The 121,622-nt window shown below is 25.7% G+C and overlaps 14 protein-coding genes and 1 pseudogene across 17 annotated transcripts; 6 read left to right on the plus strand and 9 right to left on the minus strand.

The window, feature by feature from the left end:
• Positions 1–8,917: 8,917 nt before the first annotated feature.
• Positions 8,918–15,333, plus strand: LOC112593679 (the record flags this gene model as incomplete). Its single annotated transcript, XM_025338186.1, has 2 exons — positions 8,918–9,615; positions 14,033–15,333. Coding segments are annotated over 2 exons (1,986 nt in total), but the record flags the coding sequence as incomplete, so codon positions are not given.
• Positions 15,334–15,369: 36 nt separating this feature from the next.
• Positions 15,370–20,350, minus strand: LOC112593717 (MICOS complex subunit Mic60-like). The gene is made up of 13 exons (XM_025338234.1): positions 20,134–20,350; positions 19,955–20,052; positions 19,693–19,884; positions 19,280–19,395; positions 19,013–19,123; positions 18,050–18,188; positions 17,782–17,986; positions 17,538–17,675; positions 17,166–17,297; positions 16,886–17,114; positions 16,131–16,286; positions 15,779–16,067; positions 15,370–15,721 (listed from the first exon to the last, which is right to left on the minus strand). The coding sequence occupies exons 1-13, from the start codon at positions 20,158–20,160 to the stop codon at positions 15,505–15,507; spliced, it is 2,049 nt and encodes a 682-aa protein (XP_025194019.1). The 5' UTR covers positions 20,161–20,350; the 3' UTR covers positions 15,370–15,504.
• Positions 20,351–20,587: 237 nt separating this feature from the next.
• Positions 20,588–25,298, plus strand: LOC112593552 (structural maintenance of chromosomes protein 3-like). Its single transcript, XM_025337998.1, has 2 exons — positions 20,588–20,730; positions 20,792–25,298. Exon 2 carries the CDS (start codon positions 20,910–20,912, stop codon positions 24,522–24,524), a length of 3,615 nt encoding a protein of 1,204 aa, XP_025193783.1. The 5' UTR covers positions 20,588–20,730; positions 20,792–20,909; the 3' UTR covers positions 24,525–25,298.
• A 996-nt stretch (positions 25,299–26,294) lies between these two features.
• On the minus strand, positions 26,295–30,469 carry LOC112593725 (serine/threonine-protein kinase RIO2). Its single transcript, XM_025338241.1, has 7 exons — positions 30,212–30,469; positions 29,985–30,126; positions 29,458–29,626; positions 29,177–29,386; positions 28,900–29,091; positions 27,000–27,092; positions 26,295–26,912 (listed from the first exon to the last, which is right to left on the minus strand). Exons 1-7 carry the CDS (start codon positions 30,275–30,277, stop codon positions 26,375–26,377), a joined length of 1,410 nt encoding a protein of 469 aa, XP_025194026.1. The 5' UTR covers positions 30,278–30,469; the 3' UTR covers positions 26,295–26,374.
• Positions 30,470–30,602: 133 nt separating this feature from the next.
• LOC112593727 (DNA-directed RNA polymerase II subunit RPB3) lies at positions 30,603–31,653 on the plus strand. The gene has a single exon (XM_025338242.1). It carries the CDS (start codon positions 30,766–30,768, stop codon positions 31,585–31,587), a length of 822 nt encoding a protein of 273 aa, XP_025194027.1. The 5' UTR covers positions 30,603–30,765; the 3' UTR covers positions 31,588–31,653.
• Positions 31,654–41,424: 9,771 nt separating this feature from the next.
• Positions 41,425–45,549, plus strand: LOC112593609 (zinc transporter ZIP3-like). Its single transcript, XM_025338092.1, has 4 exons — positions 41,425–42,011; positions 42,081–42,699; positions 44,971–45,195; positions 45,258–45,549. Exons 1-4 carry the CDS (start codon positions 41,877–41,879, stop codon positions 45,341–45,343), a joined length of 1,065 nt encoding a protein of 354 aa, XP_025193877.1. The 5' UTR covers positions 41,425–41,876; the 3' UTR covers positions 45,344–45,549.
• Positions 45,550–48,021: 2,472 nt separating this feature from the next.
• LOC112593644 lies at positions 48,022–49,889 on the minus strand. The gene is made up of 3 exons (XM_025338145.1): positions 49,360–49,889; positions 48,583–48,781; positions 48,022–48,482 (listed from the first exon to the last, which is right to left on the minus strand). Exons 1-3 carry the CDS (start codon positions 49,777–49,779, stop codon positions 48,250–48,252), a joined length of 852 nt encoding a protein of 283 aa, XP_025193930.1. The 5' UTR covers positions 49,780–49,889; the 3' UTR covers positions 48,022–48,249.
• A 134-nt stretch (positions 49,890–50,023) lies between these two features.
• LOC112593623 (trafficking protein particle complex subunit 13) lies at positions 50,024–52,978 on the plus strand. Its single transcript, XM_025338109.1, has 10 exons — positions 50,024–50,166; positions 50,337–50,518; positions 50,588–50,756; positions 50,818–51,027; positions 51,090–51,198; positions 51,296–51,392; positions 51,449–51,675; positions 51,813–51,913; positions 52,568–52,721; positions 52,781–52,978. The coding sequence occupies exons 2-10, from the start codon at positions 50,467–50,469 to the stop codon at positions 52,874–52,876; spliced, it is 1,215 nt and encodes a 404-aa protein (XP_025193894.1). The 5' UTR covers positions 50,024–50,166; positions 50,337–50,466; the 3' UTR covers positions 52,877–52,978.
• Positions 52,979–53,251: 273 nt separating this feature from the next.
• Positions 53,252–65,354, minus strand: LOC112593520 (kinesin-like protein KIF21A). Of its 2 annotated transcripts, none has more exons than XM_025337935.1 (20): positions 64,856–65,353; positions 64,066–64,288; positions 63,741–63,995; positions 63,461–63,679; positions 61,245–61,742; positions 60,694–61,165; positions 60,341–60,580; positions 59,675–60,227; positions 59,414–59,618; positions 59,188–59,343; positions 58,444–58,610; positions 57,773–57,919; positions 57,560–57,697; positions 57,261–57,414; positions 57,091–57,196; positions 56,847–57,024; positions 55,918–56,064; positions 55,570–55,858; positions 55,304–55,503; positions 53,252–53,697 (listed from the first exon to the last, which is right to left on the minus strand). In XM_025337935.1, exons 1-20 carry the CDS (start codon positions 64,897–64,899, stop codon positions 53,643–53,645), a joined length of 4,446 nt encoding a protein of 1,481 aa, XP_025193720.1. In that variant the 5' UTR covers positions 64,900–65,353; the 3' UTR covers positions 53,252–53,642. The 2 variants fall into 2 exon arrangements, with proteins under 2 accessions (XP_025193720.1, XP_025193719.1); XM_025337934.1 differs by lacking the exon at positions 53,252–53,697 and adding an exon at positions 55,034–55,206 and having other exon boundaries at positions 64,856–65,354.
• A 6,326-nt stretch (positions 65,355–71,680) lies between these two features.
• On the plus strand, positions 71,681–72,607 carry LOC112593765 (annotated as a pseudogene).
• A 1,119-nt stretch (positions 72,608–73,726) lies between these two features.
• On the minus strand, positions 73,727–79,789 carry LOC112593709 (rab3 GTPase-activating protein non-catalytic subunit). The gene is made up of 23 exons (XM_025338226.1): positions 79,570–79,789; positions 79,412–79,498; positions 79,265–79,352; positions 79,028–79,157; positions 78,753–78,957; positions 78,207–78,534; positions 78,066–78,140; positions 77,854–77,982; positions 77,618–77,797; positions 77,408–77,548; positions 77,085–77,323; positions 76,873–77,024; positions 76,613–76,811; positions 76,345–76,545; positions 76,164–76,277; positions 75,870–76,064; positions 75,390–75,776; positions 75,137–75,318; positions 74,829–75,062; positions 74,632–74,772; positions 74,222–74,374; positions 73,999–74,154; positions 73,727–73,933 (listed from the first exon to the last, which is right to left on the minus strand). The coding sequence occupies exons 1-23, from the start codon at positions 79,652–79,654 to the stop codon at positions 73,790–73,792; spliced, it is 3,945 nt and encodes a 1,314-aa protein (XP_025194011.1). The 5' UTR covers positions 79,655–79,789; the 3' UTR covers positions 73,727–73,789.
• A 2,625-nt stretch (positions 79,790–82,414) lies between these two features.
• LOC112593584 (UDP-glucuronosyltransferase 2C1-like) lies at positions 82,415–86,174 on the minus strand. Of its 3 annotated transcripts, none has more exons than XM_025338056.1 (6): positions 86,058–86,174; positions 84,375–84,685; positions 83,681–84,270; positions 83,384–83,606; positions 83,092–83,311; positions 82,415–82,995 (listed from the first exon to the last, which is right to left on the minus strand). In XM_025338056.1, the coding sequence occupies exons 2-6, from the start codon at positions 84,619–84,621 to the stop codon at positions 82,719–82,721; spliced, it is 1,557 nt and encodes a 518-aa protein (XP_025193841.1). In that variant the 5' UTR covers positions 84,622–84,685; positions 86,058–86,174; the 3' UTR covers positions 82,415–82,718. The 3 variants fall into 3 exon arrangements, with proteins under 3 accessions (XP_025193841.1, XP_025193840.1, XP_025193839.1); XM_025338055.1 differs by lacking the exon at positions 86,058–86,174 and adding an exon at positions 85,598–85,677; XM_025338054.1 differs by lacking the exon at positions 86,058–86,174 and adding an exon at positions 84,895–85,060.
• A 1,379-nt stretch (positions 86,175–87,553) lies between these two features.
• Positions 87,554–91,944, minus strand: LOC112593720 (UDP-glucuronosyltransferase 2C1-like). The gene is made up of 5 exons (XM_025338236.1): positions 91,595–91,944; positions 90,191–90,780; positions 88,382–88,604; positions 87,883–88,102; positions 87,554–87,810 (listed from the first exon to the last, which is right to left on the minus strand). Exons 1-5 carry the CDS (start codon positions 91,830–91,832, stop codon positions 87,570–87,572), a joined length of 1,512 nt encoding a protein of 503 aa, XP_025194021.1. The 5' UTR covers positions 91,833–91,944; the 3' UTR covers positions 87,554–87,569.
• A 2,928-nt stretch (positions 91,945–94,872) lies between these two features.
• Positions 94,873–103,170, minus strand: LOC112593521 (ATP-citrate synthase). Its single transcript, XM_025337936.1, has 14 exons — positions 102,991–103,170; positions 100,933–101,098; positions 100,679–100,864; positions 100,425–100,615; positions 100,103–100,361; positions 99,070–99,603; positions 98,833–99,012; positions 98,612–98,735; positions 98,434–98,549; positions 98,166–98,362; positions 97,441–97,721; positions 96,248–96,936; positions 95,910–96,183; positions 94,873–95,510 (listed from the first exon to the last, which is right to left on the minus strand). Exons 2-14 carry the CDS (start codon positions 101,086–101,088, stop codon positions 95,419–95,421), a joined length of 3,279 nt encoding a protein of 1,092 aa, XP_025193721.1. The 5' UTR covers positions 101,089–101,098; positions 102,991–103,170; the 3' UTR covers positions 94,873–95,418.
• Positions 103,171–116,765: 13,595 nt separating this feature from the next.
• Positions 116,766–121,358, minus strand: LOC112593662 (serine/threonine-protein kinase 16). Its single transcript, XM_025338165.1, has 6 exons — positions 120,971–121,358; positions 119,779–120,022; positions 119,510–119,696; positions 119,279–119,433; positions 117,021–117,149; positions 116,766–116,929 (listed from the first exon to the last, which is right to left on the minus strand). The coding sequence occupies exons 1-6, from the start codon at positions 121,045–121,047 to the stop codon at positions 116,774–116,776; spliced, it is 948 nt and encodes a 315-aa protein (XP_025193950.1). The 5' UTR covers positions 121,048–121,358; the 3' UTR covers positions 116,766–116,773.
• Positions 121,359–121,622: the final 264 nt, after the last annotated feature.

Below are 121,622 nucleotides of genomic sequence, written 5' to 3' on the forward strand. Positions count from 1 at the left end.
TGCAAAATATAAATATTTCATGGATGAAAAAATAAATTCCAAAGACTGTATAAATATTTCATGGACAAAAAATAACGCCATAAGATTTTAATATATCATGTATGAATAAATATTTGCCAGTATATAAATCTTTCATGGACGAAAAAATATATGACAAAGAGTGTAAAACTATTTCATGGATGAAAAAATATCACTCGATGTATAAATATTTCATGGACGAAAATATTAATGCCAAAGGGTTTGTAAAAATTTCATGGATGAAAAATATTTCCTGGTGTATAAATATTTCATTGATGAATAAATATTTGCAAAATATAAATATTTCACGGATGAAAAAATAAATTCCAATGACTGTATAAATATTTCATGGACAAAAAATAACGACAGAAGGTTTTAATATTTCATAGATGAATAAATATTTGCCAGTGTATAACTATTTCATTGACGAAAAAAATAAATGCCAAAGAGTTTATAAATATTTCATATTCGAAAAAAATTGCCAAAGAGTCTATAAATATTTTATGGGTGAATAAATATTTGCTAGAATATAAATATTTCATGGACGAAAAAATTTCAAAGGGTATATATATTTATCATGGATGATAAATAACACCTGATGTATAAATATTTCATAGACAAAAAATAATGCAAAAAGGTTTTAACATTTCATGGATGAATAAATAAATGCCAAAGGGTTTATAAATATTTCATGGGTGAAACAATATAAACAGAATATAAATATTTCATGGAAGAAAAATTATCACTCGATTTATAATTAATTCATGGATGAAAAAATAAATGCCAAAGGGTGTATAAATATTTCATTTACGAAAAAATATTACCAAAGAGTCTATAAATATTTTATGGGTGAATAAAAATTTGCTAGGATATAAATATTTGATGGACAAAAAAATAAATTCCAAAGGGTGTATAAATATATCATGGACGAAAAATATTTCCTGGTGTATAAATATTTTATGGACGAAAAATATTTGCCAGAATATAAATGTTTCATTATTGAAAAATTATCATTTGATGTATAAATATCTCATGGATGAATAAATAAATGCCAAAGGGTGTTAGGAACCATGATTGTTGTCAAATTAAAATGATACGAATTCATCCCATGCGTTTCATCAAAACAAATAACATCTTTTCCAAATTTGCTTAACATGAATTTTTGATAATCGTTCATTATGAGCAATAAAAAGTCATCTTCTTTTAGTTGGATATGATTAGTGTCGATTTGACCTTGTGACTTGTAGGTAATAAACGAGTCTTAATTTGTCATCAGATTTTAGTTTTTCTACCCCTGCTCCAACACTTGTATTATTATTAGAATGATGTACTGCCTTATTGTTAAGATTGTATGAAGCTTCAATATTATACAAATCTTTCTTAGTAAGTAAATGAGTTTTTTCTAAATGATTGTTGGCAATATTATCACGAATTTCGTCCAAAATTTTTTCAAACGGAATGTTTTGTGATATTTTAGATGCTATAATATCATCTCTGGTATATTTTTTAAAAGGCAAGTGTCCTATTTCTTTTTCATGACCTATATGATTGCCATTAAATTTAGCGGTACATTTTTTGGTAACATTTGACTCTATAACATTAATACTAGCTGGACAGTACCCATTTATTTTGTTAGTACCCTGTGTTTTTAAACATCGTTGACCTGTACTAATTGAATTATAGAAGCCACTCCTGTGGCAATTGTAATAACTATAAATTTGATTCAATTTCACGTTTCCAATTGTTAAAATCATCAATGCTTTCAAATTCAAAACTATCTACATTTTGTAAAATATTATGATCTTTTTCACAGTGTATATTCATATTTTTGTATGTGGCAGTAAATGAACACATGTCACACTAGACTACGATTTCAATTACTGGAGAAATTAGATGAGCAACTTTTTTGTGTTCAGTTAAATTTTTTTGATGACAATATGACTTAGTACATTGGTCACAAGTATATACATATAAATTACTATTTTTCTGTTTTTTGTTGGTGCTATTTCATCCAATTTTAAAAGAAGGTGATTTACTTTTATATGGGCTCTTAGGTTTTTTAAAAATTTAAACTTTTTTCACATTCTATGCATTTGAATTAATTTATGTCTAACATGTTCTTAAAAACCTAATTGAACAAAATAAAATACTGATGCATATTTATTGTATTTACACAAATAATATTTATAATTTTTGAATTTGTTAATAAATAGACATCTTTTTTTGTGATTTTTTATTTAATTAAATACTTATAATACCATAAACATTTTTACAATACATATTCAAATAACACAACAAATAAATATATATATTATACAAATGAGAATAATAAAGAGATATTTATTAACACATTGACAGACAGTCACAAAAAACTACTTCTATAGCAGTAAAATTAATCTAAAATGGAAATTACTATTATAGCAGATGTTTTTTCAATGGTATCATATAAAATAAATTATTGATTATTTATTTTATAAAATCATTAACTAATTTAGACGTCATGTGTTAAAATTTACATTGAAAACAAAATAGTAATAATAAAATAATTACAATACATTTATAATACAAATAAAATGAAATAGAAATGGTGACAAGGACAAGAAACCGGCCTGAGAAACTCCAGAAGGAACACAGGCATGATCTGATTGCACACCATTAATCCTCATTCATCCGCAAACCATTTTAAAAATCCATATATCCTAAGAGTGACATCCATAGGCCTTCATAACATAATTAACGAAAACCATAAAAAAAAATAAATTAACAAAATACAATTAAAACAATATTCCTGGTTAGTACATCAAGAAAAGGGATGAATAAAACATTTAAACTCAAGTAGTGGTATAAACTTGAAAAGTATTATACATTTAATTAAACAGACAAGTTTTTTAACAATTAGTAAAAATGTACTGAGTTCATTTTACCTGTCAATATTTAAAATAAAATAAATTAATTGGATACTTAACTGTCACTATAATACAATAATAAACTCGGAATTAATAAATTAGACTTAAAACACAATTCAGTTAGAATACAACTTGGGTAGAAATAATGTAAAGGAAAGAAATATATTATCATTTTGAAAATGAAGTGATAATAAAATCTTTGATAACTGATAATGATAACGAAGTCGGCCAACTTGCAGCCATTCGGATTCTCTGTTACTAGACGCTTGTGTATTATTATTTCGTGAATGAAAATATATTTACCAAAGGGTTAAAAATATTCTATGGATGAAAAAATATATGCCAAGGAGTATATATATATTTTACGGATGAAAAATATATATACGCCAGAGTATATAAATATTTCATGAATGGAAATAACTACGCCAAAGAGTTTTATATTTTCTTTGAATAAAAAAATATATGCAATAAAGTTTATATATGTTATGGTGAAATACGAAAATTGGTGAATAACGTTAATTACGCCATCTACCAAAGTTATTTGATTATGTAAGTAAATAATCTAAATAACCACATTTTAAACTCAAATATTCATCTTTCACCGTCATTAACGTCATTTACCAAAACTGGCGATAAATGATGATAATTATCTTAAATAATACACTGATTGTTTTACTTTAGGTACTAATTATAATAATGATTTATTGTAGTTGGGAGATTAATTTTTTTATTTTAGGTATACTTTTATTTAATCTAAAATATATTGTCGCCTCTCTTATTACTGTTGTTAATTTTTTCGGTTGCTGCTTGAAATAAATTCTGGTTCTCCATACCCTAGAGCCCAGATACCTAATTTTGATAAATTTTGCTTTTTTTTTTAAAGTTCTATACAGTTCCAACCAAAAACTAAATCTGTATCCTTATACAAAAATGTATAATGTGTAATTTGCATTTTTGCATTTTTTGTATTATATGCATTTAATTGCATTGTTAATATAATTTTTACAAATATTACGTTAATTTTGTGTAATTAAGCTCATTTTTTTTATTTTAAGCTTTTTTAATATTATGTTTTATATAGGTTATCCTGATTAACCTACTCCGGTCTATTGGCTTTGAAAAAGTAATATAATTAATAGTCAATTCAAATTTGAATATATATTTTTTTTTTTATTTACTTCTTGAAATACATTTTTACCTATTTTGTGTATTATAAAAAATTAATAAATAATAATTAATAATAATTATTTTAAATTCAAATTGTTTTCACTTATCCAAGTACATTTGTTGGTCATTTTCTAAAGGTTTTAGGTCATTTTTGCATTTTTTATATTGCATTAAAGTATGTTTTTAGGACATTATAATCCTAACTCTATGTCCATACCTAATGAAATAGAACTATAACACTAAAATGTAATTTAACTTTTATTATATTTAGTTCACAAATAACATAAATTACTATAAATAATTATAAAACTCGCGTTCATCATATATACAACTTGCTAGAATATGTGCGTAGATACTAGATACTAACTAATTACCTAATACTGGACTAATACTTAATAGATTATCTCGTAATTCGTATTAGTGTCACGTCAATTCATCGCAGCTAAATGCATCGTGCGTCAATTCACTGTGGTCATTTTATCGCAACGTCAATTAATCGCGTAATAACTAATAAGTTAATCGCGCGACAATTCATCGCGTGTTATTGTACTTTATAATTTCTGAACTCTAACAATGTTAGTCTCAAATCTCAATCTTATGACAATCGTTAAATCGTCATTTTAATTTTTAACCGTCATGTATTTATCGAGTAAGCTCATTTATTATTATTTGTATTTTAATAAAATTTTTCTATTATAGCTTTGCAAATGTTAAAAATTAAGAAAGAGAAAGGTATACTTTGTTACAATAGCTATATTTTTCAAAAGAAAAGGAAAATGATACAAAATCCATGTAGAAATTTTATCAATATTATAAAAATAAATGTTGTGAACAACTTCACCTAAGCGAAAGAAAAATATTAAATAATACTGACCATAATCACGTTCCGAGTTTATCAGACTTTGAGGTAAAAAAACACTTAATAATCTATCAAATATAGCCAGTAGGCAGTAATAGATAATAGGTTCAGCACTTACATAATTAAATCCCTATTGAATCGTCTGGGCAGTTACCTATTATAAATAGATTAAAATTTACCTACTATTCAACGTATACCTAAGTAAGCAAAAGTTACAGTTGCTCAATGGCCCAACCGAATTAAATTTTATAATTTGACGAAATTACAGATGGAAATGTTTTTTTTTTGCAATATGATAGTGATATTAATACTAAACAAATTTTAATTTTTTCAACAACATGTTTATTGTGTCTTATAAGCTTATAGCACAATGCGACAATTAGTTTTGTGAAGGCACATTATCTAGTTCTCCATTATTATTTTACCAATTTTATACAATTCACACTCTTTAAGTATTCTAATGTGTTGCTCATAATTTTCAATTACTATTGTAAATTTTGTAAATAATGTATGTGAACTACATAGAATATTTATTGTGATTAATAGTTTTTTGATTCTTTTGTGATTATTTAAATAAATAATTATTTAATAAATATTTGATGAAATTTTGCGATAAATTGACGTGCAATTAATTGCGACCACGATAAATTTACATGCGGTGAATTGACCGCGATCATTTAACTCGCGATGAATTTAGCCGCGGTGAATTGACGTACATCCCTGGTATTATGACTTGGTTTTTTCGATGTTATTGCTAAAGTCGGGATGCCAAAGAATGTATATATATACTTTATGAACAAAAAAATAAATGCCAAAGAGTGTAATTCTATTTAAAAAAATGTAATTTGTATAGGCATGCGTAAACCAAAAATGTAAAAAATTTGTAAATCATAAATAAATGTGTATTTAAGTTTCCCTAGGACATCTAAGATATTAACTTCAATAGAAGGTCATCCAAATGAAATAAATATTAAATAGTGCTAAATAGTGGTACCGTAAGTCGTGATCACACTGTATTATACTTATATATGCTTATTTAAAATGATATAGGTACTTAGTTTTAACATTTTAAGAAGACAATACAAAGAATCAATAGATACGTTCATGTTACACTGTTATCTGTTACGTACTTGTAAGATTGAAGATAAAAGTATAAAATGCCCCTCCAGCCTTTTTGAAAACCAAAATATTTGAATTTGTGAAACTAAAATGATAGTATATTATACTCGTATACTCAGTGGCGTATGTGGCGCGAGGGGGGGGGGGTTCTACGGTGTCTGGACACCCCCCAAACCAAAAAAAAAGAAAAAATTCAATAAATATTTAATTTAGATAAATTTTGTAAGAAATTTGGTAAACAATAATAATATTATATGATTCGTTATGAACTAATTTAATATTATATCAAGTCATTCAAGTTATAAACTAATTCGGAAAGAAAATAAATTTAGTTTTAAATAATGTACTTATTATCCTATTATATTTTTAATTATTTATAAAACTATTATTCTTATAGCACCACTGGTATTGAATATAACAAACAAAATATATAGTAATAATTAGTAAATTATTGTGACCGATTATGGTAACAAATGTGTAATAATAATTTATAATAATTTTATATTATTATTATTCTATTAGTTATTACAGTAAACATACAATTTATATTTTTATCTTGCGGCTCCGTGCCTTCATGTGCCTGTGTTACTTGTTTCTCCAGCGGAAATTTGTGTATATTTAGATATTAATTACAATGATGTTTTTTTTTTTTAATATATAAATATACATTGGATCTTAAATGTCTATATATATATATTTATTTTAAAACATATTATTATTTGCTTTTATTTTTTAATTAAAATTATGTTTACAGTAGGTATTTTATACCCGTATGATTTAAATTATATAAAAATTTCTACTTTTAATAAATAAATAAAAAATATTTCATTACAATATTTGATGAGTATATTATGAGCGGTAGTAGATTTAAACAGAGATATATTGCAACCAATTAACAAAAAGTTTATGCTTATATTATCTGGACACCCCCCCCCCTAAAAAAAAAAAAAGAAAAAAAAAGATTCAAAATACGCCACTGCGTATACTTACCAAAACAAAAATATCTCAAGTTTCTCACATAATGGTTTTGACCATGTTAATTATAAAGGTACTGCAAACAACAATAATGATATATCTTAAAAACGATATTTGAAAAATAAAATTAAAACGTTTTTATACCTCGAGATTCTATCATTATAATATTTTATAAAAGTGTGTTTATTTTGTATACAAATATATACCATATTAATTATTATACGAGATAAGACATAAGTGCTAACACGCTAAAACGCTTACTGGTTAACTATATTGTTAAGTAAATTTGTATTTTATTAAGGTTTATTATAAATAAAATATGTGATTTTATAAAATACAAAAGTGTATATTGGTAATATTTTTATTTTAAATGTTTACACTTTTTTAATACAAATAAAACTGTATAAACGTGACATTTTGTAATATATATAAGAACCTATTATAGTGGTTCATGATTTTGTATACATAATCATAAAGCGCACTATGTGTGTCTACTTTGAACCCACAAGTTTTAACAGTTATTGTACTTGTGAACACATCGCAAAATGTATAATTCCGGCTTTGTACCTATGTGGCATATTTTTATAGGTAGTGTATTATTATATCTATATAAAAATCATACATACTAATATTTACACACACAAACAAACATACAGTAGCGTTCATTTCTAACATATATTATAATTATTGTCTTCAAGTCAAATACAATTATGTATCTACCTTTATAAATAATATTTACCGTGACTGAAGCAATAATTTAAAAATGTATAATTTATAATGTATATGACGTGCAGTCTTTCCATTACGTAAATTAAGTAAATTATCATGTACGATGCCAACGAGTATAAATAATATCGACACATATTACGCGCATTTAGTATCTACGTACAAAACCGTACCCGAAATTCGTTCAAGAGGATATTAAGTTAATAACGTAATGTATAGGTACGCTGCAATACTGTATATCATATATTATATTTTGTATTTTGTTAGAATTTAAAGCTGCAGGATTATGAGTCAAACAAATTACCATATCTAAATTCAAAATAATAAATAAGTAATGTATAAATTTAATAATCGAAGTATAAAACATTTTTGAATAGGTACCTATATTAGTTCACATAAAAGGAGTTTTAGAAGATAATGCTAAGTACTCGTATAGATTTAATTCAATTATTTTTTATTTTTTTTTTAAGTAGGTTTATTAATACCATATTTCGGAGGGAAAGATTTATAGATTTGGCATTTTATATTAAAAAATGGGTATAGGCACTTATACTGCTACGTTAAAATATGATATTTTAATATAAAAAATGTATTTGTCATAAACTACGAAAAATAGTTCATCTATTATATATTTATATATACAAGCACATATCTATTGTTTATTGAAGCTCTTTAAGCCAAAATCATATCTAGAAAGGGGGAGAGATTAAGGGTTCAAACCATAACCGTTGAAATTTTTAATTAATTTCGAAATGTTAAAGTGCGTATGTCTTTATTTTTGAGCGCATAGTAGTACATGCCCAAGGTCATTCTAGTGTGTATTCAATTCGTAGTCCGCTTAATCGTAACGCAATACACATAACTCATATAAGTTATAACTGCAATTTACGCCATACATTCATAATTATTAGTCTCTTGTATCAAGGTTTTTACCTGTAACCCGCTGCATGCACTTAGAATATACGATCATGTTAAAATCAACTCTCTTAGGTCATTAGAGATATTCGTTAGGTGCAGTGTAACGTGATTATAATTACGAGTTACGACATAAAATTCGATGAACGTTTTTCAGTGATGACCGTTAACACCGTTAATTGGAGTTACGTGTAATACACCAATCGGCATGCGCGTCAAAAACAACAGCATAACAGCGAAGCGTAGCGCCGCTACGGCAATAGCTGTGGTCGCATTACTGCACGCAGCCGCTGGCGGCCTGAAGATGCGACGCGGGCTGCGGGACCTGGCGCTCGACGCCCAGGCTCACCGGGCCCGAATCGCCCGTCTGGCCACGGCCGTCAACAAGATGATCGACGAGTACCTGGGCACTAGGTCGGTAGTGATGTTCGCTGACGAGGTGAACCGCAGCGAGTTGGGCCAGCGGCTGCTGGTCGACATGGGCCACCCAAGGCTGCTGGTGCACTCGTCGGCGGCCACTGACGCGCGGCTGGCCAACGGGCTCGTCGTGTACCTGCAACGCGGCCAAGCGGTGGACCGGGACGGCCGGTCGACCGTCTACGACGCGGTGCTGAGCCGGCTGCCGTCCAGCGACCACTCGCGGCACATGGTGCTGTGGGACGAGATGCAGCGGCCGGGCGACCGCGTCGACCTGCACCGCATACAGATGCTGTTCGAGGCGTTCTGGCACTATCAACTCGTCGACGTGGCCGTCCTGGTGCCAGTGTCCACCGGCAGCGTGCGCGTGTACGCGTTCAACCCGTACACCGGGTCCCGGTGTAACGGAGCCGGTCCGCCGATCATGGTCAACGTCTGGAGCAGCTCGACGAACGCTTTCGTCAAGCCCGACAGAGTATTCGGCATGGACAACAAGCTGAAAGACTTGCACAAGTATAACGACACTAATATGTTTTGTGTAGTGTCACCCATTCATTATTGCAGTCGAGTGTCGATAACTCGAGAATTGATATCGGGGGAAACGAATACGGATTCGACTTATATGATGAGAGGGGGAGATAATGTTCTATATAGGACTATGACGTCGAAAACGACTTACACACAATTTGAGAGGCGAGAAAAAAACTTGTCCTTTTTTCATAAATTTTACGAAAACTATACCCATAATATTTCTAGATTTTTATCCCACCATATTATAACTATTGCCGATAGTCAATATTAAATTGACATCATTCGGATTTCGTTTATTTTAAACAAGTATAATAGGTACTTATACATATTCATCATACTGTATTGAAATTGTTCAAACTCCATCCTTTGGGCTGCGTCAAATTGAAGTTCGAAACAATAAAATACAATAAGAATGGCTGTACATGGCTGATAAAAATTTTAACTTACTCCCCGTTAGTTATATTTAATATATTAACTAACAGAGTACCGGTAGACGGAAGTATACCAATATCTACTATCTAGTTTTATTAAAGTAGCCGTAATTTTATTACCTATAGATTTGCTTATGACTTTTTGAGAAGAGAAAATTGTCGGTAGTACCTATCTAAGTATTATATTGTACAAAATAAATCGATGTATATGGGTTAGGTTAAGTAAATCTTAATACCTATAAAATTTCATTATTTATTGCGCACTTTTTCTTTTATGTTCTTTATCTTCTATGAGCTTTTAAATTAAATAACTGCTCTTTTAGGCAATTATTAATGATTTTTAACGATTTACTTTGATCTAAAACCTACTTTTATATTAATGTATATATTTTAAATCCTATAGTTCACTATGCAGTTTATTTTATTAATCAATATTAATATTTTTTTAAATGCTTTAAAAAGTAATTATACAGATACCTATGTTTTATGCACAACTATACCTAACCTTTTTTAGTAAGAATTTTGAAGTTAATTTTTGAAATAATGGTAGTTATAGATTGATACATCAACATCTTGTACACAACTGCAGTATAGTATATATACAGTGATGGCACTAGGGGGGGGGGGATTCTGTGCAAATGCCCGGGGCCCCATGTTTAATTATTTGTTTTTCACTATTTTATGGCACGCAGAGAAAAAAAAATTAATTTATGGCTAGTAACTTAAGAAGAATTTTTTGTAAATAAGTAATATAGCCAATGTGCATAGTTTGTAATCATACAGGAAAAATAAAACTAATATTTGTACCTACTTGAAATACCAATTATAGGCTATAAAATATAAATTATTATACCTACTAATATAAATACATTACACTTCAATCAACAATAACAACTGATAAAGTACGAACACCCTTTAATTATATTTATTTTAGTATAATTTAATTTACTCACTACACACATTAACTCATAAATATATAAATAAATATTTATTTTTTTTATGTAGCTAACTATTTTGTTTTTATTTTATAATTTTAAAAAGTTAAATAAATGTAATTTTTTGTTATATATGATTTATTTTGATAAAGCTTCATCATTTTTTAAAACTAATTGTATTCAATAACTAATTATTTTAAAATATACTTAACTGTGCATCTAATATTTAAATATATTTTATAAACTAAATTAGTGGAATCAATAAAATTTTGAACAAAAATATGTTTATTGTTCAAAATTGAACTTGTTTGCGCCGCAACGATGGCCATGTCCGCTTGACATCACGTCTACGATGACAAAGTTGGTGCCTTGACGTCGTAGTGCGTCTAATATAAACTTCGTCGGTAGATATATCTATAGTTCCCATATACTTCACGAGTCGAACAATTAACTGCTTTAGCAAGTTCTGGCGACGTAAACTGTCATAAAAATGTTTTAATTTTGATAATATAATATTTATATCTAATAAATTGTCAATTAGAAATAATAAAATAAATCTCTATTGTTAACTGATAATTGGTATCTAAAATGTGTCTAAAAACTATCACCTATTATATAAAACAAAAGATCAAGTGTAAGTATTTACCGTCTACTTCCATAATCATCAACGGCACCACCAAAAATAATTGTCTAGGGCCTCAAAATACATAGTGCCGTCACTGTATATATTATATAATAATGTGTTAGGTTTTGATATTTATTATGGCTGTAGCCCATTAGCGTAAAATATGACCCAAACGCGACCTAAAAGCGCAAAAATAAAAATCCCATAGAGCAAAAAAAAATACCTTTTTAATAACCCATAAGTGCAAATCAATTTTATAAAAAAAGTGTATTTAATTAAAATCGTAGTTATAATTAATATTTAAATAAGCATTAACTGTAATATTAAAATCAGTAAAAAATAAAAAATATAATTTTAAGTATAATTTTAAATTGGTTAAACATGTATCAAAAAATCAGTAAAAATCAAAAAATCTATAAACAAGTACCTATCATAAATAAATACATTTATTAAACTAATAGGTATAATAATGAGTAAGTACCTTAAAATTAAATTTGAAATTTGAAACCCACTATCTTCAAGTATTCCAATCTAAAAATTTTTTTTTCTGTATACGAGGTCCAAGTTTTTGTCATCGTAATGTGTTACGATAAGATACAGAAAAATGTAATGACCGTAGCGATGTGTTGGCGCGTTGCTTCAATCTGTCGTGGAAAGGCCACGCGTAAATACATGGAAAGCGTCGAGCGTCACACGTTAGGTCAGTAAAATATTGTATCTAGTAATACAATTTATTTTTGCGCTTTTATCCCACTATCAAGGTACAAAAGTGCAAATTAATTTTGCGCTTTTGGGTTATCGAAAAAAAAGGTCGATTTGCGCTTTCGAGTTTCACCGTTTATTATTATTTTATTATCTATCTTTTATTTATTAATTTATTATATCCTTGAACGGGCACCTCTAAATAACAGCATCTTCAAAGTATAAGTGATATGTTTTTAGAGACGGGATCATTTTTACTTCTTATCTATAGAAAAATCTTTAAATATAAGACATTATAAATAACGAGCACGTTTATGACTAGATTTTAATAATGTTTACCATAATTATTACCTATCTAAATTCTAAATATACTTTGTTTTAACGTTAATTTTATATGTTCACACATTATTATACTATTATTACTATTAATCGTTATGATTTATCTTATTCGTTGTTGAAAATGGGCACCTCTTTCAGTTACTTATTTTCTTTTAAATAATTATTCAGTATACTCTCGTTAATCCGGCTATGTAGTAGTCCGGCACATCTAGTAATTCAGCTATAATTTATTTTTATTTTTAATATTTTTGCTTAAACGATTACAGTTAAAAGTCTTAAAAGCATCGTTTTAAACAAAAAATTATTATTTTAGACTTTTTCCATCAAGAAATTCATTTAATACAGTAATAAATTAGTATGTGTGACGTGTGTATCATTTATATGTTTTAATAAAACAAATTAAGGTTTTTCAACAAGTAAAAATGCTTTTTATAAGAACCTAGTTACGGTAACTAGATATCTGTTGGATTATCGAGAGTCTACTATACATGTATACCTAAGTATATTCACACGTATAAATAATACAAAATATGTATCATTTTTTTTTAATATTATAATTTTTTATTTACCTTTCTAACCTCTCTAAATAGCGTACCTACAATATTTCGACGACCAAGACTAGAAGTTTAACTATTCAATATGGGTTTTTAGTTCTAATAGATACACATTGGCATGGAACTTATTTGTTTTTTTGTCCTTTGTATAAAAAAATTGATATCCCTTTAGCACCATATTTACTTATATACATTACAAATTTACAGTAATGATGATTTAATAATTATAAATTTTAAAAAATATTTATTTAAAACAATTTAAAAATAAATAAAATTTTTTTCAAGATTGTAGTTGATAAAATAATTTTATTAACATCCTAATCCATCGTTAAAGTAGGTACGTAATCGTCAAATATCTATGAAAAATATTTGTGCTTGTATATTTCTTTAGATTTCCCATTTTTCCTTAATTTTTTTTTCTCGATTATTTGTAAAGTATTGAACTCGATTAATTTATAACTCCTCTTCCTTCTAAGATACCAATTAGATATAATTTGCTACCAGAAACCAATCAAAGTTTAAAATCAAAGCATTTTTACTAGGTATCTTAAAAAGTAATGGTAGACAGAAAAAACATAATAATAAAATCAATTCACTCAGAATCTCGAAATATAGATATATACCTACTTACATTGTATACCAATTAGTTTCGAGTATTTTTTACATTAACTAATAAATACACCTTTTTATACATTCCACACTTTATTTAGGATTAGAAAAATCAATATTAAATAACCTTCTACACATAGTGAAACCTGCCTACCAACATAATATGGATACATTATAAATATTTGTCTATTATATATTATTCAGATGTCCGTTGAAATGCTTGGGCATACACAGGCCACCCGTATCAACGATAGTGCAAACAGAGAAAGGCTTTCAACTGTCGGGGTCAGGTTTGCGCATCATCAATTTCATGCAGGAGTACATGAACTTCACTGGTATCGTGACTATGGCCGTAGGCCATTCAGAGGTACATTTCGTCTCCGAAACAGCCTTATCGGACAACGATAGTTCACCAATCGGTGTGAAGGTGAAACATGGAAAGGTGGACTTGGCATTCGGTCGGTTCACGAGAATTTTCGACAGCGAATCCGACGTGGAGTTTATCAAGGAAGATCAGATGGACTGTTTCACGTGGGGCTTGCCCAGCGGCATTGGTCACGACCCGACGTTGTGGATCAACTACGTGGCGGAATTTTCTCTAGTCATCTGGATATTGATCATACTGAGCATAATATTGGCGTTTGGCGTTGTCGTTGCACTTTCGCAGCTCATGTCCACACTTCAACGGCCAGTGACGACGGTCCAGTGGAGTCCGTTATTCATTCTGTTTTACACGTATGGTACGTTCATCGGCGCTCCCATCAAAGTCACGCCCAAATCGTGCGCATTGCAAGTGTTTCTGTCTAACTGGTTACTGTACAGCCTGGTAGTGACGAGCGCGTATCAGGCGTATTTGGGTAGTTTGATAACCATACCACAAATGACGCCCGAAATTAACGACCAGCACACGTTGCTGAAGACCGATTTGAACTTAGTAGGCAGAAAAGACATGTACTATTTGATCAACTCATCAGCAGGCTCTAGCAACGATTTCAAAGAGTTGGTTGACCGCTATCAGATATTACCTCCTGAAGACTTCGGTCACTTCATCCAAAGGATATTATTAAAAAAAGACACAGCCGTCTTGGCATCCAAACGCGAACTGATATTTTATGCGCAAAGGTATAAGACTATTTTTAACGACTCGAGACACCTACACGTTTTGCCCACATGTACGATTGAATCATACTCGTCGACATTTATGCTTCGAAAGGGATCGCCGTTTCGGCATAGAATTAGTACCATTATGTCACGACTCTCAGAAACAGGTATTATGCAGCAATGGGATAGGGAAACCCTCAAAGAAGAACTGGTACATAATATTGCGTTTACCGAGGATACGACTCTTTCTATGTCACAATCTTTCGGAGCATTTGTGGTTTTATTTTTTGGTTTGTTTTTGGGCTTCTGTGTGTTTATTGGCGAAATCGTTGTGTACATTATGAATACATTTTGTATAAGGCATAAAAAACAAATCATGTTCATAAATTGACTACAAAACAAAAAACTAGATTCAACCTATATTTAATAACAATATAATGGAATTAATAATACAAAATTAGCTGTACTATAGCTGTATAATTTGTTAATTTAATTAATAAACATTTTGCATTAGATTCTGCTCACAAATAAATTGCAAACTAACAATAATCCTATGAACAAAAACAAAAATGTATTCAATTAGAAAATGTCACATTATGTTGATGATCATTAATGTCTACATGAGATCGTAAACTCTCTGATGCATAAGCTAAAAGAGTTTGAGCAGCTTGCTGTGTTGCTAAATAGTCACGAGTTTCGTTCATCCAATCATCAGCTATTTTTTTAGCACCTCCCTTTAATAAATGCATATACTGCAAAGCCTGATAATAATTGTCTCGTTCTATACAATACCTAAAAAAAATATGTGTTTTACACAATAAATTATAGTTAAATAATGCGTAAAATTACCTGGCTCGTTGGAGAATATCGATATTATTTAATTCATTAACATTTATAGGAGCATTGTTTAATTCTTCTTCAGAAATTGGTACAGGCGATTTAAAGGTGAAAATTGTAAATATAAATGATGTTACCAAATCAAATAGTTTCACATTGGTATCTGGTACTAAAGCCATATGAAAAGCTTTATCTTCAACATTAAGAAATCTGTCTTTTAATGTTTCTTCTGTATAAACACCTCGAGTTAACACTCTTTCAGGTATTGTATCCAACAATTCTTTTATTATTTTATGGTTTTCTAAATTAAAATAGTACAATTTCAACTTGGTTGTTTATTTTTTTTCAAAATATTCATACTTACCACCTCCTGATTTTTTTATATTATTTACTAAATCTTTTAAAGGTATTAATTCATGTTTTGAATCATTTTGATCAGTATCAATCGCTACAAATAATGACTGACAGGCTTTCCATAAATAAAATGATTCATTTAGTTTTTCTCGGTTTTTTGAATGTTCTGAAACAATGAAGTAAATTTTAATGACCACATAAGTTTCTTTAAAACTAATCCCTTACAAAAATAAGAATTTCATTAAAAAAAATTAAGATTGCAAAAAAATGTTTTTAAAACATGATTTAAGAGATGTAAATTTAATTTAATTACTTGATAGATAAAAATTATTGGAAATGTTATGCTTATAGATAATTCAGGTTTAGTTAAAATAATATACAATTTTATAAATTGTACCTACTAATAACTATGTTATAAAAATAATCGATTAAAATCAATATATATTTATATTTTTGTTATTGATAAAATAGTGAGTAAATTATTTCATATTATTTATGTAGGTGATATTTATTAAATTAATTTTTATATTTCTTAATCATGTTTATTCATCAATAAAAATAAACAGAAAACAGTTTAAATTAATAAATTTATTATTTAAATATTTTAAAAAAAAAATACCAATTTGCATATTTGTGTCTATTATATAAAATGTTACAGTATTTAAAAATACAAAAACTATATTTATATAGCACAATTAAGCAGCATTACCTAAAAAGCATTATTGTATTAATGAAGTTTAACAGATACAACTATGAACTTAGTACCTTTTACTGCATCATTTATGCCATTCATAACAGCAATCATGCTTAAAACTTGTTCTTTATATTTAAGCTTCTCAATTTCAGCTTTTTCAGAGTATTCTAAACGTACACGACGTTCAACTTCTTTTTCAGCTAAATTGGCAGCTTCTTTTAAGTGATCCATATGCACTTCAGTTTGAAATCTCAATTGTTCCTTGAACTTGGCTTCATTATTTGCCTTTGATCCATAGCTCTAAAGAAAAAAAAAATTTTAATTCTATCAAAATAGTAAACAATTCCTTACTTCATTGATAAAATTATTCATGTGCCTTCTACGATTTTTTTCTACTTGAAATCCTAAGACTTTATCGATGGCTTCAGAATTACCATTTTTTAATGCACGAACAACATCATTCACTTGTTCTTCACCAATTATCTAAAGAAATAAATAAATAACCTTATGAGATATGATTAATTGAAATATCGAAACATAGTATTGTAATTATTTCCATTATTTTGCTTCAAAGTGTTACTGACATATTTACCTATTCTCTAATATAATTTTTCAAGGCATAATTATTAATTTGTATAAAATCTCTAAATAAATAACATGGTGTCTAGCAAATAAATCCATAATCATTCAATGTATATAAAATAAAATAATTTAAACAATTACCTCTTGTTTGAACAATTCATTTTGATAAAACATTAATTTTTTAGTTATATAATCAACAAACACTTTAAATTCAGCATCTGTCAACTTCAAATTTTTATCGTCAAGTCTAACATGAGGAAATAATGATTGTAATTGTTCCTAAAAAATTAACGATACAATCATTAAGATCAGTACATCAGTTAGAGTAAGGAAGTCAAACATTATAATAATTAATAAACAATATTTAGAAAATAGACTAACTTACTGAGAATTGTTTTCTAATATTCATAACTTGTCCATTATATTTATTAAAAAGTAATAAGTTATCTTTGTCAGTTTCAAAATTCTTTTCCAAAGTCTTAATATCCAATTTTAATTTCAAAATATTGTTTTTAATAGTTTCTTTTTCTTCATTCGTAAAATTATTTTTAGAATCATCCAATGAATATTGTATTTGATCTAAACGCTTCCTAATTAATTACAAAACCAATTAAATATTAAAAAATATAACACAAGAATTATTAAATAATTACCTAGCTTCTTGAGCATTTACTTTAGCAGTTTGACAAAGTTCATCCTTTTCCAAACTGACATTTTGTAATTTTTTCAAAATGATAGTATTGTGTTTGTTAGAAACATTATTAACAATTCCATTTACTAGTTCATAATAATCTAAAAATAATATTTCATACAAATATAGTAGATGCCACTTATAAGACTCACTTTGTGCTGGTCCCAAAGTGAGTCTTATAACCGAATGAATCTTTAAGACGAAGTGGGAAAAAAAATTAATTACATATTTATAAATTTTATTTTACTACATATTTTGCTTTAATTTTAATACTTTAACACATATTACATATTGTATATTTATTATTGAATAAATTTAATAATCCCAATAAAAAAAACTAAAATTATAATAAGTAAATATTACATAAAAAAATATTATAAAAATTATACATTAATAAAAAAATTATTATTATTTATTTTGAAAAATTATTTTTAATTTTAGTTAGTTTTTTATTTTATTCCAATATTCCGAAAATATACTGTTCATATCCGTATAACTGCAATAACTACGCAGCCGTCAGATAATCAGATATGTACCTTAATATAATAACAATAATCGTAGCGATAAACGTGAACTTTTATCTGTGATAAAAATTATTATACATTATAAGGTACCAACAGAAACTTTACTATTTATCTTACAAAATTTAAGTCTTATAACCGATTTTTTAATATATTTGGTTACGTCCAGACCGTACTAGACGATTTTGAGTCTGATAAGCGGCGTCTACTGTATAATATTTGCATAAATTATTAATGAAATGTCACATTGTTTAGTATTTTTAAAAGTTTTTAAGTAATTATTTAAAACAGCTTTACAAAGAAAAAGTCAACAAAAGATCAAGTCTAAAAATAAAAAAGTATTTTTCATATTGTACAAATAGCCTGAAATTTTCTTAAATAATTAAAAATGCAATATAACTCACTTTTAAATGCATCTAATGCTTCAGAATAGGAATTTGAAACTTCATTAACTAATAGAGTTGCCTCACTTCTTATTTTTGTAATGTTGGATTTATCTTTTTCAGTATTAATTCCTGAAATGGTTATTTTTTCAGTTAATTTCTTTTCTAATTAAAAAATTTTTATGTAAATATAAATTGATTAGTTAAAAGTTAATACTATAATAAATAATTAATACCATAAATATCATACATTTCATTAACTTTTTAACAATTTAAATTATTAGTTACCTGATGGTTTGTCCGTTTTTGTGGAAATTGTTTGTGATTCTTTTGATTCAAGTTTTAAAGATGTTGGTTTTGTAACATTTATATCTTGTTTAATAGTTGGAAGATCTAGTCTAAAACTAATAACCATTCAAATTAATACAGAATATTATACACACATTTTTAATTTAGTCAAAATTCTATAAGAAAATTTAACATTAATTGTTAAGTAAATTATCTACTAATGAAGTTGATTCAACTTGAACTAAAATTAATTTCTAACATAAAAGTAGCATATTTAAAAAATATCTGTGTTCTCATAAGCTAGATTTTTCAAAAATATATATTTATTTTTATTTTTAATCACAAATTACCCCTACAAATAATTATGAATTGTTTTTAGTTCTATACACTAATTTAATTATTAAAATACTCACTTGGGTTTTACATTATTTGGTATATCATGTATGATTTTATCTTCAAATAATAATAGTTTTAAAATTTCCTCTGAACCATAAACATTAGATTTTAACCACTGTCTAAATTTTGAATCATATTTTGCATAAACTACAATGGAACTAAATCCAAATATTACCGTTCCCAGTGCATATTTTCCTACATTTGATTTTCTGCCAACAAAAATGATAATCTATAAAATATGAAATTAAATAAGGTGTCTATTATGTGATGTTATAATACCTAGAACTCGAAGAATCTGCATGAACAAATCTATAGCCCAATGTTTTTTTATTAGCTAAAGTAGGTTGCCCAAATTGAAGTTTAACACCAGATGAGATCTGAAAAGAAAAAAAATATAATTAAAGTTTACACACTTTTTGTGCATCTATAATACCTGATTTAATTTTTAGAATACTTACTTTTGAAAACCGTTTCAAATTTAACATGTTTAGTGATCGAAAACCTTTTCAAATTGATTATTCTAGAGATTAGCACTCTTTCATCTATCTTAACTATGTTAATGACAAATTGACAAATATTAAATAAGTAATATCAAATGGCAGTCAGCTTTTAGCGATTGCAAATTTATTCGGCCAATCGAGAATAAGTAATAAACATTAAACATACTCTTTTGAAAGTTGATAACACAATAAAATGATAGTTAATAGATAAATATAAAACTCCAAGGACATTATATTTCAAATTTTTGATTTAAGATTCTGATTGTATATTATTATTCACAATTAAAATGATAACATACAGATGATTATTTTATTAATGTTCTTAACGATAATGTTGGTAGACTTCGATTTTTCATTAAGGTAGCACTGCTTATCATTGAAAAATAGTAAACAAAACACTACTTCTTGTCTTCTTTAATACAGCTTGGCTAGTTTACCGACTTTTTAAAAGACGTATTTTATATTTTTTATGTTTAATTCTGAAATATTTATAGGTGACACGTATTTTTAATAAGTTTAAACTTAGTTTAAGATCTCTAATTATGTTAGATACAGGTAATTAGTGTGATAAATACTTAAAAATGTATTATAATAATTGGTTAATTATAATTTTTAGACAATGAAAATGAATATAAGACACTAATGACGGGCACTATGAAAACTCAAAAACACAATCTTCGTACACGGTTTTGCCAAAAAGTACTAACATCTATTGTAACCTATTAATAAACACCATGTTTATTAAACAAGTAATTATTCACGGTTTTAAGAGTTACCGTGAACAAACTGTTGTTGAGCCATTCGACAAGAGACACAATGTTGTTGTTGGCCGAAATGGCTCTGGAAAAAGTAATTTTTTTTATGCTATTCAGTTTGTGCTCAGTGATGAGTTTTCTCATCTTCGACCTGAACAACGTCAAGCATTGTTACATGAAGGTACTGGACCTAAAGTCAACTCTGCTTATGTGGAGATCATTTTTGACAATACGGATAATCGACTACCAATTGACAAAGAAGAGGTAGTTCTAAGGAGGGTTATTGGTGTTAAAAAAGACCAATATTTCTTAAATAAGAAAATGGTACCAAGAAGTGATGTTACTAATTTATTGGAATCTGCTGGATTTTCTCATTCAAATCCATATTATATAGTTAAGCAAGGTAAAATTAATCAAATGGCAACATCCCCTGATTCACATAGACTAAAGTTATTAAGAGAAGTAGCTGGTACTCGTGTTTATGATGAACGAAAAGAAGAATCAATTGAGATATTAAAAGACACTCAGACAAAGTTAGATAAAATAGTAGAATTTATAAAAACTATTGAAGATCGTTTAAGTACATTGGAGGAAGAAAAAGAAGAATTAAAAGAGTATCAAATATGGGATAAAAAAAGAAGAACTTTGGAATATTGTATTCATGATAGAGAACTTAAAGAAACTCAAAGAAAATTAGAAGAATTAGATAGTCGAATGAGTAATGTTGATGAAGAACAAAAACGACTTACTGCAAAAGTAAAAGAAGCAGCGCATGAAGCTAAAAAATCAACTAAGCACTTACGTGATGCCAAGCGCCTAGTACATAGTGTCAAAGAAGATAAAGATACTTTAAATTTAGAACAACAGGAATTGATAAAACAAAAAACCAAATTAGATTTTACAATTAAAGATCTTACCGATGAAGTACAAGGTGATAATAATTCTAGAGAAAGAGCTGTCAGAGAATTAGAAAAGTTACAAGAAACTATTAAAACAAAAGAATCAGACTTGCAAGAAATAAAACCTAAATATGAAGCTCAAAAGAAAAAGGAAGAAAGCTGTACGAGAGAACTAGGACTTAAAGAACAAAAACGTAAAGAATTATATGCTAAACAAGGACGTGGAAGTCAATTTGCATCCAAGGAAGATAGAGACCAATGGATTCAAAAAGAATTGAAATCTTTAACCAAACAAATTAAAGATAAAACTGATCATAAAGAAAAATTAACAGAAGATTTAAAAAAAGATGCCGAACGTTTGTTAGAACTTGAGAATTTGGTACATAGTAACTCAACTGAATTAGAAAAACAAAGAACTGCGATTGATGAATATAATAAACGATACTATGAATTAAAAAAAAATAAAGACCAATATCAAAGTCAAAGAAATGAATTATGGCGTAAAGAGAGTTCATTGCAACAAACTTATTCAACATTAAAAGAAGAATTAGCTAAAGCTGATCAGTTACTTCGTAGTATGGCTGGTAAAGCAATTTTAAATGGAAGAGATAGTGTGCGTAAGGTATTAGAAATTTTTAAAGAACGTGGTGGATCTCAAGCCAATCTTGCTAAACAATATTATGGCCAAGTAATTGAAAATTTTGATTGTGATGAAAGCATACAGACAGCTGTTGAAGTGACTGCTGGTGGAAGAATGTTTTTTCATATTGTTGATTCTGATAAGATTGGAACACAAATCTTAAAAGAAATAAATAATCAGAATTTACCTGGTGAAGTAACATTTATGCCGCTTAATAGATTAACTGCCAGGACAATAAAATATCCACAATCCAAAGATGCCATTCCAATGGTAAATAAATTGAATTATGAATCTCATTTAGATAAAGCTATGAGATTTATTTTTGGCAAGACTTTGATATGTCGAAATTTAGAAATAGCTACAAGTATATCTAAGCAAAGTATGTTAGATTGTATTACAATTGATGGAGACCAAGTATCATCAAGTGGTACACTTACTGGAGGTTATTTTAAAAATGTCCGATCTAAATTAGAAATCCAAAAGCAACGTAATGAATTAATGAGTCAAATAAAAGAATCTGAGGAACAGTTGACTGTACTTAGAACACAGTTAAATGATGTTGAAGGAAATGTTAATTTAGTCATGGCAGATATGCAAAAAACTGAAACTAAAAATAGTAAAGCTAAAGGAAATTTTGATAAGTTAAAAGGAGATATCAGACTTATCAAAGAAGAAATGGTTGGAATTGAAAGATATAGGGTGACAAAAGAAAGATTACTTGTAACTGCATCTTCAAATTTAGAAGCAATGCAAACTACAAGATCTGGTCTTGAATCTGAATTACACCAAGAACTTATGGCACAATTATCTGTCACTGATCAAAAAGAAATGGATAAACTTAATAATGACATTAAACAGTTGACACAAGAGAATAAAACTGCATTTTCAATGCGTATGAAATTAGAAGCAGACAAGAACAAATTAGAAAATCTATTAACTAACAATTTGATTCGTCGTAGAGATGAATTATTACAAGCATTACAAGAAATATCTGTTGAAGAACGTAAACGTACATTAGAAAGTAGTAGGTTAGAATTAAATGCTATAGAAAAAAAATTAGATACAATTAATATAGATATGAAAAATATTGATACCAAAGTACATGAAGCGGTTAAGAGACAAAAGAAATGCCAAGAAGAATTGGATAAATGGAAAATTCAAGAAAAAGAAGCTCAGGATAAACTTGAAAATGAATCTAAAGATCTTTGTAAAGTATCTTCTAAGCAAGAAATGTTACGTAAAAAATTAGAAGAGTCAGAGTCTAAAATCAATGATCTCGGAGCTTTACCTAACACAGATTTGGTTACTAAATATATGTCTTATTCTTCAAAAAATTTATTTAAAGAGTTAGAAAAGGCTAATAGTCACTTAAAACGTTTTAGTCATGTCAATAAAAAAGCGTTGGATCAGTTTATAAATTTTTCAGAACAAAAGGAAAAGCTTGTTTCGAGAAAACAAGAACTTGACCGTGGTTATGAAAAAATAGAACAGCTTATGAATGTCTTAGAACAACGGAAATGTGATGCAATACAATCAACATTTAAACAAGTATCCAAATATTTTTCTTATGTATTTTCCAAACTTGTACCTGCTGGTCATGCAAAACTAGTCATGAAAACTGTGGGGGGTGAAGAATCAACAACAATTAATATGCGAGACGAGACCAGTGTTGGTAACTATTCTGGTGTCATGATCAAAGTGTCATTTGTAGGACAAGGAGGTGAAATGCGGGAAATGAATCAACTATCAGGTGGTCAAAAATCTCTTGTTGCATTAGGTTTAATATTTGCTATTCAAAAGTGTGACCCTGCTCCATTCTACTTGTTTGATGAAATTGATCAAGCATTAGATCCCCAACACAGGAAATCTGTTGCTGATATGATACATGAAATGTCTTCAGAAGCACAGTTCATTACTACAACATTTAGGCCAGAGTTGCTGCAACATGCGCATAAGTTTTATGGTGTTAAGTTCCGTAATAAAGTAAGCCATGTGGAATGTGTTACCAGGGAGGATGCACACGACTTTGTGGAAGACGATACAACTCACGGGTAATAGATTATTATTATTTACACTCTATTTCAAAAGTTTTAATTGCGTTAAAATAAAAATTTATAATAATTATTCAAGCTGTTTAAATTAAACCACATCAAAATTAAATTTTAGTCTAGCCATTGTTGTCCATCTAGTTTGAACCATATGTAGTGTATCTACTTAAATATTAAGTGAGTATTTTTTTCCTTTAGTAATTTTAAAGATATTAATATATTTTCAGTATATTACATTGAGATACATTAAAATTCTACCAAATATTAAGGAATACATGTTAACAAATCATGTCCAATACCTATTAGATATAAGATAATAACTCGCACTTTTCATTATATATGTTTTGTTTTACGTATTTACTAGATAACTAGACTATTAGAATAATCACTATTTTGTTGAAAGGTAATGGAATTCCTTTTACTGTTTTATCCCACCATAGCACCACAAAAGTAAGCATAATTGTTAATCAGTAACCACCAATCATACTAATAAAGTAGAATCTTGGTAGTTAAAACTCGAAGAGATAAAAACAAAATTGTAATTATTGTAATTTATTTCATGTTATAATATATGAGATAATACAAGAATTTTTTTTTTAATTATCGCAATTCAACATTGATTTATAAATTGAATTTTTGTTTTTTACTTACCTCTTATTGATAAGATACCTAATAAAGATATTAATTATTACAGTGAGTAGTTTCTATAATAAGCTGTACATTTATTAAGGAATTTATTAACTTTAAACCATAGACACACAATTGTATAATATAAATATTAACCAACATTGAATTATTGTAATTTTTGTAACAATTTTGACATATATTATTAAGTTTGCAACTTTATATATTATAATTATAAATAGTTAATAATAATTCTTAAAATTTAACTGATTTATTTCCCAAATAGATAATAAGTTTAGTAATGTATTATGTCAAAACTGAAATACTTGGCTTCAAGTTGTTAAATTTTATTTTCCATATAAAATTTAAATATAAATTAAAATTTAATTTATAAATTTTATTTATATTTAATTTAAATATAAATTTACAGAAATTCAACTCGCAAAGAACCTTAATATCAAAATATTTCATTTAAATAACATTAAGTTTGCTATAAAACATTCTTTAGTTGAAATATTTTTTTAGTAAATACAGTTTCTCGTTGAATTTTTTTATTTTAAAATACCATTTTGTAAGCAGTATTCAATTTTAATATTAGAAATGGTTTCAATATTTGTATAATAAAAATGTATACTGGACTAAATATTACATATTAATTTTTTCAATTATAAATGGTTTATAGCTGTTGTCAAAGCAAAATAATTTAAAAATATGATCAATAAAATATTTTAAATTAAAATTTTTTGTTTTACCATTGTTTAATACATGATATTTTTCAATTTAAGTTTGTTTTAATTTGAAATATTTTGATGAGCTATTTGATAATACAGTTTTAAACATTTTTTGTTAATTATTGTGATTGATATTTGTCATAAAAATGATCAAAATTATAAATAATTACTGTAAGAATTACTTTTTATTTTAATATACAGTTAATTATTACAATGTTGCTACTTTTAAGTAAATTAATTTCTTGCAAAAATTAAATTTTGAATTTTGAATTTTTTATTCTTGGATGTAAACATTTATATATTAACCTATGTAAAATACTTTGAATATAGTTTTAATTAAAATTGTGTTGTTTTTCTTTTCAATAGAATATCCAATGGTAAGGATTTGAGTTTTTAAATAAAAATCACTCAACATTTTTTTCCAAAACAATATTGTTATTATACAATATACACATTATATTATACTTGATAAAATAGTTTTAGATTGTACATAACAAAATATCTAACCCCATATTCCAAAACTATCTTTAATTGTATCTTTATTATCTCTTCTTTGGCGATTTACAGCACTAGCTTCGCCTTTAGCAAGTTTTCTATGTCTTACTGTTGCTCTTTCTCTTTTTGCTAACGCTTTTTTCACTCTGTCCCTAATTACTTCTGGTGGTATAGTTGTAGCTGTTGACATACTTCTAACACTATGTATATCTGAATAACATACTTTTGATGATGCAACACTTTCAGATTCATCATTTTCACTTAATGATACATATTCCTCAGAATCTGATTTTACATTATTCGGCTTTTCTTGAACTGGAAAAACAGTAGAATTGCCAAGAACTGTTGAACATTCTTCTTTCATCAGTTCAGCTACTCGTTCTGCTAAATGTTCCACTTCATCTTTTTCATTTTCATAAAAATCACTTTCTTCTCCAGACCCTTCTTCAATACTATCAACCATACCTAGTTCATGCAATAAACATTGGTCCATATTTTTTGTAAAACCACTAGCTGATACTTCTACATCTAAAAATTCTTCTCGGCTATTAAAATGAAAATTATAAATTCAAAATAATTAGAAAATATCTAACACGTAAAATAATTTTGATTTGGTTTTAAACATTACTTACGTAATATCTTCAAATGTTGGATACAAATGGCTTTCATAGTTAAATCTTTTTTTAAAAAATTCTCTTATACATTTAACATCTCTATCAAAATACCTAAAACAAAAAATAAAGAAGTTAAATTTAATTTTCTAGATTTCATCAATGTATTGTTATTTGTTTTAATATCAACCACTTTTATGTTAAACAAAAAGATAACTACTTATAATTAAGCTGCATTTTATTGTAGACATAATGCATATGATATTTATGTTAGTGAATATGTATAATACTAAATATAGATCTACATACAGTGGAGTGTCAATTATCTGTAAATTACAAATTATTTGAAAAAAAAAATATATATATCATTAAATTTAAAATTTAAATTAATTTGTATCACATACTTTTGACAATGTATTGTATTCATAATTTCATATTAATCTACACATTATATATACAATTTAAACATTTTATTTTTAATTATATAAAACATTTAAATTTGTGTTCCATTGTAAATTTCTAAAAAAATTTTAATTACCTGTATCTCCCCTTTCCCAATTCCAATTAATAAAGATAATCTACTTTCTACATTAATAAATGTATAAGTAACATTATTACTTTCTTAATTAGGTTAAATATTTTTCTCTATAATTTTATTTATAGGACTTCTCTTGTATACCATTGACGAGTAAGTGTGTCAGTTGCATACAACCAAAGGATCTACAGTTAAATCTGTAATGTGACATATATGTCTGTGTCGAATACACAATAAGCAATGAAAGGTTAATGTGTCACTAATGTTAATTATATCAAAACACTTAAAACAAACTATGTATGTTAATCATCCAATTTCAATTTTATGTTTATTTACAATAACTATCTTAAAAATCTTTAATAAAATTTATATTTTAAGAATGACATTGAAATATGATGGTTGTAAACGTGTATGCAAAGAAGTGTATAATACGCGTTGCTGGGCTAGAATGTTAAATTTATGTTTAAATTATTTTATCTAAATTTACTTTGGATAAAAAAAATATATTATATAATTAATAAAATAGTAGTATTATAGTTTATTTTAATAAGCAGGACCTAAATATCTTGAATTTGAAAAGGACTTACAGTAGATAAACTGCTCTGGTGTAAAATAAAAATTAAGTAGGCATTAAAACAAACAGATGTGTTAAATTTGAATTCAATAATGAAAAAATTTTTGAATAACTATCTAGTTTTAGGGTAACTAATAAAACCAATTATTTTAATAATAATATTAAAATGTTATCAAACATTCTTATTTTAGATTTTGAGCGAAGCAATGATATATTGATTTTACAATGATGTATTTTTTTTTTATCAGTCATCTTTTAAGACAGTAAAAATGCTTTAATTTTAAACTTTGTGGTTTGCTCTAAGTAACCAATTCGTTCTGGTTAGTATCTAAGGGAAATTCAAAGTAAAAAATTTAATACTTTTCAAAATAACTTAGAAAAACAGAAATTTTTAAATAAAATTGAATTTTTTAGGTGAAAAATTAATAAAATTCTTCATTTGTATGGTTTAAGTTTGAAAATTTAATATAAAATAATTCATACTTGAACTAAAAAATAAACAATTTTTTTTTTTTTTATAGATACTTGAATTTCAAATTGGACAAAATTACATATTTTAACTATTAATAACAATGTTAACTGTTTTATTATAATTTAATGATGTAAATAATTGTAATTAATTTACGCTTATCAATTGTCTAAATGTTAAATATTCTTATTATTTTATCAATAAGTTTGATGACCATGTTTTTTAGGAACACTTTATAAAAAAAAATTATAACTCAAAAGAATTATTCATAGGGTCTTACAATATCTAACTCAATTATGAGTACAGTGCATAAATGAATGATGGATGAAAAACTTCTACTCACATTTCAGCATTAACATGAGTAACTGACACCATTTGTGGGAAATCAATTACAATTGGTTTTTCTTCATCATTAATCATTATATTAAATTCATTGAAATCACCATGTATAACTCCATGTTGAGCAAAACGAACAATTAAATTCATGAGGTCATCATATAAATTTTCTACATTATCAACTTCATAAAGACGACATCTAAATCATTTAAAAATTAAAACTTAGTTTTAAAAATGATTAAGATAATTTCCTAATATTGAGTATAGAAAAGAAAAATACTCACAAAGGATGTCCATTTACTAATTCCATAAGCACACAATGTCGATTGACGTCAATTGGTTTTGGAACAGGAAAATCTCTCTTTGATAGTGCTTCCATGTATGCATACTCTTTTGTAGCTGAAATTCTTGACAAATACAGCCATCCAGCCTTGTGACGATGTGCATGATAATCTCGTTTTTCTTTTAAATTACGAAAACATGTTCTTCCCAATCTTAATAGTGACAAATAAGTACATAATATGAAGTTAATTTTAAATAATGAAAGTTAAATATTTAAAAATACCTATGTAACTTTAAACATATTGGTTTATCTTCGGGATCAGCAACAACATAAATATTTGATTCTTTACCAACACCAATTTGATTACCAAATGATGAAATAAGTTGACGTGAAGTAAGTGTTTTCAATGCCAAATAGTCATAGCCAGTATTAGTTAATCTATAACCATCATCTAAATAATAGAAAATATTTATAATTTTTATTAACATTATAAATATTATTTATACATTATACTGCACTATATAAAACATTATCTTATGAATAATTAAGGTTTAATTGATAGTAGGAAAACATAATCTAATAGTACATTGGTAACTTTTAAAACAATGTAGTTTATAAGCTCATAAAAGAATAGTTTTTTAATTTCCAAAAAGGTTATCAATGGCATATTTTAGGTGCTTTTTCAAGTGTCCAAAATATTCTTAATGACCCAGTAAAATAAGAATATTTCTTGCATATTCTTGTATATAATTTTAAATTATTGTTCAGTTACTCTTGTTAACCAGCATTAATAAAACTATGATACTTACAATGCTTTCCTCTTTCATACGACAACAGTCTATGTTTACAAAGTTCTTTTAAAATTTTATGTACACCGCCATGATGTAGATTTGCAATTGAAGCAGCCAATGAAGCTGGGACAAGTTCATGGTTTTTCATTCCCATTTCAATCTGTTTATTGCATAAATAAACAAGATAAATACATATTTCCACTTAAATGTTAACTAAATATATTTTTATATTTAATCATACTTACAGCAGTCAAAACTCTAAAGTCTTCGCGTGTCAAGTAACGCAACATAGTCACGTTTAACTTCCCCATAATAATTGTAATTTGTAGACAAGTAATATACAACTAAACTAATAAAACTGTACTACTGTCTATGAATACTGAATACTATTCAGTGAATAATATGATACATGATCTTACATTACTGCTAAGAATGCTAAGATCGTAGTGTAAAACTGTAAAATATAAATATTATCAATTATTATGAATTATAAATTTATGATCTATAAAGGATATTTCAATAATCCTGTAATCTAATCACCACAAGTTATAATGTGAAATGAATACGGATTTTAAGAACATAACCTTAAAATTTAGTTTAGTGTTTATTAAGTTTACCTCAATAGTTGAGATATCAATGTTTATGTGTTATTAGTATACAAAGTACAAGCATTCAATAAGTAGTAAGAGTACCGGACTTAATAATTATTAAATTTTATTTATATTTAGAAAACAGAACTGTTCAACGGTGTTTTGTAATTAACTAATTCTTAAATTTGTAAAAAAAAAAAACAATAATAATGCCGTATGCTAATCAACCTTCCGTACATATATCTGAACTGACTACTGACTCAATTAAATTTCAAATTGAAGACACTGATCTCAGCGTTGCTAATAGCCTGCGTAGAGTTTTCATCGCTGAAACACCGACATTAGCCATTGATTGGGTACAGCTGGATTCCAATTCTACAGTGTTAAGTGACGAATTTATAGCATCTCGTATTGGTCTCATACCATTGACATCTGATGAAATAGTCGACCGCCTACAGTACTCCAGAGATTGCACATGCTCAGACTTCTGTCACGACTGTAGTGTAGAGTTCAACCTCAATGTCAAATGTTCAGAAGAGATGACAAGACATGTAACTACTGCAGATTTGATAAGCAATAATCCACGTGTAGTACCAGTTACTTCAAGAAATCAAGATAGTGATATTAATGAATATGGAGAAAAAGATGATATACTTATTGTTAAATTGCGTAAAGGACAAGAATTAAAAATTAGAGCATTTGCTAAAAAAGGATTTGGTAAGGAGCATGCTAAATGGAATCCAACTACAGGTGTAAGCTTTGAATATGACCCAGACAACACTATGCGACATACATTATTTCCTAAGCCAGATGAATGGCCTAAAAGTGAATATTCAGAACTCAATGAAGATCAGCATGAAGGACAATACAACTGGAGAGCTAAACCAAATAAGTTTTTTTTCAATGTAGAAAGTTGTGGATCATTAAAGCCTGAAAATATTGTTCTAATGGGAGTCGCTGCACTTAAAAATAAACTATCAAACCTTCAAACACAATTTACACAAGAAATGGATGCACTCGCTATAAACTAATTTTAATTAATATGTGTAGATTTAATTATTTCTAGTGTTTACTGCACTTAAAACAAAAAAATCTTGAATTGTATTACTTATATTTTTAAAATTAATATTAAAATTAAAAATAAATAATGATTTATATACCTACATAGTTTATTTTATTATTTTCTTTTGTTTCTCTCGTATATAACATATATAATTTAAGTACTATTGTAAGAACAATGATAATGTTTATTATGATATAGTCATATAAGTACTCACATTTTTGGTAATAGCAAAATCAAATTAGTAATTACTAACTACTCATTAATTGAGGTAAGGTGAAATGAGCAATTAGTATTTAAATATATGGGTACATAAAAAAATGAATAATTTAATTTAAAACTAAAAGCGTATTTTATTATATTTTCCATCTTGAAAACCCATTTTAAAAAAATTATCATAAGATCAAATATATTTGACTTGGAGGGTGGTTTTTGGTAGCAAATTTAATCTAATATATAGATATTTAGAGAAATCGAAAAGTAAAAAATTCATAGTATTTTTAAAATAATCCAGATGAACAAAAAATTAAACTTAAAAAATTTTTTACTATAAACCAGTTTTCTACCAAATCGATTTCGTTTTTCTTAAAATTAAAAATAATAAAACAGCCACATAGATAAAGTGTAAATATTTTAAGTTTTTTTTTTTGAACTATAAATGTACATTTTGTTAATAAGTAAAAAAAACTTGAAAAATTAATACAAGGTTACTTTTAAGTTGTATTTCAGTAAATAAAAAGTTTCGAAAATAAATAGGTAGGTAATAATTTTATCAATTTTCTGTATTCAAAGTTCAAATTTTTACGAAATTCATCAAAATTACGAAAATTTACAAATGTTTATATTATCTGCAGATTATCACCAAAGTTTTTGATTTTTGATACAAGATACCCCGTACTATAAATTAAAAAAGAATTTAGCTTAAGAGAACGCTATAAATATATTTAGATAAACAAGATCTCTTATTGATAGTGAGTGTGCGCCAGCAAAGTGGACTTAGTTTAAAAAGCGTAAAATTGAATACGATGACACCTGCTGCATTTGTGACAGACGATCATCAATTAACAATATTAATTATTAGCATTTGGTGGAACCTCTTGTATGGATATACATCCGACCGATTGTGCTAGATAAACTTGTAGTGTGCCGTGTGCGGTACTGAAGTCTGAAGTGGCTGAACGCGTGGCGCGTGCTTGCGCCGCGTGAAAACACCTAACAGCGCATTCTCTTGAACGTTATACGGTTTCGTTTGTCCAGGTAGCATCCTCTTATTCCTCTTAATAATTCTTTATAAATCATGAGTGATTGAAGTTGAAATTTTGATAACATTGGTTATTCCAAATTTCCAACAAATAACAAAGATTAATCTTCAATCAATATTTGTTGATATATTTTTCAAAAAACATGAATAATTTCTATTATACTTTACCTACGAGACTTAAATTAGTAGCTCATGCGTCCGCAATAAAATAAATTTGTTGAATCGCAGGCACGTGACCCTCCTGGCTTCTAGCTACTGCTGAATTAAGTAACTTTTTTGGAAGTAATTAAAAGCGTAGTTTATTTCTATATTATAGACATTTTTTACATACAGTAGGATCTCGTTAGTCAGAACACAGACTAATCCGAACGGGCTTGGAAATTGCCGCATTGCCTTTGCTAATACACATGACGTGTATCATAATTCATAATAATATGCAATATATATGAACATATTAGCTGGCTGTATATACATAATCATAATGATTTTGATTGTATTAATTATAGTGTTTTACTACAACGAATTTTATGAATTAATACTGCAGTATAGATACTTAAAGCTTATTTTCAAAATTTAAATTACAAGAAAATTGTTTTTTTTTAAGTCATAAGTAATCCGAACAAATCGTTAATCCGAATGATTCCTTTCCCCAATCTCGTTCGGATTAACGAGATCTTACTGTACTATAGTTTTTCTAGTCTTTTGGATCTATAAATCATCTTTAAATGTGTGAGACTTGAGTCTCGATAACAACCAACTGAACCTATAGGTATATCACAGAATTTCTATAACAGATTAAATTTCATCTATTCTGAGTCTATAGGGAAACATCGATGCCGATATTATTACTTGTAAAATTATAAATTTGTAATTGATAAAAATACTTGATTTGAGTGAGAAAATGAATGATTAAATCTGTAACTGCAAAATATTCTGTAAAATAAATCTGTATAAGTACAAAGTATAGTACCTAATATACTACATTGCGTACCATTGTTCATTAATATTTGACAAATATGTATTATTATATTTATATTATATTATAAATTATTATATTTTTTTTAATTAATTCAACCTACCGTACTATTATAATTCATTAATAATCCTACTAGTAAAACAAAATAACTTTATTTGCAATATAAATACATACTAAAATATATTAAGTAATATAGGCTGATAGTTCGTCTTCGTTCGGGATCATTTTTCATATGCAATAATTTATCATTGATTTAAAATTTAACACTTTGGTTGATCTTAAGTACTCAATAAGTACCTACATTATAGTGACTTACAAGTTACAATCCTTATTGACGAGATTGACTGCAGGACATCTACTCGTACAACTGTTGTACATCAGAGCGGTTATTTGCTTTTCCCTTTTTGTTTATATTGTGGGTTCGTATTTAATATATTTTTATCCATACATTTAATATTATTTCTAATAATACATTTTTTTAAGCTTTAAATTTTATTATATTGATGTGGAGTGCATTTTTAACAGACACAGGTCAGTTAAAATTACTAAGAATATGATGGAGAAAACATAGATAACTCGCATTACAAAACGAATCGAAGAACATGTAAATTAAAAATATTCTAAGAAAATCAATCTCCTTAATTATCTTTGTACTATATTATACAATTTAGTACTTATTTGGCTACTTCATATCTTATTAAGAAATTAGGTATTGTACATATGTATATTTTATTGCATAACATCCAAAATAATAATTTTTATACAAAAGATTTTAGTTTCAGAAAATGATATAATATTATTGCTTCATATTAATTGTCTGGAATGTGAAATTTCTAAAAATTAACATCATATTTTATATATTGATATGTTTTTAAAATCAAACTATTAAAGATTAAACATGTTTAACATAGCAATACAGATTATTATGTGGAATATATTACTGTAGACTATAAACTAAATCAGGGACTATCATATATAGTTAAATATTATAGGCTATAGCATTTCAGACGCCAATTTACTATATTATTAGTTGTGTAAAATGTATAAACCTAGTTAAATCAATGATAATTATTATATATAAGCCATAAGCTGTGGTCATATAAATAAATAAAATAGAACTAAAGTATAATTCAGTAGATATCTAAATTTAACTATGGATTAGTTTAAGCATAATTAACCATTAATTAATAGGTATACTATATGACGTATACAAATGTCTACCGTATATATAACCGTGGTATTAATATATATAATAATATACTTATTATTCAGTTATTTCGATCAGTTTCAAATGTTGATGAAATAATATTGTTGAAGAGAATAATATGGAATCAACACTTTAGAATTATGCATTCTTTGAACCGAGTTTTTATGCAGCCCAGTTGTGTTCGATAAGATAGGGATAAATAAATATATACACGTTCTTACACAAAATTATACTTGGGTACATGAAATTTTTTATACGTTTATCTATTACTCAAATATGTATAGGATGTACTATGTAGATAATATAATATACGACTAAAATAGAATATTTTTTAATCAAGTGATATTTTGACTAAAGCTTAAACTATATATAAACATTTAAGTATATATCATCTATGTATAAGGCGATTAGTGCCATTTGGGGCTTCCATTTTTCCTTAAATAGATATAATAAAGTTATTGTAATTCTATTTTTTGGACTTTAAGTACCTTTATTTAAATATCATATTTTCAATTATTTAAATTTACAATATAACACTTAAGAAGGACCCTGAAACGATTCAAACTTTTCAAATTTCTTTTTTTTACGAGAACGAACATTTTTACTGTAAATTGTGTAATATAATTTATTTGAAAATGTTTATATATCTAAATAAAAATTCAAGCAAGTAAAATGTGAGTTATATTAAAAGTTATATAAGATATAAAAATGTATTAGTTAGACATTATTGAAAAACCAATAAGTAAAATACATAACGCTCTACTCAAAATCTAAAAAAAATTCGTAAAATTCGTACCGGAACAATCCTTAAATGGTATAAAAATTCAAATATAAAATAGGGTCCTTTTAAGCTCGGTCAAAAAATTTGAAAATTGAATACAAGATTCTTTATAAATTATTAGTTAACCCAAGTACTTAAAGCATTAAAAAAAAAATTAAAAATGCAATTTATTATTTTCTTGGAAATAAAATATATTATGTAAAACTTGGCAAATTACAAAATAGACCTCTCTCCCTTTCAATATGGCATAATTGTACTTTGGCACAATGCTATATTCAATGATTATCTCTAACTATGATCTTTTAACGGTGATTAATACACTATATAATATATAGCCACATTTATACGGTAGTCATATTCTTACTCCTTTGCCCTTTCCTATTTTTATATACTTTCTCTTGACCCATTCATATTTTACACGTGTTTCATCATGAGGAAACTTAGTGTAACACTGTAACCTCAAGAATATTCTGTTTAAATGTTCTGTTCCTTACGTTTTTAGATTCTTTTCCTCCGGTGCCTTATTGGGTATATTATCAAATGATATAATACCAAACCATATTATTTTCTTTATAAATTCTTATACATCTATGTTATTTTCTTTTTAATTTTATACTACTGCATGAGGTTAATAAAAAAAAATATGTTTAAAATTATATTATTTACAGTAAGAAATTACATTTTTAATATGTTCTTAATGTTCTTATAGTTTTAATTTTTGAGATAACTAGAAATTAATATGTATATGTTTTTTAATGATACATTTAAATATCTATTGAGTCTTTTGCCGATAATGATGGTTTTGTATCTACTCTCCAGCCTAAATCCTGAAACAACATTTTTGTTATCTCCAAAGTCATTTTAACCAACTACAAATTTACAGGACACTTTGTTCTTAAAATGGATAATAAAAATGAATGAATTAAAATTTTCTTACATAGTCATTAAATATTACACTTTTGTGATTGGCTTCTGGTCTATAAAAAATAAGGTATATATATACCAACTAAACAGTCCATAAAATATTTTGAGATGCATCTGTCTAGATAGACAACTTACATGACAACTCAAATTAAAATTAAATTTTCAAACCATAGACTTTGTCAAATACGTTCCCTAAAAAAATCTAAAATATCACTACAAAAAATGTATTAATTTACAAACTACTAATCCTCCCTTTAGCTTTTTATGGAATCTAATTTTGGGAAGCATTCAAAAACATAGAATATTGATGCAGGTTCTCATAGTTATTTATTATTAACAAAAAACACTACCGTACACAGCAAATGATTTTAAAAAAAATTTAAATAGCATTATTGGAGAGCCGTTTTTATTTTTTGTCCACAAATATTAATTACTAAAATTAATTTAATTTAAATTAATTCTAAGACAATATGGTAATTGTAAAGGATAGACTTATTCATTATCTATCACCCACCCACAAAACCGTCACTAGAATAAACGATTCTATTTGAAATCATTTACTTTCAGATTAGAAAATTTGTCTGAAGATAAAAATACTTGTATCAATCTTGTTTTGGTATATTTTCTTTTATACTTTTATTAATATAAATAGTAAGTACCCTTCAAATACTAACGCTAATTTCAATTAATTTTGAATATACGTCTATACAACTACATATCTACCTGGTGTTAACTCATAATGTATTTCAATCTTATTTTGACTTTTGGCTGGTTAATATATATAATATACATAAATGTCTATACATTCCAAAATCTTAAATATAATATAATACATTGATACATACATATAAATATTAATTTAAGCAGTGTCATCCTAAAAAGGTTTTCGGTGAAAGACCATAACGTAAACACCTGTTGACGTAGTTATTCATAATATGTTATATAAATTATAAGTAGGTACAACATTTTGTCAATAGCTTCTACACCTACTGATTAATGATTATAAATGGAAAATTGCATTTATAAAAAATAAATAATAACAAATAAAAATATTAAATACAAATTAGTTATTAGTATAGAGATTGGTTAGCACGGATGCACATCGAAATATATTATGTAGTGGTCAATCAGCTGCATTCCTAGAATCTATAATATTTTATTTGGTTTACCTAAGTTTCTTTTTGAAACTATGATTGATCTAAAAATTAACTGAAATTTCATTTTTGATGAATTTTAAATAATATAAGCCATTTAAATAATATACGTCCATGTATCATGATATCGCCTTACAGGTAGTAGGCACCTGCAGACACACTGACACATACAAATACAATATTACCTAAATAGCAATTAGCATCACATATTTTATCTACAATAAGTAATAACAATATTATTCATTTTTAAAACTATTAGCAATAAACTTTTTTATAACTGTGGTCTATGAAATTTAGTTACTTTTTAAATAAATTATCGAATTCAAAATTGTATTATTTTTATTTTTTCCATGACGACTGACAAAACATGTATTTTTTTTTTAATTTAACAAGCCACACGTGCGTATAACTGCTATTGCGTTCTAATTTTTATGGACTATTACCCATAAACTTTCAAATAAATTTGAAATGTCTCTAAAATCAATAAAAAAAAAAAACACTCACAATCAATTATTAGAAACATCGAGTATGAGTAGATATAGCTGTAAGACTATGACTATAAGAATCCTCCCCGCCGTATATATCGAAAGAAAATATAATGCCATGATTTATAATAGTGAAAATTCATGAATAAAAATGCCACTTCAGTTATGTTTAATGAGTAATACTCTTTTTTTTCAATTATCCATGAAACAATTTGATAGTTAATAAAAATTATGTTTGTTGTATAATAAAATAATGTACAGATTTTAGATCAAGCGTACTTTCAATTAAAATTTAAAAAAATATATAGAATAAGAATAGATACATAATTTTTTTTATCATAATTTATAAATAAAAAAGACCTAGAGTTTACAAATATTCATTTTTAGGTAAGTGCTAATAATTAAAAAAGCACTTCTTTTTTTGAATAATTTAAAATATATTTTATATTTTGCATATTAAAGATGCATCTATTTTTGTGATTACCTACTAATGTATATTATTAAATAAACTGAATTTATAATTTATAACTCGATATTTAAAATTACAAGATTAAACAATCAGTATTATTCTTTTATTATTACACACACATGCATAATAAAAGATATAGCGATTAAACCATTTATATCATTAGACTATGATGAGTCTTACACTCTTATCCTGTATATATAGGTAATATGAATTACATATTATAAGTATAGAACTAAGCTATAAAATTCACTGGTATACTTTTTTTTTTCAAATTTTAAGCTTAATGGTTTTATAATGAGGGGTATTTACTTGTTTTTATTTATCGTCATGATTTGAAGCAAAAAACTTCAATCTTCAACAATTATGATGATGGTTTTTAGTAAATTCTTTAATATAAATTAAACTCTTCTTTATCATTTGAAAAATAACAAAATATACTACCAATAGAAATATTTCTATTTCTGTAACACCAGTTTTGATTAATCGATATTTTTCTAATTATTGTAAATAAGAAAAGAATAATGTAAACAACCTAAAATTTTTATATAGAATATATTTTATATTATCATTTTGCAGACATAATAACATAACTTAAAAAATATGTCAACTGTTTTTAAGCTATTTATTTGAATTTTGATACAATTTAAATAAATTAATAAAATAATGTTGTTTTTGAAATTTGGAAAATTTGTTCTTTTATATTTTTTGATTTATGTTTTTTAATATTTTTGTTTCTCCGTAAAAAAAGCTTGATTATTTGATACACTATTTACTTTTTAATATATACATGTTTTATGTTCAAATTTTCATCATTGTGAATTTATTTTTTATTCAAAATAAAATATTTAGCCTATTTTTAAGCTACTTGCCTATTTATAATATAAATTTATTCAAAGTTTTACACCAATCTAAATTTTTGTAATGTGATGTTATAGGTAAGCATTGAGTAAAAATTACTAAATAATAAGAAAATACAATAATATAGTAATAGGTACAATTTTAATACAACATAAACAAAATATTATTGAAAATAGATGCTGGTAATGGCTTACCTCAAAATAATATACATTTCAACAATTTATCATTGAATTTAAATTTAATAAAATATTATCAATTATTGTAACTTATTCAATTACGAAATTCATTCTAAATTCTCTGTAGTCAACTAGTAAAGTTATAATTTATACTCTCTTTAGGTAGTTTCGCGTTTTTATTCGTTATTTTCAGTTTTGCTATATTTTTAAATCACATGAATATAAATATATTTTTGAGTTTGAAACTTTACGATATTATAAAGAATAAATAGAACATTTACTTCATTTGAAAGTTGAGATCGGTGACAACCATTATTGTCGTTTAGGTACTTGTATAACTAAATAAGTATAATTTAATTTATTACTAGGTAGTTGATACTTTTTTTATCGTATGCGTTTACATTTAATTTAAAATATAAAATCTACGTAGAATGGAATGTAATATGTTATTTTAGATTGCATAATATAATTAGGTATTTTAATTTTATGTCGTTAAATGTATTAGTTATGTTCTACACGATTTTTACATTGTAATTGATTTTTAAATTTGTTATTATTTAAATTTTAATGCACGACAAGCGTTATTTTTTATTACAAACGTTTTAAATAACTTACCTGTTATTAAATACTATAATAATTGGCTTAATAATTAATATGTTACGTAATATGAACATAGCATACCTATATTTTTTTGGTATTTTTTTGCTGTCTGCCTACTCATTTTTCACTAGCAAAGTAGCAAATAAAGATAAGTATGACATTATTACTTATTAGCAATATTTAACAGGCATCGAGTAATAATTATTCTAATATTTATGAAATGTTGTATTTTTAGTAGAAAGATTAAATCGACCCATTTATGACTCTTAGTTGGCAAATATATACGATGTCTGCAAGTATTGCTAATAATGGTATAATATCCTACGAAATATCGAATTAAATTTTCGACGAACGTTGATTAATATTTTTTTATTTTTAAACTGTGTCTCCGTGTTTAGTAACCGTAAATAAAATATTAATGTGTTGTGTACTCTCCAGTCCTCACAATATATTTATATATTTAGCATCAATATAATTACTGTTTGTTGCGCAACGCTTAAATTAGTAATATTAAAATCTAAAATGTTTGTTTACTTTAAATCATAAAAAAAAAACCAATAGTATAAATAAGTAAGTTTGTTGAAAGTCATTACGTCATGTTAATTCAATTTTATATCATCTACTAACATGATATAATAGTTTAAATATTAAAATAGCTAAGTCTAGTACAAGCAAAAATAAAAAATGAGTTATATCCCCAATCCCTCCTAATTTTTTTACTTATGTAAGTAAAAAATGTAATCTCCGATCGACTCCATTTTGTTCTCATGTAGTCATGTAGATATCAATAAATTAGTGTACATAGCTAAATTTATTGTCTTGGGTAGAAATTGTCATTTGTTCAACCACTCCGACCTTATCTTCTTAAACCGTAATAATTGTATATTTTGTAGTAAGTTGTATCACACTCTTGTTGTCACTTATGATTAAATTGTGAATCGCGGCGGTCGAAATCTTGCTATCGTCTTTGGGAGTTCGATATAACCATTATAACCTCAATCATTGAAAATGCCATTTTTTAGAAACACTGAAATACTGAATCCCGTATCTAATATCCGTTTGTAAATTGGTTGCATACATGCACTTGGACTGCACATGTAGTTGTACATAGGTATACGTCCAGATAACTTTCCCGACACTCAGCAGAGTCGACAGTTCTGATAAATTTATTGCCACCGTTGGTCGGCAATTCGGGTGTGTGCGATTCGTTAATTTTTTTTTGTGAACAATTGATTTGAATTTAATCTAAATGTAACGCAAAATATTCTGCGATGGTGGTGGCCGTTGGAGTTGGGCCTGTTTCCAAGTGATGTCAAAGACAAACAACAAATAGAAAAATAGTTTTATGAAAATACATTAATAGATCAACATGGACCAGTACGGTGCTAAGGCACTAATTATTGCTTTGTCGATAATTTCGAGATTATTTTTTGGTTTCTCCCCATTACTTGTATCTAGAAAACTATTAACAAACAAATCTACAGATTCATTGACATCAAAAACAGTAAGTATTTTTAAAGATAACTAAAAATAACTATACATTTTAGTATATTTTTTGAACTTAATGTTTCAGCTGGAGTATTTAGTTTCATTATGTTTAAGTTTGGGTGGAGGTGTGTTACTAGCTACCTGTTTTACTCATTTGATACCAGAAGTAAGGGAGAGCCTCATTGGGCATTTGCCGGAACACTATCAACATTATCCACTAACTGAACTGGTTGTTTGTATGGGTTTTTTTCTTGTTTATTTTATTGAAGAATCTGTTAAGCATTTTATTAAAAAACATAAAAAACGTAGTAAAGCGAAAACTACACGACATTGTGATAGACTATTACAATGGACCAACAGTCAGTTAACAGCAGTCAAGTCTGCTGATGATGTTAATTCTGTTAGTGTAGATCAAGGAACAGGAACTCCAGATTGCCAAATTGAACAAAATAATAATGAAATGTCACATGTACATAATTTAAGAAGTCTATTAGTTGTACTTGCATTATCATTTCATTCAGTTATGGAAGGACTAGCTATTGGCTTAGAAGAAAATATGGAAAATATGGGTTTCCTGTTTTTAGCAGTATCTATTCATGAATGTACTATATTATTTTGTATTGGCATAAAATTAGTGACTTCGTGTTCATCTTTGACAAATATCATATTAAATATTGTTGTTCTTACCCTGGTATCGCCTTTCGGTAAGTTAGAAAAAGTTTTATTTATACTTAATTAATAATTCAATATCATCTCATTTCTTTAAATAAATTCAATTGAACCATAAAAACAAGTTCTTTTGATATGTAAAATTCAACAATTAAAACTGACATATGTAATTAACCAATTTTTTCCAAACAACAGGTATAAAAAATAAAATATTGATTTGAATTTAGTTAATTAATAACATATTTATCAATTTTTTCTATTACATTATTAATATAAATTACATAATTATGTTTATTTTATAAGTATATTATATAAATATGTAATTATAAAGTAATGGAATATAGATTAAATTATAGTATAAAACTTACTAATCATTACTAGTACTGTTAGTCCTTAAAAAATGGTTTCTCAAATACTTAAGTAAATTGTTTATTTGTGATCCTTGAATATTGAAAAATACAATGGTCTTACAAAAATTATTCTTATATCAACACTTTCAATTAAACAATCATTAAAATTTCATATACCTAACAATTTTCTATATTTTAAAGGTGATGTTTTGATTTTCTTAATACTTTATAGTTTTACTTAGCATAAATATTATTTTAAAATCAGAAAAATAAAAAATAAATAATACATACAAGTAAACTTTAATTATTAATAGAATTTCATGAGTAATAATTCATAATATTTTAGATTCTAGATGAAGTAACATATATTGAATTTTGTTAAAATACATATTGATTTAGTAAAAATCTATTTGGTATTTATTTTAAATGTATATTATTAGAATGATTAAATTATTGAGCATATTTTTGTTGTTAATTAAAATTTACAAACCCACATAAATTATTTAATGGCTATGGAATAACAACTTGATCATCTGTTCTATAAATTTATAACCCTGTTGGCTATTTTATGACAATCAAAAAAGTACTAATAATTTTAAAAAATGTTGAACATTTTCAGTTTAAGTTTAAAATTTTAAAAATAAAAGGTATATTGTTTTAAAAGTTGAAATTTTTAATATTTAAATCTAAAAAATCTCAATTTCTATAATAATTTTAAATTTGAGTAACTTAATTTAATTAATGTTTTTATTTTTTTGTTTTTACATAAACCTATCCTAAAGTTTTTGAATTATTTCATTTTTAATTTTTTTTTGTTTTTATTGTTAAAGTCATAAAGATAGCGTATTGACTTAATAGCTTACAATTAAAAATTTCCAATATTTAAGTTGTTTAATGTTTATGGTTTTAATCATTTATTACTTATGAGTTATTACTTTAAATTGTTAATTTTTTAACAATTATTTTTGGGTAATTTGGTTTTATAAAAATTATAATGTTTAATATTATGTTATGGAGTATATAGAATTTTTAACCTGTAGGGATTCCTTTCAAAACTGCATTATAAAAATTAAATTGAAATTGGGTTATGTTATATTTAAAAAAAATAATATATTTACTATATTTGTTGGCATATTATTAATTAAAAACAGTTTTTAAATGTGTTAAAGCAACAAACAACAATATTATATTTCCATTCCAACTGTACATTTAATTTTCTAAGTAAAAGTTTCATTGCAAATGAGTATTTTAAATATTGTAATTTTAGTATTTAAAAACATAATTTATAATGAATATTTATTTAGAATACCTTATTGTTGTTTATATAAAACTAAATTGATAGTAAACACCAAAGTAGTAACATTCTTTATATTTAATTTAAATATAAAATATGTTGTTTTTAATGTAGATGACCAAATTATAAAAACAAAATATTTAATGCAATGTTAAAAATACCTTTTTAATACTGATATCTGTGTTGATTATTCATAGTTAACATTTATTGCGATTTCATTTTTGCTAAATACTAACAAATTACATCATAAATTAAATTTGTATTCATTATGGTTAGTGAGTTAAATAACTTTCTAAGTATATTAGTTTTATTAATATTTTATGTAATTTATTTTGTATGACCTTGTAAACAGTATTTACAATTATTCTTGATTTCTTATCCAAGTTTTATTTTAAATTTCTTTACTTACATCTATTATAGAATTTTATTGGGTCATGACAGCCATTATATCACATTATATATATGTATACTAAATATCACAAGTTTATAAAAATTTAATGAAATTATATTCTAACTTATATAATCATATTTATTGTCTTCATTTTTTTAAATGAGTATTTGATTTTAAAACATTCTGTATCTTAACATTTTATTTCAAGCATAAATAAATTAATTATATTATATTTTTTAATTACTTTTAATAACTTTATAACATATTTTAGGTATATTATTGGGATTGTTATTAACACTGAAAACATTTGATATGGATCAGAATTATCATATAATTGGAAATGCAACTTTACAAGGCTTAGCTGCTGGTACAATTCTATATGTTACATTTTTTGAAGTGCTAGATAGAGAAAGAAAAAAGGACACAGCGCCTGGTTTGCTCAAGTTACTGTTAACCATGATTGGGTTTTTCTTTATGGTTATATTAGAACTTTTTGGTAAATAAAAGACTAATTTATACTATTAAATTAACAAATGCTAAAATGAATTCTAATTACAGGTGGACATACCCATAAAGAATTTGATCATTTGAGCCATGAACATAACAACTGCTCTACAATGGCACCTTATATTCATAGACCTTAACATGTATTTTTATTGATCATTTCAGATGTATTTGTTACCAGATGTCCAGATATTAAAATAATAATAATCTTGTACTTCTTAAACATATGCAGTTTACTTGTATAATTTTATAAAAGCCCAAAAATACTTCTGAAATGAATTTTACTCAATTACTCGCCTGGCATTAAGATTAAATTAAGTTGTAACAAGAATCATTTTTAACGATCTTCCATTATATTAATTTTATGTATAAATAATAAATATAATATATAAAATAATATTCCATTATGGATTATTATTTTTATTTTGATGATGTGAACTTCATAAGATTTATTATATATAATATGTTTATGACTTGAAATTAGTCTTAACTTTGTTTTAGTGTTCCTCATAATTAACTGAAACAACTATGAATTTAGTTTCTAATATTTTTTAGTTAGGTAGTTTAGTTTCAATATTTTTATATTATTTTGGGTCGTGTTACAACTGTATACTTTAAAACTAATTATTTATTTATATTGTAAAAATTATTTTTATTAAAAAAAAAAACTTGTCAATTGAAACTTAACAAAATTAATTCTTAAATGGATTCATATTTTGTTATAGCTCTTATACATGGAATGAACATAATACTTATTTGTTCAGTATTTTTTATTTCATAAATAAATGTTGTAAATCATAAATCTGTTAAATTTTACTTGTAACATTTTGTTATCAGAATCAAGAAAATTTTATGGTAGATAACCATACCAATAAATTTTTTTTTTTAATTCATGTTTTATTTATTAATTGTTAACTCCATATCCTCAATTAATTTAAACAATTATTCTCACATTTCTTATTAATAATTCCTTTTACATTTTAAGTTTCAGTGTAATAGATAATAACCAATTATTTTACCAATTTAAGTAGGTAGGTATTAAATATTAATAAAAAAAATACTTTATTTTCTCATTATGACACATTTGTCTTTATTCTCATAAATGGAATATTTTCTTTGAGGTTGCAATTTATTTAATACAATTATAGAATCATTTTATTAGTTTTTATTGGTTTTTAAATGCTTAAATAATATTTTTTTAAAACTCTCAATATCTAATTTATTGATTGTAAATTACTCGACACAGGCAAGATAATTTAATCTAAAGCCGAGTAACAGAAATAGTATGTTACTCAATATCACTAATTGTTATAAACGTGGTGTATTGGTAAATTAATTTATGAGTATATGCACCTAATATTAGTTCAATATAGGTACAGGTATCTTGAAAAATTGTCTTTCTTTGCTTGAAATATTATAATGCTTAAAAGTGTTTAATAAACTTTATTTTTTATTGCAAATGTTCATTATTCACATGTATCAACGTAAATAACTTTTAACTGGTATACTAGAAATTTAATTTTGGTTATTTATTTCTATAATTTATAAATTTATTTACTTTATCCAACAAATATTTGCATAATTATGAATTTTTTTTTATGTTGAACCAAAGTTGCGATTTCAGTGATAAATAGGATATAACCAGGTAGATTTGATTTGAAAATGAGTAATATTCTGACAGCACACAATTCAGTGGAACATCCGCTTTGGACATATACGTTTTAAACTTTCATAATATTGATACTAATAATAATATTTACAGTAAACAGACAATATACACGCTCAGCAGTTTCCAAATTCCAAACTTTATATGAGGTCGAGGCTATTTTAAAACAGTCTAACAGTAAACATAATAAAATAATAATTATATATTATTATTTATTTTATAATGTGATATTAATTATGACTAGTGATAAACTAGAGGCTTGTGCATACCCATAATATATGAATTTTCAATTAACGTATATCCATAATAGACACATTTTCTTTAAGGTATACACATATCTAAAAATAAAGATCTGGGTATACGTCATATACTCTCCAAAACAGCACTGGTTATGAATGTTAAAGATACACTTTAATAAGTATCAAATATAGTATACTCCATGTATCTGTAACAATAATAATAACTATTTTTTACTCAAATATACTCAATATATTGATGAAAGATCTATTACCAAACACTCCTTATAACCTGACATTGTTTTAAGAAAGTAAAGTTCAAAATAGAAATGTTATATAAAAATTATAAAATACAAAATATACATTTTAATATAATGTAATTGCAATTACAATTACTTATAGTTTGAAGATAAAAATTATTTTTGAAACGTATGTAAAGTAAAAGAATCCAATTATATTTTTTTAATATTTACTAATTTTGTAATTTGGTAGTAGTCTTGTACTTGTACGGGATTATTTTTTGGTTAAAATAATTTTTGGAATGATAGTTTTAAATTTATTAAGTACTAATAAGTAATCACAAAGTTTAATTGAATAGCGTTAGTAATTTCATTATTTTAAAAACAACAACTGATTTTATCTATCTTTGTCATTAAGTTGAATAAAACCAAATATTGGGTCCTACAAAATACAATTACAACTACCATATTACAATACTTATTCAATGTGAAATTGTAAATAAATTAATTTAAACTTGTTACTTACACAATAACTATGGTATGTTTCTCTATTTGGTAGATAAGATGTACATTTTTTTTTAAATAGATTTATTTTCATTTTTTTTTATGAACATTTTGTTAAAAATAATATCCATTGTATTTTAAAATTTAAGAACAATTACAAAAAAAAAATATGGAAAGACTGAAAATATGCTGATCTAAAGTTTGTGTTAAAATGTCACTAATGGTATTTAAAAAATAATACATTTCAATCTCAAATTCAAATGATTAACATATCAAATGCATATTGGGTATAATAAGTGAGATAGCAATATGTTAATAAACATTATTTAATTATTAAAAATTATATAGTATGAAATCTAAATTTAAAGGTATTTAGTTACTATAATATGGTATAATTCTATTTATAAAATTGTCTTATCGTGTTCTTCAGCTTTTAAATGATTGATTGCATTTATAGTCCATGCATCTTTGACTCCTTCTGTATATTCTCTAATAAATCTATAGTTCAATACAAATATATTACTCTTTAATTCTTTTTGTATGTCTACTATTTCTTCAGATCTTTTTTTGATCTCTTCTAAATTATGAATTGCGTGATAGCACATTGTAATTTCAACAAAACGCCGATCTTTAACTAGAAAATTAAAATTTGTTAATATACAAGGTTGTAGGTATAATATAATTTTATTTTAATAGACCATATAAATTAATCCAATTAAAATAGCTATACTCACACTTTGTGTCATTAATAATATCTAATTGTACTGGTAAAAATAAATACATGTCATCATTATCAAATGCCATGTCTTTTATTTCATTATCACTGAGATCTGATACAATCAATTTCACCTGTTCTAGCACATCGTTAGTGACCAGTCCCTGTAATGTGGAGAAATCACGTTTGGAAATACAATTGGACACTACTTCAACTGCCTGAAAAAGCAACAAATATTTAAATAAACACTTCTATGATTGGTTTCATAAATTGAAATTGTATAGATTTTAATAACCAATTAATGTAGGCATTAATCTTCAGTTATTTGGTCTATATTTAATAATTATTCTATTAGGTTGTCACCACACATAAAAATTAAAAGGTACTATAAATATAATTGAGTTAATACAAAACCAATTTTTTTGAATAGTTCAGTTCGTATAACTGATCAAAAATATTTGTCACATTAAATTTCAATGTTCTTAATTGTTTAATCATACAATTAACTTCTTTAAATTCAAAATATAAATAGATCGATCTCACAAATTATTATATAAATTTGTTATCTTTATTGGTTATTTTAATTTATACTTAAAAAATTAATTTAATTAAAATTTATTGATTGGATAATTAATCTAATAAACATCATTATTATATGTTAATAAAGATTATACATTAATTAATTATAGTTATATAATCTACTAGTTGTAGACTATAACTGTATTTTGGTATTGCTTGTTTAAAATATAGTAAAAAAATTAATGTAACTACAAAAATCTATAATAGTGGAACACACCTTTCGGGAGTTTTTGGCAAACTCTCCAAGACTGAAGTCTTTGTCAAATTGTGGTTTGATTATTAGATATGAATATAGCAGAGCTTTGAAGGACTTGAACACATTGGGCCAAACAATTGGTGGAAATTCTGGTACTTCTGGAAACGGACTGTATTTCTTGCTGCAATAATGTCGGTGGATGTTGATTGACGTCGTGCAACTGTTGCTGTTGGATCCTGGACGCAAAAACGACTGTTGTGACTGTCCTTTGTTAGTATGAACTCCTATGCTGTTTGTGTTGTGGCTGAAGAGTTTGGCACCGAAAGAACTATTGCTTAGCGCACTGATCGCGTCAACATTTAGCGATCTACTCAGGTCATGTAAGAGTGAACCGGACAAAATTTTTTTACATAAAATTGTAGAGTACATCGTTATACTCATTATATGTTTGTGTTTGCTTGTATATATTTTACAGTATTTAGACGATTTTTAAGTGAAACAATACACATCAAGTAGTAGGAACAATTATACATTATTATTGCTGTTGCATACTGATATGTGATAACGTAAAACACACAGATTACTAAAGTAATAAATAATGATAATAGATAATAGCTGATATCATGGCTAAATATGTATTTAGACACGAATGATATTATATTCACAGGTATGTATCATAAATAATATATATATTGTATTTATCTGTGAGATATATTGTTCTTTAATCTTCTTAAATTTTTTATTAAACTATATACAGCAAGCTTTGGACCCCATAAGAATATTCATTAATTTCATTATCGAATGACGACAAGGTTTTATCATATATCTGTGAGTTCTATTATTTGGAAGTATTTACTTGGTAGTTAGTAATTAGTACCTACTCACTACTCACCATTCTCAATTTTCCACTTCTATTGTGGAGCGCTGGAGTTTACAGCGTCGATGTTATCGTAAACAATTAAATGATTGTTTTTATGTTTCCAAACCATATTTTATAGTCGGTCTTCTGTATCCTTTTGTAATCATTGTACTGCTGCAGTCAAAACTTGAAAGTTGTCATACCGTTCTTGTGTATCAGTCTTTACCTACATTTAGTACATTCTACAGAAGTATCAGTAATATTTAAGTATGACTTCAATAGAAGTGAAGGAAATTATCGAGCATCCTATTAAATTGAGAGGTACATCAAACATTTAAGAGAACACTTTTAAACGATTATATTAATATTTGTTTTGTAATTGATCTTTAGTAATGCGTCTCGGTAAGCCGGTTATGTTTAACTCAAAAGTAGTCACATGTGATTCAAAAGATTTACCAGGATCTGTGTTGAATACACAATTAAAAAAAGATGTGACTACATTAGCTGATGCAGAAACATTAGCAGCTGGTTCATTTCTAATGGTTCCTAATGTTCTAGAGTAAATTTTGAACAGTTTGATTATTAATCAATTTATAGACGTGTGTATTATTGTTTTTTAGAAATGTGTATCTTGGTGAAACATTTCTGTGTTATATTTATTTGAAGAATGAAAGTTCCCAAACAGTTTATGATATTATTTTAAAAGCAGAAATAGATACTGCAACATCACATATACCAATTTTGGGACCAAAAGCTTTTCCTAAGTTGGACCCGTATGCTTCTATTGATGTTATTGTAAAGCATGAAGTTAAAGAACACGGTAGTGTCAAGTAAGAATTGTGCTAAAATTAATTTAGAACTACATTAGTATATAACAATGTACACTTTTTAGTAAATTGATTTGTCAAGTGGAATATGATAGAAAATATTCATTCGAAACAATATTCAGTTATAGAGTTCCAAAACCTTTAGATCTAAAAACAAAATTCTACAATACCGTCGTAAGCATCTTAACAAATTTTATATTATAATAAATAATAAATGTTTAAACTATAAAAATATACATAACTTAGATTTATATTATTATTTTCATACTAGACTGATGAAGTTTATTTAGAAGTTCAAGTTCAAAATATTATGTCGACTCCAATTTCATTAGAAAAATTTATCTTAGAATCATCAGTTGGATATAATGGTAATTTAAAAATTATTATTATTGTTTTTGATAATAAATATTTATTTTAATTATAGTTATTTCAATGAATCATTTACTTGAAAGCTCCGATAATAAATCTATTTTTGGCGATATGGACATACTGAATGTGAAAGAAACACGGCAATATATGTATAGATTAAGCTTAGATCAAACTGCTGAAAAAAATCCAACAAGAACGAATAATCTTGGCAAGTTAGATATTTTATGGCGATCTAATATGGGAACTAAAGGTCAAATACAATCCAGTCCATTAGTTAGACAGGTAATTAATTGATTTACATTAAATATACATTATTTTATGAGAAATAACTGTTAATAATAATATATATATATATTCACTGTTAATAGTATGGCACCAATTAAAAAACTAAATTAGACCTTATTAAAATGTGTTGATAGATTCCAGAATTAGATGACATAACATTTTCCATAACATATTTGCCCGATATGGTTTTTTGTGAAGAACAATTTGACTTCACATGCTCAATAAAAAATAACAGGTAAAAACAAACATAATTTAAAAAAATATATACTCAATAAAATGTGAACAATTTATGAAATACAATAATGTTAAAAAAGGAAAAATAAATGTAATCAATAATTTGTCATTATTAGGGCTCGGAAGTTGATGACCTTAAAAACAATAAAAAATGACCATAAAAATGGCAAAAAATGTCCTAAAAAATTACAAATATTAGTTTTATATTAATAAAAATGACAAAAATGTCCTTAAAATAGGAAAATTAAAAAATTAAAAATATTTGTTTTATAAATGTCTGTGGTTTAAGTTATCGGCATAATGGTCAACAAGAAACGATAAGAAATGAACTAGTGTGAAATCAGTAAAAATAACTAAAATTGTGGGAAAATGACCTAAAAATCTCAAAAAATGACTTAAAAAGTAAAAAACACCAAAAAATGCAAAATAAAAATTAGTTATTTAGATTCACATGCTTACGAAACAGATTTGTGGCTAGGAGAGCATCGTCTAAAAAGTTCCAAAAAAAAAAATGCAAAATGCATCAACTTCCGAGCCCTAGTCATTATAAAAGCAGATTGTAATAAAACCCTTTTTGTTGAATAATTTTGGGATTTTTAACTATGGAAAATAAACATCTGTATTTGTACATATTAATTTACATATTTCATTTCAGAAACCGTGACATGCAGCTAGTTGTCGAAGTCAGTGATGAAGAAGATAGTAATCTTGCTTGGACTATGATTTCTGGCACACAGTTAAGACTTTTACCACCATATGCAACAATCAAAACTGTATTCTCAATGGTAGCATTAAATCATGGATTACAAGTATAATTTTTCTTTTGAATGAAATTTAAAAATATTTATTCATATTCTTTATTTTTTAGGTTATTTCAGGTATTAAATTGAAAGAATTAATACTGAATCGTACATATTCATACAATAACTTTGGCCATGTATTTGTTGCTCAAAATGTTAGTTAATCTTTCAATGCTAGTTTTTACTAGTTTCTGTGATATTTTTTTTAAAGTATAAAATAATTAAATAATATTGACTTAATCTCCTAATAGTTCATACTTATTTTTCATATTATTTTAATATATATTTTATTCACTTCAGTAATAAGTATCTTAAAATATTATACATATTTTAAAATAATCAAATAAAAACGTGTAATACAATATTTTATTTATGTATACATATTATATTATACTTAACATTGTTTGATCAAGTCTATTTTAAAATAAACATTTTGTTTTGATTTTTAAAATGGATTAATTAACATATTATATTATATTAAAAATAAAGTATTTAATGTGTTCAAATGCACATAAAATTATTAAATAAAAAAATTGTAAGTAATAATCAGTACCAAATACCATAATAATAATACTAGATGGTTATTTGAAAAATATTGAGCATTTTCATTTCCTAAGAATAAGCATGCAATTAGTCATTCTCTATTTGTGTTCGAAATAATAAAAATAATTCCCTACCCGTAATAAATAAAATGTTACTATGAAATATGTATCTTTGGAACCAATTTGTAAGGAACACTGAAATACATAGTTCAGCAGAAAGATACTCAAAATAAATAAATATCACAGATTATAATATAGGTTTTGTTTGCTTCGGCTTATGGCAAAAGACGGCATGTACCGAAGATATTAGGTGGCTAATCAATACGATTATGGTCAATACAAGTATACCGATGTACTGGAGTATTGTTGCAATGTAAATGATTGTCCGTCAAGCCATCGCATCTAAACGATACTTAATACGCCATAACTTCACTGTTCCATCACTGTAAATATCAAATAATGACTAGTTACGACTTATAAGTTCAATACACTAAATAATGAAAACATAAAACATGCTAAGCATCATGCACAAAATAGGTGAAGTTTTCTTAATAATGAATAACATGACAATATATTAACAGTAAATATAAGAATAAATTAATTTTAATTTATTAATTATTTTAATGGATTGGTTTATCTAATTCTTTAAAATGATTGTTTAATTTTTGGTTATTATCAACTCGGGTTAGATCATGATATAATGTTAGCACGTAAGTTAGTTGTATCCGTAGATATATAAACATACACGTATATATATATATATATCTGTGGCTATCATACAAATAACAAATAAACCAACTTAAAACACTTCAACTTATTTAAAAAGACTATAATTTTTATTTCATTACTAAATATATTATTGTAAGTCATTTACCTAGAATAAGTAAAAAATGAACACACATTAATAGTTTAGTCAAGTTAGCTATTAATTATTATATACTTATTAATAATTAACATGGATAGAAAATTATCATAATTTAATGTATGTCGTAAAATATAAAAAATAGGCATAAACTTTTTTTTAGGAAGACATTATTTTAATAATAAAAAGAATAAAAAATAAATATTAATATTAAATTCTAAAGCCTAAACAAGATGATTGTATAGCAATAGTTTTAATTTAAATAGAAGTATGGCAAATATTAAATATCAAGTTATGTGTCAGACAAAATATCTAATTTTTGTCTGGAAGAAATAACTACAATAATAAAAAAAGATTAAAAAAATAAATATGTGAAAGTCAAGTGAACACAAAATATCAGGTGGTTAGGTGTAAGGTAGGTAAAATTACCTCAAATAATAACAATACTTATCAGTGGTGTGATGAGCCTTAAAATATTTTTTTATCAATAACCTATTTACTTAAATTTTTTTTAAAGTGATTGGTTATACATTTTTTTTAAGAACATATACACACTTTAAGATGATACATTTTTGATCTCCCACCATCAAAATTAGATAAAAAAAATATGAATATTGATAACAAAAAAATAAAAATAAATAAATAAACAAACATTTATAGCTAACCCTAATTAGGTTCAAAACTAAAATTTTACAACTAAAACTAATTTAACAATAAATAATTATTGAACAATGAAACAATAACAATAATAAATAAATAAATTAAACAATTAGCTTTCATGCAATATAAAAAATCATTTTCAGACAGCGCAAATACTAACTAATAAAATAAATTTTAATCTAATAAAAATTAAAATAAACAAATAAAATATTTGAGCAAATAAAATGAGAAAATAAATAATTTAAAAAAATAATAATAATTATCTATAAAATAATTTTATAACCGAGTTTATAGATGACCCATACGTCATAATGTTTTCAATAGTTAAAATATTCACATGTCCAGGTTGAACATACGCCCTGTTGACATTGTCATGGCCGTTGGAAATGAGATATTTTGAGCCACTCTCCACATCTTTACTTCTCCACGGCTGAAATCATTGCATACACACACCACATGCAAAACTGTCCCTCCACCATACCACCACTACATATGTATACACTAATATAATGAAAATTAACACATACTGAGCTGCAGTAAAGACATGAGTTGAATTTGTGGCAATAGCATTAATTGGAGAATCGTGTGCTTTCATCTCTCCAAGAAGTGAGCAAGATGACTCTGACCACATTTTCAAAGATCCACTACGACACACACTCAATAGTATTGGATGATCAGGAACAACAGCCAATCCGCAGATCCAATCTTTGTGGGCATTATTTATTGACTAAAAAAAATAGTTATTTATTAATAAATAATAATAATTACTAAAAATGGTGGTAAAAATATTTACTGTAACTAATTCTTGTTTGTCTAGGTCCCATTTTTTTATAGCATAATCTCTTGAACCAGAAAATAATATTTCATTATGTATTGCAAGTGTTTGTATTCCATCATAATGAGGGGGTTCTAGATTAACTGTAGGATTATATGTTCCAATAGCTTCCTCATCAACTTCAAACATCTTGATATAATGGTCTTTAGATCCAGTAACTATAATATCCTTGTTGTCAAATCGACCCACTGCTAAACACATAACAGCAGCTGTATGACCACTACTCAATTTTCCTCGAACTGTAAACCTTAAAATCAAAATTTATTACACTCCACTTCTCAAACAAGTTATAAAAATAACTACTACTTTCTCATATCCCAAATTTTCACTTTATCACCAGATGCCATGTACAGTGTTCGTCCATAATTGTTTAGTGCAATATCATTCAATAAAATTTCTCCAACTGGAATTTGTGATGACATTACTGATCCATTATTAACAATACCTGATGAGCTGTAACATTAAATTAATAATTATTTGATCACACCATTTTGGTATCAAGGAAACTTTTTGGTATAGTGAAATAAAAATCAATAGATATAGTTGAGGTCTAATATTTTTAAATTAAATTACTTATTTATCATTTTATTCCAGAAAAATTAAACAAAAAATATGCTTTAACTCAGAAAAAATAAATTTTAAATTTTTGTATACATCCTTAATACAATAAATTTTTATGAACAATGCGTGAAAAGTTTCTGTCAATATCATGTGAGCTTCAAAGGTTATTAGAAGTCAAAAGTTATAAACACAACCTTTTTATAAAGGTTTTATGATAAAATAATTATACAAAAATGGTAGAAAAGAAAATATGATTTTTTTTATTAAAAACAAAATGACCTTTTTAAATATTTTGCTTTATTAAACCATATTATATTTCTGAAAACACATTTTTATTATTTTAACATGTTGACTGCAGGGTCACATTTTATTTCGACGTCATTCTTTAGTTATATAAAATTTGTTTTTATTACATAGCAATAATTTGAAATTTTTTTAAGTGTATATAATATAATCTGTTTAAGCTACTAATGAATTACCACCTTCAGTGTCTATAAAAATATTTATATACAGTGCGAACGCTATCAGCCATATAGCAGTAAATGTATTAAGAGAAACATAATGTTGTATTAAATAAAACATCTACAGAGTGTAATATTAAAAACTTTTATAAAGAACATTTGATTTATAAACATATCTTGCTTATTTTTTAGTTTATTATTTACTGATATTACCTGAGTGTCTTAATGCATTTTGACAATCGCATATCCCAAACTCTCACGTAAGAAGAAGTTACACTAAAAACAAGTTGTGCATATTCATCATATTTTATTGCAACAACACTATTTGGATGACCAGCTAATGTTTGAATTTCTTTACCACTGTTAAGATCCCAAATTTTTACAGTCTTATCTAATAAAAATAAAATAAATTAAAACTAAATATTAACAATTTCCATCAATTATTTAATATATTAACCTTTTGAAGCACTAAACAGCATGTCATCAGTAGCATAAACTGCAAGAACTGCTCTAGAATGACCTTCTGTGATATGTGTACATACCAAAGGAGTTTTCAATGAAGTCTAAAATGATAAAGACAATTTTAAAATTTAACATAATATAAAATTACACTAAATTAATACTAACTTTTCCTTGGTATGGTTGTATTACACCTTTAGATCGCTGCTGTTCATTAGGTTGAGTAGTACTGGATGTAAGGCGAGAAAAAACATTTTCATCACGACTGATTGCTCGACGATATGTAGGTGGTGAATTTGGAGGGCTTTTGTTTAGTCGATCCCTGTTAGATTGAAAAATGAGCACCAACACCAATGAGTTAGTATAGTTAATTTATTTAAGAATTTATGAAGCACAAATGATTTTAGTTAAATTAAAAAAAAATAGATTAGGGTTTTAAAAAGTTAATAGTTAGTAGGAGCACTCACATTGAACCAGGTTTGCCTAGTAAATTTGTATTGGGAGAAATTATAAAGGTTCCTCGCCTAATGGGACGAGGTGATACAGATTCTTGTCTTTCAATTTGTTTTCGGCCCATTACTGGTGATGGTTTAAACTTGTCAGGTCTGAAATATATTTTTAATGTATAATCAATACAAAATCTATAAGTTAAGTAGTAGAATACTAGATATACTATATACCTTAAGAAAGAAGATGCACTTGGCACACGGACAAGAGGTATTCGTTGTTGATCTACATTTTTGGAGGCATAAAGAAGTTCTTGTGCTTGAGCAGGTCTACGTCTATGTTTACTTGCCCCAACATCATTTTTGGAATGTGTGCTACTCCTAAAATTATAATTGAACAAAACAATTTTTATTTACAAAAAATTATACATCATAGTATAATAATTATCACATAAAAACAAATACAATTTAATAAAATATTATTGATTTAATAATAATAATAAATAACTTTATCTTTTTCTTAAATTAACTTAAAATTATTGTTTAAACAAATATAACCAGTAAATATTAATTATTGAAATAAATTTATCAATTATTCTATTTTATATAAAATCTGTATTTTTTTAAATTTTAATTAACTCTACTTAGTAGATATTTTATTTTTTAACTCTATGTAAATCAATATTAAATATGTATACTGTGTCTTTTGGCAACCCACAAGGTGGACAGTCCTATGTTATTAAACATGCCTAATTACATAAATTCTTAGTAGGCACTTAAAGCATAATTTTTAATTAAAAAATAAAATAATAGACATGGATTTTTGCTTTAGAAAAAAAGAATCAGAATCTATACATTCCTAATATTAGCCTATCTCTAGTAATTAAGGTAAGTTATTTACTCACGCCATATCTGAAGGGGAGGTAGAACGTGATGAAGATGAAGAACTCATTACAGATCTTATGTCTCTATCACTACTGGTAGTCATACTTATAGGCATTTCATTAATACGATCTCGACTAGACAGCATGTGTTCTATTAACTGTCTTTGTATTTCGTTTTCTTTTTCAAGCTGAGAATAATAAAAGTTATTAAAATTTAAAATAATTGAAAATATAAGTTTAAATTAATACAAAAGAATACTTGAGTTTTAAATATTTAAAATGCATTAACTGAATTCGATAAAAATAATGTTTGTACCAATTATGTATTTTTATTAAAATAGTAAAATCTCAATATAATAATATATTTAAATAATTAGACTATAACCCATTTTAATACAAAAAATGAGTCATTATAATATTACATATTTCTATGTGATAGTACAATAATGTAACTAAAAATAAAAAAATATATCATATTATCCATTAAATATTGTTATAATTTTACCCAGGTCTCAAATTGATCCCATTAAGCAGCTTACACTATATTAAGAATTAAAGATAAAATATATTAACAATTAACAAATGTAGTTTACTTTTTAAATCAACTGTATTCAATATTGTTAATCAAATTATTTATAAAAAATAACTATTACAATATTGTTACGTAATGACTATAGTAACAGATTTAATCTGATATTTAAATTTTAAATTTTATTCAATCATAGTATTTTAAAAAACTAAAATAATAAATTTAAAAATTGTTACTTGTTGCATTTTAGTTTCTAGCTCTTTCAAATTTATATCTCTCTGGGCTGCCAAACAAGAATTATGTAAAGACATTTGAAAAAGTTTGTCTAATACATAAATAGCATCTGGTAGATTATGTACATGGCCATTTAACTCCAAACTTTCAGTAACAGTCTGTAATACATAATATTTATATAATACATTGATTAAAAATAACCATGAAAAAATAAAATAAAACAAAAACCTTAGAATCTTCAATTTGCAATATATTTTCTTGAAGTTCTTTTATACTTTCATCTACATAATCTAAATTAGCTCTGATTGCTTCAATTTCGTCTTCAAAATCACGGTGTAAATTACTATCACGAGGTTGTTGCACCTGAGCTTCAGCTAATTTTTTTAGTTTGAAATCTAAATCTGAGTGTAATTTTTTTCGCTCTTGTAATAATCTAAAATAAAAATGTAATTTTTGCATAAAATTAAATTAATAAATAAATAATAATACCTTTCCATGTTTTTCTCTAAAGAATATAATGTCTGTTTATTAAGTGTTAAAGCAGATATATTCTTTTCTAAATTAAGCCAAGTTTGTTTGGAATTTTTGCGATTAGCTGGAGCGCCGCCCACAACACCTTTCCGGTTATTGTTTATAACTCTTGCGGCACGACGAAGTGCAGTTACTTCTTCTTGTTTTCTTTTCAACACTGCATCACGAACACGAGATTTAGATTCAAGATTTCTCATTCTAATTTCTGCTCTTCTAGACTCTTTTCTCAGTTGAGCTATTTCTTTAGCTTTTTTCATTTCTGCCTCATGATGTCTAGTTGTTTCTTCTTTTATTTTATTCATTAATTTTACTTTGGTGCGTTTCATATCATTTACTTCATATTTAAGTGTTCGTACTTGATTTTCATACTGAGATTGATCTCTTAAAAGTTTTGCATGTTCTTTTTTAGCAGATTGTAATGATTTTAATTCTTTCTGCATAGTACCAAGTCTACGTTCATAATCATCCTTAACTTTTTTTACTTTTTCAGACGGATTATTATTATTATTACCTAAATGTTAAAATAAACATACAATATGAAAAAGAAATAATAGTTATAACACTAGAAATTCAAATTTAAATCAATGAAATTAATTTAGATAATAAGAGAAATTGTTTAATTACCGAGAGAAGTAAGAACTGTATCTCTTTCCTCTTGAGTTAATTTAATTTTTGTTTGTAACTGTTGAAGTTTATCTTCGTAATGTTGTCGTAAGTTGGCTAATCTACGTTGAGACAACTCTAACTCTTCAATAAGTTTTTGCTTTAAATTAATTTCAGATGTTAAATTTGCTAATTCTTGACTGTATTGGCTGTCAACACTTGCTCTCTCGTTTTCATCATCAGACGAATTTTCTTCACTATCTGAAAAATAAAAAATATTAAAATTTATAATAATAATAGTAACATTAAAATCTGTAACGCAATGAAATTATCTATTTATCACTATAATTTTTTTTCAAATAAAATAATAATACCATCAGAGATAGAAGGGTCACTTTCTGTTTCTTGAGATTTCACAGAAATTAATCGCTGTAGCGTCTGTTTTTCATTTTCCAATTCCTGCTTTGCTTTTGCAATTAATTCTTTTGAACTGTATTCCTCGTTAGGAAAACTCGCATGAGTTTTTATAGCTGAAGAAGTATTTTTACGTAGTTGACCACACATATGTTCTGATTCCAGTAATTTTGCTCGTAACTCTTCAATTTCTTTTAAATAACCTTGTATAACATCAGTCATATTAGATTCTATACCGGCATCTGTATTTAACCAGACTCCAGTTGCTTTTTCAGCTAATAATTGTGTATTTTTGGTGGTTAGAACATCAATAGTTTCTTGCATGGCTTTTATACGAGTTCTCATATTAGTTAATTCAGTCTGTAACATTGTATTCTCAAGATATGTATCATTTACACATTCTTCACCATTTTCATTTACAGTTCTTTTACCCTAGATAATTTTACATAAAATTAACAATGGAAGTAGTAAAATTTATAACAAAGGTTAAAATTGTGTAATTATAAATTACCTGCTTATATTCCATGATATCAAGTTGCAATTGTTGTATTTCTTGCCGTAAAAGTTGAATTGTTCTTGATGATTTATCTTGGTTAATAACCACCTTGTTTTGAATATTACGTGCCCGATTGGCATATTTTAAGGTATTCAGTGTTTCCATAAAATCTCTGTCACTTGGCGAAACACATGCAATCATTACAGTACGACTATTACCTCCCAGAGAGTCTTGAAGTAATCTTGTTAGTTTTGAGTCTCTATAAGGTACATGTAGAGCTTTTCTAGACCTATCTCCTAGTGCTGATATAACATTTCCCAATGCTAATAAACCACAATTAATTGATATCCCTTCTTTGGCTCTATCTCCAGTAGCACCAGTTCGTTTCAACCTTTCTGAACCAGCCAAGTCAACAAAATGAAATTTAGCAGTAAGAGTTTCAAATTCACCAGGATTTTGATTACTAGTAGAGTTTGTACCACAATCTTCTAAAGTAGATTCAGTACCTTCATCCTATATATCATTTATATTTAATCAATTTAATTAAAACCCTAACGTTTATTAACTAATTCTGGGTAATTTTTTTTATCAAACAATACTCATTATTTCAAAACCTATAAACGTTTTTGAAAATATGTTTCTTGAATAAATTATAATCAAAATAAAACAATATAATTTTATGTATTTTTTTAAGCATTTAGTTTTTTGTAATGACAGTTAATATTTTTGACAGTATTTTGATAAATAAAATTTGAAAATCTGATGCATATTTTATGAGTTATAAGTATTTAAAATTTACTTAATTAGAGTAGTAGACCAATTTTGTGCGGTACTTTTATATCGTTTCACTTAATTACCTAAACTTTAAATGCTTATAATTCATAAACTATTTGTCCCAATTTTTATTATTAAATTTTTGATTGAAATATTAAATTAAAAATGTATGTTGTCATTCAAAAAAATTAAAAACTTAAAAAAAATAAAATGAAAACAAAATATATACTTTTAAAAAGAATGGTATTTTAATTCGTTTGGAAATTAAGTAAAATTTTTTTTCAAATATATTAAAAGGATTCCACACAACTGTTGTTTGAAAAAAAAATAGATCTAAATATGTTCCAATGTACTGATTTGATTAGTATTCTAATAATATTAAAAACATATTTAAATTTATTGTGAAGTCTACTCAGCATCTAGATAGCAAACAGGATAAGTGTTACACACTCGCTGTGCATTTTGAGTGTCAGAGAATACCTAAAATCAAAATTATTTCAATTGATGTAAATAATAAATCTTAACAAATTATTTTATTATTTGTAATAAAAAAAAATTTCATTTGTTATTTAAAAAAATAAACATCGGTTTTTTAGAAATTTCAATGGAAAAATATATAATTCTAAGTTAAGAAAATTCAAAATAGACTTTTTAACAATATCAAATATGTTTTTAAAATTATAACTAGTATGTTCAATATATATATGTATGTATATATATATATATATATATGTTACATACAAAAGTCTGGAATTGTACATTTCGCAATTTGTACAGTGATTTTTGTACACATTGCGAAGTGTACTATGTTGCTGTACAAAGTAACTAGATTGTACAAGTTGCATTATACAATTCGCGATGTGTACAATAATCACTGTACAAGTTCCGAAGTGAACAATTGTTGTACAAATCATAAAATTTAAAAACATATTCTAAAAATTACAATAACTGTAATGTTTTAAAAGTATTTTCTTAATAAATATTACATATTACTTATTTTTGTGATTTGTTCAATGATTGTAGTATATTAATATGTAAAGACCTGGTATATCTATTTTATATGGTATACTAATAAGTAATAATATTTAATATTAAAAAAATACTTAAATAACATAACAGTTATTATATTGTAATTTTTAGAATATGTTTTTAAATTTTGTTATTTGTACAACAATTGTACACTTCGGAATTTGTACAGTGATTATTGTACACATCGCGAATAGTATAACGCAACTTGTACAATCTAGTTACTTTGTACAGCAATATTGTACACTTCGCAATGTGTACAAAAATCACTGTACAAATTGTGAAATGTACAATTCCGGACTTTGTATGTAACATATATATATATATAAGTCTATTATGCTCCAAGTGTGGAATTTCTTCTTTAATAGTTTTTGAAATAATGAGTGTTGTTTCATAAAATAATCACTCCGTATATAATACAACAAATATACCTCATGTTTAACAAATCGTTTTTGTTGAATGTTAATAGTGAAGACAGCATGACTTCTTGATGATTGTGAATTCATAGCAGTTGCTGCAGTCGTACGAGATAAAGCTCCTTGACGTAAATTAGATAATGCTTCAGAAGCCGAATTTATAGGTTTCCAAGATACACCAGTTACATAAATATTATGTTGCATATCTTCATGAATACGAATACTACTTTTATTCTAAATAAAATAAATTACTATTAAATAGTTATTATGATTAATTAATTACAATTAATAATACTTTAGATATAGAATAATCATTAGCGGTATCAAATAAATCAATTATTTCTTCATTATATAGTTCTAAAAATTGTGCAGTAACAGCAAAATGAGGTGAAGGATCTCCAATATCCAATGATTGTTGTTTTATTGATTGTATTCCATCAAATAGTTGATGTATAGCTCGTGGAATGATGCCTATGGTGGATGGGTCTGTGTCATCAATATTCTCCAAGTCAAAACCTGTACCCATCGTATAAGTTTTACCAGATCCAGTCTAAATAATATAACAATTTGTTTTTAGTACTTAAAATATTTCAACATATGCAGGTTAATTTATTATTTACCTGGCCGTATGCAAGGACAGTTGCATTATATCCTTGTAGAGCACCAGCAACAAGGCTAGACGCACAGTTTTCATATACAGTTTGTTGGTTTTCGTGTGTATCAAACACAAAGTCATAGGTAAATGATTTATCTGAACCTAAAGTCACTTGAGGTTCACCAGGGGTTACATTTGTACAAATACGACAGCCATCAATCACTTCACGTGCAATTTGTGGACGTATTCTATAAAATATTATCTAATCAGTACACAGGAATATAGGATGTGAAAAATGTGTCATAAAGAGAAAGTTCAAACAAAGCAAGTATAATAAAAATTATACAATGCATATAGTACCTATACATATACTCAATGTAAGCTAATTAAATGAAAACTATTGTTATTTGTTCTAGTTTTAACAAAATAATGACCTCTGTTGATGTAAAACCAAAATATAAACAAAACAGAAATTAACTATCCAGCTATCACCATATATGGAAAAACCACTTGTTCCCCCACATAAAAAATTCATTTTTTTGCCACTCCTTGTCATTCATAGAGATGGGCATTGTCGGCTTCAGTCATAAATGATGAAGGCCATATAGCCCATTACGGATTTATTATATACCATATTAATAGATATTATAGAAATCAAAGACAGTGATCGAAGGCCAATGTATAGTTAACACCTGCAATATTTAAGATATCACATTACCTTTACCCAATACAATAATTTCACATAGGTACAGTAGGACTAGTAAATAAACTTAAGTATTATTGAAAGTAAAATTTTTAAGAAATTAATTTCTCACCTGACGGCTACTTTCACAGACAACTCGTCCTCTGAAAACGACATTATAACCGAATGAATATAAAAACCACGCACCGGAACGTCAATAATGAGGAAAATAATAATAGTTATGACAATGATGTAGAAAACACATTCGGCTGACTATCAGGAAATAAGCTACGATGATATTAAATACACAACGTATGGTCGAAGTTAGACAGCAACAATTGATTTCGGTCCATTATTGAAACGCATGAGGTAATTTTTGAGTATTGACTATTGAGTAATAATAATAATAAATAAAAATTAGTTACACTGGTCAGTGGTGACGACAGCACGTCGTTGTGATAAAAATAAAAAATAAAAATAGTCCATTTACGGACGGCAGGACAGGTAAATACTACATACGACAATAGGATAGCAATGATACTATGATAGTAATATTAAATTTATCTACAAATAATAAAATAATGTTCAACGAACGAACGAAAGGTACGGTGCGCGCCTATCAGACGACTGTGGAGTGCGATCTGCCGCTACGGCGCTGCCGCCTGTCTGCCGTTGTCGGTCACGGCACGCTGATAACGGAAAAAACAATAACAAAAATAACCGTACCAAGAGGATATATAGTCGGCAATCGGCTTATATATAATACATAGTATACGTCTTGTGCTTGTCCATGTGTTACAGTTATTTATATGGTGGGAGGTTGCAGTGGGATTTCTATTCATACTTTTAGCTATTGAACGGAACAGTGAATGCATTGATTTTACAATGTTTTTTCGTGTTTAAAGGAATTTCTTGTAATGGAAAAATGTTTCAATATTTAACTTTAATACTTTTTCTCATAGGAAAATAATTTTGTATAGTTAGTACTTAGTGAGATGAAAGTTTACCATTACCGTTGTCCTTTTTTATAATCAGAAAAAAAATTGGGAAGAATGGGAATTTTTTCGAAAAATTGATTTTGATGTGTTATAATTCAAAAAGGATTCACCGTAAATACTTGAAATTTTTACCAAATTTATGGTTTATGAAAATTATGAATCCACTATAATTTTAAAAATATTTTGAATTTTTTTTTAACTTTTTATGGATAAATTAATTGTTTGAGTTTTTTCTACAAATGTTTGTCAAAAATGTTGACTCAATCAAAAAGCTTAGTGCAAGGTAACTCGTAAAGTTATTAAAACTAGAATTAAAATAAAGGGAACCAAAGTAGGTATCCACTTGCTGTAAATTGTACAATATACGTGGTAAGTTTTAATTAAATGATAAATCACTGATTACAAAAAACGATTCTGATCGAAGATATTCTTCGACCTATCTATATTATATCTACTTGGTAAGTACCTATATTTCACGTCTTCAACATATGTTTTTTGATATTGCTAATATATATATTGCATTATTAATAACTTACTTAAAATTAATGTTATGTTGGTAAGTATAGGTACTAGGCAGATAAAAGTTTTGCTAAAAACATTGCATAATAATATTTAATTATAAAATAGTATATATTTATTAAAGGTACGTCTATACATTAAGTTATTTTTTTACGCCACACATTTCTTAAAAATTAAAAAAAAATTAAAATAAATTAGAGACAAAAAGGAATTTTTAAGTAAAATCAATTTTCTTATTCGCATAAATGCTATTTTCAAACGCTCATAAAAATTATTGTGAGTAAATATTAATTTATTTTTTTTTAATTTCAGTATTAATAATTTATAAAGAATGGATAAAATATTTAAGCTTTTGAACAAGTAAACTACCTATTAAAAATATATAAAATCGAAGATTATGTAATTATTTTTAGTGACCAAAAATTTCAATTAAATTCAATTTTTTATCATAAACTTCCATAGAAATTTAAGACAAATTTGACAAAATCCGTAAAATTTTGCAAATTATTTTAAAATTAAAAATATATAAGCTTGTGTGACCTCGATTACGAGGACACGAGGTATACTTTATACCTTACTTAATTTGTGGCGTTAAACTTAACACTCCGCTGTTCTCTCGTTTCCGGCCACAATTACTTAATAAATCATAATATAAGCTATTGATATATATAGTCACTTTTTTTTTTTTTTTTTTTTTTAATTTGCTTTTTATTCGATAGTCACTTAATATTACATAATATCACCTATGTGACTGTACATTAACGTATATACACCTATAATAATGCCAATTACCACATATATACATAAAGTTATCGATGCGCTAGATTAATGGTTATGAAAATGTACTTCGTTGATCCTTAGGGCTGAGCGTGTTCTATAGTGACATTAGTGACTCTATAGGTCAAATCACACATCTAAATTTAATTTAATTTAATACTTTCAATTTTAATGCAAAAATAACAAATTTTTTTTCATTAATATTCATTTATATGTTTTAATTTTGCTACATAGCCATATCGATGCAAATTTTAAGATGTATTATGTTTGCAGTTGGTGAATGTTGACACACATCCTAATTTAGTGAATGTTTACTAATTAAAAGAATGGTAGGCAAGTGGGTACCGCTCCGTTGTACATTAGGTGTCGAGTGGGTTACTATTATAGACGTATTACATTTTAATTCAATACAACATATTGACCATTGTACATGAAAAATAATTCTGTGCGTAAATAGTCTATCGGCTAATACTAATAAGTATACTTCATAACATGTTTTTTGGTATAATTATTAAAATTAAAGTAATTTATTTTACTTTTAGAAAAACATAGTAGATTGATATAATTTTTTTCGAATATATTGCATATTTATTATGTTATTAGTATTAAATTATTATTATCATATATATTTGGAGTATTTATACCATACTATATCAACTATACAACTCAAGATTTAACATTATCTTCCTGTAAATACCGTAAAACAGTAAAAATAGATTTATAAAAAGATATATAAAATTATGTACATTAAAGGGCGGATTGACTTCTGATAAAGATGAATTAGAATTTGTGTAACTAAAAATTCGTTTGCGTAATTTTGGTTGCTGTTGTTATTCTGGAAAAAAATAAGTGAATATTTCCAAAACGTTGGCCGAAGATTTTTTAAGTAGTACATGGTCCGTTAGATTTCTTATTTCTTTGAAACGATTAAGAGATTTTTTTATAGCATTGCTGCAATTATAATTTCACTAGAATGTCGTTTTATGTTTATTTTTTCTTTACTTTTGTCCAGTTACTATGTTTGTTGTTTTATAAATATCATGTTAGAAAAATCGTTATCTATAATCTGTATTATATTTTTGGGTAATATTTGAATTCTGATCTATCTGATTAGGATCTGATTAGGTTATGTTCGATTAGTTCGGCAAATAGTTTACAGTTTGGTTTAAAGAGATTTCATTTTATCTGATAAGTTCTTCATTATTTGATAATATAAATTTCATTTATATTGTTCGTGGATTGTTATATGGATTGTTCGTTTTCGATTACTTGTTCAATTATTTTAACATGGGTGTCAGTGAGGTTGTATTCCCAAGAGGCAAGATGTATTTCGGCTATTAAAGTCACTCATAAATCATAATTATATAAGGTTTAGAAGATTAATCAATTATATTTTTTAAATCTGAGATCGTAAACAGTGTATTATTTGGGACGTAAATTTTGCAAAAATACATTTTTGTTTTTTAAGTTGAACTATCGTCTTCATTGCTTCTAGATGAGTTTGAATGTTAATTTCTTTATTTTTGATATTATTTTTTATGAATGTCACCACTCTTCCACTTGTTCTATTTACTATTGTTCGATTTTTAATATATCCTGTGAAGTTTGTAAGGGTTGGATGTTGAGAATTTTATAGATTAGTTTCTTGGGAATAAAGTATAATATATGGATTGAGTTCGTAGAGGACTTGATTTATATCTATAGCCTATAGATCTTTTGAAAAAATCCTTTTACATTTCATCGTATAATGCGTAATAATGAATTTTTATTTTTATTTTTAATTTTTGGCGGAAACTATAGCAGTGAAAGAAGAACCTGGAGCAGGGCTTGCATTTGAAAAAAAAAATGTTGTTTTACGTAATTTACAATTAAAGCGTTATTCAACTTTTGTATTTATCGCTATTCAGATCGAGTTAAAATTTTTAATATATTTTATAAATTATAACTATTAAATAATTGGAAATTAATTATTTCATTTAATGATATACTGTATTTAACATTTTGCGTTATGTTTTGTTTTATGATATATCATATATTTTGTTAATTGTTATGTTTTGTTTTGTGTTATTTAACTACCTATATATATGTTTGTCATTTTCCGTAACAATTACGTTACAAATCTCAATCATTTTTGGTCAAATATAACGTAATAATCATAACGTTATTATAACGTTTGCAAGCCCTGACCTAAGAGATTTGCAAATTTGGTGAGGCGGGTCTTTCTCAAACAATCATTGATAATAGGTTGGATTTCCTCGCAATTAGATTTATTAAGGTATAAATTGACTTTTTCAATCAACACGTGAATATTTATTGACTTGTTGTCGAAATTTTTGAGTTTGTATTTCAATAGGAAATAATTGATTGGTATGCTTTCGGTGTTAAAAAAAATTTTCGATATTGGTAGGTTTGTATGTGCGGATCATTTCTCTGACTGCGTGAAAGAGTCAGACGTAGTGTGTATTTTTATTATTATTTATTTTTTTTTGCAACGAGTTCGATTTTTTTTCCACGGTTGATGAATGTGTAAAGACTGTAAAGTAGGAGAGGTAGATGATTTTTAAGATAACGTTTTTAATATTAGATGTTTTTTTTGTTGAATTAAAATTCAAAATTGGAGGATTATTTATTTTGAGAGTAAAAGGAAGTTACAAATCTACTACGTATTAGTGTTGTTTTCTATGAGTTCTATTTCGCTAGTTTCTTCTAAATGTTCTATAGTACTACGAAATTGAGTTCTTTTTCAAAGAAAGGTGAGTGTAGTATAGTTTTATTAGTTATATAACCTGAAAAATATTGTTGTCCGATTAAGTTGGTTGTGACTTAAAGTTTATATTTTGTTCAATTACGAGTATGAGGGATTGGATTTTGCACAAATATATTATTGTAGCAATGGACTGAAATGTGATCCGTTCGTTTTCAAAGATAACGTGTAAGTATATCGTCCGTCATGAATATTCTGTAATCGGTGTTTTTGAAATAGATTAGTAGTGAACTTCGTAGTCTATATATGTCCACATTTCTTATGTGAGTTTGACTTTTAAAATGGATGTGTACCAAGTTATCAAATGTAAAGCCGGCTTCAAAAAACGTAATCAGAGAGATGATATTAATGCCAATATTATTGAGCATATTTAATAAGAGTTAATATAGGATAATAGTTATGATAATTATCCATTTAGTTAGGTTTACAAGTTTATGAATGCTGTTAATATGGTTGTTTAACGTTAATTGAAAGGTTATGAATTATGATTAATAATATCATTGACTATAGTTTTGTTAGCAAAGTACACATAGAAACGATTATTCGATATTTTTTAATCAAATTCAATACTTAAAGAACTTGTTAATTTTCTAAATATTTTCATGTATTTTATTCAGAGAATCCCGTCTACTGTGTTAATGTGTTATATATAATTTTTACGCATATGTCACGCCAATCCCCCCCCCCCCATTTACAAAATATGGAAATTTTATTATTCTATCATTTAGTACGTCATTTGTACGTATTTGTACGCAGTGGCTCAGAATTTGTATGACCAAAGAGGCTGAGTTGATCTTTTGGTTGATGGCAGAGAGTGGCATAGTGGATACAGATAACTTACGTGTACTTTTTGAAACGGTTGTCGAAAGTTTTGGTTGTTGAGAGGCTTTTGATGTGTTTTGTGAGTGTTTATTCTTAATTGGTTTAAGGTTGCCGGAGACTACGATGAGATTAGAAATTGCCTAAATATTACTCCTTAAATAAAAACTAGAGCGAGGCCCACCCTCATGTGTTATCTCCGTCTTGCATACATATAACATGGCAAATTTTCGTTTAACAGAATCCATTTTATGTTAGTTTTATTTAATATCAAAGTAAATTTATCTGTTTAGCATTATTATGTTATATTTTACATACCTATAATTCACTTTAAAATCAAAATATTAATAAAAACCAATGTAATAACCTATAATATGTTTACCCTTTAAGTTTAATAATAGGTAAATTTACTCTATATAGAAGCTAACAACAAACATATTGAATGGATTCTGCTGAAAGCAAATTTATTATAATATATGTATGTAAAATGGAGACATCATATACAGATATGGTATTCTCTAACTACTTAAATAAAAAAAAACCTTTATCAACTCAAACTTTTGTAAGTACCAAGAATGAAAGTTGACTAGCGTGGTACACATTCATGATTCACTACGATCTATGAAAACGCTCCTTTAGGGTGAAATTAATAAAACGAAAAAATGTGCAGTTCTTGTTTACTTATAGAAGTGATTATGAATATTTTATAATAACGTAATCTATGCTATAACTTAAACCTAAACCGATTACCGTATCATCGGATCATTCAGATCACTTCCTTAGACATTGATGATTTAATCTAAGATAACTAAGGTCTAAGATCGCTTCACCTTTGACTTGAGCTCCTATCATTTAGTTTGTTATCTAATAACCTTAGGGTAACCATACTATACCGTGTTCTATACTCTGTAGTGATGTTATTTAGAATCTAGAATTTATTTTGAAATAGTCAATAGATAGTACTATCTATAAACAATTTGATTTCGTTGAAAATAAGTTATTTAAGTCTGTTGTTAATAAATAATTATTATTACAGGTTTTCATTATTTATTATTTAATAATATTCATAAGTTATATATTTAATTGTTAGTGAGACTTATAACAATACATAAATATACATTATTTACAGTAAGTTTATTTAATGAATGTCTATTAAATAATAGGATAGTATACCTATAGTGGTTAGCAAACTACTGGCTAGCTGTTAGAACCTACAGTTTACTATAAATTTACAAGTGATTGTGTATTTAAATGGTTGAAACATTTAAATATTTGGATCTTTTCCGTGTATTCACTACCACTACTTTTTAAGAATTTTCCATTATTTCACTATCGTTAATCCACACACATATTATGTAGATTCTGGTTTTATAGACAATATTTATCTAGGATTTAATTAAATATGTATTTCTGAGTTTATTTTATAAACATATATATATTTAATGTATAGAAATTAATTTCATAATTTAATAACACTTTTGCAGTATTTGTAATATCTAGTAGGTAACTAACAACAATAATTTAAAAATGTCAAGTTTCTTACATTTTAATTTTTTCAGAAAGACAAATTATGGAAGTTGAAACTTTATGTTCTAAATTGAAAGGTAAACGTCCACCTGTTCAAATAATTGAACATAAATCAAGAAAACGAACAAGTTCAATTCCAAAAATCAATTATTCAAAGTCTAACAATTTGGATTCAAAAACTGATGAAAAAATTAATTTAAGGAAATTACAAAATGAAATACTTAAATTTACAACTCATTTTGATGCAAAAAGTTCTAAAGCAAAAGAGCAGCTTGCTATTAAATTAGGAGCAAAACCTAGAAAAAAGGAAAATTTAAATTATAAACAATTAAAAGAAAAATTAAAGCAAGAAAATGAAGCGAAAAAAAATCAAGAACTTTTTCAATTACCAAAAACTATGGTAAGGACATCAAAAACTCATAAAAGATTAAATATTAAAAAAAATAAGTTACAATCTACTGATATAATTAAAAATTATGGAACACTAAAAAATAAAAAATTTTAATTTGAACTTTTGCATATAATTAAATAAATATTATTGTATGTTATCACGAATATTTATTTATCTTTTTTTAAATTTTGTTGTATATCCACCTTTCAGTAGTATACCACTATCAACTCTTGAGTCACCAAAAAATCATAAATTAACCGGTTATAGTTAGGTTCTTAAAAGTTGATATCGCTACATTACTATTTTGACTTTCAATCCTCAATGACTATAAATTAAACAATATTTAGAATTTGTTATTTCATAAAGAATTATTAAATATAAATAAGTATATAATTATATATATTTATTAGTATATTAATTATAATTCTATATATTTTAATGAATGAAAAAAAAAAATTGAAGGTCTAGTATTATCAAATATTAAAGAATTAATTAGTATACTGATAAATCAGGAATTTTTTTCATATAATCCACTTAATTAATTTTTTATGACAAATACAAGTTCAGATTAAGATTTAAAGGTATAAACAGTGTAGATTATAGTCAACAAAACCATGATTGACACAGATTTAAGGTTATTATGCGTCTGTATAATATTTTTAAATATCAAATACAAATTATTTCTAAGTTTTTTTTTTTTTATTGACTATAGGAGTTTATGGTACAGGTAGATTAGATTGTATTCATTCCTAAAATCATGTAACTGTTATTGTTTGTTACATAATTAATTTAAATTGTTCAAATAAATTGGACTATAGTATGGTAGACAATACAATTTTTGAATTTTGTTGTACACATAAAAATCCCATGTTGTTTTATTTATTTTACTTTTTGCTCATCGTGTTCAAGAAAATATTATTTTATCATTTATTCATGTTGAATAATGGCATGTTTTTGTTTGTAGATTGAAAAATGTAAGGAGTTTATGTAATAAATATTATTTTATTAACATAAATAAAATACTAAACAATATTTTCACAAAAGACTAGTTAAATAGGCAAATCATGTAATAGAAGAATTTTTAATATATAAATACCAAAAAATAATTATTTTTACTAAAAAATATTATGTGCAGCTTAGCACTTAAATTCATATTAACTGAATTATAAAATATTCTATTTAAGTATCACATAATATTGTATTATTTATTGAATTGTTAAATATTCAGAGGTAACATTTGAAATATTAAATCTACACGAATGTATTTTGTTATTAACTATTAATCAAAGATATCAAACTATCCATTAGATTGCTAATAAATTCATGTTGACTATCATTTTCTGGTAATAAAGTTATTACAGTTTGTACTAATTCTAAAGTTTCTTTTAATAATGATTTTTCAACATCTATTGTTACCTGAAATCAATAATTAGCATTTAATTTAAATTTAAACATTTAGTATTTCATATTGTGAAACTTACTGGACTTTTAAGCCAAGAAACAATTTCTGGGCTAAAGTGTACAATTTTATCATGAAAGTCTAAATCGCTAATGCATATTTCAAATTTCAATCTATGTTTAATTACATTCATTAAATGTTTTATGAGGTTTTCTTTATTGTGAACAACTGGTATAATCTATAAAATAAATTAAATATTATAGATATGTTTTGAACTAAAATAAAAAATAAAATCAATCTTTTACTTCTTCAGCCAAACGATCGTGTCCTTTACTATACAGCGAAACAACTTGACATATTCTAAGATCATCTAAATTTAGTTGCCAATCTAAAGCTAATTGAAATATTTTACTTATCCAAAACATACATTCTTTACTTTCAAATTCATATTGACCATCCTAAAACAGTTTCATTATTTATAATTAAAATTGAATCAAAAAAATTCATTAATGGGATATTATTTTTGTATTGTTTAAGTTGCACAACATATTTGATATTAACTTTAAAAATAAGTTATTGATAGCAACTTAATGATAACTTTAATTATTTATAATGATTACTTAACATTTTAGAAAATATTTTGCTTATATTGACTACAACTTTCAATTATTTGTATAGTTAACAGTTAACCACGTAAAGATTAACACATATATACCTCACAATCTTTTTGTATAAGGCAAACTGCTGAATTAATAGAATTAATTAAAAAATTAGTTTTCGATTTTTTAACTTTAGTTCTTGGCATTTCTTGATTAAAAGTGTTTTGGTTCAAATTAGAAATATCAATTTCATGTACCTATAAAAGATAGTTTTATTATATAGAAAAAAAATATTTGTTTAATAATAACTTACATGACAGTCAAATAGACTATTTAGTGGTTTATTTATATGTAATGAAAATTTAGCCAATATATGAAATGTTCTAACAAATTGATGAGTCAAAAAAAGAATTTCTTGATCAGGATTAGGTTTATTTAAAGCTATTTGAACAAGAGTAAGCTTATGTTGGTTACTGTTTTTCCAATTTTCCCAAAAAAAATCATGTTTTATTTCAGCAAGTTCAACTTCTTCAGCTGATAAAGATGCCTGAAATATCATAAATTGATTACCATCAAGGGAAATATAATATTAATCATTTATATTATTATTATTATGTCAACCTTAATAATGATGTCAAAAAAACGATCACATAAATCAAAAAATTTGACTATATATTGATCTGGCATCCCAACATCTTTAATACATAACTTATCTTTAGGAACTTTTCCAACACGATCAATAAGCCTTACAGCTGATAAAAAAACAGGAGATATATGTGTAGACCACACCAAATAACACATGTCTAAAAGTTTAATTAAAATACACTAGTTTTAATACTAATCACAATTTTATATCATAAAATATTATACTTGCTTTCTCTTGTATGCAAACATGGTATAGTATTAGCAACATCTAAAGCTGTCTTAAGTGGTCTAAGATCAGCAACACAATTTTTCCAAGCAGATGCATATTCCCAAAAAATATTACTTAATAATGTATTCCCATTCAAACTGTGTGGAAAACAGGTTTTCAGACGTTTTAATGTATCTAATACTTCTTTTTCTGCCATATTTAATGCTTTGACTTCAACTGCTGTATCTATATTTATAACAAGTCCTTCTTGAATACCTATAATTCCTTTATTTTGATTTAATGGTTTAGTTTTTTTTTTATCGAAGTCTATTAAATACTCATCAATCACTAAAGTAGGATCTAAGCCTATACTAGCTAACCATTTACTAACAAGTGTAGACACTCCACCTAAAAAATAATTATTATGTAAGATAATATTGTAATTGTAACTATTAAAATATATTGTTACTGATAAATGTAATTAGTAATTAGTGATAATACCACGTCCAAGTTGAAGTAACTCTGTTAGTGTAATGGACGAGAACTCATATTTTAAACAGTGAAGTGTTCCAACTGGTTCTTTTGAACAATATTTTAATGTTGCATTGAGATGGCATAATTGTTCAAGTCTTTCAATTAATAAATTCCATTGATAGTCATCATCAGAAATACATTCCCATTCATTGTTAACATTAACTACAAATATAAATTTTACAAATAACAAAAGTATTAAAAGCAACCCCTTTGATTCTCACTCATATAATCATACTAATGTACATTAATACAATGACCAACCTGTTTTTCTACAAGATGCAATAGTTTTACATATTATAGCTCCAGTTAAACAAGCAAATGTATTTGAACTATTTGAAAACTGATCTTGGATTGCATTCCAATCAAATTTTATTCCTGAAAAACAAAAATAAATATTTTATAATTAATAAATTCCATAGTGATTTATAACGTAAACTCATACCATTTGAATTACAAATTGTGTCAATTGCTCTGTGAAAATTTAACATTTCTGTTACAATTGTTAAGGTGAGTGGTTTTGATAGCCAATATTTAACAGCTAAATATACCATATCTGGTAATTGAATACCACTAGCTATCCATGCAGAATTCCATTCTCCAATATCATTATCAAACTGCATAATAGGTTCAAATATATGTTTACCTAAAAAATATATTTTTTTTTAATATACAATTTTTACAAATACATATAAATAATAGGTAAATATTACATAATTCATCGAGATTTTTATCAATTTTTATAGAGATATTTTCACCAGTCATATTAAAATAAGACAGTAATTCAATTAAATTCAATGATTTAACATCATCATAAAACATCACTACAGTTTTTTTTTTTGGTTCTATAGGAAGTAATGAAATAATTTTATCCATATCTTGATCGTTTAAACGAAGTGTTTTAGATAATTCCTTTAAAAAAAGTAAACATGAATAAATGTTATAAATCCAATATAGCATTATACTTATATACTTGTATTTTATCTTCAGCTGATAAAGATGATGCCTGAAAACGATGACACTTCCCTTGATAATTGGATAAAAACGTTAAAAACGTTATGAGTTTCAAATGATTATCAGTATTTTTCAATAAATTTTCATTAAAATTTTGAGATTCACTTTGATCTAAAATTAAATTAAAATTACTATAAATTGAAGTATTTTAATTGTTTATCAAAATTTTACTTTTTTCTTTTAAATTTGTTTGTAAGCTTTTCAAAAATGTAACCAAGGCATTTTGTGTTATACTTTTACTAGTTGTAATATAATCAAATGCTTGTTGTCTTACTTTATCAGTCATTAAATTATTAACTAATTTTACAACTTCTTCGCAGAGTATTTCGTTATCAACATTTTCACTTTTACATAATAATTTGAATGTTTTAAATGTATACATATCTTGAGACAGTTGACTATTAGAATGACTAAAATTATTTATAAAAATTTAAAAATATAAATTAAATAATATTATGTGATGAATATGTCAAATATTTTAGTAAACAATATACCTTTCTATACAGTGAAAAGGTACATTTATTTCTGTAATATTTTCTGTTTCATCTATAAAATAACAGCGATAATTAGCATTATATATGTTCATTCTTGATGTACTTAGAGCTCCAAATAAACCAAAGTTTGTGTAAAATAGCCTAAAATATTAATAATAATCAATAAGTTATTAAATAACCAATGATCCAAAAATTTGTAATAGAACATACCTTCCAGTTTTAGAAACTTTAGACATTGATATTTTTTCATAATTGTGCATTGACCATACTTCTAATACTTCTCTATTAGGTATAAACATTACTAAAAATAATGCTTGTTTAGAACTAGAACTTTTATTTTCATTGACAACAAGCCATCCAAATTGAACGTCTTTATATCCGTCCCATGTTCTAAATATTCAAAATAATTATTGTTAACAAATAAATTAACCACAAACTTAAATTACCGTATTATTCCTCCAGCATTGACCTCGAAAAGTGTTACTTTCCCTAAATTATCAGAGATTACTCCTATGGATAATTGGGGACTTAATTCAATTTTTAAAGCTTCACATTCCATTTCATTGAGGCTAAAACTAATTATAAATTTGATATTTTACTATGTTTATTATGAATATTGTACAAAATAATTTGTATTATATTTTAATTAAATTATTACCGACATCCAAGCTGTTCAGGTTGTTCTAGTGTATCAGGAGTTTCATTTAATGATAAATTATATGATAACCAACAACTAAAATTATAAACATATAGTTAATCAATTTATTTTAAACTTGTTATGAAACAATTAAATGCTTACGGTAATGTTTGAATAAAAGAAGATTTCAATTTATTTGCAACTGCTTTAGTTATATTTCCAAAAGTAGGTTGAGCCTGTCCTCCAATTGTATAATGAATTGCTAAGTATGGTTCATGGCCAGCAGTTATAATTTGAGTCATTTGTGGTATACAATTTTGTTTTTCACCACTAATACCTTTGCAAATATTAGCTGCTACTATATGTTGAAAACTAGTAATATCATATTTTGGCCCAATAGCAGCATCATTTATCTTTTTTTGAACATCAAAAGCCCACTTTTTATATGTTAATGGAGAGATACTTATATCACCCAAACATTTTGCTTGAACTAAAATATTAATAATACCAATTAACATATATGTATAATTTGATTAAAATAATATACCTTTTCTATTAGTTTTAATTATTTCAACTAAGCGAGTTGTAGGTATACACATATTTTACTTATTAGTGGCGAATATAATTATAGAAAGCTAATATTTTCGATTTAATTGAAATAAGAATAAAAGAAAAAGAATAATTATTACTACTTATTACTATACTTACTTTTAGCTAATTGATTTTTACAAGACCTTAAACTATTAATGAATATTGTGCCATCAACTGTACACATAACTTTACTATATAAAATTGCAATTTCTTCAGGTTGTTCTACAGTTGGAGGATTAATTTTTGCAGGCTGATGACTTTGACACCTTAATTTCAAAACAGCACTATTATGGAATAATTTTGATAGTAAGAGGTCTCCATCCTTATAAATAAAATGGATAATTTATTATTTGACAACAATTAATTAAAAATAAAAATTAATTGAGAATAACTTCAGTGTAAAATTTGACAAAACCACTTGAAAATCCTATGGCAATGCAAAACCAATCAGGACTACAATGAGTAGACAGTTTTGTATCAATTGCTGCAATCGGTAGACATAACATTGATGTGATTTGTTCACTGAAATAATATACAATTTATTGTTAAATTAAAAAAAAAGGATAATAATGATTAATTTTTTTTAAAACAATAATATTAAGTGTTTTGTAAACATAAATATAACATACTTGTTTGTTTGGGCAATGTCATTATTACAAAATGTTTGAAAAGTTTGGCTTATAATATTATCATTAGTAGAACTGGAAAACCACTTCGCTATAAAATAAAAAACAATATAAAATATTTAATTTTATAAACAAAATAAATATACTAACGCGTAAAGGTAATTATTTTATTGTCATATCCAAATACTATGATTTCACCTCCAGGAGATATGCAACTTACAGAGTCATTTAAAACATCTACAAAAAAAAAAAAAAATTAATTTAATAATTTTATTATGGAAATAATTATTTTTTTGTTTATCAATTACCCTTTGTATTATTAGATCCAAATAAATAAGCTTTAATTTTTGATAGATCAATAGCTTTGGCAAATACTTTAAGTTGAACCGACATGTTGAAATCTTAATGATGAAACGGTTAGACACTTAAGTTTGCATAATTAAGTATAATAATATAGACGTCATATTCTTTATGTTGAAATGGTATACATTAATACATTTTAAAAACAAGTAATATTATTAAAACAAGTAAAACTAAACTTCTCAATTATACAATATTAATATTTATTATTTTCATTTTTCATTGTATATAATAATTGTTGTTTGTTTTGGTTTGATATCTAAAATCTACACTTTATTTTACCACAATGATAATATCGCAGAGTGGGTTAAACTGTTGCGTGATAATAGTACTACGCAGTACGGCCAATGTCAAATACGTACTAATTTACTATGCAGTCAGTTAAGTTGCAGAATCAGTGGTGTATTTATGGGGGGGGGTGAATGTAGGCAATCGCCCCGAGCGCCAAATTGTAAGTCTCTTAAAGAGGGCTCTACGCTAGAAAAGTATTATTAAGTAAAAATAAGATATTATTGGGCTAAGCGTTTTTTATCTGATGACCTTTTTTTTTTAAGTAAACCACCGATGTGTAAAAATTGATCAGCCTCCCCCTCACGACAATTTTTTTTTTTAGAGAAAAAAAGGGCGCTAAAATCGTAAATACGCCTCTATGTAGACTATAAAATAGAGTGCACTCATTGCAGTACGCACAATGTAGTTGAGTTGCGTTGATATTTAATATTCAATTCACCTTGACTTTGCCCAAAATTATTTGTTTTATTCTATTGACAACTGACCTGTGTTCAATATATTACGTTTTTTATAAATATTGTTCTGTGATTCTGTAGTACTGTAGCACGAATAGAGATAATAATATTAATGATAATATAAATATTTAGTAAACATATTTAGTACCTATGTATTATTATTTTTTTTTTTTTTGAAATACACGAAAACAAAAAAGTTGTTTGAGGTGAAATAATTATTTTACGGGTGAATACAGATGTTGTATACATTTGAATTTGAAATTCTTATTAAAATTAATTGGGCTATTCGGTAGAATTTTTTTATATGTATATAAATAGTAGGTATAACTTATAAAGAACCTAATATTAAATTTTAAAATTTTAGGTATAAAAACTAAAATTTATTTTGAATTTTTATCATGAAATAATTTGTTAATATTTTTTTGAATTTTTATGACAAAATAATTTTGTCGAAATTCTAACTTTAAAGGCTTTAAAAAAAATATTGTTAATATAAATTTTCGATATTTTTAATAGAGAAATTAACAATGTATAAGAAGCTTTATATTAAATTTCCTAACAAATAATTTATTTTATCGACATTTATAAAAAATAACCAGTTTGACTTCTTAAAGTACAAACTAGATCCAATTTAATATCTGAAATCACCTTTTTTTCAAAATCTAAGCATTTTATTAACAATTTATTGCATATTCTTCCACAAAAAAAAAAAAAAAAATATAAAATTAAAGACGTTATCATAGCTAATAAAATCAATACATTCATCGCTCCGATCAGGATCTAAAAAAAAAGTAAGACTTTAGCTTTAAAGCTCTAAAATCATTATACCTATCAATCACATTTTGCATGAATAATTAGTAAGTATAATAGTATATTAAGTGTTATTAATTTTTTGAACCATGAACCTAAATTGACATATTGTTATTAAGTAGCATATATTTTATAGTAAACGAAATTACTAATTAGGGAACACAATCTTTTCAATAATTAGGAACTTAGTTATTATATTCAATAAAATTATGTTTCTTAACATAATATAGGCATAGGCGTGCGCACGGGTATGGCTGATTGGGCTTTAGCCCCACCTAAGCTTTTTTTTTTTATACGTGGATGGGTTGGTACTTGGTACCTAAGAAAGTAATTAGGCATTATAGCCGTAGAAAATTGAATTGATAATAAAATAAATCAAAATCATAGATATTTGCCCATAGGCATGATACATTTTTTTTCTTGATTGACCGTGACGGGGAGGGGGGGGAGTCAGATTGAATTTAGCCATACCCGACTCAGAAGTCTGCGCATGCCTATGAATATAGGTAAAAGTTAATAGGGTTCGAAACTTAATGTACTTAAAAAGTACTAAATGTGTATGCACGTATACGCTTATAATAGAACAAATATGTTTTAAAAATTGCACTTATTTTTTTTTCTTCTCATAATTTTCATAAATATAAATATTTTTATATTTTATTATTTTGTACTAAATATTTATTTATAAAAACGGGAAAACACAATACAATAAGTAATATCTAGTGAAAACCCTCAAAATAAGTGTACATTATAAAGTATTCTTTTCTTTTTTTTTTTTATTGTCAAATTTTGAAATTGTATTATAAACATATCATTAATTATCAAATATGCTTTAAAAAATAGTAAAATTCAAAAATATGCTATTAAAATTACAAAACCACTAAAAATGCAAAAATATGCATTATAAACTTTTAATATATTGTATGTAGTGTCGTGAAATTAGTTTAAAACTTACTTAGCAATAAATCTAATATAGCCCCCCAAAAAACATGCAAATGCATTTACTTCCGTGTTCTAGTTATGACATATACATTTTTTCGATTTTACAATTATTACAAAAGCAATTTATAAAATATAAAGTTACTAAATAGGTACTAAACTATAAAATAAAATAAAAGTCTTAACCAAAAAACCCAATTAATTAAAATTATTACTGAAAACATCTTAGTACCTTTATTAATAAAATAAAATAATTGTATTTTAAAGATATAAGTTATATACTTATAATACGCGAAAATAGTAATTATAAAACCTGTAAGACCGCAACTTTCAAAAAATAAAATATATTAATAGATAGAATTTTGAATATATTGTGGGTGGATAGATATTAGCTGTTTTGCACATCTTATTATAGCTATATTACCGACTTATGTATTATTATAAATTGATTTATAATCAATGGTATTACTAAACGTGTTGGTAATCAAAATTATCAAGTACCTATTAGAAATAAAAATTATAGATTTGCTACTGACAAGTTAATATACTTGTTACTTATATAGTGATGTAAAATATTGTAAATTGTAATCAATATTCATATTTTATTTGTTTTTCTTAAAAAAATTGATATTTTTAATTTTTAAAATATATTTTATCATTATTGTTATTAAGAATATATTAACAGCAGCCATGCCAATAATTAAAAAAAAAATGTCTCCTAGGAAATATTGATTATAGTTTAATACAACACTACTACTCCTAAGGTGATTAGCCCCCCCATGACGGAGAACATATTCAATCCAATAAATTGCCCGATCCATTGGTTTTGGATGGGTATCTTTAAATATTTCACTTCGTAACTTCGAGTTTTCTTTGTATCTAAAATTCATCATGAATTATCATTAGCTAAATAATGTATTATTTTGTAGGGTATATACTTACTTATGAAATTATACGTATTTAAATTATATTTACTTTGGGTTTGTAAGAACTTCATTTATGGCAGATAGCATGGATTCTTCATTCAAATCAATATGGTCCACCATTTTTCCGATCCCATTGCGTTCAGCTAATCTCATGTTCATGTGTTGGTCGCCAAAGAAAGGAATGCCAACAATTGGTAACGCATTATAGGTAGCTTCTTCGAGACTGTGTACACCTCCGTGTGTGATGAATAGACGAACATTAGGGTGACCTATTCAATAAATATTAAAAGTATGTTAAAATTAATAGGTATCAATGAAAATTTTAGGTTGATAATAGATACCCAAAATATCGGATTGTGGGAACCAATTGCTAATCATAATGTGACTGGGTAATTGTGGCAAATTCTTTGAATCCCACTTCCACATTACTTTTTGTTTCACCTTCTTTAAAACGTTAATGAAAATTTCTATAGTTGAATTTGGTAACGTGGATGGATCCACAATAGTACCAAAACTAAAATATATAACTCCGTACTCAGCAGATTCAACAAACTCCAAAAATTTCTATAAAAAATTAATTTTTAACTATAGGTAGTACTTTGATAAAAACGAATGTGATAATAGTTAAATTTCCGTACTCCAGTTAATGGTTTTGGATTGTTCACATGAAGTCCTGCAATTTCAATTGTACTAGGCAAGTAAGGTCTTGTCACACCAATACTGTAATGCGAATTGATTAATGTCACCGACACGTTTCTCAACATATCTTCAATAGGAGGTCTAGATTCATAGCCTTTATATTTAAAATATTTATTCATGGTTTCTTTTTGTAAAGGTAAATAATAATAATCTTCTAAAAATAATTGATAAATTCCAATAATAGTGTTTTTGAACCGTTCGATGAAAGTCATTTGATCTGTTGCTCTAGTTCGTTGATCAAGTATGTATGAAAATGTAGATGGCTCACCAATCCATTTACTATTGGATGGCCACAACATCGAAACACCTAAATTAATAACTGGTGCTTTGTACTTATGGCCTAGTGTAACAGTGTATTCTTGGCAAAATGGGAAAACCATAACTAGATTGAATTCGTAATCTTGAGATAGAATGAAATTTTGCATTTCTGGTTTGGAAACCATTTTTTGGCCTAAATTTGTAGACATATACCACATACTAGGTACTACTGTTAAAAAACCATGACTAGCCAACTCCATTGGATTAATACCTATGCCAAAAAATAATCATAATACCTATATTAAAATTATTTTAGAATATACATACATTTTATACTTTTATATTATTTGTTAATTGAAATAATTAATGACCTACTTTTTAAAATACTCTTATCTACTGAAATTGGGATGTCTGTGTAATTTTGCAATGGTGTTTTCAGTGGAAACGTGCTAACTACTGTAAGATTATGTCCTCTATTAGCAAGTTCTTTGAATAATGGTTGAAATCCTCTAAAGTGACTTTTAAACGGCATTGGTGCAAAAACAAGTATGTTGGCACTTTGTGTAGCAGTGATTAAGAAAAGAAGTTTAAAAATCCATTTTATAAAATTATAATTTTCCATCTTCACTGTGTGAATAATTCAGCCTTATTTATGTTGATCTGCTATTTGTTTCAACAATATTTACCTTTAATTAAACAGAATTAACATTATAGTTGTATTAAATGTAACAAATTGAAGATCAGATTTGTAATAATTATTATTTTATAATTTTAATACTAAACAAAGAATACGGGTTATAAAAATAATTTAAAACTCATATTTTATGTTTTAATAATTTAAGAATAAATTAAAGAACTGTACAAAATTATATATTATTATTTTAATATGCATTACGTGAACGGTAAGTGACATAAAAAAAATCTGACTGTGTTATTTCAAAACCAAGTGTAAAGTGTTGTTTAAACTGTAATTGAAGGATCTAATACAACAACCAGTCAACTCCATTTTTGAGCGAAATCGTTTTATTCATTGATAAGATAAAGAATAAAATTATTTACAAATGGGTACAACAAACGTACTTCTCCGTTAATTAATAAATTAAATATGAGTAAACATGGATTTGTCTGATAGTGAATTCAAATGCAATAAAAAGATAACTCAAAAAGATATTACTGTAATTTAACTTTTAGTTATGTGCAACTGAACAGTCTGAACAATTAGCTTAATTTATAAAATAAAGACATGAAATATTTGTATAATACTATCATACCGATTATCTACTGTTAAATTAATAAGAATACATTTTTTATTTAAAAATAGATAAGATAGTTTTAATTAGTATAGTAATAGAGCATAATAATCATCCAATTCTTAGTTGTTATTTTGGTTCTTATCGCTTAATTAATTTATATACTAAAAAATTAAAATTACGCATAATATTTAATAATAATCTTGAAGTATTTACATGTGAAATATAATTTATATATAGAGGATTCTCAATTATGAATAATCAGTAAGTTAGATACGTATCTGTTTAAAAAAATCAAACTGTCCCGTACGAGTAAAAATTATATATAACGTAGGTATTACATCTTACTTCCATGTCCATGTGAGTTGAATTGTTAATACTTCCTATACGAAAACTCAAGGTTCAACATAATTTAACAATAACTATTTAGTAAAAATTAGTAGGTAGTGGGAACTAGTAGGTACAAAGAATAAATAGTAATATAATATGTTGATAACAGAAAATGAGGCAGAGTGGTCTGGCTATAAAACAATATTAACATATTACATAATATATTGTCAATGGGAAATCTTCAAAATCTTTAAATTCGTTAAAGATGTAATTTCTATGCACACATTTTGAGACGTGCGACTGGCACTAAATTCACACTCTAGGACTATAATTTTGACTTTAGAATGATTTAATAGACATGCACCATGCAGTTGTATCAAGTTTTCTGTTTGTTAATTTAAATGTGTTTTCAGATATTACCCTTTTGGTATTAATACTACGTATATAATCAAAAATCAAAAATTAATTTTAAAATTACCTTTTTACAAGAAATTTATGAAGCCATCATAAAATATGTACTGTCAAATGTCAAATAATAAAAATGACGTGCATGAAATATTCTTAACCAAGAAAGTGGAGTAGCATGAATAATCGCGTGGCTCGTGTGTTTTGACTATCTTTGAATCAGTTATCGCCGCACGACTAGATAATTTACATTAATAATACATTACAAAAACTATTGAGTTGTACTGCCGTTCGCAACACTTGCAACTTGTATTGTACTGAATTTGAATATCATTGAGTAGAAATGCTTCGAGTGTCAATTTTTACTTTTTTAAAAAAACTAATTGAAAATAAGAGAAATGTATAGTTATCTATTATAAATAAATTTTTATTTTATCTCCTAGTTAAACTTTTTTCTAGTAATAGCTTATCTTTTTTACAAATTCAAACATATAAAAATTTACATTTAAATTTTTAGATATATATTCTTAAACTACTTAATATGTTTTTTATTTTTTATACTTATGACTTATGAATTATGATTATTTATCTTATTTTCTTTTTCAACGCTATTTATTTTGATATCATATGATTGAATTTGAATAATTTTTAAAAATTCATTAAAAAAACAAAATATTTGGTTGGAGCAAGTAAAAATATTTTCCAAATGATCTGTGAAACGACTTACAGGCGTTTGTTTTCTTTTACCTGAAATTTCACGTGATGCTGAAAGATATGGCGAGACTGTTTTATCTTCATTAATATAATACGTATCAATAAGATAATCATAAAATATATTAATTCCTTCGTTTGTTAGTTTAATACTCATAAAACTGCAACACCGAAACAATAACCGAAATTTCCAGGTTCAAATAGTGATAGGCTAGCTAAATATCCACTTTAATTATTATCCAATGTCACTTGAATGATTTTTATAGGTACTTCATAGTTAAGTTTGATACATATTTATAATATACAAAACTTTTTAATTTTAAATTATACATATATTATATATATAAGTAAATAATTCTTTAATTTTACTTATTTTATAAATACATTTTCAGTATATGCCAATAATTGTGTATTTGGTTTTTTTGTAGGTACTCAGGTACTCTACATAGCGGTCATCTGGAAGTATTGCACTTCTATGAATGATTAGCTCTAATATAGGACAGCTGTGGCTACCTCTAAACAGCGATCATCATTTCCTGTTCCTTCGGTGACCGTTACATAGAAGTTTTACTGTGATAATAAATTGTATAGAATTTGCTTCATTCAATAATTTGTTACCTATTGCAATTTATAGTTGTTATTTCTAATATATTGCCGTATAAACATTTCAAATACAGCTTAAACTTATTGTAGTGATATAAAATATTAATACAATTTTATAAGATACCTTTTCTATTGGAGGATTATAATTATTAGTTTGGTTCTTCTTATTTTTAATACAATTTAATATTTTAAATAAATTTAAATTAAATGTTTAATTTAAGTGATAAAGGTTTAAAATAATTATATACAGTATAATATTTTAATAAAGTTTTTATGTTATTTTCACAATAAATAAATAACATGACCAAACTATACATACAACTGGTATTAGTAAAAAAAATACTATGTCAAATAAAAAATACTGCACATCATTTAACTCCACAGAGTAACTTTTTAGATGTCCAGCTCCTCGGTTTCGAATAACATACTCAATCCAGTAGATAGCTCGATCTAAAGGTTTCATGGGTTGATCTCTATATATCTGACTCTGAATTTCTACATTCTTTTTAAACCTAATTAAAAAAGATTTAAAAAAACTTAACGCCACAGTGTGGTATAATACAATCAATTATATCAGTGCTTACATTGGATTAGACAACACTTCTTTGATGGAATTTCCGAATGATTCATTAGTCATTTTGAAAAAATCTACTAGTTTACCATAGCCTTTTCTCTCTACAAATTTCATGTTTAAAAACTGATCACCAAAAAATGGTACAGCAACTATAGGTTTTGCAAAATAAACGGTTTCTTCTAAACTATGTAGTCCTCCGTGAGTAATGAAAAGTTTGACATTTGGATGAGCTGTATAGATAGGTAATATATATAAATGTTAAAATAGATGGAAATAAAATCTTATAATTTTGTACAAAGTAGTATTTTCGGTATACATCTATTGACAAAAGCATGTTTGGAAAATAACTCTGGAAATTCAGCCATTTTAAAAGTCGCTGCTTACACAGTTTTAAGCAATAAATTAAAAGTATAAGTAAATCAAATAAAAAAAATGATTGATTGAATCATTAGCGTCAAATACATAGTAAGTATATAGATACTTAGGTTGCATTGTACTGATATATTTACCTAAAATATCACTTTGAGGAAACCACGAACCAGTCATAACGTTTTGAGATAATTTAACAGTAGAATTTGGGATCCATTTTAGTATTACTTTTTGTTTTAATTTTTCAATTGTTCCAAGAAAGATATTCAATTTTTCTTGAGGTAGGTGATTTAAGTTAATCAACGAACCAAAACTGAAATAAATTACTCCATGCTCTGCCGAATCCACAAAAGTTTGAAGATCCTAAAACAAAAAAAAGAATACAATAAATTCTGTATTCATTTTTAAACTTATTTTGTAAGAAGCTGATATATTTTATTTAATGGAATTATATAGTAGATATAGTTGAATAGTTTTAATTTATTAGTTAAGCTATAAAAAATTTAAAAAATAGTTTTAAAAAACATAAACGGCACGTAATACGAATATTCTCTTGTAATTCATCATAATATCATCTAAAAGACCCATGCTTTATAGTCCATTCTCAATAATATGAGTTTTGTGAGTAGTTATGTAGATATTGTTTATTTATAATATTTATTTTGAATTGAAATTGAATTTAATACAAATATTAAATTAATACAATTACAAACCAATTAAATTAACAGTATCGCAGTCGCTTATAAGGATCATAGAAATAAAAGTTTTTAGTATTTTATAAAAATGTGATTGAAATGAAAGTATTTGTTGAATTAATTAAAAATTATGTTCCAACGAGCTCTTTGAATCTGAATGCACTGTGATTTAATTCTGTTGAATTTATTAATTTCCCGTTAGTAGTAGCTCTTGGCCTTTGTAAAACCACGAGTGTATGTACTGGGATTTCAATCCATACCTGTGTTTATAGGTATGGTCTCGTCTATTGTACCAAAACGCGGTAGCGTTTGGCAATGCTTAGAAAAAATTCAACTTTGCACAGAGAAATACGGTGGCATTGGGGAAAACTTAGGATAACGCCATGTTGATCTGCAGAGACACCTATTGGTGCCAAGAAAAGTCCAACACCGTATGGAACGCCTATTAGTACGAAACGAAATCCAATGTCACACGGAAGCGTTTGGTGTCGATCCTCGGTGGTTGTTGTTGACGTCTACGATTGTCCTTACGACCTTACTGTCTACTGATAATTACTACTATGCCTTTTAATTCTGCTGGTACCTGCTTTCTTGATTGGTTATGATTTATAATCACCTAGTTTGCATAAGCAACTCAATATAACTAATATAAGTGCCGTTTTAGCTCATCTCAATAATTGACACTGTTAAGTGCATAACAAAATTACGATTTAATAATTATTTATTGTTATTACCGAATGCGCTGTATGGTTATGAAAAATCAATCAATTGGGTAATTTCAAAAGTCATCGGTTAGACCCGCGCTTCACAAAATACTTAAATCTGGTCACACAGCCGGCGCAAGGTCAGTAGATCAATTATTGTAGGCTTTCAGACGTCAAACGTGCCTGTGTAACGTTCATTCGTGACAATCGGCATACTGGAATGCATCACTGTCTGAAAAGCTCATGCACTATGTAACGAATATTGGGCGAAGGATCAAGATAGAATTTCATAGATAATTATGCTAGTATCTAACTATATTTAATTAAAAAATGGCATAATTATGCATGGCGAATTCACTCATAAAAAATATACTTCGAGTGGCGGGAAAAAATTAACATATATACCTAAATACCTAATTCAACAAAGATGGCTTGCGGTTTACTCCATAAAGTTGGAAGCGAAGGACAAAAACATGATTAAAATATATACGGTATATTTAATGCTTCCATAGTGCTTATATCTTAGTTTTAATAAATTAATTATACGTACGCCAGATAGAGGTTTGGATTCTTTGATGTGCATACCACCTACATCAATAACACCTGGAGTATATGGCCTGGATATACCGATTGCATAATGAGCGTTGACTAGTGTTAAGGACACATTATTCAACATGTCTTCAAGCGAAGGTCTAGATTGCCATCCTTTATATGTCAAGTGAGTATCCATTATTTCCTTCATTTTAGGTAAATACAAGTAATTTTCTACATACAATTGCATTATTCCAATAATGGTGTTTTTTAATCGTTGAGTGAAACTCATATTATCGCTTTCTGTTTCCAAAAAGATGTTCGGTATGTAAGAGAACGTGGAAGGGACGTGCAGCCATTTGCTAATACTGTTCCAGATCATGGCCGGCGCCAGATTAATAACGGGGGCGTTGAATTTATGGCCTAAGGCCACAGTATATTCTTGACAACACGATTCTATTAAAACTAAATCAAACGAGTCAGAGGTTGTTTGGAAGAAGTCCACCATTGATTTATGTGTCAAAACTTTGGACAATTTTAAGCCAAGGTCCCATACTGACAAAGCCGACATCACAAAGTTCTTGTTAATCATTTCCATTACATTTCTTTCTAAAACAAATTAGTTATAAATATCATTACTGTAATCGAAGGGTTCTGTGCAAGAACCAGACAAGTACAATTTCTTTCTATAAAATTGGTATTTGATTAAGAAAAAGATTGACAAATGCAGAGTACTTATCTATATCTGTCAAAAACGGGAAAATTTCAATAACAGAAACTGTCTGGTTTCATGTTTAAAGAAAGATCCATGTAATATCGTATATACATAAATTAAACAAAGTTTCAGAAAATTATAGTAAATAATATCATTTTTTTTTAATTAAAAAAAAGTAATTGTATACATTTCTGGTCAAAAAACAAGATACTTCAATAATTTTAAGATTACTATAATAGGACTGCATCTCGAATAAATTATAAAAATTATACTTTTTAGGGAGAAGAGCTGCATCGGTTATAATCAACATTTAATTATTTCATTATAATGTGTTACCGAAACCGAATTCATGCAATTTTATAAGAAAAAGTCTGCCTAAATCATGAAACCAACAATCAAAATTTGCCGATTCACGTTTTCGGCAACAGTGTTGTTGATTTTATGAAATCGGAAATTTTCTTCCGATTTCGTGTAATCAGCAATTTCATAAATTCGGAATAACATTTAGGTATATAAAATATTTAAATTTTCATAAATAATTCTATCATCATGTAATAACACAAATAAGAAAATTATTATTTAGTGCTTTTTAAATTGAAAACTAAAAAATAAAAATTTAATTTTAATTCAAGACGTGTTAAGTACCTACTACAATAATTTATAGGTACCTAATTAGAATTCACATATGTTATTTAACGGTTAACGAACCAAGTTCTTTAATATAAAATGGTCCAATATCTGTGTAGTTGGCAATCTGACGATTTTGAGGGTAGGAACTGACAACGGTTACGTTGTGTCCTCTGTGAGCTAACTCTTCGAACAACGGTTGAAATCCACGAATATGGCTTTTAAACGGCATTGGCATAAACACTAAAATATTCGACGCACTGGTGACGACGATTACAGCAAATGAAATTGTACTAAGAAATAATATGCTTGGCAACATTTTGTGTGTAAAAGTTCAAAAACGTACTATTAAATAAATCAAACAATATTATTATAGCAGGTACGATTAATGGAATTAAAATATGAAATTTTTTTTACTGGTATAGGCCACATGACGAACAAAGCATTCATTATCTGCGTTATAATATAAAATATAACATAAGTACCTACTTATATGTCCAACATATGTATTATGTTTAAATGATACCCTTCAGAGATAATAAATTTATGTTTTATAAGTATGATATCTGTTATGATTCAATATAAATATGAGTACAAGAATATTACGGAGTGGTTAATAATTATATTACATTAATTTTGATTAACCTATATAGGTCGATAACCTATGTACCGTGACTTATAATAGATATAGTCAGTCAGGTATATATGTTATCTTCATATTATAGCATTATATTATCGCTGTAGGATTCACTAAAACAAACGCTAAGGATGTTTTTTTTTTTTTGTATACCTATACCATTGATTATAGAATAGACTATTCTATAATCAATGCCTATACACTATATAGTATATACACGATAACAGATTGAAAAATGTTTCGATTTTCATTTACAAAGTTGAACCTAGTTTTTAATTTTAAGTGGTTAAAATTAAAAAATCTCAATATATTTTTAAGTATTTAATCATGAACAAAAAATAAAAATTTGGAATTTTTTTGGTTTAGTTTTTGTTTTTGATTTAACTTCATCATGCCAAATAACTTATTTTTACTGATATGTACAAATGATTAAAATTCAAAAGCGCAATACGTTATAAGCATTTGTAGTTCAAATTTTGATAAAATTCCTCAAAATAACAAAATTTTGCAAATTATTTTTGAAATTAAAAATTTATAACTTTTATAGTTATAGTTTGAATATTTAATATACATTTTAATTATAAACAGTTCATACTGAAACTAATAATCTAAATAATTTCGAAATTACATTATTCCAACTATGAATAATGATATTTATTATTCAATTTATTTTATACACACGATATTTTAAAGTATAATGCTTTCGTAAAAATTATTTCAACTTATATTACAATCCGCTTGATGCCTAGAATCGTTATGTAGGTACCAATGTACCATTGAATTAGAATTCAACACATTTATTAGTGATATACTCGAAAAATACTGTTAGCAGTACAGAGAATTCCTTGGTTTATCTTTTTTTCCTTAAATTTTTCTGACTAGGAATTTATTTAAGTTCTTAAGTGTACTCAAAGTCTCTAAGTATTTAATGAGTTTTTTTTTATGGATGTTGATTGATTAATATTAATCACACTTTTTTCAAATTATCATAAACTTGATCCTAGTTCACAAAGTTAAATAAAATAACTTTAAGACTAGATACCTATTCATTAGAACTTATATAATACGTTTATATTTTTAGAAAAATTATGAATTAAATAATTTACAATTAAAGTGCATTTTTTATAATAGAAAAAAGAGTTTCATTACAAAACACTTATTGTTATCACTATAGGACACTTTTTAAATAATATAAAAAAATATCAAGAATAAGAAATTATGGTTTTTAAACAGGTGTATTTAAGTTTCAAAAATCAAATTTTGAATAAATGTATTATTAGAAAAATAAAATAAGGTGGGTATAAACTATAATTGGAATGCTTGATTAATCATTACGTTGTGAATATATGCCCTCTAAAATATAAAAACTTAAAATAAGCACTATAAATCGTACTAAACCTTTTTTTGAACAATATAAATTTATAATCTAAAATCGTGTTAAAAAATATATATTTACTTGTGACTTTAATACATTATATAGTTGCTTAATTCAAAGTGGAATTCTGATAATTTTCCAATAAAATTTTTTTTTTAGTACATAAATAAAATATAAATTTTAGTTTTTTTTTTTTTGTTAAATAACTTTCTGTTACATACATATTATCATAATGTGGATTGTGGACTATGGCTTTTATTAATTTCGTACTAGATTAAATCATATTATTTTTTAAATATATTTGTAATATTTGTCGCTTGTTGATAGCTAGCTAGAAGTGTTAGGTAAAATCTGATTATACACGTCCAATTATTTATCATTATACATTCTAATTTAACAAATAGGTACATTACAGTGACTTACTCTTCAATGACTAAATATACTAAACACTCTTATTCTACAGTAGAGTAATTATATACTTGTTTTTTTATTTATTTTGGTTTCATTTCGCTTTCATATGGTATAAATAGAGCGCGATTTAAAATAAGCATAATATAAAAATATAATAAATATTTACATTCAAGACCAAATTGAATAATTTTGGTTATTAAGATTTTAATTTATATTAGTTTTTAACACATGTAACAAATTTATTGATTCTGAACGGAGCGACTAATTTAGTATTTTATTTGTAGTGTTATACTTTTTAGAGCAGTAAAAGTGATTCAATTTTTGACTTAAGAAATTGATGTCTGATATAAAAATTGGATCTATTTTAATACTTTGTTAGGGAGAAATGGGCATTTTTTACACACGAGTATTTGGACAATTTAATATTGTTTTTTTTTTTTTTATTGTTAATCCAAAAACAAATAACTGTATACTAGAATTTTTCACTAAGTTTTTATGTTAATATTTCATAGATTATATAATTTTCAACTTATTTTGGCTCTTTATAGAAATTTATATTGTCTACTTCATCTTAAATTAAGTGTTACTTAAAAATTAATTTAATGATTTTATTTATAGTATATTTTTTATTAGTATCATCATGATTAGAATTAATTGATATGTGATAGCTAATTTATAATCAAACAGGATTTTTAACTTAAAACTACACTTTTTGTTTATTTGTAATACTTGCCCATTTTTAAAACCATATTAATTTTAACATATTATAGCGTTACATTATAATTAGTTTAAATGTATTGTACAATATTTGATTAAAATATCAAATTTTTGGTTAAGTATTTATATTAAATATATGTTTAATGTTTAATTTCAGCATTTTACAAACAACTAACAAGGTTTAAAGTAGCACACTTGGAGATTAAAGGTTCAAAAAAATTCATAAAAATATGGTAATGTATTTGCTCTACCAACTAAGAAGTTGGAGAAATTTATTATACATTTTAGACCGGTATGAGAATTTACATTTGAATAACACTAAAAATATGAAAATAAAAATCTAAAAATTGAATATTATCACCATTATTTAAGTCAATACATAATCAAGTCAATAATAACAAACTTATTTTATATTAAACAATTTCTAAAAAAATATTTTTAAAGACCAACAAAAAAAAAAAAAAAATTAAAAAAATAAAGACGGTGCATTAAAAATGTATGCAATTTTTGTACAGGTTTATGTATAAACCCAAAGAATAAATAGTAATTATTATGTACAGAGTAATAATTATTAATAGTGGTATCTAATCAAATGCAAAACTGTTTTAAATATTGAAACTGAGATGCTATTTAAAAATGCTTGTGTGTAGACTTATCAGGTAATAAGTTGTGCGCAACCAAAACTTCTATTGGTGTTTATATAGCGCAAATGGATTTGTTCACTTGTCGACCAATTAAAATAGAAAACATAATAAAAAAATTCTCCTAGTTATATTGTTCTGGTAAGACATAAGAAATGTCGTCCCATGGATGACGATAAAGTCCTTGTTTTAATCTCTTCTGATCCATAAAATGTCCTAAAAATAAAGGAAAATTGAATATTATTAAAAATATGTTTTTATTCTTTTTAAAAGGATGTTAGTATACTGTGTTTTCTTTCTCTGGTCAACGTACAACATAAATACAATCCCTTTGCACAAAATCATTTTTTTTTTATGTTTTGAGAAATCTTAAGATAAAATCACCAATTACAAAACTTATAAAAATTATTTTTCAAAGGTATAATAGTGATATTATCTCAAAACAATTAAATATCCATAAAAATTTACAATTTTTCAATATAAAGCTAAAAATAATTAAGTTGGAAACTAATAAATTAATGTATTTTATTTATGTTGTAGGTGTATCCAAGAATGAAATAAATAATATGCTGACATTCTTTTGAAATATCTTTCATATTATAGTATATTACTTACCAATAAATCCAATACTTCTTCCGAGTACAAACAAACTGTTAATTGAGCCCATATCAATATACTCTTGGGCTTCTTCACGTGTAAAACTTCCACTATGTCTCAATAAGTCACAGAATGATACAGCAATACATCCATCAACATTCAATATAAGATTAGGTTTTTTAGATGTAGTAATTTTTTCTACTTCAAGAGCATAATTTAATAATGGTGTGGCTGGAAAATTTTCTAAAACAAATTCTTTTATGATCTTGACTCTCATATCTGGATTATTGATCTTAAAAAGTTATATACATAATTAATATTAACATTTAAATTTAATAGAAAAATTAATAGCTTACTGATTTCACGCGATGACCAATACCCATGATGAGTGATCCCTTTTTACGCATTTGGTTGACAAATTCCATTGGAATTAATCCAGAGTCATATGCTTCAGTAAATTGTTTAGCAGCTCCATCCAAAGCACCACCAAATCTGTCTCCGATAGTCAATAAACCAGAAACCAAAGATGAAACTAGATCTTTGCCTGCTCTTGCGCAGACAATGGTATTGTGAGCACCAGATACAGCTGGTCCATGATCAGCAGTTACCATAAGACACATTTCAAAGAACTTGCACACATACGGTGGTAAAGAACGTTGGAACCATAAAAGCGATATAACTCCTCCAATACCCATATCTGCTTTAAGAACATCACTGATTGGCATACCAGCATATAATAACTCTTGTCCACGTTCATCACAAATACTAGTCATAAATGAAGCTGGTTTACGAATAAGGCCAAGTTCACGTGCCCAAGAGTAGTCCATGGGAACAGTTGGTGGTGGTAATTCAGCTTGAGGAATGATAACGCCTTCTTTCACTAATTTCTTGTAAACATCATGAATTATATCACCCAAAAAGTCAAATGAAGTTGGTACATATGCACCAGCCTCTCGAAGGCTGGCATTTTTGGTAGTAGCTGTTTCTTGATCAGAGTTGGCACATGAACCAGCATGACCAAATTGAACCTCAGACGTAAACATACCTGTTGAAATAAATATTGTTTTAAAGGCATATTTTTGTTTATAATATAGTAAACCAATCAGGGAAATGAAGAAAAATTATATGTTTTTGATTACCTATTACTGATAAATTATGGACAAGTATAAATTAATAAATTGGATAGTTTCTGAAGAATTAATGCAAACCTGTGGCAAATGTATAAGCTAAATAAACAGCAGTTATTAGTCAGAAAAAGGTAGGAATCTGACAAGCAGAAGACCATTTATAAAGTTACAAAAAATCAAAAAGCAAACCTAGAAAAGATGGTATAATCAAGTAAAAAAAGATCATAACATAACCAATGCACTTAAAAACAGCATTGTTTAACTGTAAACAGGTGTTTGGGGAACCAATAAGAAACTGGTTGCGAGTAATAGATATTAAATGGTTCATCACCCAGATTATGATTTTAACATGCACTGAATATAGATACAGCACTGGTCATAAATGAACAGTTTTAATTCTATGAAAAAATATTAGAGCTTACTGGCACAAGTTCCAATACACCAAGCTACAAGTGGTTTTGTGATTTTCTTTTGAGTCAAGGCTTCGCAAACCTCGTACTCTTCAACTCCACCAACTTCACCCAACAGTACAATCATTTTAATTTCTGGGTCTGCTTGGTATCGCATGATATGATCCATAAATGTAGTGCCTGGATAACGGTCACCACCAATAGCTACACCTTCATATACACCATCAGTTGTTCTTGAGATGATGTTATTTAACTCATTTGACATACCACCAGATCGAGAAACATATGCAACGCTGTAAACAAAATTTAAATATAACTATTAAAAATACATTTTTATAGCCATAAAAAATTGCTTCAAGAGTACACTTAACTTGCATGCGGTCTAACTAGTCTAACAAGCATAACAAACTATTTGATCTGAATAATCTATTTAACTCTGTCATACTTTATATTACATTGAATTTATCTATCATAAGATTTTAAGTGAATTATGTGCATTTTAAAATGTACAAAATAGATTTTATTTTATAATTTTACATTAAAATAAAAATATTTAAAAATTCTATGAGGTTCACTAGATAACATTCTTATTTTTAAATTTGATAACAGGCTTATTCGCTATTATATTAAACATGCTAAAATTAAATGGATTATTCAGAATGAACAATTTGCTATGGAGTTTGTAAGATGCAGACACTATATACAGTATAGTGTTCACTTAAAAGCTGAAACATTACCTTCCTGCTCTATATAATTTGGAATGTAAAATATTGTCCATCATACCACCAGTATTACCAATCTTAAAACCACCTGGTTTTAATCCACCAACAGTGGCAGGTCCAATAACTGTTACTTTCTTTTCATTGGCCAATAATATTAATTTTCTTGTCATATTTTCAGGAATGCCCTCAGCAATAATAGCAATAGTTCTAATCTATATAATTTACATTAATATTAAATAATGTAAGCAGTAAAGATAGCAAAATTATAGTGTTTCAGTCTTACTTGTGGATAATTTAGAGTTTCAATAGTACTATCATAAGCAGATCGTAAAGATGCAAAGTTTACTAAGACATCAGCATTTTGATGCTTCAACATGGCATCTTCCATTCTTTTATATACTAAAATTAAAAAAAAAATTTTTTTATTAGATATAGCAAATAAATACATATATATAATTTACCAGGAATTAAAACTTCTTTATGTCCCCAATAAAATTTCAATTTATGATCACCAGTGAATGGATATACAAGGCATGCAACAGACGGTTCATGTCTCCGACAAACAAAATCAAAATCAAGCATACTCTAGAAATAAAATGTTATCATATTTTAATTAAATAAGACTTCTTTCAAATAAAGACTATGTAATAAAAAATAATATAATATGATAATTATGTTTTACCTGTACAGCTCTAGTTTGCATTCCCCAAACAATAGCCCTAGTATTACTTCCAAATAAAGGTTTAACAGAAGGGGCTGTTAAAGTTAACTTAGGTCGTACAGATGATGTTACTGTAGGACTTGTTGCACCACTTTTGGATCCATCAACAACTTCTTGTTGTGCATTCACAGAATTTGAGTCCTAAACATTCTATTTTTTAATATCAACAAAAACTTAATTATAAGCAAGTGTACTTACCTGTCCACCAGGTAAGAGAAAATTGGCAGTAACAGATTCTTGTTCAGTTTCTTTTGGTATTGGTTTTTTACCCAGAGCATAGCCAACAATAGCTGTCATGTGGGTTTCTGGTCCAAATACATAAATGGGAATACGTAAAGTCTTTCCAACTTCCCTTATAATTCTAAGACCTTCTTGGTAGTTGGGACCAGCACGACGAACGTATATTGTGATATTGTGATCTAAAATTTTAGTCTGATATTCTGTCAAAGCCGTGACGATACCTTTGAATGTTGCTGCTACATTGGTGAAATTAGCAATGCCACCTCCAGTAATTAAAACTTTGCCATCGGGATGTTTTTCTTGAGTCATCAAACTCAAAATGGTTTTTGCATACTCATAAGTTTGTTGTTCTGATGGAGCACCACTGTATTCTCCATAATTGGCTAATTCACTAGAACCACCATAATCACAAATGGTATCAGCATAAATAACAGAGGCACCACCACCAGCAACCATTGTCCAGATACGTCCTTTTTTGTTTAAAATTGTTAACTAAATAAGACGAAAAACAATTTGAATTTTGAAATTATTAGAAAAGCCTTTAACATGTTGACTGCCATGCGGCCGCCGGCGTCTGTATAAAAATAATTAGGTATTGATAATTTTTAGACCGCTGGTTGCCGCACCATATCATCTGTAGGAGGCCATATGGCTGTGAGCTGCCATAAATTAATTTAGATTTATAACATTAACTTTTCTGTGGTGCTACATTAATGTTCTAGAAAATGCACTGGAACATATCAGAAATAATTGCAATTTTTTTTGATGAAATTAACATACATAATTTCAATATTATTTTTTTTTGTATTTTTAATTTTTTTTTTTCATATTAAATAGTATAAATACAAATTTATAATGACACTAAAAAATGTTCTTGGTGTACCCATGATAAATATTTTTGTGGCTGCCAGCGAACGCATATTAGTTAACATGTTAAGTTGAAATGATTATAACTAAAAATATTAAATATCATTGTTTTTTTATGATTTACCTTAAGAGAAGCTCCACTTTTAGCATCTAAATCTGCAATGTATGCTTCTTCTGGGAAGGCATCTCGTCCAAATGGTGGTGGGTATTCTATTTCACCCCAAGATGCACGACAAATAAAATCAGCAGTAGAATCAAGTTTTGCAGCCAAATCCAAAATATAAATAGCACTATCTGTTACTACCAATGGGTTGATTTCCAAATATGTGAAGTAAAGGTTAACATACATTTTGTACAAAGCAACTATAAATGTTGCAATGGTTCTAAAAAATAGGAATTTTTAAAATTTTTAAATTGAATTAATTGTTTATTAATAATGTATTTACTTTTGTTTGGCCGGGCTGACTTTAGTTAATAGTTTTTCTAAGATTTGTTCCTCAGTTACATTTTGTCCAATTGGTACATCAAGTTTTAATGCTTTAGCATCAACATCTCCAATGTCTACACCACCCTCATGGTGGAAAAGAATTGTATCAGCATGGCGATGAGAATAGATACATACATATGCTTCTTCTTCCTACACAAAAATTCTTTAGAGATATTCATTAATTTTAAATAAACAAGCATATATTATACACACAGCTTTGTGAGGAATAAATGGCTCAATAATGAAATTTTTCAATTTTCCATTAGCACGACCAATTTGTTGGTCTTTTCCCAAACGTTCTAGAATCCACTGTTTAGCTTCAGAATAGTTAGTTTTTACTTTGATCAAGCCTAGTTTACCACGACGTTTTATCAATTGATCAGGTTTTGCAACTAAGCTCTAAAAATATTAAAATATTTATCAACTATTATTAATATTAATTAAAAATAAAGTATTTAAATAAATACTTCAGTTTTAAGCCATGGGTTATCCAATACGAGATCTTCCCATTTTGTGTTTTCATTTATTGAAGCAAACCGGCATTTCACGGCAGATGTTAATGGAGCTAAATTTCTGTTTATGATATCTTTACCAGTTGCTTCACTAATTGCTTTGGCTGACATTATGAATTAACTAAAATAAAAAATGCAAGTAATTAGTAAATCACATTTTTTGAAAGAAATATAAATAGATATAGGTACTATAAACCTCAAAATAAAAGTTGGTTTTTATTTTTATGTGTATCTATCTAATATATAATTTACATTGCTATAATATATGAATTATGAATATAAACTAAACATAAAATATAATATTGCAGGCAAAAGAGCCATCTATTGATTCCACTTTCTTTCTAATATATATATATATATATATACTTTATTTTTTTTAAATCTTTTAATAGATCACAATATTACTTATGCTTTAAGTCAAGTCTCTTGAAGGATTACTTGATATTGTAGGCTGTAGCAGAGGCCAAATTTATGATTGATAAATAATTTTAATTAAAAAAATGTTAAAACCTATGTACAACATTTAAACAAAAAAAATGTATGATCAATTTATTAGTGAATATTAAGCAATTTATTCTATCAATCTCTATACCATTAAAAAAATTTAGATGTTCATAAAAAATATAGATAACACAGGGGTCATTAAAGGTTAACTTCATTTATAAGTAAACTTGAATGACCTTAAATATTATTCTTAAACATATCATACACACACACACGCACAAATATATATATAAGAAGCATATTATAGAGAATAACTTAAATAAAAATAGTTTTTATGATTATTAAAATATACAATGATATATTCTATTAAGCAAGAGTGAATATCAAAAATATGTTATTCACCTTTAATTTTTTTTATATTTTTAATTAATACCTACATTTATACAATGACTTTATAGTTAAAACAAGGATATATCATATTATATGACGTGTAGATTTGGTTAGATATATTACCATAAATCAATGAACACAATATATTAGATATTATTACTAAATAAATCAATTTAATTATAAGCTTAATTAATTAATTAACTAATAGTTAGATTAGTTACACTATAGAACATGTTTTAGAAACCATTATAAAAAAAAAACTAGTTTACACGATTTTATACTATTTATTACCAGATTTCGTATGTTTTAAATGAGTAGATATACAATTTATTTATAAATACATAATACACACATTTTGCTAAAATAATTGATAATGATACATATGATGTGATTCTCGTTTAGATATTAATTTGGTTTATTTTAATAGCTTAGTTATCTATAATATTAATTTATACATATTATTAATTTAAAAAATATTTTTAGGAATTAATTTTCTGTATTTTTTATCAAATGAAAATTATTAGTACTACTTTAGTAATACTTTCATTATTTAAAATTGCTTTTTATTAGAAATATTAAAAATATAGTTAAAACCAGTTTTTTTTTAGTTATCATAATTTACTTAGTTGTAAAAATAATAAAAAATGAGAACAATTATCGTCATCATTCTTAAAACTAACAATTTGTACACAAATACATAATATAGATTATAAAAATATATACCTAATATTAAAATCATGAAAAAAAAAATGAAGCCATATCATCAATTTTAATAAATTTCGAGAAAATATTAACAAAAAAAAAAATTTAAATCAAAACATAAACATCGTAGATACCTAATTATTATTCTACTGTTATAATTAGTATAATCAATTACTACTTTTAATTACAGTTCTTAAAAGTAGGCATGACTCAGTTATGCACTCATGTTTACTAATCTTAAAAGCACACGTTTTAGAATTCTTATTTAGAATTTATTTTATATTTTCAACTACTACTCTAATATAATAATTTTCCAAAATTTACAAAAATCAGTAAGTGTATATTATTATTTAATTACTTTACTAACTTAAAATCACTGAAAGAAATAAATTCTTTTTAAACATTGATTTTATTAAACAAATTAAATGTTATAAAATTAAAACAATAAAGAAAAAAATCTTATAAAAAGTAAATTACCGTCAGTTAAGTATTTATGCTGATAAATAGGTTGATGCCGATCAGTGAAGATCGTTATATTATTAAGTGTTATGATTAAAACACGGTATTAAGTTAATATTTAATAATAACGATTCAAGACTAGGCGTATACCATGAGGCAAACAGTGAACACTGTCGATGGCGCGAACACGACTGACATGATCGGAGAAAGTTATTAAGCTCGCCCTTTCTTACGTGACCAAGGTCGCAACAATATCCAAAGCAATATTATAACCTATTGACTTAGACCGGTATAGATAATAATAATTAAAACTGAGAAGCCTGTTTTGTTGGGTCAATTGATCATAAAAAAGCTGCCGATAGCAAATCTTTGGGTAAAAAATAAAACATTTATATTCAACTCGGAATGATTTTAGAATTTTTATTTTATAAAATAATTTATTAAAGTTATATTAATTGTATATACAAAAAACTCTTATAATAGAAAAAAGGATTCTAAATTATTAATTATGTATAAATTTTGAAGTTAAAAATACATTTCATTTATAATATTGATATATGTTATATTAATACAGCAGGATTCATAGTATATAAAAATATATACCTAAATTTATTAAATTTAAATTTACTTAAGATTTTTAGATTAAGCAAAAATTTTTTAAAATTTTTTTTTATTAATTATATTTTTATGAATATGGTTTTTAAGTAAAGTTTTTTACTTTTATAAGCCAACCAATATGATATACCTATTGACTTTATTCGAATCAGGTGTCGTAGCTATTACTTACCTAACTACTTTTAATAGTAATATGATTATTTTATTATACATAAGAAATATACTGTAAACCAGCGGTTCCCAAACTGTGAGGTGCAACTCACTTGGGAGACGCAACTACGCAAGCACTTAACACAGGAGGCACGATATAAATATTGATATTGTGCACAATATACAATAAACTAATATAGTACTAGATGCTAATAACATTTTTTGCTTCATTTATTCAAAGACGGTACAATTGAATTTATTTTGTTTTTAGGGATACGTGAACCAAAAAAGTTTGGGAAGCGCTGCTGTATACCATAATAAAAACCAACGTGATGATACGTCATCAAAATAACAGTATTTTAATATCTATACTGAAACAAAAATCAATGTTTTTAATGATAGGTACCAACAATAGAATTCATACCTACTTGAAAAAAATTTAAAATGTTAAGAATATTAAAAAGTATGGATACAAGTTGTAATTATTATATATATAAATATCTAAATATATTTAATTAAAATTGAATTAAGAAAATTAATTTAAAAAATACATTAAACATTAAATGAAATATTTAAAAGAATAATTTTTAGTAAATTATTTAAAATTGTATTAATACAAAACTGTTCTAAAATTATATGATTTTTAAAAATATTTTGTTTTATTAAGTGTGACTGTTACATTACTTTTTTTGTTAAATAATTGATGTCATTGTATTTTAGCATATATTTTAATTTCACATACAATTTTACAGATATGTTTATTAACCAAAAATAAATAAGAAATAAATATTTTTTATTAGTGATGTTGGACGTGTTTATTTAAGTAATAGGTACAAAGGCCAACTACCATTGAGACTAAGTTGCTTGAAATTAATAGCTGAAGGTCGTCTTCATAATTTGAAATTAGACTAGAATTAATATACAACTATTAAGCAGTAAATCGAAGAATACAAATAGGACGTAAATATATTGTTTTGTATTATCAAACCAAATTTTAAGTCTGAAATAAAACTCGTCATGTCATGATAATTTGTAGTATTACAAGTTTTTCCACAAGTAAGAATCTGGTTAGACTTAACTTATAAATAAGCAGGAAACTAATAACATGCACGTACTTTTCTTTCGACCTTGTTGAAAGACAAGGTCATATTTTTCATAAGTTGTTAAAATACGAAATTTTTAAATATCTCGTAAGAAACGTAATAATATAAGATGCTATAAGAACATGAATGGTATCTTAATGTTTAAGTTATATAAATATATATATATTATTTGTAAATATCCTCCCCATATACCTTACGTAGACATTTTAATATATCCATATTTATTAAATTTGCCTTAAATACAGAAAGTAAAATTATTATATTTCAATATTAACATAGAACAATGGTTCTCAATATTTTTAGGACCACAACCCAAATTTTTTTCCAAAAATCTACCGCGACCCCCATAGTTTTAAATTTACAGAATCAAAAAACAAATTTTTTTATTACTTATTTACTACTTTATAATAATAATTGTAATAATATACTTATAATACTACTTCTTGCGACCCCCTCCTGTGGGGTCGCGACCCACAGTTTGAGAAACGCTGACATAGAGTATTTAAAATACGTTTAAAACAATTTTGTTAGTTGGTAAGTTACTTAACTAAATTAAATAAATAATAGGTACATTTATTTTTCATAAAATCAAATTTATTTATTTAATGGATACCTACTTAACTAATGAAGAAGTGTTATTAAAGTTATTTTCCAAGAACTAAAATAAATTTTAAATCTTACCGATTTCACTTATGTTATAAATACAACGATAAAAGTGAAAGTAAAACGTGTCAACACGATAAGTAAACAATATGATATAAGGACAAGGGAGAAAACACGGATTAACGAATTATCTATTTTTGAATATTTGTCGTTATAGACATTGATATCAAATAATAATAAGACTTATTAACCGTTCAGAAATACAATTATTTCAAGCGAAAAGCTAATAAATGTATTTATACCGAATCAATAATAAGGTCAACACAAATAAACGAGTACAAACATGCCATTGCCATTAAGGTTATACTATAGTTTCACTATACTATTGAAAACTCAAAATAATAAAACTTAATAATACATAATATTTAATAATTAATAAGTAATAACTAATAACCAATTCAAAACATATAAATATATAATTAGTCGGAAGCAAAAAAAAGTTTTATTTAATTCTAAATGTTGAGAGTTTAATCGTTTAATATAAATGAACTAAAATTACTCCAAGGACTCCTTGACATTGATAAACCCTAACCCTGCTGGTATCAGTATTAGTTTGTAAATTCGTATTTATAAATTATAATGTATAGACGCATTACTATCTGACGTATTAATGATACTATACCTAAGAATTAAACTATTTACGAGCCATAAGTCCACAAGGTACGTATGTAACATTTATACCTAGTGGATAATAATGTGATGTAACTTGACTACAAACAATTTTCCCATATAATAGACAATAGTATTATAAAAATAATAGTAAGCCAGTTCAGATATATGTTTTGTTGTAGTAATAACCAATTCAATTTGTACACAATGAAATTAAAATAATATTATAATTAATGTAATGCTTTAAACACCAATACGTAAGAATATTTATACTGATTATTTTTAATCAAATAGAAATAAATTTAATTTTATAAAAAATTACAAATAATGTATTGTATGATTAAAAATTAAAAAAACATTATTCTAATTCTTAATTAATATTTTTTCCTGTAGAAAAGTTAATAATTTGCGTTAATTTATAACATAGGTTATGTATGATGTAGATTAATATAATTCATTATAATTATAATATATTAGTAATTTAAATAACGGATAAAAATACAATTTTGACAATAACGATGACAAACTCTCATTAGGATAATTTTACTAAGACACTGTATTAAAGTATTCAAAAGTTGTTTATTTTATTCATTTATTAGGTACACTCTCAAGAAGAACTCAAACAGCTTATCTCCTAATTATATTTTTTGTAAATTATTATTTACATTGTTTAAATTAAACTTAATATAGATAATAATAATAAATTAAATACGGTAATTAAGAAAATCCAAATCACAATATTAAATTTGAATAAAATAATTTAGGAAAATGTACTGTACATTAAATTTTTCGTCACGCTATTGCGCAAACAAAACGTAGTAAAGTATTTGAAAAGTTTTAATCTGCTGTGGTCTGTATACCTATTATTGTACTTATTGATATGTTTATAGTAATAATTTAATTGTACAATTTAAGAAAAATGAGATTGAATGAAAATTACAATGAATACCATATGTACAATTCAATTTTTTGGGTTTTAAGTGTATAAATAAGATCTTCCCCCATTCAAAAATAAAATATTTGAATATTTAACATTGAGTTATTGTTTCAGAATTGATCAATTTTAATATAATTAAAATCTTAAATGTTCACAACAAAATAAGTTATAAGATTGAATAATATATAATCTTTATAATACCTATATTAGGGTATTCTTAAATACAATTTACAAGTTTTCAGATAAGTAATTTTTTGTTTTATATATAATATAACATCACGAATTTGGGTTAATGAACAGTAGCTCAGTATTGTGTTGTTAGAGGCGAATTTACTTATTATTGAATTTTAAGATTAAAAGTTAGATAATTGTGATGATAAATTGATTTTTTTTTTTGTTTTCATTTTTAAGAAAGTTCAGAGTAGTTTTGTGTGATAATATTTTACTTAGATACTCTTTAAAACATTAGTTAAAACTTGTTTTAATAAATTAAATATTGTAAAAACTAATAAATAAAAAAAAGCTCGTACTTATAAGTTTGATAGTAAGTCAATTCGTTTTAATATTATATAAGCCAATAACACAAAATTAGTTCTTATGAAGACAAATTTGTACAACGGGAAAAACAATTAATGGCGGGTGCGGGTGTTGCAACATGGTTTACCTTTTTCCGTTCAAAAAACGCAACACGATTGCGCTCCAATCAATATATATATATATACTGGTGTTTCCGAATTGCGCGCGAATATCATTATTTAGGATGAATAAAGTGTATTAATTTTTAGTGCATATTTTTGTTATTAGTTTATATTTTTATTTAAATAAAAAAATATCACATATCGTCAAAATAAACATAAGTCTTAAAACTTTTCAGCAAATAATAAAGTAGACTAAAAAAAATTGTAAATATATAAATAATTGCGTGTAGCAATACATTAAAATAATACAAAAAATACTATAAAAAATTATAAAAGTTAACAATAAATTAACAATAAAATATTATCTCGATTACTAAAGTGCACGTACTAAAATATCGGGTTATACATATTGGGAAATCAAGTTCAAGGAAAACCTAGTCCGATTTTTAAATAATGTAAATGGGAAATTGTTAGAGTATAATATTATGTATATGTTATATATAATATATATATATTAGGGACACATATATGTATATTGGAGCGCAATCGTGTTGCATTTGTGTAGATAAAAAGGTAAAACGGGCGCAATCGTGTTGGTTTTTGTATGGAAAAAGGTTAGCCGGGCGCAAACGAGTTACAGCGATTTCTTAAAATTAGCTTAAATATATTTGCTAAGTATAACATGTAGAATAATGCAAAAAGCTTTCGACCGATATAAGTATTTGAAAAATTATTAATACCATTAAACATGTTAAATTTCCTATCAATAGAGATATACTCGTATACTAAAGTAAATCAAATACACTGTAAAAATGTTTTGAACTCGAAATTATAACGTATGTATGGCTAATACAAGAAACAGTAACCAAAAACTACACTATATTTTTTTCCAACAATTTTCGTTTTGATTATTTGAATAAAATTCATTATTTAAAAATCTAATAACGTTATTTTTCTGAGTAATGCGACGAATAGTTTATGAATTAAAAGTATATAAGATATAGGTTAGCGGAATGGATAAGTACAGGATTCTCCGCAAAATATATTGGTATTCTACTCTACTTATCTAAATATATACGGTATATCGACATTGATTTAAATTAATAACAATTAACTGCTATTAAAATTACATAAATTTTGAATTACTATATAAAATATCACATATTATGCGAAATTGATGTAAAAAACTAGTTCAAATTTTAACTATTCTAAATTAGTAGGGAGTAGTATGAATAAATATATTATAAAATAGCCTTAGAAATAGAGGGTGATCCTCAATTCTTTAGTTTTCATCATAGCTCAGAATTAGATTTTCATGTATAATGATTTATTATTGAATTAAAATATTACTTATTATATCCATTACAATGACCTACTCAATAATGAAAAATACTCGGAATTATCAATAAAACAGTCCTCAAGATATTTATTTTTAATTAAAATTTGATACATAATGATTATTATTGTTATGATGTACGATAGGCGAGTAATGGAGTATACTATTTTAAAATATGATTATAATATAAATTTTAATTTAATTTATTTGATTTTTATATAATTTGAATTATATGCAATCTGTTAATGGAAAAAAAAGAATAAATAAACTAAGAAGATGTCATATAAAAAATAGTAAATTCATTATGTATTCAGACCAAAAATTGAAAACTTGTGACATATGGAAAATATTTAGTAGCACTGTGTGTAAAAAAATTGTGAAACTATATAAAATATTCTTTGGATAAGTAGAAAAACGAAGTCGAAGTGGTATATTATTTTAAGCCAAAAATGAAAAAAGAGGCACTTTATAAAAACTAAAGGGTTTTTGAAACAACTTTTTTATAGTATAAAAAGGCTTGGGCTTGTATAAAAAATATTGTGAGATTTTGATGTGTTATAGATATTTAAATTATAAATAACTTTAATTTTGATTAATATGAATTATTTATGAATTGCTTTAACATAAAGGATTTGCTTATTAAACAAGCTTAGTGCTATATATACACACTATTATCATTTTATAATATAAAGAAATAAAAAACTAAGACAAAATGATAGATTGATATTTTTATAGATAAACGTGAAACTATTTAATTTATACTAATATATAAATATAAATAAAAATATTTTTATTTAAGGTTGTAGATATTTGATTTAACAAATGACAATTCAGAAAGTTTAATATTTGCCTAATTGAATGAAATCATGATTATAATACACGAGGAGGATCACACAAGGGATACTAATTTTACAATTCAAATTAGTAACCTCTATAATTATATACTGTATATTTTAATAGACAGTCAAGAATTGATGAAGAATTTGCAATATTTTTGTTGCAAGTTACATTGTCTCAAACAGATAAAATTAAAAATAATAAAATAAATTTTTGTTTGAAGCTAGATATCATACAATTATGCTTAATAAGACTATACTACTACATATACAATAAACTATCTAATATCTATTATTATATATTTATTAGAAGGATTAAAATTTGAATCACTTCAAAACTCTAAAAAATTTACACTAAAATACTTTATAAGATATAAAAAAAAAATGTTTGTTCATAATTTTGTTTTATAATATAGGTGTATGAATGTATGATTTAAAATTAGTTGTCATCAAAGAAATAAAGTTATAAGACATATTTAATAAGCAGGTAATTACTAAATAGAATCAACAAATTACTGATATTTATTTAAACTGGAAATAATGTAATATAAAACTTATTATTTTTTAATTGTTGATATCTGAATCAGATTTTGTACTTGCAATAATGTTGTCCTAGAAATCATAAAAAAATTTAAAATCCTAACCTATTTAATTCATATACAAATGTCAAGGAAAGTAATTTAATATATAATATATATAATTTACTGTTCAAAAATTCAAAAAAATACATTCGGAACAAAATACTGTAAATATTTTAACATATTACTCAATACAATTCAGTAGGTTGCAAAAAATAAATTTTGAGATTATCATACATATAACCTATAAAAGCAGCAGTAAAACAGAACATATTTATCGATATTAATAGTATGTACATTTGTTATTTAATAGAATAAAGTGAAATGAAAATTGTAAAATATCCTAATAGAAACAAAATTATATCTTTCAAAGCTATAAATAATAACATACCAAACTTACTTAAAATAAAACAAGATATTATTTTATTATTTGAAACTCATCACATATTTTAGAATTATTTGTTAGAAAAGCAGATAGTTAAACTATAACTAACAATAAGTTAAATAATTTTTATGAACAAATTTACTTTTAGATGATATGTAAGTATCTATTTCAAATAAATAAAAATGAAAGTTCATTTTGAAATCTATGTATTAATATAATGTTACAGTAGTATATTAAAATTATAAATAAATTGTTTATCCTTTAAAAAATTGTGTAAAGAAAAATGTAATATTAATATCGAAACAAACTACCTACTAAATATTTGACAATATTGAAAAGTATTTTTCTTTTATTTGTTTTGTATTTATTGTCATGTACATAATTTAAGTTTTTATTTTTTATTTGAAATAAATTTAAAAAAAGTACAGTGCAGACTGACATAAATGTTAATTTATATTACTTAATTATATTAAAACAAATCTATTGTCAATGTATTTGGAAAAAGATGCACCTAATGTTTAAATTAAAAAAATTGTCATCATTATAAATAAATCTATAATATTTATATCATATATTTAATTAAAATACCTACATTTTTTAGTTTTCAAAACTAATTCATATTATAATACAAGTCATTATTTTTTTGATATAGAATGGAACTAAAAGCATTATCATTATAAGTATTATTGTCATATTATCTTTTTAAGAATGATTATCCTTCCTCATTACTTTTTTTTATAATTCGTTCCTTATGATAATAAATCACATAATTTAGTACCTTCCTACTTATAGATCAAGAGTCATCAAATGGCATTCTATGAATAAATTTAATTTATCCCATAAACAAGGGAAAAAAGGATTCATTACTTACAATTTTATAATAGTAAAATGTTAAAAATTTGTACTTAAAATTTTTAGTGCTCTTAGCAAAATTTCAGTTTTTTAACAAAGCCTTTCTAAAATATTAATAGGCGACCTTTGCAATAGTTTTACACAACTATTGTCAGTAAATTATATTGTTGGTAATAAAATAAAAGGCATATAAAATTATTGCATATAGTTATCATCAAGTTCATGATATTGTGTACATTTTGAAATACACACACTATTACATACGTTTTTGAACAAGTAGCTGGTTTTCCATAATTTAATGTATGTGACTTTCTACTTAAACTACCTAACTCATTGTATACATAATTAAATATTCATAAGTTATTGAAACTCGCATTTCGTTGTTAACATGAAAATTCTTCTATATAACAAAGTTTATGATTTTGAGATTCTCGGATTTATAAAAATAGGCCATCATTATAATAAAATCTTCAATGTACTACCTTCACAGGAAAATTAATAAGAAATAAAAAAATAAAACTTCTCATGTGTTACCTACTATAAATTGTTTGTGAATTATCACCTGTGATTTAATTATATTTATAATAGTACAGTAAAACCACCGGTTCTGTGCGGAATTGCATGGGACCAAAAAATTTTCCATTTTAAGCAGGTTTCCATGTAACTGAATAAAAAGGAAAATTCCATACTATAAAGTTACAATATTCTGCATGATTAAGATTTAAAGTTAAAAAATTTTTCAGCCAATAATAAAAATTAATAAATATCATACGCTACAGTAAATTTTAATTTTTAATAAATAATTAAATAATATGTATTAATTAGATATTTTAAAATAATGATACATTTTAATTCCAAAATTTGAAGAACATAATATTTAGTAGGTATTAATCAAATAATAATACAATAAAATAAAGTAAGCAGATTAAAATACAATTAAAAATTCCAAAATGTGTTAAGTTTTTGTCCAATTTTTTCTTTAAAAATTAACAACTTTCACTTTTTTTATTTAAAAATTTTTGAAGACATTGTGAGAATAAGTAAGACGAGACGAAAAACAGGAAAGCTATGACTATTTGGTGTGACAAAAATGAGCACTGATGATATAGGTTTAAGATAAAATGTAGTTATCTATCGACACATATTAATAGTGCTGGCCTTAATAATTGCTAAATAACAAAATAAATATGGGTATCAAAAATATTTTTGTTTATTTTATGATGTTTTTCAGTTTGTTAAAGGCATATATGATTTACGGGACCAAAAAGTTTTCCATTTTACGCTAGACAGATTCTGTTGTATCAAGAGTTTAATCTTTTGTTAAATTATAGAAATCTGGTGGGACCATAATACATTTCCACACAGAACAGGATTCAGTCTTAACAAGGGTCTGTATAAAACAGGTCTTACTGCATTTATAAAATATGATACTAAATTAAACAAATAGTAATTAGTAATTTGATGAATGCTTATTACAGGTATTTTAAACTTTTATATTGTAATAAATCAATATTTTGTTTAAAATCAAAGAAGGGATATTACTAATGACTATTACTTGTTACTTTAATATAACACGATACTTTAGAAATATTGATAGTTAAAATGCTTTAAACATTTTTGTTTCATATAATAGTTATATTTTCATTGTAATTTGATTCTGAAATAAAAATAACAAAGTAGTCTAAGTTAATCACTAAAATATTCAAGTTACTTAATTTTTATAAAATTATTCAAAATCTCTACATTCTATGTGACATTGAAAATCTATTTAAGTTTGGTAAAAATGTTAACTAATAAAAACTTCTATATACCTAATAGAATATTGCCAACTTATACAATAAAGCCAGAAGTATTAAGTTTTTAAACTTCAATTTTTTTTGGAATAAATAATTATATAGTTTTACTATTATAAAATTAATTTTTATCATTGATAATTTGTGAATTTTTAAGTTTTTTTTGTGTCTCCTGAAAAATCAAGTTTTAGGACATGAGAGACATTTTTGTGTCAATGACAATATATTTTGCTTAAATATATTACAACTGTATTAAAAAAATTGATTTTTCTTTAACTATTTGTTTCTGTAATAGTAATCAGAATAATGTAACTTTGTTGTACATTTATCTAACGGTATTATACCCACAAGACATATCTTAAAAACAAATTAAATATATTTCTCTACAGAAACATGTTATGTCTGTTAAAATTAATTCTTATTTTATAAAAAGATCATAAATTATTAATATTGTACAAAGCTTGGTACCTATATTTAAATTACTATTCAAACACCCAAATTAAATCACTAAATTTAAATTAAATTTTTTTTATTTGTGTAAATAGTGTAAAACAGAAGCAAACTACAATCTATTTGTCTTAGGATACTTATTTCATAGGTTAAAACTACGAGTAGAAATCTTTTAATATGATTGAATTTTTATTGATCTCAACTTCTAAATAATTAGTTATTACTGAATGACTAAGCATTTCAATACAGATTATACAATTTGTTTTAAGATATATCACAATAAGCTGATAATTTTATTATTCATATAATCATACAAAAGTATCAATGCATTGAATTATATTTAAACAGATGGGGATAATAGCCACCCAATTAAGTATTTCAAGAAACCAAAGGATAAGAGTAAATCGAGACTTCTATACATTTTAAATTATAGTACAAGAATATAAGTAACAAATCATTGTCACCCGTCGGTAGTAATAAAATGATCATCATTTGCCCATTAATATAATAACGACGCGATCAATAGAAGCATAACACAAAATACCTAGGTGTTATGTTAAGTCACAATTTTTAACGACAATTTCATTGAAAGAATACTAATAAATATGTATATATAATAAATAATATAGTATATTATGTATATAACGTAATAAAATGCTTACATTGCGAACAATAATAACTGTAGATGTAGTATCACGTTGTGTGCGCGCGTTAATCGTACCGCCTTGATGCGGGCGTGTTACAACACTGTAGTGACAGTAATATTAACGTGTTTGGTCTAACGTCGGTATCGGCAGTTTAAAGCGAAACGAATGTCTTTTGAGTTATATTTGCTCGTGACAAATTGACGACGGTGATTCAAAAACGACTGACGTATTTTAACAATTATTGATATTATTCAATATGACGTACAGAAAGAATACCCTTACGAGAGTGATAATGAATTTTTGGTATTCAATACAAAAAAAAAGTGTAATACGAACAAGCAATAGTGATTTAAGCAGTCGGATAACACATTGCCGGAACTGGTTGACAGGACAACTACGACAACTCACGCCATCGTAACGAGAAATGTGGCAGGTAAATTGGCCACAGTGGTTGTTATCACGGTGGACAGTCAACAGCGCAGCCAACGTAGCCTGGTTGCTGCCGGTCTTGGGCACACTGCGATATGACGGACCAATCGTTTTTCAGGGGTCTTTGCCATATTATAATTCAGAAGTCTAAAACCGCCCGCCGTAACTCATTAGTCATTTAAATTTAATAATTGCTTATAAATACTATCAAATATCAATGATTACGGTATAGACCAAACCAAACTCATTAGTTTATTTAAAAAAATCAATGGTACAATCAAGTTATTACCAATTAACGAATTTATAATTATAATTTTCTAATTTCTTATGCGATGACATCAAAACAATTATATTATTAGGTCCTAATCAGCAATATTTAAATTATATCTATTTTATTTTACATTATGAATTCAAATCTAATAATGCTTATCCAGTAGGTATAACAGTAACAAATTAAGCAGAAATTTATTTATATTATTTTATTGTGATTTGACTGATTTGTGACAGTTAACTTGTAAACGGCCCGTTTAGGAAATTATTATTTGCAATCACGATTAATAATAGATATTATGTTTATATTCATATTTCCAATTAGTAATTAGCCATTAGGGTACATACCAGTTTTATTAATAGTAGCATTCGAAAATAGTTTGAGTGTGCAATACAGACTATACCCCGTATTATTTATTAGAAAAAGTATTTTTCAGTATTAATATTTTATCATGAATTAAAAAATTCAAATAATGACGTTTTGTTCAATATCCTGGCTTGTCCTAATTTTTGAGGTCGTAGCCTATAATCTATATATTATATAACCTGTTTGGCCGTATCTCGGCGTATTTGACGTACGTCATTATACATCATTACTCATTACGTATTGTATTGAACATTTATTAGTTCAACAAACGTCCGTCAAAGGTGAAGAAGGCAAATAGTAGTAAACTAGTAGTCTATTTAATTAAAAAAACAATATTTATCAAGTAGTTTCTAACGAAATCTCGTTTACAACACATAGTAACTACCAACTATACGTTATGCTTACTATGACGTGTAACATTTAATTCGTATTTAAAATGGTATGCTAATACCAAACCGTTATTGTCTTGTAAAAAACGATTATGAGTAATTCATAAGCAACAAAAAGTTTTATGTGTGCAGGAAATACATTTTTTTTTTACAACTTATGAATAGAGGGGAGTTTTATTGATGACCCACTGTTGAACAAAAATGTATATTAATAATTATTAATATGAAATAAAATTTTTATAAATTATTTGATAAAATACATTTTTATTAAATTATATTTAGTATTAAATTGATAGAACTACAAGATAAATAAGCTAAATTAAAGAATATATTTAGAGTAAAAATAATTATTTTAATTAAGTTTAAACAGTTATTATTTTCATGTATTTTAGAAATTTTTATTTGAGATTTTAAATAAATGATGAAGTACAAAACATAAAATAATGTGATAATTAAACATTATAAATATTAAAACAACAATTATATATTTCATAAAAAATGAAGACAATTTTTTTTTATTAAAATATTTTTTAATTAATGAATATCACATTTTCCTGTATTTTAAATTTTGAATGAAAAAATAAATTACAAAATTAAAGTATAAATTGAATAAAATAAATGTTTGTTATAAAATAAAAACAACTATTTTAACTATATATTTGTAAAAGTATAAGCGATATAAGTATATAACTAACATTACAGTATGGACAATTCATTTTATTTTGATATTAATTCTATGCATTTATTATAATTTCTAAACGGTACAATTATCTGAGTTTAAAATATTATGTTCATTAAAATCTTGATCAAATATTTCATCAATAACTTTGACTGATTCTAATATATCATCTATAAATGGTCTTTTGAAATGATCTACTGTTAACATTATCTTTATCAAATCGTTGATATTCTAAAATGACATAAAAAAAAAACATTTATAATATTAAAACATTTTACACAGATAAAGATTTTAAAGTAGAGTTATCTATAAAAATTATTACTTCATTAGAATTTGGAGGAAAACATATTTTTCCATTTATCACAGCCAAAGCAACAGAATCTCCTCGCTCATAAACCAAGTCAAAAGGTGACTTTTTATAAAGCATTGCATATAGTAAACATCCTAAGGACTAAAAACATTAAAAGGTAAAAATAATTAGTACAATATTTAAAAACTAAATAAAAAAATACATTCATAATTTTCTTTAATTATATCTTTAAATGTACTTCAATAATGTTTTATACCACTGTATAATTAAAATTTATAAGTGATAAAAAAATATTTATGATAAAAATAAATTAAATAATATCTATGGTTTCATTAACTATACCTTGAGGGCAATGTATGATGTTATTATAACTTGTAAACTGTCAATGTCATATCCTAACATTAGTTAAAATAATATTATGTAAATATGAAATATGTATAAAAAAAAAAAATAAGTATTATTTGATTTATATAAACAATAAAAATTTAATTTATGCTTTTTTAATTAAATGAACATAATAAAATAATAATTTTTTTAAATTTTTATTTATTTATTTATGGCAGTGGTAGTAGTAGTAGTAGTAGTAGTAATAGTAGTAATATAAGGACTAGCTTTTTTAACAATTAACCTTACGTTAGGCATTCGGTTGACAAATGTCACCCAGTACATTTTAAAATAAGATTATTCTTATCAAATGCAATTTACGTTTATGTTATCTCTAGTACTTCTCATTTACATCATTTAAAATACATTATGTAAAAGTTGTGGACTGTAAAAATTTTTTTTATAAGCTATTTATATCATTCTAATCATAAATTATATAATAATTATAAATAAATAATGTAAATTTTGATGTTTAATAATTAAAAGAAGCAATAAATGATAAATATTTCTAATTTTAATCAATAATTTATTGATGGTTAATAATTGTTTTCCACATGTCCAACCACATAGGCATCTAACATTGGGTTAAAAATGTGTAATATATACTTGACTTAATACATAACAATATAAGAATAATAAATAACATATACAACAAAAATAATGATAATAATAATAAGGATTAGATGGTAAATTTATATTAAATTACTAGTGGAACTATAATATAGAAAATGTTAGTTTACAATGGACTATTAAATATTATAGTACATTTTTATTAATATACTTAACATAATTCTAAAAGTATTATGACGTGTATTAAAAAAATTTAAGGTGATAGAGATTATATTAGCAAGTTTCAATACTCTAATTAATATAGAATCATTAACATTTTTAGACTTAACATATAGGATAACAAAAAAATTATGGTTTGGAGAGTAATAGGAATACAAAAGTTGATTTGAGCTAATAACTCATGACAAACAATATTTTAGTTTAATAAATAATATACAAACATAATGTCAGTTAATTGTCAATTTAATAAAATAGAATTTAAGATTAAAAAAATTTGCATTATTTTATATAAGTGGTATAATTAAAAATATTTTGATTTGATCTATTTATTATAGGCATGTAAATTATTTATTAAGTAATTGCTGGTAAACAATTTTTGTTCAGTCAAAAATTTTAAAAATTTTACTTAAAAGTTCTTCATTATAAGTTTATACTGTGAAGAATGACTATAATAAATGTAATGTTTGTGGTAAAATAAAATTAACCTATTATAATTTATATTAATAGTAAAATAGTGGTTGTAAAGACTAACAATTCTCTTTACTTAGAACCTTGTTTTGTATTTATCATTGAATTCAAATTTATGAAGTTCATTTCATTGATTTCCACAATGACAAGATAGATTCGACACTTACAGCACAGCAAATCAGTTAAATATTTTCTTCCTTTTTTAAAATTATTATTGCACAATATAGAAAAATGTTTATTGCTGACGGGTTATATTCTTCTATTGTAAAAAAATTAAAGCAATAAACAGTAAAACTGCTGCTAAATAGTTTTAATAATAATGTGTAATGTTATTACTGGGTTTGGTGGTAGAGAATAAGCTATATATTAAGTGATATTGAAAATAGTTTCATTATGTTTTATTTTGCCATCAACTGTCTCATCACTGCATGTTACATCTTCTCTAAATATTTACAAACTGATTTACCACTATTGAATTAAATTATTTAAATTTATCTTCTGATAATCTTTAAATATAACTCTTGAAATGTATAAAAAGTATTATAAGAATATATTTTAATGTATTGAAGTATTGTTTATAAATTTAATTAATTTTTTATGAATATAATTATATATTAATTTGTTCTTACCCAGATATCGATTCGTTCATCTATAATAGAATTAATATCTATATTAAACAATTCTGGAGCTCTATAAGTCATTGAACATCTTTCATTTACTTCATCTAAAAGTTCTTGTGCTTCTTTTTTTGAGGTCACCGTTATTCTGGCAGGAGCAGCAGATCCTGTAAAAGACATTCTTTAAAATAATTTTTAAATAGTGTTTTAATAGTTAAATAACCTTTCAAATGAAGTAGTCACCTAAGTCAATTATTACTGGTTCATTATTATCATTAAATAATATATTTGCAGGTTTTATATCTCTATGCGAATAAGATAGATCATGAAATGTTTTCACGCTTAAACAAATCAGTCGAAAATGTTTTAATACATATTTCAAATCCATATGATAATGAGGTTTAACTAAAGTGTCATGCAATGATCCATTCTAAACAAGATAAATAATAAAAATACATTTTATACGTGATCTACTTAATTTTTGGATTTATTATATCTAAATACCTACTTACTTTGTAATAAGGTAATAACATAAGAAATGTATCTGTTGGTGTTTTTGAAAATTCTAATGATTTTTCAACCATTTCACATTCAATTAAATTAAGAATATATTTGTTTCCACTGCTTTCTAAAAGTTGATGGATCTTGGCTTCATTCCAAGCATTCTTGCAGTCTTTTTGATCATGGCACAAGATACATTTCAATACAAATTTCATATTATTAGTATTTTTAACAAGAAATATTGAACTAAAGCCACTGAAACATATTTAAAAAAATAAATAAATATTATCATATTTTATTTTAATATTTACTATGCAAGTTACAGGAGGGACAAAAGTTGATTTTTCTACCATGTCATATAGGTGCTAGAAAGTTATAAAGTATAGTTAGATTTTTAAAAATTTAAATAGTATAAATTAATAGTATTTATATATTTTTTGGCGGTAGTATACTAGTATGGAAAAATACTTTTTGTAATGGTAAATGTTGCAATTTTTTAAGATAATGATACTAATGTTCAACTTTTAGTTCTTATATCTAAATTTTCTGTAAATTATATGTACCCATATTGCTGTACACAGTACATATCATCAATTAAATATAATCAGTGTTTTTCACAATATAGAAAAAAAAGTTTTCAGTGTAATAATTATAAGGAATAAATTAAAATATATTCTTGGATATACAATAAATTTGGACTGTGAAAAATTCATACTTAATGACAATTGAAATTATGATAATTTTTTTAGATAGGTACCTCCATAAGTATTCATTAGAATACAAAATTAATAGTAAAAATAATTTATGTAAAAACTATATACATAATTAAATACTCTATAAATATAAAATAAAAAAAAATTATAAGTATTAATATAGTTATATCATGGTTAAATACCCAAGAAAATGTGTAACCACTAAAATGTTCTTAACATATGTATTAAAATATATTTGATACCTAAAATATAAGTAAAAAATACCATAAAAATTTAAACATATTGCTTATAATTAATTAATTTTTAATAATAATAGTGCTTTATTATTTTTTCATTAAACTAAAACTGTAGGCAAAAAATAGCATTGATGTTGATTTGTATTATTTACATCAGTCAATTAACATTTGAAGTTTTAGAGTGTACGAACAGCTCAATATATTTAATGACCATACTATGGATTAAGAAATTTATGTATATTTAATACAATTACCCTTGTCCAATTTGATCAAGTATGTAATACTTGTTATCCTGTATTGTGATATGTTGTTTTTCACAGGCGCAACCCATGATTATTTAAAGGTTTGAAGTTTATTCATTAGTAGTTAATCGGCATCGATTATTTTAATACATTAAACATGAAACGAAAAATGAAGACAACTGACTAAAACGCATAAGTAATTAGTAAGTGTCACCAAATCACATTGCTCAGGTTGTTGACAAATATTATTTCGCGATTTTAAGTATCTATATCATACTATGTATTAAATATAATAGATCAATAAGAACCTATCTATTACCGAATGTTAATTGTAACATTTGTAACATATTTTAAGTTTAAATAAATAATAAATCATAGTTATTCAATAGATCACTTTATCAATAGCTACCGTGATAATAATATTATCTTTGCTCGTGATAAAATGGAGTTAATACACGAGCGTCTCGGGAGCAAAATTGCGCAACCAATCGAGTTACATTTTATCAATCATTTGATAAAACTTTTATATACATCATTTATATATCTTGAAGTATATTATTATTCTGTGATATATTCTTCAATCATACAGAATACAGATGACAGGTGTTAAACATATTTTGGTTTACTAATAATTTAATATATTATTTTAATTATAAATTATAAT

The sequence above is a fragment of the Melanaphis sacchari genome, unplaced genomic scaffold, assembly GCF_002803265.2.
Source record: "Melanaphis sacchari strain LSU unplaced genomic scaffold, SCAv2.0 Contig20_pilon_pilon, whole genome shotgun sequence".
Classification (NCBI taxonomy): domain Eukaryota; kingdom Metazoa; phylum Arthropoda; class Insecta; order Hemiptera; family Aphididae; genus Melanaphis; species Melanaphis sacchari.

Coding starts and splice junctions, on each gene's coding strand:
- LOC112593720 (XM_025338236.1), bottom strand. CDS start 91,832: ATGTTGCCAAGCATATTATTTCTTAGTACAATTTCATTTGCTGTAATC. Junction 90,781..91,594: donor ATTTTATATTAAAGAACTTG/GTTCGTTAACCG, acceptor AATTTGTTTTAG/AAAGAAATGTAATGGAAATG. Junction 87,811..87,882: donor GAAGTGTTGTCTAATCCAAT/GTAAGCACTGAT, acceptor TTTTTTAATTAG/GTTTAAAAAGAATGTAGAAA.
- LOC112593717 (XM_025338234.1), bottom strand. CDS start 20,160: ATGTTAAATTTGAAACGGTTTTCAAAA. Junction 19,124..19,279: donor AAAAACGGACAAACCATCAG/GTAACTAATAAT, acceptor TAACCATTTCAG/GAATTAATACTGAAAAAGAT. Junction 17,987..18,049: donor GTAAATGCTCAAGAAGCTAG/GTAATTATTTAA, acceptor GTAATTAATTAG/GAAGCGTTTAGATCAAATAC.
- LOC112593662 (XM_025338165.1), bottom strand. CDS start 121,047: ATGGGTTGCGCCTGTGAAAAACAACATATCACAATACAGGATAACAAG. Junction 120,023..120,970: donor CTTGATCAAATTGGACAAGG/GTAATTGTATTA, acceptor AATATGTTTCAG/TGGCTTTAGTTCAATATTTC. Junction 116,930..117,020: donor TTCCTCCAAATTCTAATGAA/GTAATAATTTTT, acceptor ATGTCATTTTAG/AATATCAACGATTTGATAAA.
- LOC112593552 (XM_025337998.1), top strand. CDS start 20,910: ATGTTTATTAAACAAGTAATTATTCACGGTTTTAAGAGTTACCGTGAA.
- LOC112593727 (XM_025338242.1), top strand. CDS start 30,766: ATGCCGTATGCTAATCAACCTTCCGTACATATATCTGAACTGACTACT.
- LOC112593725 (XM_025338241.1), bottom strand. CDS start 30,277: ATGGGGAAGTTAAACGTGACTATGTTGCGTTACTTGACACGCGAAGAC. Junction 29,387..29,457: donor ATATGTTTAAAGTTACATAG/GTATTTTTAAAT, acceptor GTCACTATTAAG/ATTGGGAAGAACATGTTTTC. Junction 26,913..26,999: donor CCAACATTTGAAGATATTAC/GTAAGTAATGTT, acceptor TCATTTTAATAG/CCGAGAAGAATTTTTAGATG.
- LOC112593709 (XM_025338226.1), bottom strand. CDS start 79,654: ATGTCGGTTCAACTTAAAGTATTTGCCAAAGCTATTGATCTATCAAAA. Junction 75,777..75,869: donor GTTACTTCAACTTGGACGTG/GTATTATCACTA, acceptor ATTATTTTTTAG/GTGGAGTGTCTACACTTGTT. Junction 74,155..74,221: donor ACGATCGTTTGGCTGAAGAA/GTAAAAGATTGA, acceptor TTTATTTTATAG/ATTATACCAGTTGTTCACAA.
- LOC112593644 (XM_025338145.1), bottom strand. CDS start 49,779: ATGAGTATAACGATGTACTCTACAATTTTATGTAAAAAAATTTTGTCC. Junction 48,782..49,359: donor TTGCCAAAAACTCCCGAAAG/GTGTGTTCCACT, acceptor TTGCTTTTTCAG/GCAGTTGAAGTAGTGTCCAA. Junction 48,483..48,582: donor TATTATTAATGACACAAAGT/GTGAGTATAGCT, acceptor TTAATTTTCTAG/TTAAAGATCGGCGTTTTGTT.
- LOC112593521 (XM_025337936.1), bottom strand. CDS start 101,088: ATGTCAGCCAAAGCAATTAGTGAAGCAACTGGTAAAGATATCATAAAC. Junction 98,363..98,433: donor AAACTCTAAATTATCCACAA/GTAAGACTGAAA, acceptor TAAATTATATAG/ATTAGAACTATTGCTATTAT. Junction 96,184..96,247: donor TTGGTCATCGCGTGAAATCA/GTAAGCTATTAA, acceptor TAACTTTTTAAG/ATCAATAATCCAGATATGAG.
- LOC112593623 (XM_025338109.1), top strand. CDS start 50,467: ATGACTTCAATAGAAGTGAAGGAAATTATCGAGCATCCTATTAAATTG. Junction 51,676..51,812: donor CCAGTCCATTAGTTAGACAG/GTAATTAATTGA, acceptor ATGTGTTGATAG/ATTCCAGAATTAGATGACAT. Junction 52,722..52,780: donor CATTAAATCATGGATTACAA/GTATAATTTTTC, acceptor TTTATTTTTTAG/GTTATTTCAGGTATTAAATT.
- LOC112593609 (XM_025338092.1), top strand. CDS start 41,877: ATGGACCAGTACGGTGCTAAGGCACTAATTATTGCTTTGTCGATAATT. Junction 42,012..42,080: donor ATTCATTGACATCAAAAACA/GTAAGTATTTTT, acceptor TTAATGTTTCAG/CTGGAGTATTTAGTTTCATT. Junction 45,196..45,257: donor GGTTATATTAGAACTTTTTG/GTAAATAAAAGA, acceptor TTCTAATTACAG/GTGGACATACCCATAAAGAA.
- LOC112593520 (XM_025337934.1), bottom strand. CDS start 64,899: ATGTCGTTTTCAGAGGACGAGTTGTCTGTGAAAGTAGCCGTCAG. Junction 63,996..64,065: donor CTGTCCTTGCATACGGCCAG/GTAAATAATAAA, acceptor TATATTATTTAG/ACTGGATCTGGTAAAACTTA. Junction 56,065..56,846: donor AAATGCATTAAGACACTCAG/GTAATATCAGTA, acceptor TTAATGTTACAG/CTCATCAGGTATTGTTAATA.
- LOC112593584 (XM_025338056.1), bottom strand. CDS start 84,621: ATGGAAAATTATAATTTTATAAAATGGATTTTTAAACTTCTTTTCTTA. Junction 83,312..83,383: donor CCCACAATCCGATATTTTGG/GTATCTATTATC, acceptor TTTATTGAATAG/GTCACCCTAATGTTCGTCTA. Junction 82,996..83,091: donor GAAGTTCTTACAAACCCAAA/GTAAATATAATT, acceptor GATGAATTTTAG/ATACAAAGAAAACTCGAAGT.